The sequence below is a fragment of the Oncorhynchus keta genome, chromosome 12 (genome assembly GCF_023373465.1).
Source record: "Oncorhynchus keta strain PuntledgeMale-10-30-2019 chromosome 12, Oket_V2, whole genome shotgun sequence".
In the NCBI taxonomy this organism is placed as follows: Eukaryota; Metazoa; Chordata; class Actinopteri; order Salmoniformes; family Salmonidae; genus Oncorhynchus; species Oncorhynchus keta.
Window position 1 is genome coordinate 86,093 of NC_068432.1, and position 144,179 is coordinate 230,271.

Here is a 144,179-nt window from a genome sequence, read left to right on the forward strand (position 1 = left end):
GGCGTCGTGAGGGAGTTTGTTCCACCATTGGGGGGCCAGAGCAAACTAGTCTTGGAGGTGTATCTGGGTTGAGAGGATCAGAGCCCCTCATTGGTGTCAGTATCAGGGAGGGCGCCAGCGACAGTGCCCCTTAAGGTATCCCATTTTTTGGATGCAGAAGTTTTATCTGATGTTTCACCTGACCCGTCTGTACTCTCTCCCTCCTCTGTCAGGTTGGTTATACAGGGCTCAGGCAGTACAGCAGCATCACTAACTTGAGATAAAGGTGGTGTTAGCGGGGCTGAGACTAGAGGTTGGGGCTCAGGACACGGTTTGTCATTTGGTTCTTCCACCTCGCCAAAATCACTTAGTGAACATAGGGCAGCGCAGTAGGAACTAGTCGAATCGCTGACGTCATCAGTTGGCGCCAATGTCCTTGTCCTCCTCCTCCACGTCAATGATATCACATGGAGAGGTTATTCTGACATCTCTCTACTGCCACAGTGCTCTATTTTAAATGCGGTGTAGGATGCTGTCTTACTTTCTAAGTCACACTCTTAATAGTTCTTCAGGGTTCAAGGCTTGATTCAGTCAACGTAAATCAGAATTACAGAAAGAAAAAACATGATTATTAGAATTTTAAATGTTGATGGCTTTGAATGAGATGAAATTACATCCTAACATGCAACTACACAGTTTTTAATCAAGTTTTGTTTATGGGCAATTCAATGCTAACAGAGTGATGCTGAGACTAAGATTTTTTAAATGTATGTCAAACAAAAACCAATAATTGCAAAGTTAAACCATACAAGTGTATGCACAAGGACTACTTTTAACCATTTCTACATATATATATTTTTTTACAAAAACACCTTTACTTGAAGAACAGTGCAAGAACAGTTGGTACAACAATTTTGTAAGTAGTTCTTGTGAATGTCAGTATATACAGTACCAGTCAAAAGTTTGGACACACCAACTCATTCAAGGGTTTTTCTTCATTTTTACTATTTTCTACATTGTAGTGAAGACATCACAACTATGAAATAACACATATGGAATCATGTAACAACCACAAAAGTGTTAAACAAATGAAATTCTATAAATTCAAAGTAGCCACCCTTTTCCTTGATGACAGCTTTGCACACTCTTGGCGTTCTCTCAATCAACTTCATGAGGTAGTCACATGGAATGCATTTAAGTTGTGCCTTGTTCATTTGTGGAATTTCTTTCTTTCTTAATGCATTTGAGCCAATCAGTTGTGTTGTGACAAGGTTGGGGTGGTATACAGAAGAGAGCCCTATTTGGTAAAAGACCAAGTCAATATTATGGCAAGAACAGCTCAAATAAGTGAAGAGAAACGACAGTCATTCATTACTTTAACACATAAAGGTCAGTCAATGCGGAAAATTTCAAGAACTTTTCAAGTTTCTTCAAGTGCAGTTGCAAAAACCATAAAGCGCTATGATGAAACTGGCTCTCATGTGGACCGCCACAGGAACAGAAGACCCAGAGATATCTCTGCTGCAGAGGATAAGTTCGTTAGAGTTACCAGCCTCAAATAAATGCTTCTCAGAGTTCAAGTAACAGACACATATCAACATCAGCTGTTCAGAGGAGACTGCGTGAATCAGGTCTTCATGGTAAAATTGCTCCAAAGAAAACACTACTAAAGGACACCAATAAGAAGAAGAGACTTGCTTGGGCCAAGAAACACAAGCAATGGACTTTAGACTGGTGGGAATCTGTCCTTTGGTCTGATGAGTCCAAATTTGAGATGTTTGGTTCCAACCGCCGTGTCTTTGTGAGACGCAGAGTAGGTGAATGGATGATCTCTGCATATGTGGTTCCCACCGTGAAGCATGGAGGAGGTGTGATGATGTGGGGGTGCTTTGCTGGTGACACTGTCGGTGATTTATTTAGAATTCAAGGCACACTTAACAAGCATGGCTACCACAGCATTCTGTAGGGATACGCCATCCCATCAGGTTTGTGCTTAGTGGGACTATAATTTGTTTTTCAACAGGACAATGACCCAAAACACACCGCCAGGCTGCGTAAGGGCTATTTGACCTGCATCAAATGATCTGGCCTCCACAATCACCTGACCTCAACCTAATTGAGATGGTTTAGGATGAGTTGGACCGCAGAGTCAAGGACAGGCAGCAAACAAGTGCTCAGCATATGTGGGGACTCCTTCAAGACTTCTGGAAAAGCATTCCTCATGAAGGTGGTTGAGAGAATGCCAAAAGTGTGCAAAGCTGTCATCAAGGCAAAGGGTGGCTACTTTGAAGAATCTCAAATATATTTGGATTTGTTTATTTGTTCAACACTTTTTTGGTTACTACATGATTCCATGTGTTATTTCATAGTTTTGATGTCTTCCTTATTATTCTACAATGTAGAAAATAGTAAAAATAAAGAAAAACCTTTGAATGAGTAGGTGTGTCCAAACTTTTGACTAGAACTGTGGTTGTATGGTTTGTTTAACTTTGCAATCATCGGTTTTTGTTTGACATACATTTTAAATAGACAAATCTGAGTCTCAGCATCACTCTATCACTGCCTAATTTCCCTTATCTTACTTTCCTAATCTATTTTTGTTTATCAAAATGTAAAAGTATCAAATAAAATGTATCTGGGTATTTTAATAGTAAATGTATATTATCTACATTATCTTTGAAACCTCTATCAGGGTTGTGACATTTGGTGAAAATGCAGTTATTAGGTGAGAATCTGAAGGTATCTGATCTGACCTGTAGGAATTCTCCAGTTGAACATGTGTTTGTAGAAGATGGTGCTTGTTGAAAGTGTCTGCAAAAGTGAGACCATCTGACACTTCCATTAAGACGTCTATGATCTACAGTTACCTTCATGTGAACTAGGAGGCCCCCCTCATGTCATGCCAGCCTGAGCCCTCTGACCAGATCCTAAAGCCCAGCCTGAAGAAAACTCTTCACACATCAACCACCACTCCAGTCAAATCCTCCTCCAACAAAACCTGAAACAAAAGAACCATACGCCTTTAAATGTCAACAGATCTCAAATGTTACAAAAATAGAAAGACACAAACAAATCACCAGGCCAACCAAAATAAATGGATGACTGTCTGACCTTCTTTTCTCTCCTCCTGAGGTTTGGCCTGGGGCTATGTGGTCCAGGCCCAATGGGAGCTGAAACGACGGCGTGGCAGTTAGCTCTAGCAGCAGGTGCTGGTTGGGTTGTACTGGAGCTGAGCATACCACTGGAATCCACCTAGCATGGCCAGCGTACTCACAGTCACAGGGCTGGCTATAAATAGCCCCTGAAGCCCCATAACACTATCATCAGTGAGATAGGCCTGGGGTTCTGTGGGTGCGTTGCGCGGGGAAGTGCTGGGCCACTAAATGGCTCCTGTACATTGAATCTGTGTTATTTGACGGTAGGGATACTGTAGGAACCTATACGTTTCCTTAATAGGGTCGTTCCACAAAATGAGTTCCTTTTGCATCTCTTTGATATTTTAAGTAGAACTTGTTCACCAATATTGAATTTGAAAAGGCTGTTATATTAAATGTACTTCCCATTTATACCTATCACATGGGGAGGGGGGTTCAGGTACTAAGTTGTAAATATAGAAAAAAGGAGTTGCCTGGTAATGTGTATGTATCTTTCAAATCTTGGAATGTTCTCAAACCATTACTGTCCATGATGTCGGCAAGGGTAGGGATTCCACATTTGGACCGGCATTGTATAAATAAGAATTTGTTCTTAACTGACTTGCCTAGTTAAATAAAGTTTAAATAAATATGGCAACAGACTGACTTAAAGATTAAATCATTCATATTTTTTTTAATTAGGGGGATGCAAAAGGCCCCCAAAAATCGGATTTTTAATATGAATAAAGACTTACCAAAGTGCCAAAATTCAGCATTTTGGTTTGTCCCCCTGTCAACCCTGAGTCACTTCTGGGAAGTTTTTTTTAACCCACTTAATCACTAAATTTGAAGTTTCACCATCATTGTAAAGCACTAGTTATTTTGTTGCTTTGACAAAGTCATTTCTGAAGATTATTTATTTCTCTCCCTTGTTTTAATGTCACCCTGTTACATAAACTGCACTCTCATTTTAATATGGTGAAAACTATTCCTTTTTAAATATATATTTAAAAAAAGAAACATTGAACATCTAATAGTCAAATCATAGAGTAATAGCAGGTGAGCTGGTTCTACTCTTTTTTGCAATTTTCTGGTATTTTGTGGTGGAAAACTGAGTGGGTTGAGCAAAACACGTAGACCCTGTTACCCATAGATGGACAGGCTAGAAATGTTTTAGCAGTTCATTTTTTGGGGTGAAGCTTGCATTCAATTGCTACTCCTTGTTGCACACAACAAGCTTCCATTCTCCCTGTCATGAGGACATTTATGGCTGATTTAAGAAGAAATCGACAACCCTGTTACTTTATTTGGCACTTAATAGGAACGTACCATAGTCATACTTTTTTTTATTTAACCTCTTGAGATGGGAATACCTATTTTTATGAAGTTGAACATGTGCTATTTATGACAGAATATTAACATTTTGTGAAATCAACATTTTTTTTTTTTTTTTTTTACCAAGTTACACTTCTCAAAAGGCACTGAATTGTTGGACGACCTAGAACAAGTTACATTTCTCAAAGGACACCGGATTGGCAAAACAGCCCAGAACTTCGATTTTAAGTTGATGTAATAATGAATAAATATATACGTAAGGACACACAGTGGGCACATTATAGATATATTAACTTTGATAGTTATAGTATAAGTGTTTCTTTTTTTGCAAGTTTTGTCTTATTGACTGTTGTTGTAGCAGTGCTACTGTGGGATCATGAATCAGCAGTTGAGAAATCCCCCTGTGTTAAATGTGTCATGGTGCTGTGCCAAACGTCCCTGCTGGGCCATGCGCCTGATGGGACACGACCATACCAACCATACCAAGAAGACAGGGAATGGACATTTGGTCCAATTTACCATGGCAGCGCCAAATAGTTTGGTGGCATGGCATTCACAGCATTTCAATGAGCTATCTGGTATTGCTGTGTGTGCTAAAGCCCCACTCTGCTAGATGTCTGTGATGTGCATAGCCCCAGTCCCTGCAGATCAGCTGGGATCAACTGTAACACTATGGTGTTAACTTATGTGTCTGGGGTGACTGAGGAGGTCTGTATGTGGGAATGGCCCTACAGTGATGGACAGGGTATGATTACTCCTGCATTCTTCACGCCTTATCAGTTTGCATGCTCTCTTGCACTCTTCTAAACAAATACAAATTTGAACACATTTCATCAAATTATGCAGACCTGGTCCAATGGAAAATGCCTGATACATAACCCTACAGATCATAAATGTTTAGGCTTTAACAGTCACATTCTGTTAAAGGTCCCCAAAGCACACAGATCACTGGGTCGCTCGTCCTTTCAGACTGCAATCATGGAAAATATGTATGTTATTGTTGTAGAAATCCAAACAAATCCCCCCCCACACACACACACGCACATGAACATTTACTCAGCAATAACATGAAAGTATCTCTCTAAAAACGCAATAAAGTATGTCTAGGATGATGAAAATGGATCCATGGTAAACATCGATTAGTTAATGTGCCACCTGTTGGTCAAACAGAGAAATGGCATAAGAATCATAATGTGGAATCATAATGAATTATAATGCCATTGTCCTACATACATGGTCTGATTGCATTGCGACACTGATGCAGGTTTTGGTGTAATTCCTCTAGTTCACAAAAAATAGGATATAGATTATTATTATTGAAACATATTATAATACATTTGTCCAGACATATAGGCCTACGACCTGTACCACCATCGTTTAATGTATTTTCAAATAGGCATGATCTCCCCAGAATATAAAACACGAAGTTCAAATCCTGTAACAATGTAGCCTACAAGTATGGATGTTACATAGAATTATCCACCCCAATATTATTTTAGTTGAGGGCGCTATCTTTATATGCAGAGAACATTCCAGTTTTTCTCCATACTAAAAGGGAGAGCGGCGTGTGGTTAGTTGTCTGACCGAGTTCCATTGAGAGCGAGGATCACATCACAGGGGGCGAATGAAGAGGGGCGTAAATAAAAACAAACATAATTCAACCACAATATCCCGGTCTTTAGGTGTGGGTTCTTGACGATTAAACTAAGAGTTGGTTATTTTGCTGATATTTTCCTGTTGGGAAACTGTCGGCTAAGGATTTAATCTCAGATTGCGGCTGGTCTGAAACAAAGGGGTCGGGGACTCCGGAGTGTTGCAGTGTTCAGTGGTAAAAGCAGGTTGAAAGGTAATGTTTTAATAGATATTAGCCTAAAAATCCAGCATATAACTAGTTTTGCACGTTGTGGACTAACCTTTCCATCAGTTTCCGTTGTACAGTCATGTTGCGTTGAACAATTCTCAGAAATATCCGATTGGTAGTTCATAACTTTCTAGCGGTTAGGTGAATTGCCACACGTGGTAAATTAAGCCAAGTAACAATTTATGTGAACGAAGCCGACAATTTACATGTGTCTGAACATTAGCATACCTTTTGCAATACCGATTGTGAGTGAGGTGCTTGCTTTTTAGATTGGCTAATGTTGTAGGGTAGCCTACATATTCATTTAATTTAATTAATTAGTGAAATAAACTGCAGTCCGCTAGAGCACCTGGTGGTTTCTTAACTCGATGACTGCACACGTCCAACATACTACTATGACAGTTTGAGTGCATTATTTTTGCTGCAAAATCCAAATGGTTTGGCTACCACTGAAATAACGCATTAACTCATACAACAATTCAAGTTAAACGTGTCAGTTTTCCCTACATTTGCCATGATGAATGAGATGATACCAGTGATGTAGAATCGTTTGGACAGGGATCTAATCAGTTTCTGGACACTGCTTGATGTTTTCCTCAGGGTGGACCGTGGGCACGACTCACTACTGGCAAGATGGAACGGGAGGGGCAGTGGTGGAAGAGCCAGCTCGCTGCAGACATCCACCAGTCTTTACGAATAAAGGTGAACGTCTCATTCTTATTCTTTGATGGTTCTTGAAATCTTTTTCTTCCGCAGCAAACATGGTGCTTAGTTGAATTACACAAATACCATAACAACAACAAAAACGATTTCCAGTAGCGAGCTCATCTATTCCTTGCTGTCTTCGATGCTAAAAGTGTGAAATGTCACCTCCCCCTGTAACGATTGAGGTGGTTATCCCTGTCTGATTATCAGAACCTCTTCCACAGCATGGGACACATTTTATGTTAATGGTACACATAGATGCATTTATCTAACTCATTGTGTTATTCTATTTTGTAGATCAGGATTTCCACCATCCATCAGGGATTGACACTTAATCTGTGAACAATGATAAACTCCAAAACGTCTTGAAATAGAGATTATATTGAACGGTCGTCCTAAATGGTAATTTGTCAAATTGACAATGCTTATTTTGAGCAAATGCTGGGCATATGAGCTGATGCCTACTAAGAGGAGATCTGTGTTGTGTTCTGATGGGTGGAAGAGGTTTGTTCTAGGCAAACGTTGGGTTGTTGTTTGTCTGTGTTGACTGGATTAGGGAGGACCTGACTACTCCACTCTGCTGCTTTTTGACTGTAACACCAGTGTGTTACACTTAAGCAATAAGGCCCGAGGGGGTGTGGTATATGGCCAATATACCACTGCGAAGGGCTGTTCTTATGCATGATGCAACACGGCGTGCCTGGATACAGCCCTGGTTTATTGGCCTTGTACCACAAACCCCCGAGGTGCCTTATTGCTATTATAAACTGGTTACCAACGTAATTAGAGCAGTAAAAATAAATGTTTTGTCATATCTGTGGAATACACTTGGGAAATTGTGGTTCCATAGCTAGGGCTGACTGTGAGGACTTTTGTGAAGAGCAGAATCAACAACCTCAGCATAATTAAAACAGCTTCTTTGTGAGAAGGTGTAACGTCACAGTTAGCCAATGTTATGTAAATGCCAGCTGAAAAGTACCAGTGGCCTTGCCTTGGCCCCAACTTAGAGCAGGCCCGCCAGAGCTATGGCTCAGTGAGACACGGGTGCCGGCCCGCGTAGTTCCTCTGTGGAAATGTGCCAACATGGCTCGCTCTGGCTGTTTGTGGCTGTTTATAGCCCGGCTGTATATCATGCCCACTTCCTGTAGGAACTGCTAAGTGGAAGCTCTTTGTCTGTATGTGGAGCATTTGCTTTTATCCTGATTCCAGTAATGCTCTCTTGCCAAAGACTCAACATTATTATACTGAACAAAAATATAAACGCAACATGCATAGTATTGGTGCCATGTTTCATGAGTTGAAATAAAAGATCCCAGAAAGCCTTGTTCTGGGGACAATAAAAGGCCACAACACAATGCCACAGATGTCTCAAGTTTTGAAGGAGTGTGGAGTGTCCACCAGAGCTGTTGCCAGAGAATTGAATGTTCATTTCTCCACTATAAGCTGCCTCCAACGTCGTGTTAGAGAATTTGTCAGTATATCCGAGCAGCCTCACAACCAGCGACCACCACGTTTAACCTTGCCAGTCCAGGACCTCAACATTCAGCTTCTTCACCTGTGGGATTGTCTGAGTCCAGCCATCCTGACAGCTGATGAAACTGAGTAGTATTTCTGTCTGCAATAAAGCACAGTTGGGGGGGAAAACTCAGTTTGATTGGCTGGGCCTGGCTCCCAAGTGGGTGGGCCTATGCCTGGCTACACCCTTGCTCAGTCATGTGAAATCCATAGATTAGGGCCAAATTAATTTATTTAAATTTACTGGTTTCCTTATGTGAAGTGTAACTCAGTAAAATCATTGAAATTGCTGCATGTTGTTTTTATATTTTTGTTCAGTACAGATATGAAGTCTCTCTCGTCCTGCCTGTTATCCAATAGCTAAACACATTGACCTAAAACAGCGACAGATAATGGGGCTGAAGTGATGTAGGACTTTATGCTGACATTCCTTGTTCATCGTGACGGAATGCAATCTCCAGAGCTTTGATGTTGACACACCACCCTAGTTTGAAAAAATCTACATGCTGGCCAGATCTGATTTTATCACCAGCTATTCAGAAATATAATATGACAGGCGAAACCACACATATAGCATTTTCTTCACTGAATAAATACTACAGCAAATGGATGAATAAGCGCTAAAACCAGGTGATTTTACCACAGGGACAGTGTAAAGTAACCCATTACAACTGCTCTTGTTACTGAAATTGACTAGTTTTTCCGAGTACTTGTACGTTTTTGAGGAATTTTGAAAGTCAGTCATTTTACTTGAGTAAAATTGTATATAAATAACAGTACTTCTTCTTGAGTAGGATATCTCAGTACTCTCTCCACCCTTTTTAAAAAATTGCTTTGAATGTTTAAACCCTGTCAAGCTGCAGCAACCTTGTACTTGTTCATATGACTTCTATTTTAAAACTAAACTAAATGGGGGGGGGTCCTTTACACGTACAAAGAGACAAGAACTGCGATTGAACAATAGAACTAACAGGTCTGAGCTTGCTTTACGCAGGCTTGCATCTTGTAGGCCTTTGCATCTGTAATTGAAAAGTTACTCACACAGTATGTCATCACTATGGTGTTGATTAATTAATTCCAGTCATCAAGTCCAGTCTAGTTTGGGATTGAAAAGTCCTAGGTAGCCTAGCCACCCAACGTTTGAATATAAACCAAATTTCGTCACATTCACGTTTTCTATTAGCACAAATAAATGAGCCTGTTTTAGGCTATAATTACAGTACATAGCTTAGGCTATAAATGCATGATGTTACTGCTTCGGTTTCCCCTGGCCAGAGGGGATCAGATTACATAGGCTTCTCTAGGCTACCTGCAGCTGTGGTTTGTTATCAGTACCCTACAGTTGATCAGACTGAAGCACAGATTAATTGAGCACGAGTTGACAAATCATGAGGAAAATTTATAAAATTGAATGTGCACAAGACATCGCTCTACTGCTGTATATGTACAATTATAAACTGGGTGGTTTGAGCACTGAATGCTGATTGGCTCACAGTCGTGTTATATCAGGCCATATATCACGGGTATGACAAACATTTCTTTTTACTGCTCTAATTACATTGGAAATCAGTTTATAATAGCAATAAGACACCTTGGGGGTTTGTGGTTTATGGCCAATATACCACGGCTAAGGGCTGTATCCAGGCACTCCTCGTTGTGTTTTGAGTAAGAACAGCCCATAGCCATAGTATATTGGCCATATACCACACCCCCCCGGGCTTTATTGCTAAGGTATATCAGTCACCAGTGACTTCATCAGCTGCCTGTTGCTAGCTCGCTTCGCTGACAAACACAGGGATCAAATTTTGCTAGCTATCTGATGTTGTGCACTGATAAACAGCGTGTAGCTTCAGTTTGTAACTTATTTACGATAGTTTGACAGCTTGCTGATGAAGTTGTAGACATGTTCCCAGCAGTCAGTCTGTTCTTCATCATGTTTCCAAAGCACGGATCGCTACATTCTAACGTTTTGGTCGGCTAAAAGCAAAGTGCAGCAGAAGACTCGATAGGAGCACAGAATTTTTCCAACTTAATGACAATGACATACAGAGTGCTTATTTATATCCGTGGCAAATCATTTTAAAGATGCACATTTCCTACTAACGTAACACCATTGTTGCGTAAAGTATTTGTCAATTTTTTATGTTTCCCTTTATTAAGATGTCCGAGGCCTGTTGGTGGTAGTTCTGTGATAACTGCACTGTGATTTACGTTTTGTGGAAGAAAAAACAACTTTTTTCGGTTAGGGGAATTTTTTTCTAAAAGTTAATGTCCCAATTTTGTAAAAACGTTCATACCAGTAGTCTAAACAATTGTGCTTTGTCCCTTTTTTTTTCAATACTTTTGTGTCTATTTTTTATTAAACCAAATTAAGTGCTGGGGCAGAAGCCAGTTCAACACACGTTTGCTGGCGGCCCTGCTGTGCTGATCTCTGCAACATGGACAGACGGAAATCGCCACACAATTCTACAAATTAAAAAAAGTATATGTATGATCTTTTGAGACAGAAACTTTACATTATTAGATATTACGACATATGGGTAGGACATTTCAATACTCGTTCTACCCCTGCACAAGGGCATGGTGTTTTATGAGAGCTTGATGCACAAACCATTCTTTCCCACTGACTGTTGCTATGGAGGCCTTTACCTCTGTCGTCTAATCACCGAAGGATGTTCAATGTATTAATAGCACTTCTCTGCAAGAAGACAGTTTTTTTTTCTGCTGGGTTGTACACTACATGACTAAAAGTATGTGGATACCCGCTCTTTGAACATCTCATGGCAAAATCATGGGCATTAATATGGAGTTGGTCCCCCCTTTGCTGTTATAACAGCCTCCACTCTTCTGGGAAGGCTTTCCACTAGATGTTCGAACATTGCTGCAGGGACTTGCATTCAGCCACAAGGCAATTCCTCCTCCACCAAACTTTTCAGTTGGCACTATGCATACGGGCAGGTAGCGTTCTCCTGGCATCCGGCAAACCCAGAGAACTTGTTTCCACTGCTCCAGAGTCCAATGGCAGCAAGCTTTACACCACTCCAGCAGATGCTTAGCATTGCGCATGGTGAGCTTAGGCTTGTGTGTGTGGCTGCTTGGCCATGGAAACCAATTTCATTTTTTAAAATGAGCTACAGCACTTGGCAGTCCTGTTCTGTGAGCTTATGTGGCCTACCACCTTGCGGCGGATCCGTTGTTGCTCCTAGACTTTTCCACTTCACAATAACAGCATTTACAGTTGACCAGGGCAGACATTTGACAAACTGACTCTGGGGTAGTGGGTGCTAAGATTCTGATGGGTTTAATAACATCAACATCCCTTGCACAAAATTATTGTTGAATTGTGGAAGGGAATTTATTAATGAATTGGAAATTGAAAATCACTAATGTTATTGTTCCACTTGTGAACTGCATTATTGTGAAAATGCAATAAGCAGAGCGGCAACAAACGAAGCAACACAAAAGTACACAAAAGTAACCGCTTCAAATTAGTGGATTCGACTATTTCAGCCACACCTGTTGCTGACAGGTGTATAAAAAATGAGCACACAGCCGTGCAATCTCCATAGACAAATATTGTCAGTAGAATGGCCTTACTGAAGAGCTCAGTGACTTTCAATGTGGCACTGTCATAGGATGCCTCCTTTCCAACAAGTCAGTTTGTCAAATGTCTGCCCTGCTAGAGCTGTCCCGGTCAACTGTAAGTGATATTATTGTGAAGTGGAAAAGTCTAGGAGCAGTAATGGCTCAGCTGCGAAGCGGTAGGCCACACAAGCTCACAGAATGGGAGTGCTGAAGTGCATAGTACGTAAAATGTCTGTCCTCGGTTGCAACACTACCGAGTTCCAAACTTCCCCTGGAAGCAACGTCAGAACAAGAACTGTTTGTCGGGAGCTTCATGAAATGGGATTCCATTGCCGAGCATCCGCACAGAAGCCTAAGATCTACATGGGCAATGCCAAGCGTCAGCTGGAGTGGTGTAAGGCTCGCTGCCGTTGGAATCTGGAGCAGTGGAAACGCGTTCTCTGGAGTGATAAACCATCTGGCAGTCCGACGGACAAATCTGGCGAATGCCAGAAGAACGCTACCTGCCCCAATGCCAACGGTAAAGTTTGGTGAAGGAGGAATAATGGTCGGGGGCTGTTTTTCATGGTTTGGACTAGGCCCCATAGTTCCAGTGAAGGGAAATCTTAATGCTACTGCATACAATGACATACTAGACGATTCTGTGCTTCCATATATGTAGCAACAGTTTGGGGAAGACCCTTTCCTGTTTCAGCTTGACATTGCCCACGTGCACAAAGCGAGGTCCATACAGAAATGGTTTGTCAAGATCGGTGTGGAAGAACTTGACTGGCCTGCACAGAGCCCTGACCTCAACCCCATTGAACACCTTTGGGAGGAATTGGAACGCAGACTGCGAGCCAGGCCTAATCGCCCAACATCAGTGCCCGGCCTCACTAATGCTCTTGTGGTTGAATGGAAGCAAGTCCCCACAGCAATGTTCCAACATCTAGTGGAAATCCTTCCCAGAAGAGTGGAGGCTGTTATAGCAGCAAAGGGGAGACCATCTCTATATTAATGCCAATGATTTTAGAATGAGATATTTGACGAGCATGTGTCCACATGCCTTTGGTCATGTAGTGTATTTCACAGAGTTTATTGAGCAATATTTTAGGCCCATGGTCAAGAATGGACTGCAGTTTCTTGGCTATGATTGACATTTGAAAGTGGACTCTTTGCACATGCTCTCACATGCCTCCTGACACGGTGCTGTATTTTGTCTGTATACGCAATTCAACTCTGCAGTTTGCAATATCCTTACTCCCTCTCACCCTGTCTCCTCTCGTTTACCTGCTTTCCTCAGGAGCTGAAGTTGCCCACCTACAAGTCCCACTCTCCTCAGATAGGGATGCGGCGTTACTTTGCTGACCTGCTGGCTGTCCTCAGTAACCGCTACCAGCTGTGCCCAGCGGCTCGCCACCTGGCCGTCTACCTCCTGGATTTGTTCATGGACCACTACGACGTGGCAGTCCGCCAGCTCTACATCATTGCCCTCTCCTGCCTCCTCCTAGCCAGTAAGTCAGCTACTGAACTGCTAACAATAGATCTGGTAAAGATGGAACAGCAGTAGGAGTATCTGTGGTACGCATCAAATTATAGTGACAGGTTTCAGATACTTCAGTTATAATGTCCTTCCTTTTTTGAGTAGATTTTGGTTGTTGATTTACTCTTTTACAGAAAGTTATATTTAAATGTTTTCCACTACATTTTCCCCTACAGATGTTTTTTGTTTTTTAAAATATATTTTTTTTATGTGGAAAGGAATGCAGGGAGAGTGAGCAGCACTACAGCCTATAGTGGGCTTTAAGTGGCTGTAGCTGCGTGGTTTGTCTGAGACATGTTTGGTGACAGCTGTGTGTTTAAGAGGCCATGCCCTCCCCTGGTCCCTCAGACCTCTGTCAGTCACCAAGGGAACTTATCACGTGTACAAACCATGAGGCCTGCGTTACCCACAACCCTTGCCGGCATAGTAATTATAGCTGTTGGAGAGAAGAATCAAATCAAATTGTATGTCACGTGCGCTGAAATACGGAGAAATACTTACTTCCAATCCCTTAACCAAAACTTGATATATTTTTTTAAACGGCATTGAAGGAAATATTTACTAAATAATCTAAAGTAAAAAGTAACACAATAATGAGGCTATATACAGGAGTTACCAGTACCAAGTCAATGTGTGGGGGTACAGGTTAGTCGAGGTAATTTGTACATGTAGGTAGGGGTAAAGTGACAATGGATAGGTAATATACAGCGAGTAGCTGCAGTGTAAAAACAAAGGGGGGTCAATGCAAATTGTTAGGGTAGCCATTTTAATAATTGTCCAACAGTCTTATGGCTTGGGGGTAGAAGCTGTTAAGGGGCCTTTTGGGCCTAGACTTGGTGCTCCGGTTACCTCTCGAAGTGGGGTAGCAGAGTGAACACTGACTTGGGAGACTGAAGTCTTTGACAATTTTTGTGGCCTTCCTCAGACACCGCCTAGTATATAGGTCCTGGTTAGTAGGAAGCTTGGCCCCAGTGATGTACTGGGCCGTACGCACTACCCTCTGTAGCGCCTTATGGTCGGATGCCGAGCAGTTGCCATACCAGGTGGTGATGCAACCGGTCAGGATGCTCTCAATGGTGCAGCTGTAGAACTTTTTGAGGATCTGGGGACCCATGCCAAATCTTTTCAGTCTCCTGGGGGGGAATAGGTGTTGTTGTGCCCTATTCACGACTTTCTTGGTGTGTTTGGACCATGATAGTTTGTTGGTGATGTGGACACCAAGGAACTTGAAATTCTTGACACGCTGAACAGCCCCGTCGATGTCAATATAGGGCTGTTTGGCCCTCCTTTTCCTGTAGTCCACGATCATCTCCTTTGTCTTGTTCATGTTGAGGGAGAGGCTGTTGTCCTGGCACCACACTGCCAGGTCTCTGACCTCCCTATAGGCTGTCTCATCGTTTTTGGTGGTCAGGCCTGCCACCGTTGTCATCAGCGAACTTAATAATGGTGTTGGAGGCGTGCTTGGGAGTGAACAGGGAGTACAGGAGGGAACTAAGCACGCATCCCTGACGGGTCCCCGTGTTAAGCATCAGCTTGGCAGATGTGTTGTTGCCTAACCTTACCCCCTGGGGGCAGCCCGTCGGGAAGACCAGGATCCACTTGCAGAGGGAGGTGTTGAGTCCCAGGGTCCTTAGCTTAGTGATTAGCTTTGTGGAGACTTCTAGAGAATAGATGGAGATGTAGACTTTATGACTGTCTATATCGGGGAATAATTGCCGTTGCCGTGAAACAACATTTTTGTTGACCAAGTAATTATTATTATTTGGGTTTTTTTATGTTGGGGGTGGTAGAGGTACATCTTTTTTTTTTAAGTTTATAAAACATGTACCCACTCATTCATGCTGCCACTCAAAAGAAGAAGAAAAAACTGCAAGTGCATACAGAGTTGAAGTCATAATACATTCAGTATAAACAGGAAAAGAAAGAAAACATAAGTGGGCTTCTACCCCCAACCTCCTCCTTCCACTCCCCCAACCCCACCCAGCCAACATTTTTCAATCCAACCCCCGGAAACCATGTTTCCCACCCCACCAAGCAACTAGGTTTGCAGTCACTCCCCAGACCAGCCACCCCCTCCCGGCGACCAGAGAGAACCCTCCCCATACCACCCCTTCCCTGTGGTCCTGAAAGCAAAGAAAGTAAAAAATATTAAAATAGGCAGTGGGGGAAAAAGTACCCAATTGTCATACTTATAAAGATACTTTAATAGAAAATGTGAAAGTCACCCAGTAAAAGTCTAAAAGTATTTGGTTTTAAATATCAAGTATCAAAAGTAAAATAATAAATGATTTCAAAGTGCTTATATTAAGGAAACCAGACAGCACAATGTTTTTGTTTATTTATGGATAGTCAGGGGCACACTACAACACTCAGACATAATTTACAAATGAAGCATTTGTGTTTAATGAGTCCGCCAGATCAGAGGGAGTAGGGATGACCAGGGATGTTCTCTTGATAAGCATTCAATATGTAAAGAGTACTTTTGAGTTTCGGGGAAAATGTATGGAGTATAAAGTACATTATTTCCTTTAGGAATGTAGTGAAGTAAAAATTGTCAAAACCCCCAGAAAACTATTTAAGTATCATTAATTAAGTGCTTTACACCACTGAAAATAGGTACAGTGGCAAGAAAAAGTATGTGAACCCTTTGGAATTACCTGGATTTCTGCATAAATTGGTCATATAATTTGATCTGATCTTCGTCTAAGTCACAACAATAGACACACACTGTCTGCTTAAACTAATAACACACAAACAATTATACATTTTCGTGTCTTTATTGAACACACCATGTACACATAAATAATTACGTGGTGACCCTCCTTTGGCAGCAATAAACTCAATCAAATGTTTTCTGTAGTTGAGAATCAGACCTGCACAACGGTCAGGAGGAATTTTGGACCATCTTTACGAAACTGTTTCATTTCAGCAATATTCTTAAGCTGTCTGGTGTGAACCGCTCTCGGGGTCATGCCACAGCATTTTAAATCGGGTTGAGGTCAGGACTCTGACTGGGCCACTCCAGAAGGTGTATTTTCTTCTGTTGAAGCCATTCTGTTGGCTTTACTTCTGTGTTTTGCATCATTGTCCTGTTGCATCACCCATCTTCTGTTGAGCTTCAATTGGTGCACAGATATCCCAACATTCTCCTGCAAAATGTCTTGATAAACTTGGGAATTCATTTTTCCGTCGATGATAGCAAGCTGTCCAGGCCCTGAGGCAGCGAAGCAGCCCCAAACCATGATGCTCCCTCCACCATACTTTACAGTTGGGATGAGATTTTGATGTTGTTGTGATGTGCCTTTTTTTCTCCACAAACAGTGCTGTGTGTTCCTTCCAAACAACTCAACTGTAGTTTCATCTGTCCACAGAATATTTTGCCAGAAGCTCTGTGGAACAAGCAGGTGCTCTATTGCAAACTTCAGACGTGCAGCAATGTTTCTTTTGGATTGCAGTGGCTTCTTCCGTGGTGTCCTCCCATGAACACTTGTTTAGTGTTTTGAATATCATAGACTCGTCAACAGAGATGTTAGCATGTTCCAGAGATTTCTGTAAGGCTTTAGCTGACACTAGGATTCTTCTTAACCTCATTGAGCATTCTGCTCTGTTCTCTTACAGTCATTTTTGCAGGACGCCCACTCCTAGGGAGAGTAGCAACAGTTATGAAATTTCTCAATCTCTCCACAACCCCTTTGCAGCTTAATGCAAGTCGACAATTCTTAATCTTAGGTCTTCTGAGATATCTTTTGTTTGAGGCATGGTTCACATTAGGCAATGCTTCTTGTGAATAGCAAACAAATTTATTTAAATTTTTATAGGGCACAGGTCAGCTGACTCCTGACTCCAATGAGCTTTTTCATTAGCCTAGGAGCTCACATACTTTTTCCAACCTACACTGGAAATGTTTAAATGATATATTCAATATAGACAAGAAAAATACAATAATTTGTGTGTTATTAGTTTAAGCACACTGTGTTCATCTATTGTTGTGACTAAGATGAAGGTCAGATCAAATTTTCTGACTAATTTATGCAGAAATCCAGGTAATTTCAAAAGGTTCACATACTTTTTCTTGCCACTATGTATGTGTTGGGCTTTATAAATGGTTTATTTTTATGTGTTAGGCTTTAGCTGAGATTATTCTTTAGAGTCAAGTATATTTGTCCAGGCCTCTATTGTTCCTTGACTAGGACCATTCATTCTCGCTGTCGAAAAATTTGAAAGTTATAACTTATAATAATAATTCCCAAAGGCTGGAGTGTAGACCTTCTTTTGCTCCAGTAGTGCTCAGTTCACGAGCTCAGAGCATGCCCGGCCCAACATGCATTTGTAGTCTACTTGTGTGCCCCTTGCTTTAGCTACTGTCATGGAGTTTGCTAAATATTGCCATTAAGAAACTGATCAAACACACAGGTGCAAAATCAAGGTGACCAACAAGGATGAGGAGCCAGAGAGGGAGTGCGCTGATGTAATGTCCACAACTAAATAATCATTGTGGAATCTGAAAAGACTCATATCTCGAAAGCATGATGGTGTACTTACTACGCCCACATACTGAAAGGAAGGAATGAGGTGGGTAGCTAATTGTGTCATTGTAGCAAAGTATTTATAAACAAAAAAAGCTGATATTTTTAGGAATCCTTCATTTTTGTTCTATTATCTAGGCCTGGCATATTCCAACTTTCAAGGAGCTTTCCGTTTTGATTGGGTTATTTTTCCTAAAAACCTTTAGGCCTACCTATAAGGGGGTTTACCTCCACTGTACTCACATCCTACAATACCCTTGTCTGTACATTAAGGTGTGAATCTATTCTACTACGCCCAGAAATCTGCTCCTTTAATTCTCTGTTCCCAATGCACAAGACAACCAGTTCTTTAGCCGTACCCATATCCTACTCATCCTCTGTTCCTCTGGTGATGTAGAGGTTAACCCAGGCCCTGTAGACCCCAGTACCACACCTATTCCCCAGGCGCTATCATTTGTTGACTTCTGTAACCATAAAAGCCTTGGTTTCATGCATGTTAACATCAGAAGCCTCCTCCCTAAGTTTGTTTTATTCACTGCTTTAGTACACTCCACCAACCATACTGTCCTAGCCGTGTCTGAATCCTGGCTTAGGAAGACCACCAAAAATTCTGAAATTTCCATCCCCAACTACAAACGTTTCCGCCAAGATAGAGCTGCCAAAGGGGGTGGAGTCACAATCTTCTGCAGATATAGTCTGCTGAGTTCTGTCATGCTATCCAGGTCTGTGCCCAAACAGTTCAAGCTTCTACTTTTATAAATTCCACCATTGCAGAAATAAATATCTCACTGTTGCCTCTTGTTATAGACCCCCCCTCAGGCCCCAGCTGTGCCATGGACTCCATGTGTCAATTGATTGCCCCCCATTTATCTTCAGAGTTCGTACTGTTAGATGACCTAAACTGCGATATGCTTAACACCCCGGACATCCTACAATCTAATCTAGATGCCATCAATCTCATACAAATTATCAAGGAACCTACCAGGTACAACCATAGATCCGTAAATACGGGCACCCTCATAGATATCATCTTGACAACCCTGCCCTCTAAATACACCTCTGCTGTCTTCAACCAGGATCTCAGCGATCACTGCCTCATTGCCTGCATCCGTAATGGGTCCGCTGTCAAAAGACCACCCCTCATCACTGTCAAACACTCCCTAAAACACTTCAGCGAGCAGGCCTTTCTAATCGACCTGGCCCGGGTAATCCTGGAAGGATATTGACCTCATCCCGTCAGTAGAAGATGCCTGGTTATTCTTTAACCTGTTAAGTCGACCCTCTACTTTTTCGAACATTCTGTTAAAAATCGCGCAACATTTCAGCGCCCTGCTACTCAGGCCAGGAATATAGTATATGCATATGATTAGTATGTGTGGATAGAAAACACTCAGACGTTTATAAAACTGGTTAAATCACGGCTGTGACTATAACAGAACGTGCGTTTCATCGAAAAGCGCAGGAAAATCTGATCACTGAAAATGGAAATAAATATCCTTGCGCTACTTCCAGGAATTGTTCAAAGTGAACCGAATTAAATGAGGCAGAGGTTGCAGTGCCTACAGCTTCCACACGTTGTCTAGAGTCTTGTCATTTGATTCAGCTTTGATTCTTGGTCTAACCGAATCAAGGGAATCGATTCCCTCCGGTCTCCGACCGGATGTTTTGGTCGAGCTCTCTCCAGACACGTTTTCGAGACGGACACCTATAGAATTGACATCGCCTCCTGATGAATGTTATCGCTTATTAACGTGTACTAATACCTAAAGTTGCATTACAAAAGTATTTCAAAGTGTTTTGTGAAAGTTTATCGTCGACTTTTTGAATTTAAAGAAATGACGTTACGTTATGAAACGCTATTTTTTTACGTTTATCACAGTCTTTATAGATCGATATCTAGGCTATATATGGACCGATTTAATAAAAAAAAAAGACCCAATAGTGATTATGGGACATCTAGGAGTGCCAACAAAGAAGATGGTCAAAGGTAATGAATGTTTTGTATTTTATTTGTGCGGTTTGTGTAGCGACGACTATGCTAATTATTTTGTTTACGTCCCCTGCGGGTCTTTTGGGGTGTTACATGCTATCAGATAATAGCTTCTCATGCTTTCGCCGAAAAGCATTTTAAAAATCTGACTTGTTGCCTGGATTCACAACGAGTGTAGCTTTAATTCAATACCCTGCATGTGTATTTTAATGAACGTTTGAGTTTTAACTAATACTATTAGCATTTAGCGTAGCGCATTTGCATTTCCAGAGCTCTAGATGGGACGCCTGCGTGATTCTGCCACCCCCGTGCTTCACGGTTGGTATGGTGTTCTTTGGCTTGCAAGCCTCCCGCTTTTTCCTCCAAAGAGAACAATGGTCATTATGGCCAAACAGTTCTATTTTGGTTTTATCAGACCAGAGGAAATTTCTAAAAAATAAATAAATAAATAAAAACATCTTTGTCCTCATGTGCAGTTGCAAACCGTAGTCTGGCTTTTTTATGGCAGTTTTGGAGCAGTTGCTTCTTCCTTGCTGAGCGGCTTTTCAGGTTATGTCGATATGGGACCCGTTTTACTGTGGATACTTTTAGATACTTTTGTACCTGTATACTCCAGCATCTTCAAAACGCCCTTTGCTGCTGTTCTGGGATTGATTTGCACTTTCATCTCTAGGAGACAGAACGCGTCTCCTTCCTGAGCGGTATGACGGCTGCGTGGTCCCATGGTGTTTATACTTGCATACTATTGTTTGTACAGATGAACATGGTACCTTCAGGCGTTTGGAAATTGCTCATAAGGATGATCAAGACTTGTGGAGGTCTGTAAAAATTCATTTTGATTTTCCCATAATGTAGGCTTTGAAATACATCCACATGTACACCTCCAATTGACTCAAATGATGTCAATAAGCCTATTAGAAGCTTCTAAAGCCATGACATAATTTTCTGGAATTTTCCAAGCTGTTTAAAGGCACAGTCAACTTAATGTATGTAAACTTCTGACCCACTGGAATTGTGATACAGTGAAATAATCTGTCTGTAAACAATTGTTGGGAAACTGACTTGTCATGCACAAAGTAGATGCCTAAACCGACTTGCCAAAACTATAGTTTGTTAAAACCGGTAGCGTCCCACCTGACCAATATCCATGGAAATTGCAGAGCGCCAAATTCAGAAACAGAAATACTGATTATAAAAATTCAGAAAACATACAAGTGTTATACATAGGTTTAAAGATGAACTTCTTGTGAATCCAACCACGGTGTCAGATTTCAGAACGTTTGTTCGATAAAGTCTGTCTTTATATCCAAAAACCTGTTTTGTTCGCACGTTTTCTTCAGTAATCCACAGGCTCTAACGCAGTCACAGCAGGCAGACAAAAATCCAAATTGTATCTGTAAAGGTCACATGTAAAGAAACATGTCAAACGATGTTTATATTCAATCCTCAGGTTGTTTTTAGTCTAAATAATCGATAAATATTTAAACCGGACAATAACGTTGTCAACATAAAAGGTAAATAAGAAAGGCGCACTCTCGGGATTGGACATGAAAAAGCTCTGTGACACTTTAGGATACAGTCATTCAGATTGATCTTACTCCCTAATTTCACCAGAGGTGAAAATAGTGCCCCCTACCCTAGAGAAGTTTTAACAAGAAATTTGTGGAGTGGTGTAAAAACTAGTTTTAATGACTCCAACCTAAATGTATGTAAACTTCCGACTTCACTCCAGACTTGACTGACCTTGACCAGTACAAAAACATCCTGTGGCGTACTGCATTAGCATCGAATAGTCTCCACGATATGCAACTTTTCAGGGAAGTTAGGAACCAATATACACAGTCAGTTAGGAAAGCAAAGGCTAGCTTTTTCAAACAGAGATTTGCATCCTGTAGCACAATTTCCAAAAGGTTTTGGAGCACCTCCTCCCAGCTGCCCACTGCACTGAGGCTAAGAAACACTGTCGCCACCAATAAATTTACGATAATCGATATTTTCAATAAGCATTTTTCTACGGCTGGCCATGCTTTCCACCTGGCTACCCCTAACCCAGCCAACAACTCTGCACCCCCCTGCAGCAACTTGCCCAAATCCAGATAGCTGATGTTCTGAAAGAACTGCAAGATCTGGACCCTCTCTTTCTAAAAATTATCCGCCGCAATTATTGCAACCCCTATAACTATCCTGTTCAACCTCGCTCGTATTGTCTGAGATCCCCAAAGATTGGAAAGCTGCTGCTGTCATCCCTCTCTTCAAAGGGGAGAAACTCTAGACCCAAACTGTTATAGACCTATATCCATCCTGCCCTGCCTTTTCTAAAGTCTTCAAATCCAAGTTAACAAACAGATCACCGACCATTTCGTCCCACCGATTCTCCGCTATGCAATCTGGTTTCCGAGCTGGTCATGGGTGCACCTCAGCCACGTTCAAGGTCCTAAACGATACCATAACCACCATCGATTAACTCTGTCAATCACCACATTCTTATCGGCTGACTCGATAGCCTTGGTTTCTCAAATGACTGCCTCCCCTGGTTCACTAACTACTTCTCAGATAGTTCAGTGTGTCAAATTGGAGGACCTCTTGTCCGGATCTCTGGCAGTCTCTATGGGGGTGCCACAGAGTTCAATTCTCGGGCCGACTCTTTTCTCTGTATTTTTCAATGATGTCGCTTTTGCTGCTTGTGATTCTCTGATCCACCTCCTATGCAGACGACACCATTCTTCTTGCCCTTCCTTCGACACTGTGTTAACAAACCTCCAGGGGAGCTTCAATGCCATACAACACTCCTTCCGTGGCCTCCAACTGCTCTTAAATGCTAGTAAAACTAAATGCATGCTCTTCAACCGATTACTGCCCGCACCCTCCCACCTGTCTAGCATCACTACTCTGCACGGTTCTGACTTACAATATGTGGACAACTACAAATACCTAGGTGTCTGGCTAGACTGTAAACTCTCCTCCCAGACTCACATTAAGCACCTCCAATCCAGAATTAAATCTCGGATCTGCTTCCTATTTCACAAACAAAGCCTCCTTCACTCATTCTGCCAAACATACCCTCGTAAAACTGACTATCCTGCTGATCCTTGACTTCGGTGATGTCATTTACAAAATAGCCTCCAGCACTCTACTCAGTAAATCAGTGACATCCAGTTTTTCACCAATGCCCCATATACTAATAATATAATAATAATATTATATGCCATTTAGCAGACGCTTTTATCCAAAGCGACTTACAGTCATGTGTGCATACATTCTACGTATGGGTGGTCCCGGGGATCGAACCCACTACCCTGGTGTTACAAGCGCCATGCTCTACCAACTGAGCTACAGAAGGACCCACGCACAACTGCAATCTGTATGCTCTCGTTGGCTGGCCCTCACTTCATATTCGTCGCTAAACCCACTGGCTCCAGGTCATCTATAAGTCTTTGTTAGGTTAAGCCCCACCTTATCTCAGCTCACTGGTCACCATAGCAACACCCACCCGTAGCACACACTCCAGCAGTTATATTTCACTGGTCGTCCCCAAAGCCAGCTCCTTCTTTGGCCACCTTTCCTTCCAGTTCTCTGCTGCCAATGACTGGAACGAATTTCAAACATCACTGAAGCTGGAGACTCATATCTCCCTCTCTAACTATAAGCGTCAGCTGTCAGAGCAGCTTACCGATCACTGCACCTGTAAATAGCCCATCCAACTACCTGATCCCTATATTGTTATTTATTTTTGCTCTTTTGCACCACATTGTCTCTACTTGCACATCATCATCTGCACATTTATCACTCCAGTGTTAATGCTAAATTGTGTTTTTTTTCACCTCTATGGCCTATTTATTGCCTTACCTCTCTAATCTTACTACATTTGTACACACTGTATATATACTTTTCTATTGTGTTATTGACTATATGTTTGTTTATCCCATGTGTAACTCTGTGTTGTTTTTATACTTTATTTTGGCCAGGTCGCAGTTCTAAATGAGATTGTTCTCAAACTGGCCTACTTGGTTAAATAAAGGTGAAAATAAATGAAAAGTTTAGCATCCCCGGTGGCTCTGCAAGCGCGGAGAAGATATCCTCCACTGCTGGCCTGCCCCCCAGACACCATCACATGAGCCTGAATTCATTTCTAAAAATGAATTCAAAGGCACTGTAGACTGAGTTTAATAAGGCATCTTTTGTTAATCACAGCCTATATACACAATTTATAGACTAATGATTGAATACAACAAAATGTTGTTTAAATGCTGAGCGCTTAATGTCCCTGACTTCCTACCAGCCTAGTGTGTCACACTCGCGAATGCTTCACAATGTATTTCTTTGTCGGCTATAGCCTTGAAATAATATAGCCTAAATAATTCAATTCCGTTCCTTCTTAGGCTCCTGACCTATATTTAGAGTGTTTATATGCTGTTTAATGTGACGTGTTTGAAATGATGAGCGCTTCTTACCTTCACCTTCTCATGTTTTATTAAAATACTTTTCATTCATATCATATGGTTTGGTTTCAATACTTAAAAACCAAATGGTAGGTCCAGGTAGTCACAAAAATGGATGGTTGTTTGTTAAATTGTGATTTTAATGAATGGAGCGTCAATATTATTTTCCTGTGAGTGCTGAGCGGTTGAAAAGGACGTGGAGCCCCGGCCCTACCGCTCAATGAGCAGGATTTCCGACCGCTCAACTGCCCACATAATCTTACTGGGATATTATTCCGTCTAATGAGATCGGATTTAATTGATTTGAGCGTTCTGTTAAAGTTTGTGCCAATGGGTTTTTTCTAAGGGAGGAAATATATCTATCTACTCCAAAGTATTTAAAATGGGAACAATTGGGATTTCATAAGTAGAGATGGAGTTCTCACTCAGGGTCTTGAAGCAGTAGGGCTGATTTGGTTAGATTCATTTTATAACTTGAGATGTCGTTGAATTTTTCTATGATCATCAATGTGTTTTAGATATAGTAAAATATCGTCTGCATGTAATGATCTCTTCCCCCAAATTAACCTTTGTGAATGGCTCTGTTAATCAGTTCGTGCAACCGTGCACTTAATTGATTCCAAATGTTTAAATAGGAGGAATACCCATCCCATCCCATTTTAGTTATGCTCTCTAATGCTCTTTTGAGTTCATTGAGAGAGATTTGGGCTCCCAGCGAGGTGGCTTCTGTTGAGAGATTAAGTTCTTAGTCTGGTTCTGATGTTGATTTACTATCAGAGGTGTACAGTTCTTTTATAGAAGCAGGAGAATCAGATTAATTTGGGTTCTGATAGTAACTCCTCTCTTTCAGATGTAATTTCTGCTAAATCAGCTAATTGATCATTACTGCGTACCTTGTTGGCCAGTAAACGACAAAGACGATTGATTACCATTGAAGTCTAACTCGATGGTTGGCAAATTCTGCTCTCTGTCTTATCAATAAATTATGTTCTGTCTTGACTTTGGAAAGAGTAATAGCTACCTGGAATGAAAAGTGTTTGTTGAAAACACTAATACAGTGAACAACATATCCAATTCTGACACCTTTTTAATTGTTATTTATTCAACCCAGATGAAAATGCAGTTGCATTATTTTTAATCAAACCTTTGGTTGCGTTCCATAGAATCCGGGGGTCACCGACTGAATTTTTATTGATGAATTCGTTTAGTTTAAATGTCAAATTGATCACAGAATGTAAAGAAATGAATGTGAAGAAAGAAAGTAGAGTTGTAGATAATAGTCTGAAATCGATTCAGGAGAATGTTTTCTGCTTGTTTGAGTAGAAAGTGAACTCTCTTGCTTTCAGATAATGTGCTCGCCAGGCATCAATGAGTTTGTAATCAGAGAGTAGGTTATATGCTGGAGAACCTTGGTGGCGTGTGGCTTGTTGTCGGTCTTATTAGATTTGTCTTGCATGTCCAAGATAGCATTCATGTCTGTCCCAAAAAACAGATGGAATTGAGTTAATTTTAACCACATGCTGTTCAGTGAATCAAAAAAGCGTACACATTAATAAAGGAAATTTGACTTCCACTATGGATACATTTAAGGAAAGTGATTTTGCCTTCTTGGTCTTCGCCTTCACCCAAGTTGGTGATTTTGAGTCTCTCTTGTATATCATTATGAATAATAATTCAAAATAATAATATATATATATATATATATGGTTTTTTACAAATGAAAAGCTGAAATGTCTAGAGTCAATAAGTATTAAACCCCTTTGTTATGGCAAGCCTAAATAAGTTAATGAGTGAAAATGTGCTTAACAAGTCACATAATAAATTCCATTGACTCACTTTGTGTTCAATAATAGTGTTTAACATGATTTTTGAATGACTACCTCATCGCTGTACCCCACACATACAGGTAATTGTAAGGTCCCTCAGTCGAGCAGTGAATTTGAAACCGATTCAACCAAAAAGACCAGCGAACAGTTTTGACTGGGCTGAGCAACAGACACTGGGAGACAAATTCACCTTTTCAGCAGGACAATAACTTAAAACACAAGGCCAAATATACACTGGAGTTGCTAAACAAGATGACATTGAATGTTTCTGAGTGGCCGAGTTACAGTTTTGACTTAAATCAATCTTAAATCTATGGCAAGACTTGAAAATGGCTGTCTAGCAATGATCAACAACCAACTTGACAGAGCTTGAAGAATATATATTTTTTTAAAGTGCAAATATTGCACAATTCAGGTGTGCAAAGCTCCCAGAAAGACTCACAGCTGTAATCACTGCCAAAGGAGATTCTAACATGTGTAGATTCAGTGGTGTGAATACATATGTAAAAATGTCTGTATATAATTTGCAATACATGTCTAAAAACACATGTTTTAATCTTCCTCACTATTGTGTGTAGTGAGGAAGGGGAAAAAAGAAGACTTAATCCATTATGAATTGAGGCTGCAACACAACAAAAATGTGGAATAAGTCAAGGGGTATGAATACTTTCTGAAGGCACTGATATAAGCTCATTGATGTGTAACAAAAAAGCAGGAACCACAGGGAAACTCATCCATTGGTCGTTCCCCATCCAGAAGGCCCTACTTGTAACCCCCCCCTTCTCCTGAGCTCCCAGGCCCCTCCCGGTTCTCCTGCCCTGTACTGTCATTACGGAGTTGCAGTGTAATGGTGAATGTCAGCCTTACACATTGAATCTTTTAAGCAGCATATTTTGTTGGTCTCAAAGTATTCAAAAATAAATCAAGTGAAACATAGGGGGTAGGTTGAAATACTCTGTAAGGTTCCTGATATTTAGTTTAGCGAGACAGAAATCCCCTTGAGGTTCGTTGATGTTCTGAAGGAATTAATATGCCCACAGACCATTTTCATAATTATGTGTTCATTGTGGATTTTAGTGACAACTCTGCAATTGAGGATTTATTGAAATGTTACACAAGTCTCAGTTTGAGATGTTCCAAATGTTAGAGCGTTAAAAAAGATCCCTCTTGTAAACATTTTTTTTTTTAAAGACAAAGAAAGAAAGGACGTACTGCTGGGCCTTTTTCAGTGAATGTTTCTGGGTTGAAATATTTGCATTACAATGGAATGTTTAATGGCTAAATAAGGAAAAGTGGGGCAATTATTTGACCCCTTTTTGAAAATACACACACCCACACCCTCCACTGATCTGAGGAGGGGGCCTCTGCCTGAGTGCCCAGGACTGATCTCCAGAGGTCAGGGGCCAGGGGTTCTGCATTGTTGGAGCATCTGGCTCCAGGGGGAGATACATGAGGATTTAGCTGTGACCACCCAGTGAAAGGGAAAAGTAGGAGAGAAGAATATATATATATTTAACCAAGTAAGTTGACTGAGAACACATTCTCATTTACAGCAACGACCTGGGGAATAGTGGCAGGGAAGAGGGAGGGGGATGAATGAGACAATTGTAAACTGGGGATGATTAGATGGCCATGATGGTATGAGAGCCAGATTGGGAATTTAGCCAGGACATCCGTTTAACATCCCATCCAAAAGACTGCACCATACACAGGGCAATGTCCCCAATCACTGCCTTGGAGCATTGGGATATTTGTTTTTTAGACCAAAGGAAAGGGTGCCTCCTATTGGCCCTCCAACACCACTTCCAGCAGCATCTGGTCTCCATCCAGGGACCAACCAGGACCAACCCTGCTTAGCTCCAGAAGCAAGCCAGCAGTAGGATGCAGGGTAGTATGCTGCTGAAGTAGAGTCCTCCGTTGTTAATGACATATTTTTTAGCATCATGATTCCTGTAATAAAGGTGTCTTTCCTGACGCTTTACCTGACTTTTTTATTTGCTAGGCCAGGCTGATGTAATGAGCGAGCCTCTTACTCTCTTCCCCCTTGTGTCCCCCTCGTGTATAATATTTCAAAATGCGATTGCTGGGGAAAAACTACTTTGGAAGCAACTCGTTTTCCATATTAAAGAGAAGTCTCTGCTTTCCGTGGGTATAATTTGTTTTTCTCAATTATTTTTTATTTTTTATTGAGCTCCTTGCACACTTTTTCAATGAAGATATCTGATATGGCTTTGAAATACGGAGAGCGTGAAATTACGCATCAGCCATCACAAGTGCCCAGGCCTGATCTCCAGAGGTCAAGAGCCAGGGGTCCTGCATTGTTGGAGCATCTGACTCCAGAGGGAGATGCTTGAGGATTTAGCTGTGACCAGTTTCACACCAAGTGAGGGGGGGGGGTAGAATCCTCAGTCGTTAATTGCATATGTTCAAGGTTCAGTTGTCGCTAGACCATATAGGAATGTCTTGTTTGCACATTTACAAAATGTATCAAATCGTTTTTAATTTACACTGCTCAAAAAAATAAAGGGAACACTAAAATAACACATCCTAGATATGAATGAATGAAATATTCTTAAATACTTTTTTCTTTGCATAGTTGAATGTGCTGACAACAAAATCACACAAATTATCAATGGAAATCAAATGTATCAACCCATGGAGGTCTGGATTTGGAGTCACACTCAAAATTAAAGTGGAAAACCACACTACAGGCTGATCCAACTTTGATGTAATGTCCTTAAAACAAGTCAAAGTGAGGCTCAGTAGTGTGTGTGGCCTCCACGTGCCTGTATGACCTTCCTACAACGCCTGGGCATGCTCCTGATGAGGTGACGGATGGTCTCCTGAGGGATCTCCTCCCAGACCTGGACTAAAGCATCCGCCAACTCCTGGACAGTCTGGTGCAACGTGGCGTTGGTGGATGGAGCGAGACATGATGTCCCAGATGTGCTCAATTGGATTTAGGTCTGGGGAACGGGCGGGCCAGTCCATAGCATCAATGCCTTCCTCTTGCAGGAACTGCTGACACACTCCAGCCACATGAGGTCTAGCATTGTCTGGCATTATGAGGAACCCAGGGCCAACCGCACCAGCATATGGTCTCACCAGGGGTCTGAGGATCTCATCTCGGTACCTAATGGCAGCCAGGCTACCTCTGGCGAGCACATGGAGGGCTGTGCGCCCCCCAAAGACATGCCACCCCCACACCATGACTGACCCACCGCCAAACCGGTCATGCTGGAGGATGTTGCAGGCAGCAGAATGTTCTCCACGGCGTCTCCAGACTCTGTCACATGCTCAGTGTGAACCTGCTTTCATCTGTGAAGACCAGAGGGTGCCAGTGGCGAATTTGCCAATCTTGGTGTTCTCTGGCAAATGCCAAACGTCCTGCATGGTGTTGGGCTGTAAGAACAACCCCCACCTGTGGACATCGAGCCCTCATACCACCCTCACGGAGTCTGTTTCTGACCGTTTGAGCAGACACATGCACATTTGTGGCCTGCTGGAGGTCATTTTGCAGGGCTCTCTCAGTGCTCCTCCTGCTCCTCCTTGCACAAAGGCGGAGGTAGCTGTCCTGCTGCTGGGTTGTTGCCCTCCTACGGCCTCCTCCACGTCTCCTGATGTACTGGCCTGTCTCCTGGTAGCACCTCCATGCTCTGGACACTACGCTGACAGACACAGCAAACCTTCTTGCCACAGCTCGCATTGATGTGCCATTCTGGATGAGCTGCACTACCTGAGCCACTTGTGTGGGTTGTAGACTCTGTCTCATGCTACCACTAGAGTGAAAGCACCGCCAGCATTCAAAAGTGACCAAAACATCAGCCAGGAAGCATAGGAACTGTGAAGTTGTCTGATCACCACCTGCAGAACCACTCCTTTATTGGGGGTGTCTTGCTAAATTTCCTATAATTTCCACCTGTTGTCTATTCCATTTGCACAACAGCATGTGACATTTATTGTCAATCAGTGTTGCTTCCTAAGTGGACAGTTTGATTTCACAGAAGTGTGATTGACTTGGAGTTACATTGTGTTTAAGTGTTCCCTTTTATTTTTTTGAGCAGTGTATTTTATTTCACCTTTTATTTAATCAGGCGGGCCAGTTAAGTTGTCATTTACAACTGCGACCTGGACAAGATAAAACAAAGCAGTGCGATAAAAAACAACAAGACAGAGTTGCACATAAACAAACGTACAGTCAATAACACGATAGAAAAATCTACGTACAGTGTGTGCAAATGTAGGGAGGTACGGCAATAAATAGGCCAAGAGGTGAAATAATTAGAATTGAACATTAACACTGGAGTGATAGATATGCAGATGATGATGTGCAAACAGAGATACTGGAGTGCAAAAGAGCAAGAGGATAAATAAAATGGGGATGAGGTAGTTGGGTGGGCTATTTACAGATTGGCTGTGTACAGGTACAGTGATCAGTAAGCTGCTCTGACAGCTGACGCTTAAAGTTAGAGAGGGAGATATAAGACTCCAGCTTCAGTGATTTTTGCAATTTGTTCCAGTCATTGGCAGCAGAGAACTGGAAGGAAAGGCGGCCAAAGAAGGAGCTGGCTTTGGGGATGACCAGTGAAATATACCTGCTGGAGCACGTGCTATGGGTGGGTGTTACTATGGTGACCAGTGAGCTGAGATAAGGTGGGGCTTTACCTAGCAAAGACTTATAGATGACCTGGAGCTAGTGGGTCTGGCAACGAATATGTAGTGAGGGCCAGCCAACAAGAGCATACAGGACGCAGTGGTGGGTAGTATATGGGGCATTGGTGACAAAACGAATGGCACTGTGATAGACTACATCCAGTTTGCTGAGTAGAGTGTTGGAGGCTATTTTATAAATGACATCGCTAAAGTCAAGGATCGGTAGGATAGTCAGTTTTACGAGGGTATGTTTGGCAGCATGAGTGAAGTGGGCTTGGATTGGAGATGCTTAATGTGAGTCTGGAAGGAGAGTTTACAGTCTAACCAGACACCTAGGTATCTGTAGTTGTCCACATATTGTAAGTCAGAACCGTCCAGAGTAGTGATGCTAGACAGGTGGGAGGGTGCGGGCAGTAATCGGTTGAAGAGCATGCATTTAGTTTTACTAGCATTTAAGAGCAGTTGGAGGCCACGGAAGGAGTGTTATATGGCATTGAAGCTCCCCTGGAGGTTTGTTAACACAGTGTCGAAGGAAGGGCAAGAAGAATACAGAATGGTGTCGTCTTGAGATAAACTTTTGTTATTGACCAAATACTTATTTTCCATCATAATTTGCAAATAAATTCATAAAAAATCCTACAATGTGATTTTCTGGATTTTTTTTTCTCATTTTGTCTGTCATAGTTGAAGTGTACCTATGATGAAAATTACAGGCCTCTCTCATCTTTTTAAGTTGAAGAACTTTCACAATTGGTGGCTGACTAAATACTTTTTTGCCCCACTGTAGGTCTATAAAAGTTTGGGTCTAGAGTGTCTTCCCCTTTGAAGAGGGGGATGACAGCGGCAGCTTTCCAATCTTTGGGGATCTCAGACGATACGAAAGAGAGGTTTAACATGCTAGTAATAGGGGTTGCAACAATTTCGGTGGATAATTTTAGAAAGAGAGGGTCCAGATTGTCTAGCTCAGCTGATTTGTAGGAATCCAGATTTTGCAGCTCTTTCAGAACACCAGCTGTCTGGATTTTGGTGAAGGAGAAGCGAGGGGGAGGGGGCTTGGGCGAGTTGCTGCAGGGGGGTGCAGAGCTGTTGGCCCGGTTAGGGGTAGCCAGGTGGAAAGCATGGCCAGCGGTAGAAAAATGCTTATTGAAATGATCGATTATCATAGATTTATCGGTGGAGACCGTGTTTCCTTGCCTCAGTGCAGTGGGCAGCTGGGAGGAGGTGCTCTTGTTCTCCATGGACTTTAGTGTCTCAACTTTTTGGAATTATTCCTACAGGATGCAAATTTCTGTTTGAAAAATCTAGCCTTAGCTTTCCTAACTGTCTGAGTATATTGGTTTCTGACTTCCCTGAAAAGTTGCGGGAGCTATTCGATGCTAATGCAGAACGCCACAGGATGATTTTGTGCTGGTCAAGGGCAGTCAAGTCTGAAGTGAACCAAGGGCTATATCTGTTAGTTCTACATTGGGGCATGCTTTTAATGGGGCATGCTTATTTTTGTTTGAATAGAATGTGTATTATTTAAGCAATAAGGCTCGAGGGGATGTAGTACATGTCCAATATACCACGGCTAAGGGCTGTTCTTATGTACGACGCAACGCAGAGTGCCTGGATACTGTCCTTAGCCGGTGAATGTTGACAATATACCGCAAATCCCGGAGGTGCCTTATTGCATTTAACATTTACATTTAAGTCATTTAGCAGACGCTCTTATCCAGAGCGACTTACAAATTGGTGCATTCACCTTATGACATTATTGCTATTGGAAACTGCTTACCAATGTAGTTAGAGCAGTAAAACTACCCATAGTATACGGTCTGATTATACTACGGCTTTCAGCCAATCGACATTCAGGTCTCGAAAAACCCAGTTTATTATAAGTTATGAATTATACATCTATAAGCACTCTTCACAAACAAAATCACTCCATCTACAAAATGTGTTCAATTTTCACTCACTGTAACACCATCTCCCCTCCAGGTAAGTTTGAAGAGAAGGAGGACCGTGTACCAAAGCTGGAGCAGCTAAACTCTCTGGGCTTCATGTGTAGCCTGAACCTGTCACTGAGCAGGAAGGACCTGGTAAAGATGGAGCTGCTCCTCTTAGAGACGTTTGGCTGGAACTTGTGTATGCCCACGCCTGCACACTTCATAGACTACTACCTCCATGCCGCTGTACAGGAGGGAGAACTGCACAACGGCTGGCCCCTCTCCTCCCTCAGTAAGACCAAAGCCTTCATGGACAAGTACACACACTACTTCCTGGAAGTCTCACTGCAAGGTGAGGATGAGATTGGGAGTAGGGCTGTGGCAGTCATGACATTTTGTCAGCTGGTTATTGTCATGCAAAAGACTGCCGGTCTCACGGTTGTTGACCGTTAATTAACAGACACGTTTAGCATTTCCAGACCTCCACGTATACAAGCCACTGCTGCGCGCCGTTGGAATATCCACATTTTAAAAAAGTATATATCAATTCAATATACACCCTCACATTAAATCCATTATTTGTTTTAGGCAGATCTGAAAGAACATTATGATACGAAGCAAATGTATTTCAGAAGAATAGAATAAGAGTTGGCCTACTGTAGGCCTATGTTATCTTGCAATGCTCAATGCTGTGTTCATTTAGCTGACAAGATATGCTTACAAGTCCCGTTCCATGACTTTATATGATTTTATAGTGAGAAGAATATAATTGAACTTAGCTGAATAAAATAGAAAGGATATTTTTCCAATTCCGGAGTGAGGGTGCATATGAAGTGGCTATGTTGAGCGTAAAAGTGATCATTCAAAACAGGTCCGATACCTTAGTTATTTGGCAACTTCAGTTGTGAATGATAGATCCCTTAGAATGCCTTCGAAATCAAAACGTATATGGGCTGCATGATGTGACTGTAGGCTGTTGATGATTTGAGAAAGTCGGCAAAAAAAAAAAAGAGCTTGCGCTGTGTTCCTTGCCTCAGGCGTCACACTGTTCTCTCATTAAGTGATCATATTTTCACCTGTCAGACTATTCTCAATTTAATCTAGTCTTTACTAATATGTAAAAAAAATCAAATAAAATAAAGCTGAGAAATACGTATAGTAACAACTGGGATCAACAAAACTCTTGCTTTCACACAGGATTATAGAAATGTCTGGGCTCATAAGAACACTTATTTCACTCCATGCATCATCCACTGTTTTGAGGAGCACTCTCTCACTGCGCGACAGATGATATTTCGCCCAAACTCTGTATGCCATGGGCTCTCCAACCCTGTTCCTGCAGCTACCCAGAGCTTATTTTGGGAAACCAAGTGAAATATGTTTGGGAACATCGATAGTAACATCTTTTCACAACTAAACATATTTCATTAAACGTTTGACAGGCCCTTTGTGTGCTCGTATAGGCTAGCTAGAACCAATTATGTACCAAAGACACATCAGTTTTATGTTTTTCTGCCATGTTTAATATGCGTAGTATGCGGTAGGCTATGTATTGTATAATGGCACAATCATTATTTTAATTCAGTTTTTTTTGTTCGGGCTTGGGCTCATATATAGGCCTATGCATAAGCTTTAATATACATCTGGGTGTTTGAATGAATCATCACCTTAGAAAGCGCTGTCCATTTCGTTGTGTTAGGATTTCAAACAACATCCACATCGACCATGTTTTTCCACTCAGTTTCAACCTGTTGTTGAATTTCTTTCTTCAAATTGATCATCACAATACGGTCACCGCAACAGCCCTGATTAGGAGTGCCCAAGAATGGAAGTCCATAAAGTGACTGCAGTGGGTGGTCTTATGGGCAAGACAATTGCTCTCTATGGTGGGGCCATTCGTTGTTGAGTAAATGAGTGAGACTGATGATCTCTGTGTTTGTGCGTCTCAGACCATGCCTTCCTCGGCTTCCGACCGTCCCAGGTGGCGGCAGCCTGCATTGCGGCGTCCCGCATCTGTCTCCAGATCACCCCAAGCTGGACCACCGTTCTCCACCTGCTCACCGGATACTCCTGGGAGCCCCTCACCCCCTGCATCGAGCTCATGCTGCTGTAAGACTCCACTTCTGCTTTACATAATGTGCTGTACACACACATTCATCTGGTCATTAGTCGGATTCCGAGTCACCTGTTTTGAGTTTACACTTCATCAGGTAGTGAAGAAGCACCAATTGACTTAGGGCTATGTATAATATTTGTGCACATAAAGGGGAAGGCCAATTCATCTCTATTAAACAAAACAATCTGAAAGTTCTGGAGTCCTATTTTGACATGCTATATGTCATCTATTGTGAATTACTTTATAATGACTTTACATGATGATGACTAAAATGTATTCTGTTGTGTGACGCTGCTAAAACTTATTGTTGTTGGGTGCCACCAACTGCAGAAGTTGGGAAAATGTTAGTCTGGAGCCCTGAACAGACAAAATATTTTGCTACCGAATCTGACTAATGAATACACCCCATGTTTACTGACATCTGCTTACACTTAGTTTATCCTCTGCCATTTCTAAACTGTGGCTTCCCATGTTTGCCCCTTTCCTCCATTTTAATGCAATTTGAGGTTGAAGTTCTATAGCTTTTTCATACTGTCATTACCATTGACCCTTAGTTATTACCTCTGTATGTTGTTTATGTCCATCAGCTAAACGTCATTAAGTAATCATTTTCACTGTTTTTCTCACTCTAGTGCCCATGAAAAGGATGTGAAACAAGCCAACAAATCCAAGTCCAACTCTCCGTCTGTCCAGAGTCCTCTCCAACCCCAGGCCCTTCCCTCAACCTCCACAGTCTCTGTCTCCACCATGAAACAGCCCTTGTCTACCTCTCAGCAGCTGCTCTTCCAGACAGGTGGATACCAGCAGCAGCTCACCCAGCACTCTACTCCCCTTTCCCAGCTGCACATGCTAGGTGAGTCTCCGACTCTGGGCCCTGTTGGGTCTCGCGACTACCTCCAGGCCCACCAGAGAGGGCTCCTCTCAGGGTCGGTTTCTCAGGGAGTCTTCCCCTCCTACCCCAGCTTAGCCTCAGGGCTGCGCTCCTCCCTGCCCCTGCAGGGACCCATCTCCATGCAAGTGTCTCTTGCTGCAGAGCCCCGTCACTGCCTCCCCCTGTCGTACGGGGGAGGCTACCTGGGCTCCCATCACACCTACACAGCGGGCTGCTTCGACAGGTGACGCCAGGAGAGGGAGGACAAACAGAACCTGGGGCAGTCAGTGTCCTCCTCCATCCGTTCTGACCTCATCCACTGGGGACAAAGGAAACCAAAACAAAGAAGCAATGTCAATGCAGATGTTGCTGAGGTCATAATATTGACCTAACAAAAGCCCTACCTATTTGAAATTAGACACTTTGTGATGAGCTGATTACATACAGTACATACTGTTCCCTCCACGTGACTGCTTGCTCTATACTGAGATTGTGAGGCTGGTTTAGCCACTGTGATTCTGCTATCAACTGTGGTTGTGTGGAGCCCCTGCTTCCAAATCAGTTCTCTCAATGTGGGACTGCTGTTTTTTTTTATATACTATTATCTTTCAATGCTGCTGCTTTAAACAAAATTATGACTTTATGATCAGTGAAAAGTGGTCTGTCCTTGGTATTATTTACATGAACTATATCATTTCAGGGTTTGAAGTATTACTTGAAAGAATATGTATTTAAACAGCTGTGTAAATGAATTTATTTTTTGATGTTGTGTTTTCGTTCTTTTTTCTACTGGGTAAAAACAGTGTGTATTGTAAGGTAGGCGATGCCTTGCTATGATTTCTGGTCCATCTTTGGCCTTGGCTGGTGTAGAGTAGTCTCAATCTTGTTTTGCCTTTCTGGTGCCTCTGGAAGCAGATGGAGCCATGGTTCCCAGGGGAACAGCCACATCCATCCTCTCAGCACATCAAACCACAGGGGAAGAAGTGATGCTTTACTAGCTAGTCCCCAGGGGGGCAAAGCCATGCTTTCTCCTCAGTTAATGTAAATTCTCCTGACTGGTACCATTTCATCTGTATGTCTGACTGAAACCCAGGACAGTCACACAACCCTCACTGGAACAGCTACTGTTGCTGTCCTTGTCACAAGGACCTTGAGCAGTTAATGACACCAGGATCACGTTGGGAAGGCTTATATAGCTTGTAGTTCAGTACCGCTGACATTCTCATCTGGTCATACTCCTACTGATGTCCTACCTCACTCTCCAGGGGGGTTGCTATTTGTGTAGTTTTACTGTAATTTACTGTACCTGTAAAATGGACCATGCTTGATCAGATGTAAAGAGTGCCACCAAACATTTATCCTAAATTAGCTAAAGTATAGTTGACCTTTAAAGCTGGGACCCTTAAGGGTGAAACTGCCACGTCTGTTTTGTGAAAATACAACAAAGAAGTTACTGCAAACAACAACCCCCCCACCGGACACCATTGCACGTGCGATAGAACAGCTGCATAAAGTGCATTCGGAAAGTATTCACACCCCTTGACTTTGTCCACATTTTGTTACGTTAGTCTTATTCTAAAATGTATTGAAAAATAAATTGATCTATACACAATCTGCACACACAGTGAGGCAAAGACTTTTGGAGGATAGCCTGGTGTCAAGAAGGGCAGCAAAGAAGCCACTTCTCTCCAGGAAAACATCAGGGAAGGACTAATATTCTGCAAATGGTACAGGGATTGGACTGCTGAGGACTGGGGTAAAGTAATTTTCTCTGATGAATCCCCTTTCCGATTGTTTGGGGCATCCGGATAAAAGCTTGTCTGGAGAAGACAAGGTGAACGCTACCATCAGTCCTGTGTCATGCCAACAGTAAAGCATCCTGAGACCATTCATGTGTGGGATTGATTCTCAGCCAAGAGAGTGGGCTCACTCACAATTTTGCTGAAGAACACAGCCATGAATAAAGAATGTTACCAACACATCCTCCGAAAGCAACTTCTCCCAACCATCCAGGAACAGTTTGGTGACGAACAATACCTTTTCCAACATGATGGAGCACCTTGCCATAAGGCAAAAGTGATAACTAAGTGGCTCGGGGAACAAAACATCGATATTTTGGGTCCATGGCCTGGAAACTCCACAGATTTTAATCCCATTGAGAACTTGTGGTCAATTCTCAAGAGGAGGGTGGACAAACAAAAACCCACAAATTCTGACAAACTCCAAGCATTGATTATGCAAGAATGGGCTGCCATGTGGCCCAGAAGTTAATTGACAGCATGCCAGGGTGGATTGCAGAGGTCTTGAAAAAGAAGGGTCAACACTGCAAATATTGACTCTTTGCATCAATTTCATGTAATTGTCAATAAAAGCCTTTGGCACTAATGAAATGCTTGTAATTATACTTCAGTATTCCATAGTAACTGTCTGACAAAAATATCTGAAGACACTGAAGCAGCAAACTTTGTGAATATTAAGATTTGTGTCATTCTCGAAACTTTTGGCCACGACTGTATGACTCAGGCTTATATGGAATATGAGCTTGATGTCTGTGTCATGAGTCATGATGCTGCCTTGACGTCTAAATCCAGGCTGGCCAGACATGCTGTTACCGATGGCCAAGTACATGTGGGTCCAGTACCCGGAATAGCTCGGGTTTGATGGAGTAATTAAATATTTTCCACTGATCACATCCTAACCACGATGCCTATCTGCTTCCCCTACTGCTTACAGAGGGCATGAAGAGGCCATGGCCCTGTAGTCTACTGGGTGTCCGATAACAAAACCATCCTCTTGCATACCTTAACGTTTACCTACCTCAATATGTAGTGATACCTATGTTTATTATTTGCTACTTTTTTCATTATATCAAATGTGTGTACATTTAGCTGACTTTAATATTTGACGTACACATTTAATAATTTTTTTGTCCAGTTCTTTTTTTTTTCTCCGAACCGTTTTTGTCCCCTCACAGTATCTGCACATGTGCACGGGTTTGCTTCATACTGTTACAGCGTGGTAGCTACGGGACCAAAACAGCAGAGAAGTTGAGCCTTGTTCTTCAACGCTCCTAGTAGTCGCGGGGAATGTATCCACTATGCTGTTTACGTCATATCACTGACTCTACCTGTAACTTTTTTGTTGTTTTATGTTGGAATATATGAAGAGCTCAATGCACCATCAAAGACCAATCGATCTTGTGTGATATGTAGGCTACTGATTGGTCATTTTAGTTTAGACTACTTTCAATCACACCGCCATCTTATTGAGTTTTAAAGCACACTTTTTTTTTGTTGAAAATGCTTTGTAGTACTTGTGTTAACTGCTTGGAAAGGCAGTGGATTTCTTTACCTGAATGAAAATGTTGCACATTGCAACCACCTAGAAGCATCAACTCTTGAAATCCAAATGGACCAACTCCATCTACCCTGATGGATCAACAACAGCTATGTGCAGGAGAAGCACATATTGGGGAAGGGGAATCGGTGTTTGCTCTGTCAAATGAGTTGCAAATAAAACGGTTTACAAAAGTCAGACTGACATGATTGTTTCTTCACCCTTTGTTTTTCATGTTTGTAGAGAATATCCTGTAGATGTGTATAGCAAGCCTTTGAAGTCGACTAGCATTCCCCCAGGGGGAATAGTTTAATATGAATGTCTCAATTCATTGCACATGAAAAGCTATTCAATGGGGGAAGAGGAGCTCCACCCTCTACCACTCACCCCCTCCCCAGCCTCCCCTGAATCTCCCTCTACAGACCTCAAGACAGGAGAACCCTATCCCTAATTTCTACCCTCCCTTTGCCACTAAACAAATAGTTAAGAAACTGGAGACTATTGATACTGTAGGTATTGCAAATTAAAAATGTAAAACATGTTAGTCTCTCAAAATACAAACCACAGCTGAAAGACAAAGTACAAGCCATGCATAGTCCAAAATATAATAACATTTGCCTCTAGAAATCTAACACTCACATTTGAACCCCTCTTTTCTTTTTCAGAAATGGACATCTTAATTTTCAGAGGATTTCTGAGATGTTTTGTAACATCCTTTGTGTCCTGTGTTCATTCACTTCACAGATCATAAAGTTGTACAACATTTTTCGTTAGTGAAAAACCGTGGGAGGAAAATATATTTATAATCCAATGATAGGAAAGGGAGGTTGTAGTAGCCTCCTTCTTTTGACGGATCGGTAGGGGGTACTGAAGGCAGTCCCAGGAGGTGGGACGTGGGGACTCTGGAGTAGGCAAAGGGGGTGTAATGGATCATTCTCGCTAGCTTTGTTTACAAAGCAGAGAGGGGAGGAGCTGGCTGGTTACAAAGAGAGGGGAACACTCATTCACCCCAGACATCCCCTCATCTGTCTATTGTTTTGTAACTATCCCAGAGAACTTAATTGCTCTAAACTCAGTATGCATGAACATCCTAAGAGAGTATGGCACACAAACCTGTTGTTTGCTTGTTAATGTTTAATCCTAAAACCTAACAATGTACATCTATCATGGTGGAAATGGAAAAACCAACTGGTTTCCAGATTCTATTCTACACACTGCTTAATCTTGATGTTAGGGTATGAATCTTTCTAGCAAACTCTTGAAAACTATTCTTTCAACCTTTTATTAAAGTTGCTACTGAATTATATTGTGTTTAAAGATAGATTGCCTGCCCCCCCAACCCTACCCAATGGTTGTCCCATAATAAATGTAGAGACATTTGTCAAGAGGTTTTCCTTTACCATTATGTGGCAAACGTCATCAAGCATAGGAGACACAAAGACCAAGGCAGCAGGTTGGCTAAGCAGTCTTACTTTATTTACTCATTATTCCGTTTGTTTTTTTGCTAATGGCACGGTCACAATGTGTTTAGATCTTCTTGCTGGTTCTTTTCAGCACGACTGAGCCCGCGATTGAGGTCTAAGCAGGGGGAAAAAATACACAAAACATTACTTGAACTTGCCAAAATGTCTTTCTTCTCCCCTCTAATATACACCGTCTTCTGCAAAGTGCCACTTACTTACCTCAATCAGCTTTCCTCCGCTGATTTCAGATGTGTGGTGGTAGTTGGGGAATTTCGTGCTCAGCTTGCCCCCCTCCATTGTAACTGTGGCCTGAAATGGATGGACACAAATGCTATTTATTCATACTATAATTTGTTAATGTTACGCACGCCTCTATGAAGAGGGAACGCAACACCCTGCTACAACTAAACTCTGTGAAGTGAAAAAGGTATGGACTGTAGGTGCAAGTAAGAATGACAACAGGCAGAATGTGGACAGAAGGACTTTATTCCTTTACACGGTAATATGGGTAATATGGGGAAAAGGGGCTGGACGGAACCAAAGCAAAGAAAGTAAATCTCAAAGCCCCCCCCCCTCCTCCTATCTTACCTGCCTACCCACTACTTACCTAATTTAGCACCACCTGGTGCCTCTCAAAATACAGGGGGTGGTCCGCCCAGGTCTTACCTAGTGTGCCTAGACAGCGAATATGCTACGGGTATATGTATGCCCGCGGGCCTCTTGCCTAAGCACTCCCTAGGTGCCTTCCCCTTCTCCCCCTGGGAACAAATGAAACAGAATATTAAACAATTTCACAAACAAACTAAGAAACAAAAGGACATCAAATAAGCTCTATCTGAACAACAAACTCACAAAACATACCCACTCTCAGCAATGAACTACCAGCAAAATCAACCTCTAGCAAAATCTCTAGCAAAATCTACCTCCAGCAAAAATCTCTAGCAAAATCTACCTCCAGCAAAAATCTCTCCAATGATCTCTCCAATGACCTCTCCAATGACCTCTCCAATGACCTCCCAGCAAATCTCTCTAGCAAAATCTCTGCAATGACCTCCCAGCAAATCTCTCCCTCCTGAACAGAACACTGGCATTTATATAGCTTCAGAATGAATGGGTAATTGGAGACAGCTGTGTCTTGACGAGGGGGCGGGGTCAGCTCTCCAATTAGCCATGGAGTCGACCAATCAGCTTCTTGAGGGATTTCAGGAAGCCATTTCCTGAAATAAACACATGCAAATACACAAACTACAACACATAAACTGGGGAACGTAACATTAAACCAACAATCTGTTCGTTTCATCTAGATTCTAGATTACAATACATGCATCTGAGTTCCCCTATTATAAATATTAATTGAACCTATATTTAACAAGGCAAGTCAGTTAAAAACAAACTCTTATTTTCAATGACGTGGTGCCCTACGGGACTCCCAATCAAGGCTGGTTGGGATACAGCCTGGATTTGAACCAGGGTGTCTGTAGTGATGCCACTAGCACTGAGATGCAGTGCCTTAGACCGCTGCGCCACTTGGGAGCCCCCTAGACAATTTTTTACTACAGTGACTATATGAGACTTTTGTCTGAAGTACTATATTACAGAAGCTTACACAACAGACAACAGGATAGGATTTCTTTTTAAATGAATTCCTGATCTGAACTGACTGAAAGTTGTATGACACATCATAGAGATTTTTACCTTGAACTTTTTCCCTCCAATAGTCTCCATGTCACATTCCTGGTCAATGACAAACTTGTTGCTGATGGTCTTGTTTGTGGGATAGAGCTGGGACCATGAGAACACATTGCCGTTCTGCACCACCTCAGTAATGAGCTTGTAGTCACGACCCTTCTCAACGATGTCATCAGGGATGCCTTGGATTACAAGAAAATATGTAGTTAGACTAGGGGTAATGAGGCAATTGTGAATCATATTCTCATGTCCGAGCACCGTAGTTTGTCTATACTACTACTGCTAATCCCCATTGAATGTGCAGTGATGTGAATACATCCATTTCAATATATTTCATAAACCAATTGAATTCAAGATGTCAAGACAAAGACTTTCATAGGCTTACTATTACTTTATAAAGGTGGTTATTGAACTTGAATAAATGTCTTACCAAGGAGCTTGCAGAATTCATCGTATCCTTCCTGGGACTCAGTTTCCCATTTTCCAGCGAAGGCCATGGTGTACAGAAAGCAAAGGAGAGGTAAAGGAGAGGGAGAAGCAGTTCCAAGACCAGCAGGGAAGAGTCAGGTACTGAGTGACAACCTGTCCCTCTTTAAATAGACATGGCAACCATCTCCGCCTTTCTTTCATTACAATGGGTACATCACTACGCCATAAACTTCTATGGTGCCATCAGAGAGTTGGTGACCATGGGGTCACTCACCTTTGGCACATAATCTACTACTGTATCTGGGGGGAAAAAACACCTGATTATTAACAGTATTTCAATACTACATCAATGGCAACATAGAGGCCAAAATGCCTTCAGAACAGAGGACATGATTGGACCATACAATCCCTCCTTTAATTTGTTAGTCAACAGTGAATTACATGGTGAGTTTACAGTCTGCCTCAGTCGGGGACCTAAGGCTGCCATACATGACACAGGTTCTGAATCAACAACAGCTTCTCCTTGTCTGTTTAGTTATCCATTAGGAGTGTTGCCATGATCTCTATGACAGCTCCAGAGCATTACTCTGCATTTTCCACCCTTGACCAAAGATCCTATGATGAGACCAGACATAGAACTTGGCAGCAAACAATATCAGCTCATGGAGGACAGTAAGCTTGTTACACCACCGCCAAAACACCAGGGATAATCGTCAGGGGTGGACAGTCTGTTCGAGCACATCGGAAACACACATACACACACCTAGCCTCTGAGACCTTTCCAAAAAATGCACGCCCACAAATTCAGTGTACATCAAACTTCCTACGGCTCCTATTTTTAGATGCTACTCAGTGCAAGTCCCAGCACTTGCCAAAAACTATGCAGAAATACACACAACTCATTTTTATATCAGCGCGTTTTTAAATTCAAAAGGCGTTGGCGAGGAAGGGACACATGCAGGTCAATACCCTTAAAGTCATAAGGGTTAAACCCCACTGCTCATCCAAGAACCTCTACTAAAGAGTGTGCCTTTTCAAAATGCAAGCCACAAGACTGAATACATCTCACACTTTTGCATTTCTTGTAGCTTCAAATCTCGATGTGATTAACTATGAAATTACACTGATTGTACAAAACATTATGAACACCTGCTCTTTCCATGACAGACTGACAAGGTGAATGCTATGATCCCTTATTGATGTCACTTGTTAAATCCACGTCAGTCAGTGTAGAAGAAGGGAAATAAGGATTGAGACAATTGAAATATGGATTGTGTATGTGTGCCATTCAGAGGTTGAATGGGAAAGAAAAAATATTGAAGTGCCTTTGAACATGGTATGGTAGTAGGTACCAGGCACATTGGTTTGTCTCAAGAACTGCGACGCTGCTGGGTTTTTCACAGTCAACAGTTTCCACGTGTATCAAGAATGGTCCACCTCCCAAAGGACATCCAGCCAACTTGACACAAATCTGTGAAGCATTGGAGTCAACCTGGGTGCAACTCAATCCGGTCCAACTCAATATTAGAAAGGTGTTCTTAATGTTTTGTACACTCTGTATTTTCAGCTAAATTACACAATCCAGTGGATGAGCTATGCAGTGCTTATGGCATGGGCAGAAAGTCACAGTAAATATTGTAGACATGCTTGATGAGATGGTGCCATACGTGTTGACATACTTGAATAACTTACAGTTGAAGTTGTAAGTGTACATACATCTTAGCCAAATACATTTAAACTCAGTTTTTCACAATTACTGACATTTAATCATAGTAAACATTTGCTGTCTTAGGTCAGTTAGGATCACCACTTTATTTTAAGAATGTGAAATGTCATAATAAGAGTAGAGATAATGATTTATTTCAGCTTTTACTTCTTTCATCACATTCACAGTGGGTCAGAAGTTTACATACACTCAATTAGTATTTGGTAGCATTGCCTTCAAATTGTTTAACTTGAGTCAAGCTTGTGAAGCCTTTCACAAGCTTCCCATAACAAGTTGGATGAAGTTTGGCCCATTCCTCCTGACAGAGATGGTGCAACTGAGTCAGGTTTGTAGGCCTCCTTGCTTGCACACGCCTTTTCAGTTCTGTGCACAAGTGTTCTATAGGATTGAGGTCAGGGCTTTGTGATGGCCACTCCAGTACCTTGACTTTGTTGTCCTTAAGCCATTTTGCCACAACTTTGGAAGACTGCTTGGGGTCATTGTCCATTTGGAAGACCCATTTACGACTAAGCTTTAACTTCCTGACTGATGTCTTGAGATGTTGCTTCAATATATCCACTTAAATTTTCCTCCCTCATGATCTCATCTATTTTGTGAAGTGCACCAGTCCCTCCTGCAGCAAAGCACCCCCACAACATTATGCTGCCACTATCGTGCTTCACGGTTGGGATGGTGTTCTTCGGCTTGCAAGCTTCACCCTTTTTCCTCCAAACATAACAATGGTCATTATGGCCAAACAGTTCTATTTTTGTTTCATCAGACCAGAGGACATTTCTCCAAAAAGTATGATATTTGTCCCTGTGTGCAGTTGCAAACCGTAGTCTGGCTTTGTACGGCGGTTTTGGAGCAGTGGCTTCTTCCTTGCTGAGCAGCCTTTCAGGTTAGGACTCGTTTTACTGTGGACATAGATACTTTTGTACCTGTTTCCTCCAGCATCTTCACAAGGTCCTTTGCTGTTGTTCTGGGATTGATTTGCACTTTTTGCACCGAAGTACATTCATCTCTAGGAAACAGAATGTGTCTCCTTCTTGAGCGGTATGATGGCTGCGTCGTCCCATGGTGTTTATACTTGCGTACTATTGTTTGTACAGATTAACATGGTACCTTCAGGCGTTTGGAAATTGGATGAACCAGACTTGTGGAGGTCTAGTTTTTTTTCTTAGGTCTTGGTTGATTTCTTTTGATTTTCCCATGATGTCAAGCAAAGAGGCACTGAGTTTGAAGGTAGGCCTTGAAATACATCCACAGGTACACCTCCAATTGACTAAAATGATGTCAATTAGCCTATCAGAAGCTTCTAAAGAGATATCATCATTTTCTGGAATTTTAAAGGCACAACAGGTTTTAAGGCACAGTCAACTTAGTGAATGTAAACTTTTGACCCACTGGAATTGTGATACAGTGAATTTAGTGAAATAATCTGTCTGTAAACATTTGTTGGAAAAATGACTTGTGTCATGCACAAAGTAGATGTCCTAACCGACTTGCCCAAACTATAGTTTGGAAGAAATTTGTGGAATGGTTGAAAACCGAGTTTTAATGACTCCAACCTAAGTGTATGTAAACTTTCGACTTCAACTGTATGTAATAAGATCCACATTTTTATATCTACCCTACTGTTGGCTACTATTTTTGATAGTTCATTGAATTACGTAATGCTCATCTAAATGTAAGAAAATGCTCATGTGAAATTCTTAAAAAATGTAAATGAATAAGTAAGTAAGTTTATTCAGGTATTGGTTACTCATTGACTCATACCGTATTACCTTTGATTTCAACACTTGAGTCGTTGTTGTACTATGTCAAGATAACACATAAAACTCTTTCATGATTATTTGCTCAACAGTGTCCTTCAGCACAGAGCTAAATAATTTTATTCTCCCCCAAGGGTTGAATCAGTTTGAAGAGTGTATAACACACTGAAACATCAACTTTTATAGTGCACCATACTACTTAAGTACCACTTACCAATGACAAATGTCATACAATCTTTCTCTGTCAGAAGTCATTTTTGTAAGGTGATCTCGCAAAAGGTGTACTACGGTATCTCTTGTGGATAATCTCTAATTCACACAAAGGACACACATGTAACACAAATGCTCTTCCTCAACTGAAAATGTGTTTCAGCTGCCTTGTCAAGTAATATTATTATCTTCCATCCACCCCCATATAATATCCAATGGTATTTCCTGCTGAGATGCTTTGACAGTGCTTTTCAGAGTAACCACCTTAAGCTCAGGTCAAAAGTTCGCTATGAATACATTAGGCCTAGGAGTGTATGCTATAGGCCAATATAAGGGGTGTAATTTCAGACACTGCTGGTACTGCTGTAAAAATACTGCAAAGTATCCATTGAATAATATGGATAAGGGATATATAGCAATGCATTATATTTATAGAATTTATCCATTCAGATACACCTTTTATGCAGATGTAAACAGGATCCTCGTTTTTGGATCCTATTTTTAGGAACTGTGGTATACATAGACCTACTGGTAAGCTTGGTTTCTAAAGAAAACAACTATAATGTGAGAATGAAATAGCAATGTGCAATTGTGGCCTAAGACTTAAAGCCGTATAAAGCCTTGCACCAGACCAGTCAGCAATCGTGAAGCTGAAGGCTATGGCAAGCACCAAAGACATTAATTGTGCTTGTTGTTTTCGTCGTCTTCGTCATTTGGACTGCTACTTAGATAGATAGAGCTTACAACCGGACGTTACTTTTTCGTAGCAGATTAGGAGAATTTAAGCAGCAGGTTAAGATAATTAACTTTATATGCATTTACTCTATGCGTTATCTTGCCTCATATGAGACATAATGACACAGTTATACACATAGTTTATACTTGTGAGTCACCACCTGACGAATTTGAAGTGACTGATAAGTGAAAGATAAGTGTTAAGTGTTAACTGATAAGTGTTAAATGCAATGCATTCAGTGTTGCCCAGACAATATGTTTGAAGGATAGGGATAGAACTAGAACCAAAGACAAAAGGTTCAAAATCAATATAGGCCTACTGTACATTTTTTAACATATCTGCTTGAACCTCGCTGATGCTTGAAATACAATACAATATCGCCCCTTGTGGAAAAGGTTCACAAAATGTTTATTTTTTGCCTGTTACGTTAGGTTAAGGTTAGACAAAGGGAGCCAATTACAAAATTGTTTCCAGGGTTTCCTTTGAATGACGTGAATATTGACAACTCAACTACAACTTTATAGTTCGCTGGCCTATCAAGTGTTCTTGGCTTTCAAGTGGGCGGGCTCTAGTGCTATCACAGGGAGAGGACGGGACCTGGCCGTAGAAGCAAAGCGGAAAGAAAATGGCGGCCGTGGCTGCGGAGCCAGGAGCTGTTGCGGTATCAACAACAACAGCGGGGGACTCTGGTGAGCTCGAACCGGTGCCAGCTGTGCCGGGGGGCAAACTCGACTCCGATGCAACGCAGCAGTACGCGCCAGTAATAGACCTTGTTCACCAACTCAAGGATGGGGATGCAGTTCAGGAATGCAGCCAGGTCCAAATGGAGCTAGTGAGCAGGCCAGACCAAGAAGCCGCGGGAAAAGTCCTCGCTGCTTGTGCATTGGATGAACACATCGATACAGGATGTCTCATGGTCGGCTTAGAAAATACCGATAACCATTCTCGCGGGGGCTATGGTTCGAAATACACAATGTCGAGGGCAGAACGTTTGAAACAATTTTTTTCGCCTAATGTTGATCCTGCAAACGAGCTCAGTAAGCACGAGCCCTACGCCTGCCATCAGAATAGCTCCATCTCCGATTCACAGCCATCGGTGGTCTTTTTGCATTCGTTCCCTGCGCATCCTGTGACTACGGAGGCTGGGCTGTCGTTGGCAGAGCCAGCAGAGTCCATGATTAATTACTATCAAAACACAGAATCAACCCAACCTACTATTATCGAGTGTGGCTATAGAGCTTTAATTAAACCGTCCCATGAGGCTGAACTGGAGCCCGAATCAGCAGATGATGCTCTTTCTGTTACCGAGTACAAGGCCGAGTCTTTGGGAGATGCCTCTCTTGAACATCCCCAGTCCATAGAACACGTCGACTCTCTGCCAGTTCGAGAGACGGAGACACTCATTGGAATACCCATGGAGACTGGATACATTTATGACTTTTCGAGCATCACAAACCAGAACTCTCCGAGTCCCGAGCTTCCTGTAATGGCAGTCGGTCAGGTTGACTCCTCGGCAGAACTTGGGGACTCGTGCTCACGACAGCGGAGTTTGGAAACGAACTTCCACGAGAGCGAGACCGTATTGAATCCCCCTCACCCCATGCCCGTTGCTGATACTGAGGAGGTACAGTCCGAGTCAGTGGACAATCTGATACCTGGTTCTGAAGTTCGAGTATCTCTGGATCACATCATCGACGACGCACTGGTGGTGTCCTTTCGGTTAGGCGAGAAGATCTTCTCTGGGGTTCTGATGGACCTCTCTAAAAGGTATAGTATAATCCTTCTCAAGAAATGTCTCTTATATTTTAGTTTTACACCACATTTGTTTTTCTATGTAACTTCCTAAGACGTTTCTGTCCATTAGTTAACTTCTGGAAACACACCACATATTTTTTGTTTACTACTGACATCCACTGCACATTATGCACATACAAAATTACTCAACAATTCACACCTGAAAGATGTGGCGTGTCCTCATTCCGACTTGTCTGCTGTCAGTAAAGGACCTTGTTCTTTGCAAACCCCTGCCTCCTGAACTAAACTGATAGTTTTCTATATTTGCCAGGGGTTGAGGGGTCAAGCTACCATGGTGATCTCTAGTTTGACAGCATATCACAAAAATACAGAGGAACTGCTCTTATCCCCAGTTATGTGGGCAGTGCTTTCGGTTTGTCATTTCAGTTTACAAAACTAAACTTGATGTTTCTATTTACAAAGTCCAGGTATATCAGAGGTCAGCTGGAGAGGATGATCACATGCTCAGTCTGTAGTGTAAGGTCATACTAAGAAGAATGCTGCAGTTGGTAGAGTAGTCATGTAGCACTATGCCACCATCAACAACCCTTCTTTGGATTCTATCTAATGTCCTTCTTGTTATTTGTCACCTGTCTCATCAACACCTTTCCTCCAACCCTCCCTTTATCATCTGCAGGTGTAGATTTTGGGTCATAATTAAACTTGCTGACATGCCTGGGGACTATGTTGAACATCTTCATTATGTTTAGCAAAGATGACATCTGCACACACAATCAACACCTTGTTGTGTTTAGTTTCTCCTCACAAGCTGCTTACAGCTCATTGTGTAGTTGCTCTTCAGGACTTCATATCATTTCAAGGTATTCTTCTGGTGTTATACCATATGCGCTATTAATATAGGTTATCAATACATGGTAGAATATGCTATAACTTGGAAGCCACTTTAGTGTAAGTTGCTTTGATAAGAGCCTGAGCAGCAGTGATCCCAAGGACAATGGCCGGTTTATTACAATGACAAGATGGAGGCCACTCAAACCTTACTGCTTCATTTTTTACAGTACTGTAGATAATCAACACCATCCCCGCTCTACAAACAAGACTCAATTTTTAGATTCCTCATTGTTGAGTCTAAGGGATCGGTTTATGGCTTTTGTTTTCCAACAGTCCCCTGAGTGCAGGCCTTGTGGCTGTGATTTGCCAGAGTGTGTTCCATAGCATAGATCATATGGAATCATTGTTTTTCCTATTGGATGTGTGCTCAAGACGAGAGATTAGTCGCTGTCTTCGATTCAGACTAACTCGCCTCTAGACATCAACCTGGTCCTAAAATGTCTACTCTACCCGTCCCCTACTTAGGTGTATGCATCTGGAAAGATGGAAGTTAGGACAGGTGGGTGGAATTTCCACCATATTGTTGCTATCAGAGGAAAAGTTGGAGCTGCTACCATATTGCATACTTATTAAATTATTTCAAATCAATGAAGTGCCAAGGGGAAAGGGCTTGCTGATGTTTCTGGACCAGGCCAACCTTTTACCTAGCTGACAGTCACCTGGTGTTGATTAGGAAGGAAAAGATGGTGGTTGTGTGTTAATGAAAGGTGTTCGTTGATAAGGAGGCTGCTGTGAGAAGCTGTGACGTAAAGGAAAGACAGTGGTGAGGAAAGGCATGTTCTCTTTCTCTTGGCTGTTTCATTCATTGTGATTAGAGTGAGGCACTCGCTAATCCTTAACTCTCCAGTGCAATTTTACAGTTGGTTTTAGCTGTCAGAGGAATCTGCATCTTTCTACGATTTCAAGGATGTTTATAAGTAGTAATGGAGGGGCTCATGGCCATATTAATACAGGTATAGATGTAGACTACTTGCTTATGTGCATTTCCATTGGAAAGAACCCATGAGCACCATCATGTGAAATTCACAGGAGCATGTCAAATGAAAGTTAAGTCTATATTTTGGGGAATTTAAGGCATGGTTACATTTTTCCAAAATGTTTAAATCGTAAATTAGGCATAAGTAAAGGCATATGGAAAAGGGGTCTTAGAAAACATCTACCCTATAAAGTCTTAAGCTATCAAAAATACATCAAAACAAAATGTTGATGTAAAAACCCTGCCAACTAATATCAACACTTATATTTAGTTTTGGAGAAATGGTTTACCTTCGGCAAGTTTAAGAAATATTGCCTTGTAATTCCATTACAAAAAATGCACATTTAAGATATTTTGTCATTTTGGATAATGAAAGTTCACAGAAGTAACAAGTAATGGTAAACCTACCAATTAGTATTTTACTGATATCGATTTTGTTTATGAATTAAGTAATTCAAATTGGTAACGTATTTACAAAAAAATATGTAACGTAATTACGGCAAATTAATTGGCTACGATAGGAAATCATAATAGTCACAAACCACAGTTGGGTCACCTGCTTTACTGTCCTCTCTTCCACTGGCATTATAACAGTTTTCTTTCTCCTTCTGTCGTCTGGTGGTCAAACCAAGAGTGTTATAACAGTGAGTCTGGACAACCCGTGCCTCTGGACAACCCGTGCCTCTCCCTTTTCCCTCGCTCTCTGCGCTTCTCTCTTACTCTCCAGTTAATGTCACCTCTCCCAGCTCTTACTGACAGCTACCCATGAGCCCCTTGTAACCAGCTTCCTAACCCATTAAGCACCGATCAACACCGGATGTCCATGGATGTTGAAAAGTAGTTAAAATTTGGTCAGTCCACCCTGACCTTGATGGTAATGTCCACAGACTGACTGGACCAATCATAGACATATGTTTCACAAGTTTGGATAGTACAGTGATTAGAGATCACAATACAGCACAGTAGAATACAGTCCAATACAGTAAAGTATAGTATTGTACTCTATTGAACTTTATTGCACTCTACTGAAGCCTACTCTGCTCTTTTGTACTGCAATGTACTCTACTGTGCTCTGCTGTGCTGTGATGTCCAAACTTGTTAAACATGAGAATCAGGGGTCACGTTAATAGTTCAGAAATCTGCATTTTCAAAATGCAGCCCATCAAAAATAATCTGCGTTTTAAACCATATCACCTGTGTTTTATATTGGCAGTCAAGTGTTTTGCTTCAATAGAGTAATCGGGGATGTGCAACTATAGTTTTCCTTCACAGAAAATACATTCGTGCAGAAAATGGCTTCATTTTCATCAGGTGACAAAAGAAGTGCAAAGCTATTTGGCTAGCAGTCACAAGTAAATGAGTGTACAATGAAAAAGTAAGTATTTCTTTTGCAAAAAACGATGCATGGCCATTTCTAATGTTTATCATAGAAAGAATGTAGCCAGCTACAGTTCCTAATGTTTTGCTTGATGTTAATCTTGCATTTTACCAGAGAAAAGTAGGCTACACTGAGAAAAGTACCAGAGAAAAGTAGCTACACATCGGTCAGCGCTGTCTGCTGATAGAATGCCCATTTGTGAATTCTCTTCCAAGTGGAGAAGTGCAACTGAATCAGAGGTGGAGAAGTGCAACTGAAGCTCAAAATGAGTCTGATGCCATGGAGAAATTACAATATGAAGCATTTTAGATCAGCATTTACAAAACACAGCAAAATAACGTATTAAGAAATAGGCCTATCTTTTTTAGTGCGACCCCTGAGAATAACATTCATATCCATAATTATGCATTTCTGGGTATTACAGATCAGGGACCCATGATGTAATTCATTTACCGGGCGTAAATCCACTTCACTTATAGATATCTTTGAAACGTGTTTGCATAAAATTCTGATGGAGATTTTACCTAAATTCCGTTACCAAAGTTTGCATCTGCATCTATCCACTAAACTTGTTTTTGTAATATTTTCAGTGGAAATTGTTAAAGTAGTCCTTCTGCATAAACGTATGGTTCATTAAACTTTGAAATCAATGTTTTTTGTTTGGCATACATTTTAAAGTGGAAAAAATTGAATCAAAGCATCATTCCGTTAACATGGAATTGCCCTAATGTAACTGCCAGAGAAACAATACATTTTGAATCGCACACATCCCCTCCCATTTAAAGAGATTGAAAGTTTGAATGTAGGCAGTAATTGAGTACAAGCATCCCAAACCTCCACTTTTAATAGTATGCCCCCCAAAGGCCGTAGCTTGCCGTAGCATTGTCCAGTTTTACTTTTAGCTCTGGACAGTACAAATACTACGTGGCCTGCGTTTTCAGTTTCCATAATTTTATAAAGCCAGACACATTTAACAGTTAGGCTATTGATTACAGTGCATTCTGGAAAGTATTCAGACCCCTTCACCTTTTCCACATTTTATTACATTGTAGCCTTATTCTAAATTGGATGAAATAAAAACACTCAAATCTACACACAATACCCCATAATGACAAAGCAAAAACAGGTTTAGAAATGTGCAAAATTATTTTAAAAAATACATACCTTATTTACATAAGAATTTGGACTGTTTGCTATGAGACTCAGTTGAGCTCAGGTGCATCCTGTTTCCATTGATCATCCTTGATGTTTCTACAACTTGATTGGAGTCCACCTGTGGTAAATTAAATTGATTGGACAGGATTTGGAAAGGCACACACCTATCTATATAAGGTCCCACAGTTGACAGTGTATGTCAGAGCAAAAACCAAGCCATGAGGTCGAAGGAATTGTCCGTAGAGCTCCGAGACAGGAATGTGTCGAGGCACAGATCTGGGGAAGGGTACAAAAGAAATTCTGCAGTATTGAAGATCCCCAAGAACACAGTGGCCTCTATCATTATTAAATGGAAGAAATTTGGAACCACCAAGACTCTTCCTAGAGCTGGCCACCCGGCCAAACTGAGCAATTGGGGGAGAAGGACCTTGGTCAGGGAGGTGACCATGAACCCGATGGTCAGTGACCATGAACCCGATGGTCAGTGACCATGAACCCGATGGTCAGTGACCATGAACCCGATGGTCAGTGACCACCAAATCAGGCCTTTATGGTAGAGTGGCAGGACAGAAGCCACTCCTCAGTAAAAGACACATGACCAGCCCGCCAAAATGCACCTAAGGTACTCTGACCATGAGAAACAAGATTCTCTGGTCTGATGAAACCAAGTTTGAGTTCTTTGGCCTGAATGCCAAGCGTCTCGTCTGGAGGAAACCTGGCACCATCCTGTGGGAGTGGGGATCTTTTTCAGCGGCAGCGACTAAGAGACTAGTCAGGATCAAGGGAAAGATGAACGGAGCAAAGTACAGAGAGATTCTTGATAACCTGCTCAGAACCTCAGACTGGGGCGAAGATTCACCTTCCAACAGGACAACGACCCTAAGCACACAGCCAAGACAATGCAGGAGTGTCTTCGGGGCATTTTTCGGAATGTCCTTGAGTGGCCCTGCCAGAGCCCTGACTTGACGCCGATCGATCTTCTCTGGAGATTCCTGAAAATAGCTGTGCAGCGACTCTCCTCATTCAACCTGACAGAGTTTGAGAGAATCTGCAGAGAAGAATGGGAGAAACTTCCCAAGTGCATGTGTGCCAAGCTTGTAGCGTCATACCCAAGAACACTCGAGACTGTAATCTTCCAAAATAAATGTGTAAACATTTATGAAAAACATTTTTTTCTTTGCCATTAATGGGTATTGTGTGTAGATTTAGGGGGGGGGGGTTATTAAATCAATTTTAGAGCAAGGCTGTAACATAACATAAAATGTGGAAAAAGTGAAAGGGTCTGAATAGGGTCACGTCTTCTGCATCCATTTTGCTCTCACGTGTTCGGAGTTTGTTATAACCAATTTATTGATGCGATTATGATTTGCTATAGGTCAGGCCCCATTGGTCATGTGCATGCGATGCATACATGTGTCACAAAAAGCGTAAGGGTTGTGGGAATGTTTTTCCTAAACAAATGAGGTATTTTGGTAACAGAACTTTTAAGTAAGAAATGGCAAATTATGTTGCAACTTCAGCAACACGGACAGCGTGATAAACACATTAAGTGTTTGTAGTGGTTTAGTGCATCAGGGTGGAGCGAGAGAGACACCGGGTGCTAGTCACGGTCGCTCACTGTCTTCTTTTTTTTTTTTTTTTTTTTTTACAACGCTGCAAGCATACAATCAAATCAATTGAGGTTGGACTCCCTCTAGTAATTTCTGTCTTCATTATTTAATCAAACAGTGTGCTTAAAGCATCAGACAAGCTCAGTGCATATATTTGATTTGATTAACACACATAGGATGTGTCTACATGTGCAAAAATACATGTTTAAACATTTCGACCAACATTTTTGCTATTGTTGGGGACAGCCCTAAGGTACACAAAGGTAGAAATGTGAAAGATCCTACTTTTGCATATTTGGGTATTTTTCTACACATTGGTAATTTTTGTAATGAGCTCCGCCCCCAAACAAGACCTCATTTAGTTGGTCCGGACCAGACCAAATCTGAAACAATCATAGATGTCTTAGTTTCACAAGTTTGGACGTCACAGTAGAGTTCAGTATAGGGCCCATACCCCAAAAGCATCTTACATTTCAGAGCTGTTTCCCAAAACATCTTTATTGACGTTGCACTTGCTTGACAAATACAAATATTCTTGCTCTTATCCATAAGAATCCGCACTGTGTATGCTAGCTGTTTGATAGAGCGCACATGCGAACACCAGAGTAGGCACATTTGCTATTTAACGCAACAGTTTGTTACAAAACTATTAGTAGATTTGAAAATGCGATGTAAACACACTGAACTTTAGATTTGTATTCGGTACATGAAAACTTAAGCAAAAAAAAACCCACATTTTGTGTGCTCTACGTCATCACGCACTGATTTTTGGATGGGTAGCATATTATCTAATGTCGCCAGTTGGATGGAAACCTAGCTATTGATCCATTGTTTTGTTCTCCAAAGGGGAGGAAGGGTGGTCCAGTAGAGTTAGCATTTGGTCCAGTAGAGTTAGCATTTGGTCCAGTAGAGTTAGCATTTGGTCCAGTAGAGTTAGCATTTGGTCCAGTAGCGTTAGCATTTGGTCCAGTAGCGTTAGCATGATAAATCTTGTCCTGTATTTGAGCTTGATGCAGCATAGGGACACATTTACCCAATGCCATCTATCTCTGTATAGCTCTGTCATCTGTTACAACATGGGGATTATTTTAGGAGGTGCTCTGGTAGGAAACATAGTTTCTAGGCTGAGATATCATATGCAGTACACTTAACTCAACTAGGTCTATGTAGTGGTAGTTGAACCACTTGAACCACTAGTATCTGGATAATGTTCAGTAGGGTCGGCAGTTTTAAGATTCTGGTTGAGCTGAAGTTGTTAAGTTGTATAGGGGTTCTTCTGAGGTAAAAATAAATATATATATGAACCCAAAATAGACAAATAAGCCTATCTGCCATGGTAATAGCCACCGCTGAAACTTTTTATAGGCTTATTCAGATTTGTTTATTTTGGGTTCATGGTAGCGTTGAATTTAGACTAGGGCTGCTTCATGGGAAGTAAATGATCATATAGGCTATGTCTGGTTTGCTTTGCATGGCCCACATCTCTACACCTCCTGGAATTTAATTTTGAGGAACACTCAGTCAAATAGAGAAAACAAGACAGGCAGCACAATTCAGATTTTCTTCACTAATTGGTCTGTTGACCAATCAGATCAGGTCTGAAAAATATCTGATGTGAAAAGATCTGTGATTGGTCAAAAGACCAATTAGTGTCAAAAAAAAAAAAATCTTAATTGGTCTTCCTGTATCAACGCAGCCCAATAGATGTTGAAATGTGTGGCAGTTTCAACCCAAGAGTCACTTCTGATCCCAAATTCATAAGGTAGGGTTTAACAAACACAGTCATGGAGTTTCTGCTGCCAACTTCACTTGTATCTGCCGTATTCAAATATTAGTGAATTAAGCTGGAGGATGAGCATTAATATTGTAAACAAGGATAGTTTTTTTCCTTTGTTTGTAGGGCCTTGTGCACTCTAGTTAGCTATGGTGATGTTGTGTTTTTGGCCGTGGGAGCTTCTTTGATCTTTTGCAACACTAATTTAATATTTCCTCTTTGAATGTTCAGGATTTAATTGATTTAGATTGATTTCCTAAATGTACAATGTAGGCCTAAATGAGAAACATCTTGAATTAGCATGAAATCTTTGACGAATACAAGACAAAAAACAAGTTTAGAGTTGAGTTTTTATAGTTATCCACAGTTTCTAAATCCTCAAATTCTCTCTTCTCAGGTTTGGACCCTATGGAATTCCAATCACTGTGTTCCCAAAGAGAGAATACAAGGATAAACCTGAATCTATGCAGCTAAAGACAGAACCATTCCAGCCAGAGAAGGTGGAAATGCCAGTCCAGGAAAACCCTGACAGCCAAGTTGTCGCAATCCCCGAACCAAACCCTGACCCCCAGCCTAAGCCTAACCCATGGACTTCAAAACCTCCGCCACTGTTTCAGGAGGGAGCCCCTTACCCTCCGCCATTGTTCATCAGGGACACCTACAACCAGTCGTTACCTCAGCCGCCCCCCCGCAAGATCAAGCGGCCCAAGCGCAGGCTGTATCGCGAGGAGCCCACCTCTATCATGAACGCCATCAAGTTGCGGCCCCGCCAGGTGCTCTGTGACAAGTGCAAGGGGACTGTCATGACCGTGGACAAGAGGGAGCCACGTAGAGGCCCTGTGTCGGACTCTAGGGGCGAGGACGCCAAGCGGAGACGCAACGACAGTGCAGCTACTGTCAGCAAGCGGCCACGTAATGACTCTCGCTCTGAGGAGAAGCGCCATGCTGCTGAGGTGTCCAAACGGCAGGCCTCAGGGATTCGAGTCTCCTCTTCCTCTTCTCTGGGCCAGGTGAAGGCCGGAGCTGGAGGGAACAGGGTTCTGAGGACAACAGCCACCACAACAACATCACCGGTCAACAGCAGCTCCAGAGTCCAACTCAATGCCAAGAAAGTGCTACAGAGCAAAAATGTTGATCACTCCAAGGCAAGGGAGGTGCTGAAACTGGCCAAGGCGCAGAAGAGGCAGAGAGAGACTACAGTGGTCACTGGCAGCAGTGGCAACGCCAAGACGATGACGAGGGCCGCTGCCCTGCAGGAGGCCCACGCCCACCAGAAGGTCCACTTCACCCGGCGGCTGCAGCAGATCAGCGGGGTGGGACCAAGCAACGCCACCCCTCTGCCACCGAGGATGCGCATCAAGCCCCAAAGGTACCGTAATGAAGAGAATGACTCTTCTACATGTAAGCCGCCTTGCCTCGAGAAAGTGCCGGGAAGTGGCCGTTTGTCCCCTCCAAAGCCAGGCGCGCCCCGCTGCACCTCCACGCGCTCCTCCTCCTCCTCCTGCTCCACAGGCGAGGCCACTGCTGCTGAAAACCAGGGTCTAGATAAAGGGCCAGAACCTGAGCCCAGTCCTCAGACCCAATCCCAGACCCAAGTGGAACCCCTCACAGCCACGGAGCACAGCGACCCCAAGGTGGAGCCAGAGGAGCAGGGGGGGCGGGAGGAGAGGCGGGAGACGCGCGGCAGCAAGGCTGGCAACCTTGTGGTGTACATGACCCTTAACCCCAGCCAGCCTGACTCCTCTAATACCTCCATGTGCAGCGTTGATAGTGCAGATGACTTAAAGTCTTCAAACTCAGAGTGTAGCTCCACCGAGACCTTTGACTTTCCCCCTCCCGGTGATTTGCACTCGCCCCCCGCCCCCGGCACATCCTCAGCAGTCACTGACCCCTTGCCAGCACCTACGGAAGAGAAAACCCCTCGTAAATCTCAGAAAGTGTTTTCCAAAAATGTGTCTAAGTGTGTCTCTCTGGACGGCAGGAGCATTTGCGTAGGGGACATCGTTTGGGCCAAAATATATGGTTTTCCTTGGTGGCCAGCCCGCGTCTTAGGCATCCAGATCAGCCGCAAAGATAATGGGCTCTTAGTCAGGCAGGAGGCCCGTGTCGCCTGGTTCGGTTCACCCACCACCTCCTTCCTGGCACTTGCACAGGTCGCCCCCTTTCTAGAAAGCTTCCAGTCACGCTTCGACAAGAAGAGAAAGGGCTTGTACCGTAAAGCCATCACAGAGGCAGCCAAGGCTGCCAAGCAGCTCACTCCTGAGGTTCGCGCCTTGCTTACGCAATTCGAGACGTGAGGTGGTGTGCTTTGGGGAAAAGGAAAGGTAGGCAAACATGCCCCCCCCCCTTCCCCTCCTAGTCACCTACCATGTCCCTTCACCTTCCTGAGAGAAAGAAACTAAATATTTCAGGCCAGACAACCAGGACTTTTTTTTTTATGATCAAAAAGGGACTGAATGGGTTGGGGTTATACACACTACTGCATATATAAAAATGGCAGTGTTTATTTTATTTTATCATCCTTCTCAAATTTCACTTATTTATCCAAACTGGTGGAAATCTGGTCATTTCATTTAAAAAAAATTTTTACAGAATGGTTGGTGATGGAAATATTCACCTTATCTTGAGGCCTTTAAGTTTCACTCTATGTGCAAAGAAGTTTATGTCATGTTCTAACACCATGGTTCATAGGTTTGCTTGATTGGCTGCCAATTGTCAAAATCTTAAGAGACCAAAAGAGTAGTTATTTCAGTCTATGCAACGAGCGGTTCAATTTCAGGTACTGTGAACGGAACGTTACAGGATCTGAGCAGCAGTAAATATGATGTATCTGTGCTGGTTGAAGACATGTACTGTAGCTGTGATGTGACGAGGAAGTGGACCCTGGTGGATTTGAAGAGCGAGCAGTTATAGGGGCTTAGGTACCTGCTGTATCTCAGACACAGTCAGAGCTGACTGGCTGTGGGAACTGGCTGCCGGGCCGGTAAGCTCTTGATCACCGTGTGGCACACTGCCAGCCAGGGCTTTCCAGACAGTTGAGCTGGGCTTGTGAGGATGTGCCTGTAAGCCAAAGTCACCTCAAGTGCCGGTGAGAGGAGGATGGTGCCCTGTTTCTAATCCTCTCTGAAAACAGAGATGGTTGCAGGGCAGTAGATACTGTACTGAGAGCGTGCCCGCTCAACTGGGCAGTGGGCACATCCACCCCCCTCATACCTGTCCAGTCCCCTTGGGCCACCTCACCTCTCCCCCGTTCTCTCTCCTCATCTGACTCTGTCCTGTCTGTAGTCTCTATACCTTGTGCTCCTCAGTTAACCAAGACTGTTTTATTACTCTCTGGTCTTCCTATCTAGCTCCGTGATTTTGCATGCATGATTTTGCATAGAATGATGCCCAATTTGTTTTAAAATCACTGATTTGAATTGTCTGCACATCGGGACATTTTAAACAAAGATGTTTGTTGATGGAGCGACGGCGTACTATGAAAATGATAGAACCAACTAGCATTGACAGAGGGAAGCCATTTTAGTTACTCCTCTCATATACGTGTGTGGTATGGCACGTTACAGCTCTGTTATTTTCTACAACTTTTACTATGGGTTTGCCATGTCTTGTTGACTTGTACTAAGTAGTTCAGTGATTTCTCAGAGTTCTCAGTGTTCAGCTGTTACTCAACCCTTTTTGAGTTGGAATGTGTTTGACTTTATTTGGTGCTCCTGAACTCAACCTTCTACCACTTCACTGCTTGGCTAATCTCATACGACTGCAAATCCTGATTTTATGTATTATGTACAGTAGAATCTGTATCAAATTATTTTTAGTGGATTTTTATGATGAAGAATGGAAAAAAAATGCTTTTTTGTTTGGCTGAAGTTGGGGGAGGGTTGTGAGGAAGGGTTACCTCACCAGTTCTGATCTCTACCAGTTCTGTTCACTTCAGATTTGACCATTTAATTACCAATGACAAATTACATTTCCTAAAGATGTTTCTTCATTTACCTGCCTACATACCTATCCACTCTGACTAAATGTTAAGGGACATACAGTAAGACCCCGAACAGGTAGAGATCAGAGGCTTATTGCTCGGTAGAGTACACTGACCTGACCATTGTTACAAGCAGAGACAAAGTGTATAATGACGGGTTGGCTCTGTTTCTTCTATTTCGGACATCATCTGTTTGCAGATCAGAGAATGCTGTTGGAAAAAGTAACAGTTGAAGAACACTTGTGTAAATGTTTTTCTGATGTTTTTAAAAAGTATTATAAATAAAATGTCAACTTCAAGAATCTTACCTAGTTGTCTTCATTTTAGTGCTCCTACTTCCATTAACACCTACAAATCCAATGCTATTTATAAGGCTTCAGTTTCACCTTGAAACAAGCTGGAATAAAAACATTGGTCATTTGGAATTTGAGATATTTCTATTGTCCCCCTCATATTTTAAGTTGACAATGACCATGCCTTTTAAATTGTGGCTTGTGGTCTTATAATAGCTGCCATTAACTGCAAATGTTTGTGGGGCTTTTATGAAATAGCAGACCTGTAGAAAACTACTTGCCAGTCAAGCCCCTGTTTACCACTTGAGACTATTGGTACATTAACAATAATGAGAGGAAATACCTGAATGTTGAGATTTTTGGGGGGAGTAAAATCATTCCTTTTATTGAACAGATTTTCTTACCTGCAAACAGATCTAGGACATTGACATCATATGCTAATAGAAGCCATTGTTCAATGGCTGTCAGTCAGTGTATTTTTAGCAATGCATCTTTGCATTGTAGAATTTAACATTTAGGAGGAGTTTGATGGTTCCGTCCTCTAATTGTTTGTAAATGAAATAGTACTGAGAAGTAATGTTTTGGTTTGAAATACAAATGGAAAAGGCTACTTACCTACCTTCCTAATATTTAGTTGCACCCCCGTTTGCCCTAAGATCAGCCTCAATCTGTCAGGGAATGGACTACAAGGTGTTGAAAGCATTCTATAGGGATGCTGGCCCATGTTGATGCCAATGATTCCCACAGTTGTCAAGTTGGCTGGATATCCTTTGGGTGGTAAAACCGTTCTTGATACACACAGGAAACTGTTGAGCGTGAAAAACCCAGCACTGTTGCAGTTCTTGATACATGCAAACCGGTGCGCCCGGCATCTACTATCGTACCCAATTCGAAGGCACTTAAATATTTTGTCTTTCCTATTCACCCTCTGAATGGCACAAATCCATCTTTAACCTGTCTCCTCTCCTTTATCTACAGTGATTGAAGTGGATTAAACCGGTAACATCAATAAGAGATAATTGCGTTCACTTGGTCAGTCTGGCATGGAAAGGGCAGGTGTTCCTAATGTTTTGTACACTCAGTGTATATATCCATGTTCGGGAGCAGCATACACATAACATTACGTAAATCAAGGAGCTGATCCACAGAGCAGCAGCATTTCAAGGTTAACTAGGTTAAATCTCAAAGACATTTGAATAATCAGTGGAGTAAATGCACGCCAGACCAGCAAACTGCTGAAAAAGTTATCACATCACGATGACTCGTTTGTGATGTCTATCTCGGTTGTACCACTGTCAATCAGAAACTTGCTAGGCTGAGGCATCCATGCAGCAGAACTCAGGTATAGATCCCTCATTGAGAGACACACAGGACCCCTCCCAAAATGCATTAGAGGTGCCATTGATCCCAAAAATGGCGCCGTTGCAACATGAACAATGCACCGTTAGGTTCATTCCTGATTTCACTCAAGATCGCTGGAGGCCCCTCGAAACCTGGAGGCCCCTCGAATTTTGTGTTGTTGGCTAACTAATGTGCACTGACCTACAGCCTTTTATTCAATGAACATTTTAGTATTCGTAGGAGTGCCCTTCCTGTCATGTACCATAGCGCTGACGTTTTCAATGTCTCAGTGCTTTGATGAAAAAGCATTTTTAATGGCATGCACTAAAACCTATTGAATCTGCTTTGTTGAAGCCAAATACAGAAAGAGCATGCCCTCTGATTTGGATGAAAAGATCCCTGATGTGTTCATGTCTCTCTCTGTCTTCTCTTCCAGTGCTACAACGCTGAAGGGCTGCTGATGGGTCCTTTACACTGCCAGACGGAAGGACATGTCCAGAATTGGAGACGTCATCGATATAATTATTTTTATTTAAGTATCGGAAGAAGGAACATTTCTATATTTATAATGAATTGCAGACCTACTCCACCTCTGGGCCTGTCCATCATGCTGAATACCATTTGATTTCTTTGAGCAGGCGTCCATGTCCACAAGCATGTGACCTTAGTTTGAGTGAGGACATCTGCAGAGTAGACGAGCACTCTGACCATTATAGATATATTACATTTGTATTACATACATGTTGACAGGACACAGGATTTTGCAGGGTTTTTAGTATGTTGATCAGTGATCTTGAAATGCAAACACAAAAAATGAATAAAAACAATACTATGTAAAACATTTATATTAATGCAATAAAGATTGCATGTGCTATGCTATTACAGTGCATTTGCAGAAGGCTGTGCTTTGTTGTGTTGAAGCAGTCTTGAAAAAGACTACTGGTGTCTCAAGCCCCGTTTATACCTGGTGCTAACATGCCTAACATGCGTGTCCTGATCCTGTCCACAGTCTGATTGTGCACACATTTGAAGTGAAGTGATTGTGATCAGATCTTCCTGACCACCTCAGGAGGTAGTCAGGGACACGTATCTGGATTATCAAACATTTTAAATCGTCCCTCTTGACTCAAGGCAATATTTGTTTTATTTATCCCTTTTTCTCAGTCTTGTCCCATTGCTGCAACTCCCCTACGGATTTGGAAAAGGCAAACCAGGATCTCTAATGGCATAGCTAGCACTGCGGTGCAGTGCCTTAGTCCACATCGCCACTCGGGAGACCCAGCAATATTTGTGTTAACATAAAATAAGAATTAGCATTAATACGCTGAATTATACCTTTTTTGAGAAAGGTGATTGGGAGGATTAGAACCTGTGACCTTCTGGTCCCTTGCCACATCCATTGCACCAGCAGGGGGATGGTACTAGCCCAGTCTTGTCACATATTTAAAGCTGTTCAGCCAGAAAGTTAGTAGATTAGAAATGTGATAAATTGAAAATGTTGGTTAAATTTTAAAAAAGAAGTCGCAACTGGGATTCGAACTGGCAACCTTGCGGGTCGCAACCAATTATATATATATATATACACACACACGTACGTGTATTTTTTCTTAATGTCTACATTTGTTTAATTCTATTACAGACACCAATGCATACTTTCAAATTATATGTGAGCTGAACATTGAACTTTTTTTTTTTTTTTTTTTTACATTTAAAGTACTTATGTCCCCACTACAACAACAAAATACTTAAATCAATGTAATTTTGTCCTTGAAAACAATAAGTAATTGAAATACTGTAGAATTACATTAATTCCTATTGAGGATTGCTTCTTCTGAGTTCCAATATGGCAGACCAGTGGGTTCTAAGCCTCTCATCGACCAATACATAGCATCAGCAATCTAACGTTCATATACATCATTTGTTGCAACCCGCATTTAACGCCCTCCATCCTACCTCCCTAGGGGACTTTTTTTCTTTCTGTTGCTCTCACCTGTAACTCCAACCACTGATATTCTAAGCTTTGCCCACTGAGCATTAGGCCTAGATTAAAACAGATCAAGCGATAGCTGACACCCGCATAGCTGATGGCGGTGTCGAAGGTGTAACTGCGTTGGAGCCGTCAAATCGGTGAGCAGCTGCTCTTAATCGTTGTCACGGAACCACACCCATTCCACTCGCATTAGAAGTTCAGAATGAGAAACTAGGCTATTTCCAGTGCATTCACATTTTGTTATGTGACATTCTTATTCTAAAATGGATTAAGTAAAAATAAATCTCAAGCTACACACAATATCCCATAATGACAAATCAAAAACAGGTATTTTAGATATCTTAGCACATTTATTTACATAAGTATCCAGACCCATTGATCATCCTTGAGATGTTTCTACAACTTGATTGGAGTCCACCGGTGGTAAATTCAATTAATTGGACATGCTTTGGAAAGGCACACACCTGTCTGTATATGGTCCCACAGTTGACAGTGCACGTCAGAGCAAAAACAAAGTCATGAGGTCAGGAGCTGACCAAGAACCCGATGGTCACTCTGAAAGAGCTCCAGAGTTTCTCTGTGGAGGTAGGAGAACCTTCCAGGACAACTATGTCTGCAGCCCTCCACCAACAGGCCTTTATGGTAGATTGGCCAGACGGAAGCCACTCCTCAGTAAAAGGCACATGACAGCCCGTTTGAAGTTTGCCAAAAGGCACCTAAAGGACTCAGACCATGAGAAACAAGATTCTCTGGTCTGATGAAACTCCCGATCTAACATCTCTGGAGAGACCTGAAAACAGCTGTGCAGCGACACTCCCCATCCATCCTGACAGAGCTTGAGAGGATCTGTAGAGAAGAATGGGAAACTCCCCAAATACAGGTGTGCCAAGCTTGTAGCGTCATAGCCAAGAAGACGAGGCTGTAATTGCTGATAAAGGTGCTTCAACAAAGTACTGAGTAAAGGGTCTGAATACTTAAGTAAATATGATGGCAAACATTTCTAAAAACCTGTTTTTACTTTGTCATTATGGTGTATTGTGTGAAGATTGATGAGAACAATTTTAGAATAAGGCTGTAACGTAACAAAATGTGGAAAAAGTCAAGGAGTCTGAATACTTTCCAATCGCACTGTAGAAATGACACTCAAATTGAAAATCATTAAACAAAATAATGAGGATTTCTATCAGCCTTATCAAGGTGTAGATTACATCTCACAGTCCAGTGTTAGAATTTGTAAACAAGGCTGCATGGGATTTCTCTTAATGTGACTCCATTGCCAATGGCAATGTCCACTTTAAGTATAATGCTGGGAACTGCTTGTGGATGTAACTCAGTTCCACCTCTTGACACCGTCAAAAGATCAGTTATGTGGATGTAGGAGGATCACCATAAGTTATTTTGATCGTCTACACCGGTCTAAAAATGTGGGCCCAATCAGAATGTGGACAATATCAGCACCAGGTATAAACGGGGCTTCAGTCTGCCCCAACCTTACACCAGCTCCTGTTGTTCCACAGTAAGCTACCCGCTGAGCTACAAGCAGCCTTAAAGAACAGGAGTTAGCTGAACAACTCCAAATGTCTAGACTGTTCCTGGGGAGATGCAGTACTTAAGTGTGTAATCTACAATTGACTGGCAGAAACAGAAAATCAAAGATATCACGCTCCCCCAGTCAGGGTCCTGTAGGGCTCTATTCAATCGGCTTCACTAAAGCGTAAGAAATGTAAAGGTAATATCCTTATGAGCCGACATTATGCAGTGTTTAACGGCGAATGCAGTCTCCACTAACGCGGGAACATTGCCTTTATATTTCAATCACGCTAACGCTGAAGCCCCCCTCATCCAGCACAGATTTTTTCGATGACATGACATTTTATGTGCAGATTTAAGCGTACATGTCATTTTCCTTGCCAGATGTCCCTATTCAGTCACTCTCTAGGGTTAAAACCACACTATTCCTACCTGACTTTCCTCCTCACTTCAAGACAAGCAGAGCCAGTTGACTGGACCGATTGGGAGGTCACAGGCTGGATTGGGGATTCCCAAAGGGAAACAAACACATGGTCAAGTCAGTCAGGAGCAGCTGAAGAGAGCCACAGTGACTGAATCAGCTGTGGCTCATCTCTCGCCATCTCGTGTACATGTATGCGTTTTGATACAATCTATTAATGTCTTGACTTAACAGACTGGTGGATGTGGGAAATCCTGTTTTGTAATTACTGTATATCTCCTAAAATCAGTAAATCTGCTTTTTGCCTTTGTACTTGGTGTGTTTTTCTATATTGTACTGCAATTCACCATTTGACACCAATATGAATATCCTCTGAATATATAAGCCAATGAAAAAGGCCTACACAGAGTAGTTAATCTTTTCAACACAATTTAACAACTACACTCTGGCCCTGTACACACTGAGGTTGTACAACTGATGTACAACCCATTTGTCAAAAAGGTGTGATACCACAGATATTCTTCAGAAGTTGTCAAATGTGTTGTACATCAGTATAACATTTATGGGGCCAATGACACTTTCAATCCTCACATCCTGACATCAAAGAAGTGGCAAAGGAAATAGCGCCATATAAAAACAAGGACAACGCAGCAAAGTAAACAGTCATTGATCATTTAATGGCTATACCCTTAGGAAACACAGTTGACTGTTAAGACAGTACACTCTCTCACACACACACACAAATGCACACACAATAACATCTTATTTAACCATGAAAGACTAATTTGTCGTATGGATTTCAAACGGATCCCACTCAGACTTCTGACACACCGGTGGAGGGTCCTGAGTGTCAGTCTTTTAGCTCTGGGGATGGAAGACCATCTCTCAGACTGGCTTGTCATGCTGTTATCTGTTGTTGTTATTTGGACTCTGAACAAAGTTGACGGAGTAGGATCCAGTGCCTGTATCCTGGTTCACTTGGAAGTTTGAGGTGGACAGGCCAAAAGGCCGTAGGAACATATTGCCCAAGTCCTTCAGCTTGCCTATGGACAAACAGACAGGGTAAGGCAAAAGACACGAAGGCTAAATTATGACAAAAATTGTGATGAAAACAAATAAAATGACCAATAACATATGAAAACATTTCCATTTAGGTCCGTATTATTAAACAACCTTTCTCCTTCCTCCCAACACACTGCTTTTTGGTTTACCACTCCCAGCCTAGTGAGTAACAGCTGGATCCACACAACATTATAGGTGACCATGATGGAACAGAACCACCCTAAAACTGCCACGGCATGTTGCGGCCACCCTCACTTGCGAACAATCTGATATAACATATCACAGTGCACCGTTCAATGTTTCTTGCTGGTCAGTGAATGTACTTTAGTCTCTAGCCTTTTGAAACGTTCCCCTGGGGGTGCAATCTAATCTAGAAAAGCAGTAGGTGAAAAATACAAAAATGTCTCATACCCATCATCTCTTCCTTCAGCTTCTCATTTCGCTCGTGGATCTGTTGTGGAAGCCGCTGTATGGAGGAGAGAGAAAGAGAGTCAGTCAGTCAAGGTGGCTGGTTACTATTCTGTGGCCCCAACATTTCACACACACAACAGTGCACATCAGATATGATTTAGCTCCCTCTGATCTCACTACCTTTACCTGTTTGGATTAGAACGTCAAGGACATGGTGTTACTACTTTACCCCCTGGTTGTCTTGACAACATCACTGTGGTGGGACTATTGCATTAACCCCTGGACTAGAGCTAGTAACCTCAGATGTAGTGGGAAAGGGGGATACCTAGTCAGTTGTACAACTGAACACCAACTGAAATGTGTCTACCGCATTTAACCAGAGGTGCGGGGGGCTGCCTTAATCAACATCCACGTCTTCGGCACCCGGGGAACAGTGGGTTACCTGCCTTGCTCAGGGGCAGAACGACAGATTTTACCTTGTCAGCTCGGGGATTCGATCCGGCAACCTTTCGGTTACTGGCCCAATGCTCTAACCACTAGGCCGCCCCACAGGTTTTTTCCCCTCAATCCATCACAGTAATATCTCATTATCCACCTCAGGTCAGAAGGACCCCTTTTCTTTGCTTTGTAATTATTGGCATATTATATCTAGGGTGCTGGTCTATACAGCATGCTTCCAATGACATACAGTGCCTTCAGAAAGTATTCACACCCCTTAACTTTTCCCACATTTTGTTGTGTTTGAATCGGAATTTAAAATGGATTCAATTGAGATTTCTCCTCACTGGCCTTCAGTGCATTCGGAAAGTATTCATACCCCTGGACTATTTCCACATTTTGTTACATTACAGCCTTATTCTAAAATGGATTAGAAAATTGGAAATTGCTTTTCCCCCCTCAATCTACACACAATATCCCCTAACGACAAACCAAAAACAGGGTGAGATATTTTTGCAAATATTACATTTTCATAAGTATTCAGACCTTTTACTGAGTACTTTGTTGAAGCACCTTTGGCAGCGATCACAGCCTCGAGTCTTCTTGGGTATGACGCTATAAGCTTGGCACACCTGTATTTGGGGAGTTTCTCCCATTCTTCGCTGCAGAACCTCTCAAGCTCTGTCAGCTTGAATGGGGATCGTCACTGCACAGCTATTTTCAGGTCTCTCCAGGGATGTTCTATCGGGTTCTAGTCCGGGCTCTGGCACTCAAGGACATTCAGAGACTTGTCCCTAAGCCACTCCTGCATTGTCTTGTCTGTGTGCTTAGGATCGTTATCCTGTTGGAAGGAGAATCTTCGCCCCAGTCTGAGGTCCTGAGAGCTCTGGAGCAGGTTTTTAATCAAGTATCTCTCTGTACTTTGTTCCGTTCATCTTTTCCTCGACCCTGATTAGTCTCCCAGTACCTGCCTCTGAAAAACATCCCCAAAGCATGATGCTGCCACCACCATGCCTCACCGTAGGGATGGTGCCAGGTTTCCTCCAGACGAGACGCTTTGGCATTCAGGCCAAAGAGTTAGATCTTGGTTTCACCATGGTCTGAGAGTTGTTCAGGTGCCTTTTGGCAAACTCCAAGTGGGCTGTCATGTGCCTTTTACTGAGGAGTGGCTTCCGTCTGGTCAATCTACCATAAATTCCTGATTGGTGGAGTGCTGCAGAGATGGTAGTCCTTCTGGAAGATTCTCCCATTTCCACAGAAGAACTCCGGAGCTCTGTCAGAGTGACCATCGGGTTCTTGGTCACCTCCCTGACCAAGGCCCTTCTCCCCGATTGCTCATTTTGGTCGGGCGGCAGGCTCTAGGAAAAGACTTGGTGGTTCCAAACTTCAATTAAGAATGATGGAGGCCACTGTGTTCTTAGGGACCTTATGTCCAATTGAATATACCACAGATGTCACTCCAATCAAGTTGTAGAAACATCTAAAGGATGATTGATGGATGCACAGGATGCACCTGAGCTCAATTTCAAGTCTCACAGTAAAGGGTCTGAATACTTCTGTAAATAAGGTATTTCTGTTAGTTTATGAATTTGGAAACATTTCTAAAAATATGCGTTCACTTTGTCATTATGGGGTATTGTGTGTAGATTGATAAGGAAATGTAATCAATTTTAGAATAAGGCTGTAATGTAATAAAATGTGGAAAAAGTCAAAGGGTCTGAATAATTTCCAAATTCACTATACACACACAATACCCCATAGTGGAATTATGTTCCAATTTTTGAATATATATATATATATATAGGAGTAAAAATGTGCTTCACAAGGCCACATAGTAAATTGCATGGACTCACTCCGTGTGCAACAAGCGTTTATGATTTTTGAATGACTACCTCATCTCTGTACCCCACCCATACAGTTATCTGTAAGGTTCCTCAGTTGAGCAGTACATTTCAAACACAGATTCAACCACAAATACCAGGGAGGTTTTTCAATGACTTACAAGGAAGGGCACCTAATGGTAGATCGCAAAAAAAGAAGAAAAAAAGCAGACATTGAATATCTATTTAAGCATGTTGAAGTTATTATTTACACTTTGGATGTTGTATCAATACACCCAGTCACTACAAAGATACAGGCGTCCTTCCTAACTCAGTTGCTGGAGAAGAAGGAAACCACTCAGGGTTTTCACCATGGTGGCTTTAAAACAGTTAAGAGTTTAAAGGCTGTGCTGGGCAAGGAGAAAACTGAGGATGGATCAACAACACTGTAGTTACTCCACAATACTAACCTAATTGACAGAGTGACAAGTCACTAAAGTAATACTGCAAAAAAATTGGCAAAGCAATTCACCGTCTTCCTGAATACAAACTGTTATTGGATTTTCCCCAAACATAGCACATTACTGAGTACCACTCTCCATATTTCAAGTATAGTGGTGGCAGCATCATGATATTGGTATGCTTGTAATTGTTAAGGACTGGGGAGTTGAAGATAAAAAATAAACGGAATGGAGCTAAGCACAGGCAAAATCCTAGAGGAAAACCCAGTTCAGTCTGCATTCCACCAGACACAGGAAGATGCATTCACCTTTCAGCAGGACAATAACCTAAAACACTTGGCCAAATCTACACTCACCAAAAATACAGTGAATGTTCCTGGCCGAGTTAAGAGTTTTGGCTTAAATCTACTGGAAAATATATGGCAAGACCTGAAAATAACCATTAACTAGCAATGAACAGCAACCAACTTGACAGATCTGTGTGTAAAACTCTTAGACACTCACAGCTGTAATCGCTGCTAAATGTGCTTCTACAAAGTATTGACTCAGGGTTGTGAATACTTGAGTAAATGAGATATTTCTGTATTTCATTTAATCAATCCATTTGAAAATGTCTAAAAAAACAATTCACTGTCTTTATGGGGTATTGTGTGTAGATTGGCAGATAAATATATATTTAATTAATGCAGTAACAACAAAATGTGGAATAAGTCAAATGGTATGAATACTTTCTGAAGGCTCTGTAACTGCTCTCATCTCACATTATCCGTTCTAGACCAAACAAAGGAAATGTGGAGCTGTTGGGAGGAGTGGAGTTGATTCTTGGGTACGTGTGCGTGTGCGTGTGTGTGTGTGTGTTTGGGCCGGAGGAGATACATTAGGCAGAGACCATTTAGTGTCTGCCGGTGTCGTTTCATATGAAAATAATTGCACTATACTCCTTCCTCTCCGTATTTTATCTGTCTTCTCCTTGCCTCGGTTTACTCTTCTGTTTCAGGCCAGGCCAAGATGTGCCAACCGCGTTCCAAATGGGTCCTAATCCCATATAAAGTGCACTAGGCTAGGCCAGTTGTGCGCACCCGTAGGGCGGCACACAATTGGCCCAGCATCGTCCGGGTTAGGCCAGGGTAGCCCGACATTGTATGATAAGATTTTGTTCTTAACTGATTTGCCTAGTTAAATAAAGGTTCATGTTTTTTTTTTAAAGGACTGGGCAATATGGACAAAAATCCATATTGTGATAAATTGCCTGAATTGATGCGATAATGATAAATAGAACGATACATTTATAACATTAGTGTCGAGCACCAGTTATTATTATTATATTTTAAAACTACTACTACTACTGGTTTGATGGTTGTAGCCAACAATTGTCCCATTAACAATAACCTATATTAGCAAACTTTTTTAATTTCATACTTCACATTTCTCTAGTATTGGCCACAAAATGCCTGCAATAAGCAGTCGGTGTGGATAATTTTGGGTTTATCGTCCCTGCTCTACTACTTAGTGCACTATATATGTAATAGGGTGGCATTTGAGATGCAGAGGCTGTGAGCTTGTGTTGTGTAAGCCGCCTCCTCATGGCTACATTAGTAAGAGCTGCTGCTTGGCTCCTGTTGCTATGCATGGCCTCATTCAGAACAAAAAAAAACATATCTACCCTTGACACAGATACAGCCAACTCCAGCACAGACAGCCTCATAGAATGGAAAGATGAAAAAAACCTTTGTCCAAGCCATTTCAGTTTGCCAATATTGCAAGTTAAACAGTGATGATTAATTCAAACCCTAGCTATTGAATGAGCAAGATCAATGAAATTGTCAAATAAGTGGGCCTCATATCAAAATCTTGTTTTTTCATCCAAGGCAACTCTAACAACATGTAAAACCCAATCCTTATACAGTACTCTCCAAGTGTTAAAAAATAACTATGTGCATGTACTGAATAGTGACCTTTAAGTGCTAAATTGTTACTTTGAGTTAAATGCCAGTTTTTGCCACTAACCATGCAGGCCTCTCTGGCTGCAGGAAGGTTTGGGTCTTTCTCCAGAGCAGCCTTGTAGTCTTCCAAAGCCTCATCCAGCTTGTCTGTTTTCTCATAGAGCTCTGCCCTCCGCAGGATCGCCCGCATGTAGTTTGGGTTCAACTCTATAGCTGTAGGTGAAAAAAAACAAGGAAACAAATGTTCAGAGTGCTAGTTACGTAGCAATGGGTATGAATAAATGTAATTCACCCAAATCTGCACCTGGTGTTGGTGATTTTGATAATAGCAACTGCAATTTTACCGGATACACCTGGTTTGGGTGAACAGAAAATATGTAGAAACATGGGGGGGTTCTGGAGTGGGAAGTGTGTTTTCTACACACACCATACACTGGTAAAGTAGGACATCAGGTACCAGACAGTTCAATCATCTGACATGGTTGAATTACAATACATACAGATTTAACAGTCTCACCTTTTGTGCAGTCAGCAATGGCTTTCTCATTCTTATCCTGTTGGCGGGGAAAAAGGTTTGATTGAAACTCAGTCTGCATTTTGCTGTGTATTTGTCTAGGTGTTGTACATCTTTTTGGGTAGATAAGTTATAAGATGACATCATCAACTCCAAATGGCCCATCTTGACACATAGGACTCGAATGAATCAGGCAAGAGCATAGATCCCATTCAAACCTATAGTTACAGTGGAGTACCACTAGGTGTCACAAGAGCTCTGTGTCTTTTTGCCCCGCCACTAAACTGCGCACATGACTTCGCAATAGTAGAAGATAGTTTACTTCGAGACAATTGTGCCATAAAAGGTACACTTTAGCCATATGTTATAATTTATATAGGTAGCCGTCTGAGAAGGTATTTTGACAAAACAAACAGAAATGTAGGAAACCTCAGGAGGGTAATAACAATCAACTAGGTAAACTCAGATAGGTCCTCAGAATTCCCCACTTGGTTAAGTTTATTGTTGATATCAGTCTTACCAGGTGCAGGCGGGCAGCAGCACGGTTAGAGAAGAGAATAGCCCTCTCCTTGCTGTAACACACAGGGCACACTCCCAAAGCTGCCGTGTAAGACTCCTCTGCCTCAGTGTGCTCTAGGAAGATAAAGGGTCAGTCAATGCCTATTGGACACGTTTCCACTAACAGCCGTCCTACAGTAGTTTAGCCTGCAGCAGCTTACCTCCACATTTGAACTGACTGTTCCCCTTGTCCTTTAGTGTCATGCTCTCCTCTCTGCGGCTCTATGGCACAAAGGAAACAAACATTAAACACAAAAGCTGGGGAGCTTTTGCAATGTCAACTTACTAAGCACCAAATGATGGTTGTAGAGTTTCAAGTTGTAAAAAAAGCATCTTGCATTTTGGTGAGTTATTATTATAACAGAAACATGTCGTAGGAAACTAATGTTTAGACTAGGATATAATTCACCTCCTTTTCTTCCTCTGTCAGGACTTTCTCCACTTCTCTCAGATACTCCTCGTCAAACTCAGGAGCTGGGTTCTCTTCTCCTTTCAGTTCAGTATCAGAATCTCCCCCTTCAGCTGCCAAACTCATGTCTTCTTCAGTGCACTCATCCCAACTCTCTTTCTCCTCCTCCATTCCTTCACCTCTCTCCCCCTCTTTATCTTCCAATATTGTCGTTCTCACCCCTGACATCTCAGCTTCTCCTAACTCTGCATTGATGTGTTCTTCCTCTGTGTTTTGTGAGTTGTTCAATAGGACTGTCTCTTTACTGTCTCCCTCTGCTCCCTGGCATAACGGTGGGGCTTCTGAACAGTCAGTCTTCCTTTCCTTGTCACCCATGGAGCCGTCTGCTCCATCCAGAGACTCCTCACAGTCAAAGAAGGCATCGTCCTCCTGCTCAGTACCCCTGTGGGCTGCTGTGCTTTGGCTGTCTGGACATTCATGTTGTTTGGATACTCTCATAGCATTGGTCAGAGAGTTGGTCATCTTGTCAAGGAGCACCTCGGACTCCTTTTCTGCTGTGGAATCCATACAATTTTCTCCCTGTACAGAACTTCACATAAGAAGAAGGCGTTGTAGTCAGTTCTACATTCTGTCAATTTAACCTGCATCTCAGTTTAATCTAAGGACAGATTATGTCACAGTGCACTGAGATACCAGTGACCGGAGATAATATAATTCACATAGATAGCCAGAGCAGTGGCCTCGAGCTCTCAAATCTCAGCTAGCAGGGTGATTCTCATTAAAACAGTTTTAAAATGTCTGTAGAAAATTGAGTTACAAAACTATGATGCATCCTAATAAAAATCAACTATCATTCTGAGGAATAAGATGTGTAGTTTTTGGTGTCTTATTTTAAATACATGAACATTTAACACATTTAAAAAATGTTCACCCCAAAATCTTATTCCCGAAATGAGTCCAGATTAATTTCTCTGGTAATGTTATGAAATGTTTTATTTGAATAAAACAAAATACAGAGTGTACAAAGCATTATGTACACCTGTATTCTAGCTTGAAATATGTTCAGAACCTAACAAGGGGGAGGAGACCGGTTAAGACTTTTAAGCCTGGAGACAACTGAGACACGGATTGTGTATGTGTGCCATTCAGAGGCTGAATGGGCAAGAAAATATTTAACCTGTTACTCCTACCCCCTACTTTTTCGAACATTCTGTTAAAAATCGCGCAACATTTCAGCGCCCTGCTGCTCATGCCAGGAATATAGTATATGCATATGATTAGTATGTGTGGATAGAAAACACTCAGACGTTTATAAAACTGGTTAAATCACGGCTGTGACTATAACAGAACGTGCGTTTCATCGAAAAGTGCAGGAAAATCTGATCACTGAAAATGGAAAAATATATCCATGTGCGACTTGAACCCATTGATAAAGGTGAACCACATTTAATGGGGCTGAGGTTGCAACATACCTACAGCTTCCACACGATGTCTAGAGCCTTGTCATTTGCCTACTATTTGTTTCTTGGTCAAACAGACGCAAGGCAGCACAGTTCTTCCGGTCTCCGACGGGATATTTTGGTTGAGATTTACCCGGACATTATTTCCAGACGGACAGCTATAGAATATACATCGCCTCGTGATCAATTTAATCGCTTATTAACGTTTACTAATACCTAAAGTTGCATTACAAAAGTATTTCGAAGTGTTTTGTGAAAGTTTATCGTCGCCGTTTTTAATTTTAAAAAATGACGTTACGTTATAAGACGCTATTTTTTTTCGTTTATCACACAGTCTTCATATATCGATATCTAGGCTATATATGGACCGATTTAATCGAAATAAAAGACCCAATAGTGATTATGGGACATCTAGGAGTGCCAACAAAGAAGATGGTCAAAGGTAATGAATGTTTTATATTTTATTTGTGCGGTTTGTGTAGCGACGACTATGCTAATTATTTTGTTTACGTCCCCTGCGGGTCTTTTGGGGTGTTACATGCTATCAGATAATAGCTTCTCATGCTTTCGTCGAAAAGCATTTAAAAAATCTGACTTGTTGCCTGGATTCACAACGAGTGTAGCTTTAATTCAATACCCTGCATGTGTATTTTAATGAACGTTTGAGTTTTAACTAGTACTATTAGCATTTAGCGTAGCGCATTTGCATTTCCAGATGTCTAGATGGGACGCCTGCGTGTCAGGTAGGAGCAAGAGGTTAAGTGCATTTGAACAGGGTATGGTAGTAGGTGCCAGGTGCATCGGTTTGAGTCAAGAACTGCAACGCTGGTGGGTTTTTCACGCTCAACATGGGCCAGCATCAGTGTGGAACACCCTCTAGAGTCCACAAACTGACGAATTGAGGCTGTTCTGAGGGGAAAGGGGGTGCAACTCAAAAACAGGAGTGGAGGCTATTATAGCAGCAAAGGGGGGACCAACTCCATATTAATGCCCATGATTTTGGAATGAGATGTTCGGACAAGCAGGTGTCCACACACTTTTGGTCATGTAGTGTATTTCTTTTCAAGGACCATCAATTTGTAATAGTTCTTATTTTGCAATTGTTTCTATTCGCCACCAGATGGCAGGATATCGCCACAACCTTATATGTGGATACTTACTCATGGAACATCTCATTCCAAAATCATGTGTAATGTGAAGTTGGTCCCCCCCTTTGCTGCTATAACAGCTTTAACTCTTCTGGGAAGGCTTTCCACTAGATGTTTGAACATTACTGTGGGGACTTGCTTCCATTCAGCCACAAGAGCATTAGTGAGGTCGGGCACCGATGTTGGGCGATTAGGCCTGGCTCGCAGTCGGCATTCCAATTCATCCCAAAGGTGTTCGATGGGGGTGAGGTCAGGGTTTTGTGCAGGCCAGTCAAGTTCTTCCACACCGATCAACAAATCGTATCTGTATGGACCTCGCTTTGTTCACGGGGGCATTGTCATGCTGAAATAGGAAAGGGCCTTCCATAAACTGTTGCTACAAAGTTGGAAGCACAGAATCATCTAGAATGTCATTGTAAGCAGTAGCGTTAAGATTTCCCTTCACTGAAACTAAGGGGCCTAGCGCAAACCATGAAAAACAGCCCCAGAACATAAATCCTCCTCCACCAAACATTACAGTTGGCACTATGCATTGGGGCAGGTATGTTCTCCAGGCATCCGCCAAACCAAGAGTTGACCGTCGGACTGCCAGATGTGCCACGTTGAAAGTAACTGCGCTTTTCAGTAAGGCCATTCTACTGCCAATGTTAGGCTATGGAGATTGCATGTGCTCTATTTTAAACATTGGTTAGCAAAGGGTGTGGCTGAAATAGCCAAATCCACTCATTTGAAAGGATGTTCACATACTTTTGTATATATAGTGTACATGAGTGGTAAATCAGTACTGATGTTGTAATTTGAGTAGTGATGAGCAGAATTTAGGACATACCGATGAACACACATTTCCCATTCACATTCCTAAACAATTCCAGCTTAATGATAGTATTGTACACTGAACAAAAATTTAAAACGCCACATGTAAAGTGTTGGTCCCATGTTTCATGAGCCGAAATAAAAGATCCCAGAAACTTTCCATACGCACAAAAATCGTATTTTCTCAAATATTGTGCACAAATTTGTTTACATCCCTGTTAGTGAGTATTTTTTCATTTGCCAAGATAATCCATCCACCTGACAGATGTGGCATATCAAGAAGCCGATTAAACCGCATGATCATTACACGGGTACACCTCGTGCTGGGGACAATAAAAGGCCAATCTAAAATGTCACAACACAATGCCACAGATGTCTCAAGTTTTGAGGGAGCATACAATTGGCATGCTGACTGCAGGAATGTCCAGCAGAACTGTTGACAGATCATTTAATGTTAATTTCTCAACCGTAAGCCACCTCCAACATTGTTTTAGAGAATTTGGCAGTACGTCCAACAGGCTCACAAACACAGACCACGTGCATGGCGTTGTGTGGGCGAGCGGTTTGCTGTCAACACTAAACACAGTGCCACATGGTGGCAGTGGGGTTATGGTATGGGCAGGCATAAGCTACGGACAACAAACAATTTTATCGATGGCAATTTGAATGCACAGAGATACTGTGACGAGATCCTTAAGACCCATTGTCGTGCCATTCATCCTCCGCCATCACCTCAAAGTTTCAGCATGAACGGCCCCATGTCACAAGGATCTGCACACAATTCCTGGAAATGGAAAATGTCCCAGTTCTTCTATGGCCTGCATAATCACCAGATATGTCACCCATTTAACATGTTTGGGATGCCCTGGATCGACATGTAAAACAGCTTCTTTCAGTTCTCTTAATATCCAGAAACCTTGCACACCCATTGAAGATAAGTGGGACAACATTCCACAATCAACAGCCTAATGACTCTATGCGAAGGAGAAGATGACTGGTTTTCGGATCCACTCTCATACCTTTTTTAAAGGTATCTGTGACCAACAGATGCATATCTGTATTCCCAGTTATGTGGAATCCATAGATTTGGGCCTAATTTATTTATTTCAATTGACTGATTTCCTTATGTGAACTGTAACAGTAAAATATTCAAAATTGTTGCATGTTGCGTTTATATTTTTGGATATTTGAGAATCTACTACTTAAACAGCTACGAAAAACCGTCTTGCTTCCAACTGGCAGCTTTATAGTGTCACCAGTCGGGAGAAGGGCAGGTGGACTGTGTGAGGAAAACGGCACGCGAACGGCAGGATCTGGGCTGCCGCTTGATAAAGAGGAATATCGCGGGCGCCCCTGAATAAGGAGATTTGCAAAAAAAGCACTTGAGGTTGTTGAAGAGAAAAAGTCACAATGTAGAACTGGCGCCAGAGCAGGATGCAGCGTTGTGTCTTTTTTTTAAACTGTTGAGGTAATGAGAATTTTGTGAAAATGCTGGTAAAATACATAACATCTGATGTTTAAAAAACTATAACTAAGATATAGATAAGTACAGACTCATCGCAGTGAATCAAGAGAAAATTGGGTGGAAAAATTACAAGGATTATTATTCTTTTTTGACAGTTTCGTGAAAATGACCCAGCTACACTTTGAAATGGCAGTGAAATGTGAATGCGTCCATACAGACATTAAAGAGTAGGTAGTGTAAGGCAAGGCACAGAGAATGTTTGACCAACCTTTACTTGGAGACAAACACGTCTTCTAAACTTCCATGTGTAGTTGCAGGGGTTTGTTTGAATTCAGAAAATTATCTGTTATTCAATAAAATAAAATAAACAATCCATTAAGTAATCCAACTCTGCCATCTTGTATTTTTTAAATCTTCCCATTGATCGAGAGGCGAGTGTCATCATGACATGCTGCTCTTTGGGTAGGACACCCGTCTCAAACAATAACAGAAGATTTGAAATAGATGAGATGGCAGCGTACATATTGTTGGATTACTTAATGGATAAATATTTTTAATTAACTGAATAACATAACATTTTCTAAATTCAAACAAACCTCTGCAACTACACATGGAAGTTTAGAATACGTGTTTGTCTTCCAAATCAGCAATTGAAGAAGTATCGCCAAGTAAAGGTTGGTCGAACATTCTCTGTGCTATGCTTTACACTACCTACTGTGTAACAGCTGTATGGAAGCATTCATATACAGTGACTTCAGGAAGTATTCACGTCCCCTTTACATTTTCCGCATTTTGTTGTGCTACAGCCTGAATTTAAAATGGATTCAAATGTAGATTTTGTCACTGGCCTACGACACACAATACCCCATAATGTCAAAGTGGATTTAAAAAAAAAAAGTTTTACAAATGAATTAAAAATGAAAAGCTGAAATGTATTGAGTCAATAAGTATTCAACTCCTTTGTCATGGCAAGCCTAAATAAGTTCAGGAGTAGAAATGTGCTTAACAAGTCACATAATATGTTGCATAGACTCTGTGTACAATAATAGTGTTTAACATGAGTGTTGAATGACTTCCTCATCTATGTACCACACACAGGTCCCTCAGCTCAGTTGAGCAGTGAATTTCAAACACAGATTCAACCACAAGGCACCTATTAGTAAAACTAATCCAAAGTAGACATTGAAAATCTCTTTGAGCATGGTGAAGTTATTAACTACACTTTGGATGTTGTATCAATACACCCAGTCACTACAAAGATAAAGGCGTCCTTCCTAACTCAGTTGCCGGAGAGGAAGGAAACCGCTCAGTGATTTCACCAGGAGACCCACGGTGACAGAGTTTAATGGCTGTGATAGGAGATAACTGAGGATGGATCAACAACACTGTAGTTACCCCACAATACTAACCTGATTTACACAGTGAAAAGATAGAAGATTGTACAGAATCAAAATATTCCAAAACACGCATCCTGTTTGCAACAAGGCGCTAATGTAATACTGTCAAAAAATGTGGCAAAGAACGCTCGGATTACAGACTCGAGTGTTCCGCCCTGCTCAACCCGGTGTTGCTCATTCAGCCGACAGAAACGTTCAACCGGTTCTCCCCATTAAGCAACGAGATGGAGTCAGAGGGTGAGCCCTCTCAGGTTTCTCCTCCACCCGCTATGGGTCTGGGTCGCCGAAGCCTCCCACCATTAGCTCTAACAAACTGAAAACCCTAATCATTGGCAACTTCATTACCCGCAATATTTGACTTAAAAATAATCATCCAGGGGCCTCCCGGGTGGTGCAGTGGTTAAGAGTGCTGTACTGCAGCGCCAGCTGTGCCATCAGAAACTCTGGGTTTGCTCTGTCGTAACCGGCCGCGACCGGGAGGTCCGTGGGGCGACGCACAATTGGCCTAGCATCGTCGACTCCTGTGGCGGGCCGGGCGCAGTGCGCGCTAACCAATGTTGCCAGGTGCACAGTGTTTCCTCCGACACATTGGTGCGGCTGGCTTCCAGGTTGGATGCGCGCTGTGTTAAGAAGCAGTGCGGCTTGGTTGGGTTATGTATCGGAGGACGCATGACTTTCAACCTTCGTCTCTCCCGAGCCCGTACGGGAGTTGTAGTGATGAGACAAGATAGTAGCTACTAAACAATTGGATACCACGAAATTGGGGAGAAAATGGGGTAAAAAAAAAAAAGGAAAAAAAAGAATCATCCAGCAATCATTCACTGTTTACCAGGGGGCAGACCTACCAGCGTAAAGGCTAAGCTGAAGATGGTACTGGCTAAGGCTAAAACTGGCGAGTGTAGAAAGTATAGGGTTATTGTTATCCACGTCTGAACCAACGATGTTAGGATGAAACAGTTAAAGGTCACCAAGTCCAACACAGTCTTCAGCATGTAAATCAGCTAGAAAGATGTGTCGGCATCGAGTAATTGTCTCTGGCCCCCTGCCAGTTAGTGGCCTGATCAGCTCTACAGTCTCACAACTTTATCCCATGGTTGAAAACTGTTTTCTGCCCCTCCCAAAAGAAAGGCCCTCTTTCTGGGAAGCACCCACAAACAGGACCATGGCCTGCTGAGGAGTGATAGACTCCATCCTAGCTGGAGGGGTGCTCTCATCTTATCTATGAACATAGACAGGGCTCGAACTCCTCTAGCGCCACAATGAGATAGCCAGCCTGCCAGCTTAGAGTCTGCCACTAGCACAGTCAGTGTAGTCAGCTAAACTATCCCCATTGAGACTGTGTCTGTGCCTCGATCTAGGCTAAACAAAACAAACATGGCTGTGTTCGCCCTCAAAATCTCACTGGAATAAAGACTTCTTCCATTCTTGTCATTATTGAGATTGACATCTCAAAATAGTGTTACTTAATGTTAGATCCCTCACTTCCAAAGAAGTCGGTCAATTAACTAATCACTGATCATAATCTTGATGTGATTGGCCTGACTGAAATATGGCTCAGGCCTGATGAATGTACTGTGTTAATTGAAGCCTCTCCTCCTGGTTACACTAGTGACCATATCCACTGTGCATCCTGCAAAGGTGGAGGTGTTGCTAACATTTATGGACAGCAGCAAATTTCAATTTACAAAAATAGAAAATGACTGCGTTTTCATTTTTTGAGCATCTAGTCATGGAATCTATGCAGCCTACTTATAGTTACTGTTTACAGGACTCCTGGGCCGTATACAACATTCCTCACCGAGTTCCCCTGAATTCCTATCAGACCTATCGGCAGGTAACATAAAAACATTTGGACTTTAATATTCACATGGAAATGTCCACAGACCCACTCAAAAAGGCTTTCGGAGTCATTATCGACTCAGTGGGTTTTGTCCAACATGTCATCCAGACCTACTGTACTCATTGCCACAGTCATACCCGGATCTCGTTTTGTCCCGTGGAATAAATATTGTAGATCTAAATGTTTTTCCTCATAACCCTGGACAATCGGACCACCATTTTATTACGTTTGCAATCGCAACAAATAATCTGCTCAAACCCCAACCCAAAGATTCCTAGATGCACTTCCAGACTCCCTCCACCTACCTAAGGATGATGGAGAACAGAAATCAGTTAAGCACCTAACTGAGGATCTTAACTTAACCTTGCATCATACCCTTGACGCAGTTGCACCCCTCAAAAAAAAAAATTGTCGTGAGAAATTTGCACCCTGGTATACAGAAAATACTCGAGCCCTGAAGCAAGCCTCCAGAAAATTGGAACGGAAATGGCGCTCCACTAAACTGTAAGTCTTCCGACAGTACCGTGAAATATCAAAGAGCCCTCACTGCTGCTCGAGCGTCCTATTTTCCCAACCTATTTGAGGAGAATAAGAACAATCCAACATTTATTTTTGATACTGTGGCAAAGATAACTCAAAAGCAGCAGTCAACATTAGAGGATAGCTTTCACTTCAGCAGTGATAAATTCATGAACATCTTTGATGAAAAGATCATTATCATTAGAAAGCAAATTACAGACTCCACTTTGAATCGGCGTATGTCTCCAAAACTTAGTTGTCCCCGAGTCTGCACAGAACTGCCAGGACCTAGGATCAACAGAAACACTCAAGTTTTTTAATTCTGTATCTCTTGACACATTTATGAAAATAGTAATGGCCTCTAAACCATCAAACTGCATACTGGACCCTATTCCAACTAAACATCTGAAAGTGCTACTTCCTGTGCTTGGCCCCCCAATGTTGAACATAATAAATGACTCCCTATCCAATCGGCTTATATCAACTCTCCCATTCCTTTCAAACATTTTTGAAAAAGCTGTTGCGCAGCAACTCACTGCCTTCCCGAAGACAAATAATGTATACCAAATGCTTCAGTCTGGTTTTAGATCCCATCATAGCACTGAGACTGCACTCGTGAAGGTGTGAAATTACCTTTTAATGCCATCAGACCAAGGCTCTGCATCTGTCCTCATGGTCCTAGACATTAGTACTGCTTTTGGCACCATCGATCACCACATTATTTTGGAGAGATTAGAAACCCTAAATCGTCTACACAGACAAGTTCTTGCCTGGTTTAGATCTTATATGTCGTAAAGATATCCATTTGTCTCTGTGGATGATTTGCCCTCTGACAAATCAATTGTAATAGGCGTTCCTCAAGGTTGCCTACCCTGGAAGTCTCTGTTTCAGACATAAGGAAGTGGATGGCATCAAATGTTTTACTTTTAAACTTGGACAAAAGAGAGATGCTAGTTCTAGGTCCCAAGAAACAAAGAGATCTGCTGATGGATCTGACAATTATTCTTGATGGTGTACAGTCGTCTCAAATAAAACTTGTGAAAGATCTCAGCGTTACTCTGGACCCTGATCTCTCTTTTGACGAACATATCAAGAATATTTCAAGGACAGCTTTTCTCCACCTTCTTAACATGGCAAAAATCAGAAACATTTTGGCCAAATATTATGCAGAAAAGCTAATCCATGCTTTTGTTAATTTTACTATTGCAATGCTCTACTCTCCAGCTACCCGGTTATATAAACTTCAGTTAGTGCTAAACACGGCTGCTAGAATCCTGACTAGAACCCCAAAAAAATTCATATTACTCCAGTTAGCCTCTCTACATTGGCTTCCTGTTAAGGCTAGGGCTGATTTCAATGTTTTACTGCTATAAAGCATTACATTTGCTTGATCCTACCTATCTCCCCAATTTGGTCCCGCCGTACATACCTACACGTACGCTACGGTCACAAGACACTCTGTCTCATGCTTTAAGTCTTTACTGAAGACTCATCTCTTCAGTAGGTCCTATGATTGAGTGTAGTCTGGCCCATGGGTACGAAGGTGAACAGCAAGGCACTGGAGAGACGAACTGCCCTTGCTGTCTCTGCCTGGCCGGCTCTCTCCACTGGGATTCTCTGTCTCTGACCCTATTACGCAGCCTGAGTCACTGGCTTACTAGTGCTCTGCCTTGCCGTCCCTAGGAGAGGTGCGTGACTTGAGTGGGTTGAGTCACAGATGTAATCTTCCTGTCCGGTTTTGCACCCCCTCAGGCTTGTGCGGTGGAGATCTTCATGGGCTATACTCAGCCTCGTCTCAGAGTAGTAAATTGGTGGTCTGACGATATCCCTCTAGTGGGGTTATATACTGCCAATAGTCTATGTGCCGGGGGGCTACGGTCAGTCTGTTATATCTGGTGTAATTATCATGTCTTATCAAGTGTCCTGTGTGAATTTAAGCATGCTCCCTCTATTTATCTCTCTCTCCCTCCACTCCTGGAGGACCTGAGCCCTAGGATCATGCCTCAGGACTACCTGGCCTGATGACTCCTGGCTGTCCCCAGTCCACCTGGTCATGCTACTGCTACAGTTTCAACTGTTCTACCTGCAGCTAGGAAACCCTGACCCGTTCAACGGACGTGCTACCTTTTCCCGGCTGTTTTCGACTCTCTACCGCACATGCTGTCTCGACCTCTGAATGCTCGGCTATGAAAAGCCAACTGACATTTACTCCTGAGGTACAGACCTGTTGCACCCTCTACAACCGCTGTGATTATTTGATACTGCTGGTCATCTATGAATATCTTGAAGAACAATCTGTCCTTAAATGGCCACGTACTCTTATAATCTCCACCCGGCACACCCCTCTGAGCCTGGTTCCTCCCTAGGTTTCTTCCTAGGTTTCTGCCTTTTTAGGGAGTTCTCTAGCCATCATGCTTCTACATCTGCATTGCTGGGTTTCTGTATAGCACTTTGTGACATCTGCTGATGTAAAAAGGGCTTTATTGATTGAATTAACATCTTGTCCTAAATACAAAGTGTTATGTTTGGGTTAAATCCAATATAACACATTACTGAGTATCCCACTCCATATTTTCAAGCATAGTGGTGGCTGCATCATGTAACGGGTACGCTTGTAATCATTAAGGACTGAGGAGTTTTTCAGGATAAAAAAACTAAAACAATGGAGCTAAGCACAGGCAAAATCCTACAGGAAAACCAGGTTCAGTCTGCTTTCCACCAGACACTGGGAGATGAAGTCCCCTTTCAGCTGTACAATAATCTAAAAACAAGGCCAAATCTACACTGGAGTTGCCTACCAAGAAGACAGTGAATGTTCCCGAGTGGCCGAGTTACAGTTTTGACTTAAATTTACTTGAAAATCTATGGCAAGACCTGAAAATGGTTGTCTAGCAATGGTCAACAACCAATTTGACAGAGCTTAAATCATTTTGAAAAGAATAAATGGGCAAATGTTGCACAATCCAGGTGTGTAAAGCTCTTACACTTAGCCAGAAAGACAAACTGCTGTAATCACTGCCAAAGGTGATTCTACAAAGTATTGACTCAGGGGTGTGAGTACTTATGTTAATGTATTCTTTCTGTATTTAATTTTCATTAAATTTGCTAACATTTCTAAAAACGTGTATTCACTTTGTCATTATGGGGTATTGTGTGTAGATTGGTGAGAAATGTATTTAAACCAATTTGAATCCAGGCTGTATCAACAATTGCGGAATAAATCAAGGGGTGGGAATACTCTGAAGGCAATGTATCACCGCCGTTTAAGCCTCTTGATGTCAGCTCCCTCTCTAACACGAATCTAGAGGCATGGACACTTTTTTTTTTACTTCTAGCTACTACGTTCGCTACAAAACTACAATATTCTGCTTTACTTCAGCGATAAAGCTAACGTTAGCTTGCTAGCTAGTCAGCTAAATTCATGCGTTAGCTAGCTAGCATAATGCTACCTAACAGTTACAGACCCAAATTATACATATTTTGACATTTGAATTATGTTTTCTTTATATACATTTCAATACTTGAAGCTAAACTACTTCTTCACCATCGTAAACATATATATATATTTTACAAAGGTTCGTTAAGGAGTATAATATTGCATATTTAGGATTTAGTACAGTCCTACCTCTACTCACGATGACGTTTCCTCTGTAAACAATGCTTCCGCTTGCTTATCCAATCACATAAGGGTTACGACCCCGAGGAACCCTGGGACATGTAGTCATTAATTAAGGAAACACTTGCCTTAATGAATGTTTCACATAAATACTCTCTGTTTCGTTACAGAATTATTATTTGGTTTCACCCTGAAGAAAACCATTAAAAACCGACTAATTCATGAATTAACCTCTCTCAAACGTGCCTTTCAGAAATCCAGCTAACAATTCTAGGGAGAGAAAGCGTTTTTGTAATGTTACTCTAATGTTCGAGTGTTCTATCTATGTTAGCAAGAATATTATAATATGTTGGTGTTAAAGTTGGGTGAACATTCCCTCAATGTCAAGCAGAACTGATTTAGAACGTGTTTGCAATGTTCACAGAATATACTACATCAATGTTCTAGATGTGTTATATGGGACATTGCAAGAACATTCATGTGTCCAGTTAGGAGAATATTCCCTCAACGTCCCACCAAACATACACAGGACATGGATGCCATTGTTCTCACAATACAAGATATTAATGTTCTAGACAAGTTTCATGGAAATGTTGCAAGAACATTTATGTGTATCAGTTGTCAGGATGTCAATCTGATGGTCTCAAAGAAACATTGTCCAAAAAAGGTATATTTCATTAAACATCACACCTTGTTACTTTTGTCAAGCACATCAAGGCCTTGATTGGTGAACCGCTGATTGATTACCAGCTCTTTTTATCTGTTGACAAGTTTATGAATACTCACACCGTGGTGTTACACACAACTTACATGTTTGACACACTTTGCATGTTCATGTATACAGTAATTATTATTTAGCATGTCCTCACCTGGGCTTTGAACTCACAAACCTATTGGTTTACAGTACTCAGATCTTCTTGCTACGCCACCATGTATGTGTCAGTTATCAGTTAATTTGACTATTCTCTCATCATTCTCTCATTTCCTTATTTCAACCAAGTAAGATATTTCTGTATAGTTGTTTAATGGTTTTGGCACATAATAACCTGTTATAATGATACTCCTGAACCACTATGATCAATGCAAGTTTTTCTTGAGTGTACTTTGAACAGAACTCAGATTTACTTCAAAGTGCATTCACCCTATTGCTTAGACATATCAAGTTGTTTCAGACCTACAAAAGTGCATTGTTCAGAGGAGTTAGGTTTTCTACCCCACAGAAAAGTCGATAATTGCTTTTGGAACGTTCCCATGAAACATGTCTAGAACATTATTTTATGTTCTGAGAACATGGTAACCATGCTCTGGGTAAGTTCTATTTTACATTAAGGGAATGGACTCTTGGAAACATTCCTTGCACATCACAGGAACATTCCAATGAAAACATTAGATGTATCTCGTGCTGCTGGTAGAACATGGCACTTGCAACACCAGGGTTGTGGGTTTGATTCCCACGGGGACCAGCATGAAAATGTGTGCTCTGGATAAGAGTGCTGCTAAACGACTTAAATGTTAATGAGACTAAGGGAACATTCTCTAAAGCTGTTGTTAGCTGCGATCTGTGTAAAGATTAGCCCTCATTCTTCTTATTTAAGGGCTCTGGAATCAATGAATGGGCTTGGTTGAACTGGATGGAGTGGAGAGAAGGTTATTTGACTGGATAAAACCCTGTCTCAGTAATTTCTCATTTGTGTAGCCCAGTTAGCGCTAAAACATTCATCATCAACATCCCTTTGAGATCACTTTTTAGTATTTGCTAGAAAAAGCCTGAAATATGCATAAGAGATGGTACTTGCTCTACAAATCCGAATGCTGTTATCTTGGGTACAAATTATACAAGTTGTGGGGCCATTTTGGGAGGGAGAAAAGGGTATTATTGAGATCAAATGACATGGACAGATACATCCTCAAAAAGTGCTTTATAGCTGAATGCTGACATAGAAAATGTCTCTCTCACATTCTCTGCTGAACATCTATTTTCTATGATGTACACAGTATTCTGTATCACTGAAAGGATTAGGGACATATTTGCAAAGGAGTGTGTTCTTGACCCTGATGATAAACATCATGCCTTGACCTCTGCTGCTATGCTTTCATGCTGCCATCAAACAGACAGATCATTACTTGCATCGTTTTATAAACACTTCAGGCTACCAAATTCCACAAGACCCAGACAAGTGATGCCACACTTAATAAGGAGCTTATTTTCTGGTCCTTTATCACCTGGTGAATGCTGTTCACCCACAATAAATACTGTTGATACTGGAATGTGTGATCTATTAAGTTATCCATAAATATTTGTCCCATTCCCTTAAAAGGAGGGTGATATGTGTGTTATAACCTTCATTATAATGATGAAACTGAGAAATGATGAGGAACAGCCAGGAACGTTCATAAATCACGTTTATTTAACCTCTGCAATCAAAACTAAATAACAATTCACTACAAATCCATTTATTTACACAGAAATCACCTCTGTGCTGTCTTATCTGTGTCTGTTGAACAGAATGTACAGTGATTGGTAGGAGAAATGGAGTGGCATACTGTACGTTTCCAACGGTCCGTTCTCCCTCACATAGTCCAGCTGTAAAGTAATCATTTTTGTCTGAATTAAGATTGATACATTTTAATATGACTACATATTTTCAAGAGGGCTAACATCCATTATCGTTATTAGTAGTATTTCTGAATTAAGGCATTTGATTTTACAATATCTTTCAATTCAAAGCTTGCAAGAAAGGCATTTCACTGTACTTGTGCACATGACATTAAAACATGAAATCTGAACAGCCATAGAGGGTCTTGATTTTAATTTAATGTATTTATTTGAAATCTTATTCGGCATAGTTAGATTGTTACTGCACTGTCCCTCTAAATAGTTTGAGATAAAAAGCACATTCCCCCTTTAAATAAAACATTTTCTATCACATATATCCTGCCATCTAAATAAATAAATACAATATCAATCCCAAGTTTAGCAGATGTGAACTACAAATGCTGCAGATGTGTACAAACGCTGCAATACGATACTGTAAATCAAGATACATCACGCACATATATACATGCCTTCAAACAATAAAAATGCAATATTACATTACATTACATTCTTAAATTGAGAGAACAAACCCAAATACACATGGGGATTGATGTCAACCATGAACCTAAATGATCTCAACACAATGCTTTCAATAGCCTTTACTGGACAGCTAGCTATCAAATATAAATGTTTCACTCAACATACAAATAGAACAAATACAATATGACAAGAAGAATATGTTTCACCCTCCAAAATAGTCGAGACAATTATCTTTTATACACACTGAGTGTATGAAAGATTAAGAACACCTTCCTAAACTCAGCAAAAAAAAAGAAACATCCCTTTTTCAGGACCTTGTCTTTCAAAGATAATTCGTAAAAATCCAAATAACTTCACAGATCTTCATTGTAAAGGGTTTAAACACTGTTTCCCATGCTTGTTCAATGAACCATAAACAATTCAGGAACATGCACCTGTGGAACGGTTCAGACACTAACAGCTTACAGACGGTAGGCAATTAAGGTCACAGTAATGAAAACTTAGGACACCGAATAGGTTTTTCTACTGACTCTGAAAAACACCAAAAGAAAGATGCCCAGGGTACCTGCTCATCTGCGTGAATGTGCCTTATGCATGCTGCAAGGAGGCATGAGGACAGCAGATTTGGCCAGGGTAATAAATTGCAATGTACGTACTGTGAGACCCCTAAGCCAGCGCTACAGGGAGACAGGACGGACAGCTGATCATCCTCTCAGTGGCAGACCACGTGTAACAACACCTGCACAGGATCGGTACATCCGAACATCACACATGCGGCACAGGTACAGGATGGCAACAACAACTGCCTGAGTTACACCAGGAATGCACAATCCCTTCATCAGTGCTCAGACTCTCCGCAATAGGCTGAGAGAGGCTGGACTGAGGGTTTGTAGGCCTGTTGTAAGGCAGGTCCTCACCAGACATCACCGGCACAAACCCACAGTCGCTGGACCAGACAGGACTGGCAAAAAGTGCTCTTCACTGACGAGTCGCGGTTTTGTCTCCACAGGGGTGATGGTCGGATTCACGTTTATCGTCGAAGGAATTAGTGTTACACCGAGGCCTGTACTCTGTAGCGGGATTGATTTGGAGGTGGAGGGTCCGTCATTGTCTGGGGTGGTGTGTCACAGCATTATCGGACTGAGCTTGTCGTCATTGCAGGCAGCCGTACTACTCGTTCTGGGCGTGATTTCCTGCAAGTCAAGAATGTTTTGCCATGGCCAGCGAAGAGCCCGGATCTCAATCCCATTGAGCACGTCTGGGACCTGTTAGATCAGAGGGTGAGGGCTTGGGCCATACCCCCAGAAGTGTCTGGGAACATGCAGGTGTCTTGGTGGAAGAGTGGGGTAACATCTGACAGTAAGAACTGGCAAAACTGGTGCAGTCCATGAGGTGGAGTACTTAATGCAGCTGGTGGCCACACCAGATACGGACTGTTACTTTTGATTTTGACCCACCCCCTTTGTTCAGGGACACATTATTCCATTTCTGTTCGTCACATGTCTGTGGAACTTGTTCAGTTTATGTCTCAGTTGTTGAATCTTGTTATGTTCATACAAATATTTACACATGCTAAGTTTGCTGAAAATAAACACAGTTGACATTGAGAGGACATTTCTTTTTTTGCTGAGTTTGTTATCGATTTGCACCCCCTTTGTGTGGTGGACCATTCTTGATACACATGGGAAACTGTTGAGTGTGAAAACCCAGCAGTGTTGCAGTTCTTGACAAAAAACGGTGCGCCTGGAACCTACTACCATACCCTGTTCAAAGGCACTTAAATATTTTGTCTTGCCCATTTACCCTCTGAATGACAGACACACAATCCACTTCATCTACACTAATTGAAGTGGATTTAACAAGTGACATCAATAAGGAATCATAGCTTTCACTTGGATTCACCTGGTCAGTCTATTTCATGGAAAGGTGTCCTAATTCTTTGTTACAATGCAGAGCAGTGCAACCAAAGTCAAGCAAAGTTGATCCCCTTCAAGTATATGGTACATTTTCACAACTCTTAGTACAAAACTCAAAACAGATAATAAAATGGGCAGTTATTTCAAAAGTCTAAGCAAATTTTCAATTGACTAAGTGTTTAATCTAGAAATACATTTTTCACATTGCTATACATGTTCAGATAAAGTAATTGCTATTCACAATGCAATGCTCTTTTTGATATAATTCTCATCTCTTTCTTTAAGGGACATTTACTATTACTTAATTTGACTGCTTTTAATTGATAGTCACTTAAATGTATGGTAGACCTATAGATTTAACATGTTAATTGGTTTGTTAACTACAGATTTTGAGAACTACATAATGAAAATGTATGTTTGTAAAGTAGAAACATAAAATGTATGATATATATGTATATATATATATATATATATATATATATATATATATATATATATATATATATATATATATATATATATATATATATATATATATATATATATATATATATATATATATACTATACACTATACACCAAACACTATACACACACTACCGGTCCAAAGTTTTAGAACACCTACTCATTCAAGGGGTTTTCTTTCTTTCTTTTTTACTATTTTCTACATTGTAGAATAGTAGTGAAGACATCGAAACTATGAAATAACACATATGAAATCATGTAGCACCCAAAAAAAGTATTAAACAAATCAAAGTATATTTGAGTATTTGAGTCTTCTAATAGCCATGTTTTGTCTTGATGACAGCTTTGCACACTCTTGACATTCTCTCAACCAGCTTCACCTGGAATGCTTTTCCAACAGTCTTAAAGGAGTTCCCACATATGCTGAGCATTTTCTGGCTGCTTTTCCTTCACTCTGCGGTCCGACACATCCCAAACCATCTCAATTGGTTTGAGGTCGGGGGATTGTGGATGCCAGTTCATCTGATGCAGCACTCCATCACTCTCCTTCTTGGTAAAACAGCCCTTACACAGCCTGGATGTGCATTTGGTCATTGTCCTGTTGAAAAACAAATGATAGTCCCACTAAGCGCAAACCAGATGGGATGGCATATCGCGGCCGAATGCGATGGTAGCCATGCAGGTTAAGTGTGCCTTGAATTCTAAATAAATCAGAGACAGTGTCACCAGGAAAGTACCCCCACACTATAACACCTCATCCTCCATGTTTTACAGTGGGAAATACACATGTGGAGATCATCTGCTCACCCACATCGCATCTCACAAAGAACCAAAAATCTCAGACCAAAGAATAGAAACACTTTTTTTGGTTACAATGTGTTATTTCATAGTTTTAATGTATTCAATGTTATTCTAGTCAAAATAGTCTAAATAAACAAAAACCCTTGAATCAGTAGGTGTTCTAAAACTTTTGACTGATAGTATATATATATATAGTGGGGAGAACAAGTATTTGACACACTGCCGATTTTGCAGGTTTTCCTACTTACAAAGCATGTAGAGGTCTGTAATTTTTTATCATAGGTATACTTCAACTGTGAGAGACGGAATCTAAAACAAAAATCCAGAAAATCACATTGTATGATTTGTAAGTCATTAATTTGCATTTTATTACATGACATAAGTATTTGATCACCTACCAACCAGTAAGAATTCTCTCACAGACCTGTTAGACCTGCTCTCACAGACCTGTTAGTTTTTCTTTAAGAAGCCCTCCTGTTCTCCACTCATTACCTGTATTAACTGCACCTGTTTGAACTCGTTACCTGTATAAAAGACACCTGTCCACACACTCAATCAAACAGACTCCAACCTCTCCACAATGGCCAAGACTAGAGAGGGTGTAAGGACATCAGGGATAAAATTGTAAACCTGCAGAAGGGTGGGATGGGCTACAGGATAATAGGCAAGCAGCTTGGTGAGAAGGCAACAACTGTTGGCCCAAATATTAGAAAATGGAAGAAGTTCAAGATGACAGTCAATCACCCTCGGTCTGGGGCTCCATGCAAGATCTCTCCTCGTGGGCATCAATGATCATGAGGAAGGTGAGGGATCAGCCCAGTCCTACATGGCAGGACCTGGTCAATGACCTGAAGAGAGCTGGGACCACAGTCTCAAAGAAAACCATTAGTAACACACTACGCCATCATGGATTAAAATCCTGCAGCGCACGCAAGGTCCCCCTGCTCAAGGCAACGCATGTCCAGGCCCGTCTGAAATTTGCCAATGACCATCTGGATGATCCAGAGGAGGAATGGGAGAAGGTCATGTTGTCTGATGAGACAAAAATAGAGCTTTTTGGTCTAAACTTCACTCGCCGTGTTTGGAGGAAGAAGAAGGATGAGTATAACCCCAAGAACACCATCCCAACTGTGAAGCATGGAGGTGGAAACATCATTCTTTGGGGATGCTTTTCTGCAAAGGGGACAGGACGACTGCACCGTATTGAGGGGAGGATGGATGGGGCCATGTATCGTGAGATCTTGGCCAACAACCTCCTTCCCTCAGTAAGAGCATTGAAGATGGGTCGTGGCTGGGTCTTCCAGCATGACAACGACCCGAAACACACAGCCAGGGCAACTAAGGAGTGGCTCCGTAAGAAGCATCTCAAGGTCCTGGAGTGGCCTAGCCAGTCTCCAGACCTGAACCCAATAGAACATCTTTGGAGGGAGCTGAAAGTCCGTATTTCCCAGTGACAGCCCCGAAACCTGAAGGATCTGGAGAAGGTCTGTATGGAGGAGTGGGCCAAAATCCCTGCTGCAGTGTGTGCAAACCTGGTCAAGAACTACAGGAAACGTATGATCTCTGTAATTGCAAACAAAGGTTTCTGTACCAAATATTAATTTCTGCTCTTCTGATGTATCAAATACTTACGTCATGCAATAAAATGCTAATGAATTACTTAAAAATCATACAATGTGATTTTCTGGAATTTTGTTTTAGATTCCGTCTCTCACAATTGAAGTGTACCCATGATAAAAATTACAGACGTCTACATGCTTTGTAAGTAGGAAAATCGGCAAAATCGGCAGTGTATCAAATACTTGTTCTCCCCACTGTATATATATATATATATATATATAGATATATATACAGTTGAAGTTGGAAGTTTTCATACACTTAGGTTGGAGTCATTTTCTTGTTAACAAACTATAGTCTTGGCAAGAACTGTTTAGACATTATTTCACTTATAATTCACTGTGTCACAATTCCAATGGGTCAGAAGTTTACATACACTAAGTTGACTGTGCCTTTAAACAGCTTGGAAAATTCCAGAAAATTATGTAATGGATTTAGAAGCTTCTGATAGGCTAATTGACATGATTTGAGTAAATTGGAGGTGTACCTGTGGATGTTTTTCAAGGCCTACCTTCAAACTCAGTGCCTCTTGGCTTGACATCATGGGAAAATCCAAATAAATCAGCCAAGACCTAAGAAAAAAAAGTTGTAGACCTCCACAAGTCTGGTTCATCCTTGGGAGCAATTTCCAAACGCCTGAAGGTACCACATTCATCTGTACAAACGATAGTACGCGAGTATAAACACCATGGGACCACGCAGTTGTCATACCGCTCATGAAGGAGATGCGTTCTGTCTCCTAGAGATGAACGTACTTTGGTGCGAAAAGTGCAAATCATTTCCAGAACAACAGCAAAGGACCTTGTGGAGATGCTGGAGTATCTATATCCACAGTAAAACGAGTCCTATATCGACATAACCTGAAAGGCCGCTCAGCAATGAAGAAGCCACTGCTCCTAAACCGCCATTAAAAAAGCCAGACTTTGCCCATGGGGACAAAGATCATACTTTTTGGAGAAATGTCCTCTGGTCTGATGAAACAAAAATAGAACTGTTTGGCCATACTGTCCATTGCTATGTTTAGAGGAAAAAGGGGGAGGCTTGCAAGCCGACAAACACCATCCCAACCGTGAAGCACGGGGGTGGCAGCATCATGTTGTGGGGGTGCTTTGCTGCAGTAGGGACTGGTGCACTTCACAAAATAGATGGCATCGTGAGGAAGGAAAGTTATGTGGATTTATTGAAGCAACATCTCAAGACATCAGTCAGGAAGTTAAAGCTTGGTTGCAAATGGGTCTTCCAAATGGACAATGATCCCAATGATCCCAAGCCTACAAAATAGCTTAAGGACAACAAAGTCAAGGTATTGGAGTGGCCACCACAAAGTCCTAACCTCACTCAATCCTATACAAAATTTGTGGTTAAAACTGAAAAAGCTTGCGTGAGCAAGGATGCCTACAAACCTGACTCAGTTGCATCAGCTGTGTCAGGAGGAATGGGCCAAAATTCACCCAACTTATTGTGGAAAGCTTGTAGAAGGCTAACCGAAACATTTGACCCAAGTGCAACAATTTAAAGGCAATGCTACCTAATACTAATTGAGCGTATGTAAACTTCTGACCCACTGGGAATGAGATGAAAGAAATACAAACTGAAGTAAACAATTCTCTCTACTATTATTCTGACATTTCACATTCTTAAAATAAAGTGGTGAACCTAACTGACCTAAAACAGGGATTTTTCACTGGGATTTTACATGCCAGGAATTGTGAAAAACTGAGTTTAAATCTATTTGGCTAAGGTGTATGTAAACTTCCGACTTGAACTGTATATATATACTCTCAAACTTTCATGATTTTACTCCACAGTACTCTTTAGGCAGTTAAACAACAACTACTTCAACAACTTATGTTGATTAAGGCAGCCCCCTACACCTGATTCAGAGGGTTTGGATTAAATGTGTAGGACATATTTCAGTTGAATGCATTCAGTTGAACAACTGACTAGGTATCCCCTTTTCCTAGTGCCATGCTCTTATGCACTGAGCCATGTACAGAACCAATACAATACACGATTACAATACATTTGGAAGATGTGTGAATGTCACCTCCATGAGTGTAACACCCTCCTTCAGGCCATGGACGAGGCATATGATTACATCAATTCAGACCAATGTCAGGCTTAGATTCGCCATGCCAAAAGCTTTTCCCCCAGGTGCATGAGCAATGAAGATATTTACTGCGAACTAGTGCCTGTTAAACAGATGTCTCCAATGGTCACACCTTTCATCACACATGGGATAATGGACATTACGGAAATGTAATGTTCAGTCAATTTTAATGGGTAGTGTAGGTGTATTGCCTAATGTGAAAAAGGTGTAATGTACTGTAATTTACAGTACTGTAGCATATTACATAAAAAATACCATTTTAAACTGTCACGCCCTGATCTGTTTCACCAGACCTTGTGCTTGTCTCCACCCCCCTCCAGGTGTCGCCCATCTTTCCCATTGTCCCCCTGGTACTTATTCATGTGTTCTCTGTTTGTTTGTGCCAGTTCGTTTTGCTTGTCAAGTCAACAAGCGTTTTGTCTCAGCTCCTGCTTTTTCCCAGTCTCTCTTTTTCTCGCCCTCCTGGTTTTGACCCTTGCCTGTACTGACTCTGAGCCCGCCTGCCATCCCGTACCGTTGCCCCACTACTCTGGATTATGGACCCCTGTCTGACCTGACCTGTCGTTTGCCTGCCCCTGTTGCTGTGCTAAACATTGTTACAACAACACAGTCTGCATTTGGGTCTTACCTGAAACGTGATAGAAACACGTGTCTAAGATGTTTTGCTAGTGGATGAACTGGTATTTAAAATAACTAAATTGAGAAGATATTATTATGTTGTGTTTTGATGATTAAATCAATGTACTGAGTTAACCTATATTGTGGATCAATGGCTGTGTGGTAAAAGATGTCGACAAATGAAATAAATGGACAATGAAAGGGTTTGAATTAAGACAGGCTGCATTACAAGTGCTACCCATTTTGAGTTTTGTACTAAGAGTTTTGAAAATTCACACCATAATTGTGAAAATAGAAAGTTGTATGTGCCAGAGCTGCACATGTTATTCTGAAAAGGTTTTGTGCAGTAGCAGAGGCCTTCAGTGTTCTGTCTAAAACTATCATTTAATAATACAAATAATTATTTAAAAGGACATTTGGAGGACATGGAACAACAAGCATTCGGACTTTTAGTAATAAATACTTACGGACACATTGACCATTGACCCTCTGGTGTGATGCGTAAATCTTAAATCCAGACTGCTACAGTAGTTAGGCCTTTGTCCATATTTCAGCATCCAGTATAAAATACCCACATGCACCTGGATGTAAAGGCTACCGTTGCATAAGTACAGACTATCAAACGGCATTGTCCAGGCTTATGACTGATGCTCCAACCCGCCATTACATTATTGTCTCAGGTGTTGCCCGGATTGCCCCATGCTCCACCTTTCCATTCCCACTCTGTCCATTGGCATGCACTGGCTCCCTGGCCAGGGGGGAGGCCAGGTTGACTCTGATAGTTCTGCTGGTGCTCTGGCGGACAGCCCCAGGAAGGGCCCTCATCTGGCTGGTGAAGGGGCTCCCAGGCAGAGACAGGCAGGGGGACAGGGAGCCATGGCCCCACCCAGACTCCAGGCGAGAGCCGGATCCTTTGCTCACACAGCGAGGGCTGGGGTTGACAGAGGACAGGGTCTGCTGACTCCCATTCAGGTAGGAGTTGTTGGTGGAGCCCAGGTGAGAGGAACGGTAGTTGTAGTAGGCCCTCCAGCCCTTCTGCTTTTTCTTCTGATGGCAGCGGCACTTGAGGATGCGGATGAAGGCCTGTTTGAACTCTCGGCTGTAGCAGGGGTAGATGATGGGATTCAGGCAGCTGTTGAAGTAGCCCAGCCAGAAGATCACCTTAAAGAACGTCTCCGGGGGACGCAGGTTGGCGTTGAATGACCCTGGGACATTACATGGAGAAAACGTGTCATAAATGGACAGAGATGTCCAAAAACAATGTCATTATATATTATATCTTATATCTGTTATATATTTTAACTTAACTTCACATTTTAAATATAAGATGTGGTATGCACTGTGGTGGTAGATATACTGTATCTGAGAAAACTATGTAAACGCTGAACCATCTCTTCAATGCATTATGTTTGGTTATCAATAGATGGCAGCATTCATCAAAAGAACCTCGCAGACAGTCAATGTACCAGCAGCTACTTTATCACGGGCATCCTCCTCTCGCTCGAGACCAAGGATCTGGAAAGACGGGAAAGGTGAAATATAGGCTTGGTGGGGTTTCAATCGCTCAACTTTCCCCTTCCCAGACTTTTCAGATCAACGATCAGTGACCGAGCTGATGAGAACTTTTAAAGAGTACAAGCGGGGCTTCACTCAACTGGTTTTGTTGAAGCATCAAACACTATTATCAATTGTACAACTGGCAAAAGTATTTATTTTTAATCATACATTCATTCAACTATAGAGGGCATAATCTATAGTGTATGAACTCCCGTGCCTCAGGTGTATAGTGACACGGGAGTATCATACACTATAGAGATATAGAGATTGGTGGTTCTCCAATTATTACAGTGTTTGCACAGTGATTCCAAGTATTACCATTTTGGTGCTGATTCTACTGTCTTGACTGTTTCCTGTTTTGGAATGTTTTAGAGAAAGATAGCATGACTCACTGACAGCACACGCCATTAGTGTACAGTACTATACTCTCCTTAAAGGCCCAATTCAGCTGGTTTTATATCAATATCAAATAATTTATGGGTCACAATTAAGTACCCTATTGTAAAATATTTTAATTAAAATGGGCAAAAATAGCTTTTTTAGCAAAAAACAATTTATCTTGCAAGAATTTCGCTAGGACTGTCTGGGAATAGTCTGAGGGGGGGAAACTGAAAACTCTTTGTTATTGGTCTATTAATCAATTACCGCATGGAAGACAAAAATTCCCACCCATGCAAACCTGCTGATTAGAAGGTCCTGTGTAGATTGTGTTTTCAACCAGCAATTATCAGGAAATAACACTGATCATATGTTTTCACACTTTTTCAGTGTTAGTTTCATCAGCTGTTGTACAATATGATACAAAACACAGGAAAAACTGCACTTTGAATGCACTGGGCCTTTAATCACTGAGGTCAACCCTACCAACCTTGCATGTGCTTCCACTGATTCTGAATAAGCTACTAAGCTTCCAATGCTATTGAAGAAAAGTTGTAAAAAAAGTTATAGGCAGGATTTACAAGCAGCCTAATTAAGTATAGAAATCATTACAGTAAGCTATAACACTACTGTGCCGACACTACTGTGCACTTTTTCAAGTTTCATCTTTGCTGTCTCCAGCTCATAAACAAAGGTCACAGACATCCGCCATCATTCCAAATTCTTCCCCATTTTACAGGCACACTAATCCCAGAGGCTTTCACTGCTGGGAGTCCACTCTTTAACAAACCCTCGCACTCATCCCCCGATGCACATCACATCCCCTTTTTTGGCCTTTTTGGACTCAGCATTGTGTAATCATCCACTTTGGTATGTCCTGCCACAGAAGCCTTGGCTGTCACGTTATTGGATGAAAACCTGAAGAGAAAGATGTTGCATTCTATCCTATTTCTCTCTTTCGGCTTTGGGACGGAGAGATTATTAACCAGAGTTATTACAGTGTTTCCTCAGAATAGAGCCATGGCTCATAGAACCATCTAATTCAAGGACACATTTGTCATTTCCCAGCCTGTCCCTAGGAGAGACTGTGTTTACACTTTAATCATGTGCTACTGGCTGGCTTTATTGTCCAGGGCAAAGTGCCTTCATAGCCAGAGCTTCCACAACGCTATTCCACTAACTGTAACGTCCTCATCCCCCAAACTCCGTAGTCACCAGAAGCCAGGAACCCACTTTACTCTGATAGTGCTTACATGCTAAGATTTAGGATGCTTCTTCGCGCCGTGCAACTGTGGAATCCAGGCTAACAAATCACAGTGCACTCTGTCCGACTTCTCTCTCAATTCCACTTGCACAGTCCATCTCCTAGGGCTTTATTTACACATACCAATTGACCATTTCATCTACTCGCCAAGTCTTTCACACATCCGGACAACATTGACTGCCCGTCTTATCTACAAAATGTCTGAGTCCGGCTTGACGGCTGCTGAATTCTGACAAACTAATAAGCCAAACACAGAAAGGTAGTCAATGTCGCTCTATAGAGAAGAGGTAGTAAACAACAAAGCAAAGACTGATGCAATACATTTGACTATGAATGGGGGGACAGTCAAATGTACAGTAGTCTTCCAGTATGCAGAGCCCTGTGAGGCTGCTGGCTTTCAACACATCTCCTGGCTATGTCCTGAGTGCTGCTAAAAAACATTATGCTAGAGGGAGGGGGAGGAGAACTCAGGATAATGCAGCAAACTCCTCAATCTATCATGGTTTCACAATCAATCGCCATACATAGAAATAATCTCAAATGGAATCTCTCAGTCCATGCCCTCTTCTACAAATGTGGAGGTCCTTAGAGGAACTGTATGCCCGGGCATTGATTGAGTAACATGGAATGAGAAAACAACAGTCATGTCGGCACATTAATTTCTCAGAGGTCCAGACAGACTGGGAATATTTTTACTTTTATCACTGATGCTGTCAAATTACTATTTGTACTACGCATTTTAGCTACATAACTGGTATTTCCATTTTAGGACAGAAACATTGACTACAGATTCAGCCAAAAGGAGCAGTTAATTTTTATAGGAAGGATTTATCCATATTCTGGTTTGGGCATGTTTGCTAACACATACCTGATTATGATAGTGTGGTCAAGGAATCAAATCAAATCCAATCAAATAGTATTTGTCACATGCGCCGAATACAACAGGTGTAGTAGACCTTACAGTGAAATGCTTACATACAAGCCCTTAACCAACAATGCAGTTTTAAGAAAAAAAAACATTAAAATAAATAAATAATAATAACAATAATTTAGAGCAGCAATAAACAATAAACAGCCATAGCGGCAGGTAGCCTAGGGCCAGTAACCGAAAGGTTGCTAGATTGAATCCCAGAGCTGACAAGGTAAACATTTGTTGTTCTGCCCATTAACAAGGCAGTTAACCCACTGTTCCTAGGTTGTCATTGTAAATAAGAAGTTGTTCTTAGCTGACTTGCCTAGTTAAGTAAAGGTTAAATATTTTTTTTACAGGGGTACCGGTACAGAGTCACTGGTTACTCGAGGTAATTGAGGTAATATGTAGGCAGAAATATATAAGTGACTTATACATAGATAATTAGAGAGAGCAGCAGCAGCGTAAAAGAGTGAATAGGTGATGCAGTGGGGCAATGTAAAGAGTCTAGGTCGCCATTTGATTAGATGTTCAGTAGTCTGATGGCTTGGGGTAAAAGCTGTTTAGAAACCTCTTGGTGTAATGTTCGTCATTTTCCTCTGATGAGGAGTAAGATAGATCGGACCAATTTGCAGCGTGGTCAGTGTCCATAATTTAATAAGAAAAACTGAACATGACAAAATACAAAACAACAACGTGAAACAAACAAAACAGTCCTGTGTGGCTCAAACACAAACACGGAAAATAATCACCCACAACTCAAGGGTGAAAACAGGCTGCCTAAGTATGGTTCTTAATCAGGGACAATGATTGACAGCTGCCTCTGATTGAGAACCATACCAGGCCAAACACAGAAATACCAAATCATAGAAAAAAGAACATAGACTGCCCACCCAACTCACGCCCTGACCAACCTAAAACAAAGACATAACAAAAGAACTAAGGTCAGAACGTGACACTTGGACCTAGACTTGGTGCTCCGGTACCGCTTTCCGTGTGGTAGCAGAGAGAACAGTCTATGACTAGGGTGGCTGGAGTCGTTGACAATTTTTAGGGCCTTCTTCTGACACTGCCTGGTATAGAGGTCCTGGATGGCAGTAAGCTTGGCCCCAGTGATGTACTGGGCCATACGCACTACCCTCTGTGGTGCCTTGCAGGCGGAGGCCAAGCAGTTGCCATACCAGGCAGTGATGCAACCATGCTCTCGATGGTGCAGCTGTAGAACCTTTTGAGGATTTGAAGACCCATGCCAAATCTTTTCTGTCTCCTGAGGAGGAATAGGATTTGTCGTGCCCTCTTATCGACTGTCTTGGTGTGCTTGGACCATGTTAGTTTGTTGGTTATTTGGACACCAAGGAACTTGAAGCTCTCAGCCTGCTCCACTATAGCTCTGTCGATGAGAATGGGGGTGGACTCGGTCTTCCTTTTCCTGTAGTCCACAATCATCTTCTTAGTCTTGATGTCATTGAGGGAGAGGTTGTTGTCCTGGCACCACACGGTCAGGTCTCTGACCTCCTCCCTATATGCTGTCTCGTCATTGTTGGTAATCAGGCCTACCACTGTTGTGTCATCGGCAAACTTAATGATGGTTTTGGAGTCGTGCCTTGCCGTGCAGTCATGAATGAACAGGGAGTACAGGAGGTGACTGAGCACGCACCCCTGAGGGGCCCCAGTGTTGAGGATCAGCATGGCGGATGTGTTGTTACCTACCCTTACCACCTGGGGGCGGCCCGTCAGGAAGTCCAGGATCAAGTTGCATCCAGGATCCAGTTGCAGAGGGAGGTGTGTAGTCCCAGGGTCCTTAGCTTAGTGATGAGCTTTGACGAAACTATGGTGTTGAATGCTGAGCTGTAGTCAATGAACAGCATTCTCACAAAGGTGTTCCTTTTGTCCAGGTGTGAAGGGGCAGGGTGGAGTGCAATAGAGATTGCATCATCTGTGGATCTGTTGGGGCAGTATGCAAATTGGAGTGGATCTAGGTTTTCTGGGATAATGGTGTTGATGTGAGCCATGACCAGCCTTTCAAAGCACTTCATGGCTACAGATGTGAGTGCTATGGGTTGGTAGACATTTTGGCAGGTTACATTTTGGCAGGTTACCTTGCCCACAGGGACTATTTTTATGTATTTATTTATTTCACCTTTATTTAACCAGGTAGGCAAGTTGAGAACAAGTTCTCATTTACAATTGCGACCTGGCCAAGATAAAGCAAAGCTATGGTGGTCTGCTTGAAACATGTTGGTATTACAGACTCAGACAGGGAGTGGTTGAAATTGTCAGAGAAGACACTTGCCAGGTGGTCAGCACATGCTCGGAGTACACATCCTGGTAATCCGTCTGGCCATGTGGCCTTGTGAATGTTGACCTGTTTAAAACTTCTTGTAACGAGGGGGCAGTATTTTCATTTTTGGAAAAACGACGTTCCCAGAGTAAACAGGCTATTTTGTCAGGACAAGATGCTAGAATATGCATATAATTGACAGCGTAGGATAGGAAACACTCTAAAGTTTCCAAAACTGTAAAAATATTGTCTGTGAGTATAACAGAACTGATATTGCAGGCGAAAGCCTGAGAAAAATCCAATCCGGAAGTGACTCATGTTTTGAAAGCTCTGCGTTCCGATGCGTCCCTATTGAGCAGCGAATGGGCGAACAACCAGATTCCTTTTTCTATGTATTCCCCAAGGTGTCTACAGTATTTTGAAGTAGTTTCACGCATTTATGTTGACGAATGAGCGTAAGTGACTATATTGCATAAGTGGTCACCTGATGACTCTCAGAGTGATTATTGCGTAAAATACAGAGGTAGCCATTTTTCCTCTCGGTGCTACTGAAAAGCCAACTGTCCCAGTTGATATATTATCGAATAGATATTTGAAAAACACCTCGAGGATTGATTATAAACAACGTTTGCCATGTTTCTGTCGATATTATGGAGCTAATTTGGAATATTTTTCGCCGTTTTCGTGACCACAATTTTCGGTCGATTTCTCAGCCAAACGTGAAGAACAAACGGAGCTATTTCGCCTCCATAAATAATATTTTTGGAAAAAAGGAACATTTGCTATCTAACTGTGAGTGAAAACATCCGAAGCTCATCAAAGGTAAACGATTTAATTTGATTGCTTTTCTGATTTTGCTTTTCTGAGTTGCCTACTGCTAGCTGGACATAATGCTATGCTAGGCTATCAATAAACTTACACAAATGCTTGTCTTGCTTTGGCTGTAAAGCATATTTTCAAAATCTGAGATGACAGTGTGATTAACAAAAGGCTAAGCTGTGTTTCAATATATTTCACTTGTGATTTCATGAATAGGAATATTTTCTAGTAATATTTATGTCCGTTGCGTTATGCTAATTAGTGTTAGATGATGACAACGATCCCGGACACGGGATGGGTAGTTACAACAGGTCTTGCTCACATCGGCTGTGGAGAGCGTGATCACACAGTCGTCCAGAACAGCTGATGCTCTCATGCATGTTTCAGTGTTATTATCCTCGAAGCGAGCACATAAGTAATTTAGCTAATCTGGTAGGCTTGTGTCACTGGGCAGCTCTCGGCTGTGCTTCACTTTGTAGTCTGTAATAGTTTGCAAGCCCTGCCACATCCGATGAGCGTCGGAGCCGGTGTAGTACGATTTGATTTACCTGTTTGATGGTTCATTGGAGGGCATAGCAGGATTTCTTATAAGCTTCAGGGTTAGAGTCCCGGGTTAAAGCTTCCTGCTTTAATTTTTGCTTGTCGCAGGAATCAGGAGGATATAATTATGGTCAGATATGTCAAATGGAGGGCGAGGGAGAGCTTTGTACGCGTCTTTGTGTGTGGAGTAAAGGTGGTCTAGAATTTTTTTCCCCTCTGGATGCACATTTAACATGCTGGTAGAAATTAGGTAAAATGGATTTAAGTCCCCGGCCACTAAGAGTACCGCCTCTGGATAAGCGTTTCCTGTTTGCTTTTGGCGGTATACAGTTCATTGAGTGCAATCTTAGTGCCAGCATCGGTCTGTGGTGGTATGCAGACAGCTACGAAAAATACAGATAAAAACTCTCTAGGTAGATAGTGTGGTCTACAGCTTATCATGAGATACTCTACCTCAGGCAAGCAAAACCTAGAGACTTCCTTAGATATCATGCTCCAGCTGTTATTTACAAATAGACATAGTCTGCCTCCCCTTGTCTTACCAGAGGCTGCTGTCTATCCTGCTGATACAATGTATAACCCGCCAGCTGTATGCTATTCATGTCGTTGTTAACTACGACTAGGTGAAACACAAGATATTACAGTTTTTAATGTCCCGTTGGTAGGATATAAGTGCTTTTAGTTCGTCCAAGTTATTATCCAGCAATTGTACGCTGGCCAAAAGTACTGATGGCAAGGGCACATTATCCAATCGTCGGCGGATCCTCACAAGGCACCCCGATATCCGTCCACATGATCTTTTCCGTCTCTTTCCCTCTGCGAATGACGGGATGAGGGCCTTGTTCGGGTGTCTGGAGTAAATCCCTCTCGTCCGACTCATTAAAGAGAAATTATTCGTCCAGTTCAAGGCGAGTAAATTGCTGTTCTGATTTCTAGAAGCTCTTTCCGGACATAAGGGACAGTAGCAGCAACATTATGTACAAAATAAGTTACCAACAGTGTGAAAAAATCTAACCAAATAGCATGGTTGGTAAACAGCCCATAAAACGCCAGCCATCTTCTCCGGCGCCATATAGTGCCAGAGAAAGACCCTTAGATCTACCTGGGAACTTAATACCCTTGGACAGCTCCGTACACACATTAATGGACAAAAGCATGGAATAAAATATCTTGTCAAAAGCCATTTTTAAAGAGGGCTTAAGATGCATGATAGTAAGTGGGACCTACTGTATGACTGCCTTGGCACTGTCCTGCCCCCTGCCCTCTAAAAGCATCAGGAACCTATCACCATCATATCACACTCAAGGTCCAGCTCACTGGAGAATTTGGGTTGATAAGTTAACTAATCTGAAACATTATGGGAAACATCTATTAAATATGGTGGGAATGCAATATCATGCATATGCATTTAACTGTAACCGTGGTAAAATAGTAAATATTGGTTACGTAACTTGGAAAGCAACAATCATTGGAGGGTCAGTATCTTTAGCAGGTAATATTTTGGTTCATCTAGTGAGTTCTGAGATGAAAAAAGCATAAGCCCTCAACAGCTATACTGTTTGAAAAAATGCTGTTTCCTGTTTGTCCCATAAAATCTATCCTTCTATTCTTCACCAGCTCCGCCTGAGGACAACCCATAAAATACAGGCACAATAGGTCACAGAGCACTATAGTTTGTGGTTACTACATCATGTTGGGTGACAAAAACAAAAACATGCCTTTGGAGGGTCAAGGCAGAGAGTTTGAAAATTTGAAAATTTATTCTGGCATTGAAAAGTGGAACTATTGTCACACACAGTCTGCAAAAGCTCTCACAAAGATACTTTAAAATCCTGGCAGTTGCAATAGCAACAAGTCTGTCAAATATGAACACCAATAATTCTTCACCCAGCTATTTTTATCCAATTTGTCTAAGGGAGTGCTTTTAAGGACTACCATTCATTTCCAATGAAAACACCATTTATATTCCAATTATTACTGTTTAAATCCAGGGCTTTATTGCATAACTGAGATAATAACCACTCCCAATATCTATACCTTAAGTAAATATTATCAAGTGATGTAACAGATTATATAGTTTTAATATAATTTAGATAATATCACTGATATACTGGTAGAGATAGCAAAGACAGGGCTATTCAGGGCTTATTGTTGCTTCCTGGACTCATAACAAATATATCAGACATCATATTCCAAAAACCATAGGAGGAAATTACAACCAATGTCAGGAAAGCTACAATCCTTCAAACCAATAACATTTGTATTATCTTTAACAGAAGTCCCTGAGTGTCTGGATGAGGGTCCAACGACACCGACGTCTGCAGCAGTCACTCTATGCACATTCTACACACTCACTCACTCACACTCACTTACACTGACACTCCAAAACTCACACTTAATTTGCTCATACATAACACGCACACACATTCATATTGACTCCACACACACACACACACACACACACACACACACACACACACACACACACACACACACACACACACACACACACACACACACACACACACACACACACACACACACACACACACACACACACACACACACACACACACACACACACACACACACACACACACACACGCACGCACTCACATACAACCATCATATACACTGCTGCTACTCAGTTTATCATCTATCCTGATGCCTATAGTCACCTTAGCCCTATACATATCTAACTCTACCACTCCAGTATCCCTGCACATTGTAAATATGGTATTGGCACTGACTCTGGAACTGACCCTATATATATATATATAGCTTACTTACTTTCTTATGTTCTTATTTCAATTTCTTGTGTGTGTTCTACTTATGATATTGATTACTGCAATGAGCAAGCAAGAAAGACATTTCACTGTACTTGTGCAATTGACAATAAAAACATGATTTGTGAACTTGACTAACTAGGCTACTACCCAAAGTACTGTCGGATTGTTCACCATCAAGTACTCTGTGTGATCTGTACTAGATGTCATCCCTCTACTCTACACAATGCTTCCACGTCCATGGTGTGGCCAGGCTAGGTCACCGCTCTGCTCAGTGCGTATATTATTGTCTCCATCTCTGTCATCCACACAGCCAGTCTACATCACACCCTGAGAAGGCCTCAGGAACCATTAGGGAGCCACAATTTGACATTGCAACTGGGTAATTTGAGCAAAGCCAAAATAACCTGATTATCACCACAAAGCTGTACATTTCTCTTATCTCACTGACTGATATCACCCTTCATTCAGGATGTATTTCTGTGATAGACACACTGGTTTAGTAAAAGCACAGAATAATTAGTATACCAGTAATCAATCATTGAAAATATAGTATATCCTGTATTTATATACTCTCCCTGTGGTATAGGCCTACTGAGTTTTTGCTTTGCAAAATTGAAATGAAAAATGTCCAGTTAACTGTGTGAAGTCCAGTTGGAGAGAATGAAGACTTTGGGCCTGCGATTTGGAAATGAGACTTTCAAAGAGCATGAGCATGCTACGGTATACATTTCCAAATGGACATGGTGTTTCAGGGTTGGCATAAATCAGTAAATATAGACAAATATAGAGGGCAGGGGATGGAAAGGACTCATGTATAAAAGTCTGTTTCATCTCTCTGAACTTTTCCATGTCAACAACAGATGTAGGAGGAATCCACTTTGATGTGTAATGTGTTGCTCACTTGATTTAAGAGGTGCTGGGAACATGGGAAACTCAAGATAGAGGCTTGCCGGCACTAAAACACACACAAGAAGAGGCCAACCACCCACATTAGCACCCACAATAAATGATTTATTAGTACACCAGATTCGTGCACCATTGCACCCTTATGCTACAACCAAGCTACCCCTAACGAGCTACCTCCATTTTCTGGTGCCACAGGCTGGGAAGTATGGTCTTTTTCTATCTTTACATTTTTGGCAAGTTAACCTTTCGATAATAAAAGGAAGCTGTATTTTACTGTCATACCCCACTTTCACGTTTTGGCATGGGTGTAGACCTACTGCGTCTGATTAACCCCTTTTCTGCCTAAACAAATTATTTTATTTTTGACATGACTACCATCAGACTTATGAAAACTCTATATTATTGGTATACTGTATTTGGAAAAAATAGTATCTGTGTGTGTGTCAGAGAGAGAGACTGTGTGTGTGTGTAAATAAATGCCTGTGTGCTTGTGTGAGAATGATAATCAGAGAATATCCTGTACAGATATATGCGGTCCTCTTATGTCACACACACAGCGCCATGCACAGACCTTTCAGGGGACAGGTGCTAAAACATTTTAAAAAGGCACCCTGCTTGATTTTTTGTTTTACTTTCATAAATCATAACTCGAAATTCATAACATACATAACAAAATGCCTGTAAAGATTTTATTTTTATTTTCTCATCATCACAAATTGTAAGTAACCTAGTTACTTGGTTGACATCGGTAAAAGGGAGTCGGCTATCAGCTGATCTTTGATGTTGATCTGCCAGCTAGTTTAATTTATTTGACTGATTGTGATTTCGCCTACCTCTGTCTTTTTGTCGCTCTCTGCTGCGCATATCAGTCAACCAGACCGAATTGTGTAGGCTAAATATGGTGTTATCAAGTATTAATCAAATATAACGCCGTTGTGGCAGTACCGCTGATATTTATACTAGGTAGCTAGCTGCACACACTCCGACAGTGACCGCATCTCTCAATGTTTGGATACCGGGCGTGCGCAATCCCCGTACAGGCCAGACTGGGACAAAGGCCCGGGACGGGTTTCCTGAATCCCGATAGTGATGGATTTTAGGTTTACGAGTATTTTAGCGATGCATCCTAAACATAAGATGTCACGCCCTTTTCCCAAAACACCACGCAGTGCACTTGTTCCAATCTGAAACTGAACGGCCTTTGCAGGAGCTGTCCCGTGCTGAAAATGACTCCAGTATATAGACAAAAAGCTCGCTGTAGCTTTTACATGTTTTATGGCTATTCGAAGTAATCTTTTGTATATATATTTTTTTACACAGTACAGTTTTCCAATTATGAGAAAACATGTTTTGTAGCCTGTTTGTTTTATATGTTTGCCATGTGTTATGCATTCTAAGTGTTCTAAGTGTTCTAAGTGTTCTCCTGCTATTTTGTATGCAATGTTGGTTTATGTAAATTCTGAATTTCTTCACTTTGTGTAAACTGTAAAAGTCGCTCATTCCCCCGTTTGCTATAGAAACTATCAATGTGACCTAAAAATAGGATATGACAATGGTTTTTGCAAATTTTGCTCAACAAATAATTGTAGCCTAAGGGCAGGCAGGAATTGAGCTTAACGTAGGTTTAGGGTACAGCTATTCTACAATGAAATAAATAACCAATTAAAATAATTAAACATGAAGTAGCAAGTTAAGCAACGTTGACATATACCTAATATGTTTACCTTTACGTTATTGGTTAGGCTACAGTGAAATGCGTAAGCTTTTAGATAATAGTAGCCCATAGGCTTAATAGATAAGAACATTGGTAGCGGCTCGGATGTAGGTCTATCGATTGCACATGGGCCTACATGAAAGTGATGTCAATATTTAGCTTATATTTAGCATTCAGTTGGCTTGTTTTAATATGAAAAAATGTGGCATTGATTCGCTTGTTTATAACATTGCGAACTTTTTAGGCTATTAATATTCAACTATGAAGTTTTCGGCCGTCACAGAGAGACAAATAAACATCTTCATTCTATGTTTAGCTGACATTGTCTGTGTGTAAAGTGACGCGGAAGGACAAACGATCAACATGCGCAACCAACAGACTGGGTGGGGGGTGGGGGGTGGCGAACTTGATGACTTGCGGGAAGTGGGATCCGAACAACAATGACAAAAAAAAATATACAAAAATATATATTTTGGGGGAAAATAATTACCACCACCCAAAAGGGCACTTTGGAGACCGGAAGGGCAAAGGGTCATGTGCTCTGCCAGGGAGAGCCTTGTATGTGTTCGTGCCTGGTGACCACACTCATTTTCAAGGTTTCTTTGTTATAAACAGAATGAATGTATTCAGTGTCCTGTCTATCAGTTATGTGGTTCAATTTAACCTAATGCAACTAGGGGGCAATGATGACAACAGTTTGCTCAACAAAACCCCAAACCTACCGATGGGCAGCACGAGGAAGAATGGCAGCCAGCAGAGAATAAACATGCCCACCACGACACCGAGCGTTTTAGCAGCTTTCTTCTCTCGGGAGAACTTGAGCAGTTTGACTGTTAGCGTGCTCCGTGTCTGGCCCTTGCCTGCGCCGCAGTATTCCTGTAGTTGTGCGTTTTTGCAGTGGATCCTGAGCGTGAGCTCATTCGAGTCCATGTGTTCTTTCATGACCCCCGCCTCTAAGTTCTTAGTGGTCCGTTTGGCAACTACATAAACCTGACAGTACATGCAAAGGATGACAGCCAGAGGTATGTAAAATGAACCCAATGACGAGAACAGTGCGTAAAAGGGCTCTTCGGTGATGGGGCAAATGGTGTCGTCATTTGAGGGTGGTTGTTTCCACCCGAGCAGAGGTCCAATGGAAATGACAGTAGCGAGAACCCAAACACCGAGCATGGCCAAAAGGGCTCTTTTCTCCGTTACTATACAGGGGTACTGCAGTGGGTAGCGCACTCCTATATAACGGTCTATGGATATTACGCACAGGCTCATAATGGAAGCAGTGCAACATAGCACGTCCACTGCCGCCCAGATGTCACAGAATATCCTCCCGAATACCCAGTAGTCAAGAATCTCCAATGTTGCAGACACGGGCAGCACCGTTGTACCCAGCAACAGGTCCGCAATGGCGAGGTTGATAATGAAATAGTTTGTTGGGATGCGCAGGTGTCTGTTGCATACAACGGAAAGTATTACGAGTATGTTGCCCACAATTGCGAACAGAATGAACGCGCCCAGAACTATACCAACGGACACGGCTCGGGTAAGGTCCAGCGGATTCGTGTCTGTGTTATTGTCTGTGCCATTTGCTGTGGTCAAGTTGGAATTATTTGCAGATAATGGTCCCTGTGTCTCCGAGTACAGCTCCGAGGAACGGTTACTCCAGAAGTTGACTTCATCAGCAGTATCAAAATTCATGTTGACGACCCTGTTCCTCCATACCAGGTATGTGTAAATCCATGGATCAACACAAACTTCGTTTATTTTGTTACATCACCTGTGTACTTCATTTTCAATGGTAATCAAACTAAAACAATTACGAAGAATGAGCGCAAAACTCAGAGAAAAAGCGCAATTGCCTTTTATGGTGTGATTCCATAATTCCATGATGTCCGGAAAAATTAAGTCTCATAACACATGATTATATAACTTTAACCAGCTACTACAGTCGTCGTGACTGTCGCCTCTCACTCAGTTCCCTCCCCACTGCAGCGCTCCCACCGTGGTGATACAAACTGCTGAAACACAGCTACACCACTGAGGGACCCATCCCGCATCCATGCGCACAAGATACAACCTTTCCTCCCCTTTCTGGATTGACCTAAACATTTTGACACCCATAAGCAATATACTGCATGGAAATACCAGCGCTAACAGTAACTTGTTGAATTGATATAGAAAGGACAACAAATCAAAGCACTAACCCGTACTGCTCATTACACATATAGTCATTATCTTAAGTAAACTGCAATCTACACAAACTCATGGGCAATTTATTGTGAAAAAATTATTTAGGCGACTCTTTCAATATCTTTAAGGGGACCATTACGCACAGTCTACTGATGAAAGTTAGACGTTTACAATGTGTGATGTATTATTAGCACAACGAGTAAACATTCTTAGGTAGTAAGCTTTTGGAAATTAATTGCGTAAGGGAAGGGTCAGACAGTCGTGTGGATCCCCTACCAGCCACTCTGGAGCCCAGCATTAAAGGATGGCAGTGTGGACAAATATTCCAGCAAATCATCCTCAATTGCATAAGGTAACTCAACCCACTACCAAATGCTATTGAAAACAAAGAGACATGTTGAAAATGTGTACTGTACCAGTCAAAAGATTGGACTCATCTACTCATTCAAGGGTTTTTCTTTATTTTGACTATTTTCTACATTGTAGAATAATAGTGAAGACATCAAACCTATGACATAACACATATGGAATCATGTAAAAAGTGTTGAACAAATTTAGATTCTTCGAAGTAGTCACACTTGCCTTGATGACAGCTTTGCACACTCTTCGCATTCTCTCAACCAGCTTCACCTGAAGTGCTTTTCCACCAGTCTTGAATGAGTTCCCACATATGCTGAGCACTTTTTGGCTGCTTTTCCTTCACTCTGCGGTCGAACTCATTCCATACCATCTCAATTGGTTTGAGGTCGGGTGATTGTAGAGGTGAGGTCATCTGATGCAGCGCTCCATCACTCTACTTCTTGGTCAAATAGCTCCTACACAACCTGGAGGTGTGTTGGGTCATTGTCCTGTTGAAAAATAAACTATCATCCTAGTAAGCACAAACCAGATGGGATGGCGTATCGCTGCAGAATGCTGTGGTAGCCATGTTGGTTAAGTGTGCCTTAAATTCTAAATAAATCACAGACAGTGTCACCAGCAAAGCACCCCCACACCATCACACCTCATCCTCCATGCTTCACGGTGGGAACCACACTTGCGGAGATCATCCGTTCACCTACTCTGCATCTCATAAAGACATGGCAGTTGGAACCAAAAGTCTCAAATTTGGACTCATCAGACCAAAGGACAGATTTCCATTCATGTTTTTTGACTCAAGCAAGTCTCTTCTTCTTATTGGCGTCCTTTAAGGCTAAGGTGTATGTAAACTTCTGACTTCAACTGTATATATCCATTGTATGTCCTAAAATACAACAATGAATAATGTGGAACAAATAAATACCATCAATGGATACCTTACAACTTACAATAATATATATATATATATATATATATATGCCATTTAGCTGACGCTTTTATCCAAAGCGACTTACAGTCATGTGTGCATACAAATAATGAACACCTTGTGAAACAGCTGTGAAAACCAACTTGGCAATATTTGAGATTGTAATACATAAACATAGATTTTTTTCCCACCAATTTTTTTGTACACTCACATCGTAGACTAAAATACAGAATTGTGATGTGTGGAATTTTGAGGAGGTGGTTGCTGTGTGGGTGGGTGGGAGGTTCTGCCTGTCACTTGTTCTCAACAGGCAGCCAGTCTCAGAAGAGGGGACTAGAAGAGGGAGACTGGAAAGTCCAGGCACTGCTGCTCTCTTTGTTCTGAGTGTTTGCAGTGCTAGTGTTTTTAGTTAAGCTATGTATCTCATGTATTATGTGCTCAGTATGATAGAGCAAAAAAAACTTCTTAGCAGATAATGACAACAATGGTAGCTGTAGATGATGTAATGACAAGTTGGAGGGTGGTTGGTAATGGAGGACATCAGGTGGTTCCATGGGCGTTGGGCAGAACCCCTAGGTCCTACAGAACAGGAGCACAGTTAAAGGGAACAGGCAGAGATGTTAACAAGTAAACACGCAGGTTACACTTTACTGTGAGAAAATGTGATGGATTAGTGCAGTGTTATAAATGGGGGATATGTACTTTTCAACACTTTTGGAAGTTATAGCCTACCTCAAGCTGGTCCCCCCTCCGACTCAGAGCACAGAGAATCAGACTGATCCGAACTCATTGGTTCTGGTGGATGGGATACCTCCTGGGGGGTTGTTGGACCTCAAGTCATTTGGAGAGGTAAACTGAAGAACAACATTTTTATAAGCTCAGCATAACTACAATTTCTAGTCTATTGGGCTTCACCGAAGTGTAGGGCATCAGTGCTTTCAGTGGTCGACCATCCAACTGCTCCAACTGGGGAAGATTGCTGGCTTCCACCAAGGTAACCATAGGAAGACTGAGAAAAATGTCAGTGTTAGGGAAACTACAACTAGCTTCAGGTTATTTTGTGTGCAAATGCAAATAGTTATTATCTGAGATGTTTTATATTCACCTTAACAGATAGTGACCCCAGCTAGGAGTGAAAGAGCAGTGAGGTTTCCCAGGTCTCGCCTTCCTTTCATCCTTCTTCCAAACCAAGTCATTTGCTCGAATGTCGAAGCACTTGGTCCCCTTCTTGATTCTGCTCCAGTAGCTCTCCTGTTTCTCCTACGCCTTGTCGATGTTCAGTCTCACCATGATTGATAACAGGAATGAATCCAATTATGTTTCATATTACAAATACATTTCTTACATGTCACTTGGAGAGCCAGAAAATAAATTAACAGCGGACAATAATTTTTACCTGGTCAAAAACCTCCACATCCTTCTCAGTCCGTGCCTGAAGGTGGCCCTCGAAGGCGTTCTGATCTGGTTCGACAACTTCCTCCAGATCAGGTGGGGTTTCAGTGATCTGAAAGCATGTTATACAAAAATAGCAATAGACAAACAACAACACTAAGTCAATCGTGGGTTGAAGATGGGGCGGCAGGGTAGCCTAGTGTTTAGAGCGTTGGACTAGTAACCGGAAGGTTGCAAGTTCAAATCCCTGAGCTGACAAGGTACAAATCTGTCGTTCTGCCCCTGAACAGGCAGTTAACCCACTAGGCCATCATTGAAAATAAGAATTTGTTCTTAACTGACTTGCCTAGTTAAATAAAGGTAAAATAAAAAAAAGATGTCCATCGTTGCCTTGGAGTTGGCCTCGCCAGTCTCGGACTTGATGGGTATGATACAAAACAAAAATCTATTTTTGGTTCCAAGCACCTGTTTTAATGGGTTACAGAAGGGAATTTCGAGTTAAGCACGTACTCTTCATTTACTGACCTTAATGGGTATTGCCTCCACCCACTTGGTAAAGCGATCAGTCACCATCAGACACCAGCTGTTGCCATTCCTGGATTTTGTGAAGGGTCCAATGAGGTCCACCCCTAACATTTAAAGTGGTCCAATGAGGTCCACCCCTAACATTTAAAGTGGTCCAATGAGGTCCACCCCTAACATTTAAAGTGGTCCAATGAGGTCCACCCCTAACATTTAAAGTGGTCCAATGAGGTCCACCCCTAACATTTAAAGTGGTCCAATGAGGTCCACCCAATGAGGTCCACTAACATTTAAAGTGGTCCAATGAGGTCCACCCCTAACATTTAAAGTGGTCCAATGAGGTCCACCCCTAACATTTAAAGTGGTCCAATGAGGTCCACCCCACCCTAACATTTAAAGTGGTCCAATTTAGGGTCTAGCCCTAACATTTAAAGTGGTCCAATGAGGTCCACCCCTAACATTTAAAGTGGTCCAATGAGGTCCACCCCTAACATTTAAAGTGGTCCAATGAGGTCCACCCCTAACATTTAAAGTGGTCCAATGAGGTCCACCCCTAACATTTAAAGTGTTGGAGAGAAGATGACTTTATTCTTACCCATTTATTCTTATCTGTGTCATTCAGTATGCAGATTTTTATATTTGTAAGGATACTGACACACACACACACACACATTTTATAATATTGAACTCTGCTGTGGTCAACGAATGCAACCATTACAAAACAACTTATCAGGGCAAAATATTGAATTGGGACAGTGCCATGGTGATACAACTTTGATGGGTTTCAACTCCGGCGCCACAGTCGTTGTCCTCTCAAACTTCTGGCAGGCTAGACAGGGTACTGACCTTGAAGCAAAAAGAGACAAATTAAAACATTGTATGCTCTCTGATATGACATTCATTGAAATCATAATAATTTCAGATATAATAGAATGTGATTGGTAAAACAAAATGTTATTTAACTTGCCCAGCTGTCCACCTCCTTGACAATTCCCTGTCAGAAGAAGCGTAGGTTGATTTTGGCAATCATGCTCTTCACTCTGAAATGGCCAGCATGCATCACAGTCAGCACGGCCTCCTTCTCCTCAGTGAAAATCACCCTTCTGTGTGGCTGGCTATCCTTCCACCGTAGGTACATATGATTGCCTAACAAGTTGGAAGACAAGATTTGTTGAAATACTTGAGTCTAAGTAGATTTGCACTCATGTCTTTCTCTCTCTGTTTCTCTCTCTTCAGCTCTCTCTCTGTATGTCCTCCACTCTCTTCCCACCTCTCTCTCCCTCTCTCACTTTCAACCCCCCTCCCTGTGTCTGTCTAGCAAAGACACCTAGTTAAGGGCATTTGGAATTACCATATTCGCTTACACCTATTAATTTGATTGATCAGGATTCATTTATAGCTAGATACCTCAATATGACAGACAACTATATCAGTGGAGGGGGGGGTGGGTCACTTTTTGGCTGGGGAGGTCAGGGCCCCTGTGCACGTTAGCTGACATGGCTGAATGAGTGGCTGTCAGTGACTGACTTAACAAGATAAAAAATGCTAATGCACACCCAAATTTAGAAATTGCACCTGGTGTATTCTACTATTCTTACTCTCAATAGTAAGTTAAGACGACAACTGAGTTTTTTTCGTTGGGTGCCTCCTAGTGACCCCGGGCCCCTAAGCGACAGCTTATGTCGATTATGCCTGGAACCGGTCCCGCACACGCACACGTACACAGTCTCCCTTGGCAGGCCAAATATTATATTTCAAAATGCTTTGGTGCTATTTTCAGAAGTAAAAAAACGTACTAAACTCTAAGCTGATGAGACTTGTAATCACACCTAGTTTATGTTCTTAATCTTTGGTTGTGCATTCTTTGGTGTTTCACACATCTTTCACCCCTGATTCATTTATGCAAAAGTTTTCCATGAAATACCACGATAACATTTAGTCACCAATGCATCAGATAATGACAGGCTCAACATTTTGTCATTTTATCTTCCATTTAATCCAATAAAAAAATACAAGCTACACATTTCTAAACTGTTCTTTTTGATGTGCTGAATAGAACGAATAGTAGATGGTAAACATAATCTTACACACAGTATTGGATTACAACTTGACATGCACATTTTTTAAACATAATTTGTATCCAATGGCAGTTTGTGAGCATGTTGAGAAATATGTCAGTCTTACAGTTTCATTATCCTTATATGTAGGATAAATCATTAGAGATAGGAGTAGCCTATTGTAAAGCAGTTGGCTATTCAAAAATTTTTAACACAGTGTTGTATGCCATTTCTGCCCCATGCAGCATTGTACAAGATCACCTTTTGTGATTTTGGTTCAGTAGTTATCCGTTTTGAGCAGTTTGATTAAGTAATAGTTCATTTTATTGTTATTAACAAATGACAAGAAAATCATATAAAAATTTGTGAATATTATGTTTTGAAAAGCAGATACTTAGATTGAATATGTATCCAAATTGAAAGAGTGTTTTGGTGCAGTGAACAAGTTACTTTGTTTATTGTACTCAGTTAATTGAACTTGTGCTTAGATTTTTGAAAATGTACCACGTACTGTAAATTGTACCAAAGTGATTAAGAACAACTTTGCTGCCAAATCGTTGTTGTTTTCAGTAGCGTTAGACACCTGCTGATTTAATGTAAACACCTGGGAATGCTCTTCAAAGAGCCGGAAAATAAACTACAATGGATTGTATATTACAAAGTAACCATAACTGAAATGTTATTCACTGTGTGTGTAGTCCTACTGTAGTCCAGGCTTTCTATTGCAGTCATTGCAGTCCAGACATTTTGCCTTATTCTTAGATGGCACTGCCAAACTTTCTAAGATCGATTGAATATGGCAGCCTCTGCACTAAGGCCTTGAAGCAGGGAATTTAAAGATGGTGTGTGGGAGTCTGATGCATTGACACATGAGAGATCAGTGCCGACCACAGTATAAAACCACATGCAGGCAACACAGGTATAATGGGATATAAATATTGAACACACTAATACCTCATCTCTTCATATAACTCTTGATCTGTAGCCAAGATAAGTAACACATCGATGAACATTTAAAGTGATTCCGTTTTCCCCCTGAACTACCCCAGGTTGATGAATGGGCGAGGGTGACTTAAGGGTATATACGAAGTCAGCAGAAATGGCTGAGTGGGATTCCATGACACAATTCTCCCACAGAGCTGGGAACTACAAAGAGGTTTGGAAACACACAGAGCTGTTCATTTTATAATCCGCTGTACACACTAGACTCAAACAGTTACCGATCCTAGGATTTAGGATCAATCTAATGGTACAAAGTCCATGGGACTTCACCTGTTCACTTTTTGCTATCTTCATTTATTCTACCATGTCCTAAAGCACCCAGACATTTCAGGCCTGTTGTTGGATCTGATCCTTTTAATGGCTTTCACCGTAAGTATATGAGAGAGAGAGAGAGAGAGAGAGAGAGAGAGAGAGAGAGAGAGAGAGAGAGAGAGAGAGAGAGAGAGAGAGAGAGAGAGAGAGAGAGACTCCAAAATAGTAAATATGCCCACCCACTCTTATTAGACTTATTTATGAACACCACTGAATCAGTTGTGCACCACCCACTTACAATATTTCAAATGGTAAATCTTTAAAGTATGATGTTATTTCCACAACAAAAAACAATATATTGATTTGCAAACAGGCCATAAAGAACTGCCCATGCTATTACATTAAAGTAATGACATACGCATGTATGGCCAGGTTTGTAGGTTGGTACTCAAACATGAGCTCGTCATCAGATTGGACATCATTGGGAGTCACGGCAGGACTAACTGTTCTGTTGTTGACTTTTAATAAAGAACCAAAATGTTAGCATGGAATTTACTGTAGTTTCTGTCTGTCAGGATTAACAGACTGTTGAAAAAAACAATCACACTATCTTGATACTTCAACAGGGATTATTCCTTACTTTGAACATTACGGTTCAATTGTGCATGCATGAGATATGAAAAGCCTGCACAAAAAAATAGTAATGGGATGTTTACAGAATTGAGCACTATTATGAGAGGCCTGGATAATGTAATCTAGATAAAAGTCATTATAATTCATCCATCTGGACCCTGAGCAGAAAATACTGCTCTTTAAACTGAGATGTACTTCACAGAGGAGAACACAGCCATAAACATACATACAACAAACAAACATACATCAACAAACAGTTGATTCAGCTAAATCAGATTGAAATAGAAGGTCTCATAGGACATGAATCAAAGTGCTATTTCTTCCCTGCTTCCAACCCATTCTTCTTAAAAGAGGTTTATGGGTAATCTTATGTTCTGTACCTGTTTAAAAAAAAAATTGGACAGATATATGATATGCAGATATGCAGGCAATCAGTGGTGTAAAGTACTTTAGTAGATAAAACAACATGAGCAGGCGCACACCCAGAATAATAGTTTGTGTGGAGGTGCTTACTAACGGCGAATAAACTATAAACTATCAAAATAAAGAAAGTCGCACACTCCATGTATAATCTCACAGGAATTTAATAGATATTTACCAACATTTCGGCATCACTGTGCCTTCCTCAGGGTGCCTTCCCCCTTATCTCTTTCCCCCTGAGGTAGGCACAGTGATGCCGAAATGTTGGTAAATACCTATTAAATTGCTGGGAGATTATACATGGAGTGTGCGACTTTCTTTATTTTGATAGTCTAAAGTACTTGAGTAAAAGTACTTTCAAGTACTACTTAAGTAGTTTTTGGGGGGTATCTGTACTTTATTATTTAGATTTTTTTTACAACCTTTACTTCACTACATTCCTAAATAAAATAATGTACTTTTTACTCCATACATTTTACCTGACACCCAAAAGTTACATTTTGAATTCTTAGCAGGACAGGAAAATGGTCCAAGTCACACAATTATCAAGAGAACATCTGGCAGAAGTACTAAATACACATGTTCTGTTTGTCATGCCTGCTTGGGCTCCCCCTCCCTGGTGCTCGAGGGCGCCCGGCTTCCTATCATTACGCATACCTGTCACCTTCGCTACGCGCATCAGCGCTTCATTGGACTCACCTGTACTCATTCACGTTTTGATTGTCTCCCCTATATCTGTCTTGTGCTCAGTTTTATCCCCGTGTCAGAATTATTGTCATTATGTTTCCCTGTCCAGACGCTGTCCTTGTTTGTTTCTTGTTGGTTTTATTAAAATGTTCACTCCCTGTACTTGCTTCTTGTCTCCCAGCATCTGTCCTTACAGAATGCTGACACCACAATTTGAAGCATCAGGGAGTTTTAATTTTTTGTTTTTGTTGGTGAAGTCGGGTCTGGGTGCCGCTGCCGATGGAACCAGGGGTGCCACAGCTGGCTCGTCGGGCTTCCACGCATTAGCTGGCTCGAGAGGTTTCCTTGCCTAGGTTGGCTCGGCAGGCTCCCATCCCACGTCATGCCTCATCCGGCTCGTCAGGCTCCTAAGCCTCAGTCGGCTCGCCAGGCTCCCATGCCTCAGTAGGATTGCCAGGCTTTCACACCTCAGCTGGCTCGTCGGGCTTCTACGCTTCAGCTTGCTTGTCCGGGCACCCATGCCTCAGCCGGCCCATCAGGCTCGCCCAGGTGGGACACCGGGTGGTGCAGGCCGGCGCTCGAGGGTGACAGGTGTGCATTACGCGGTGTCCAATTTACAGTAGCTATTACAGAAAAAAGACCATGCTAATGTTTGAGGATAGTACACAACAACAAAACACTTTTATCATGGTCAACTGGTCTGATACATTCACATCTGAAGGTAAAAAATGTGCTTACATTCAGCAATCTTGCTCTGATTTGTCATTCTGAGGGTCCCAGAGATAAAATGCAGCATAGTTTTGCTTGATAAAATTCATTTTTATATTCAAATGTAGGAACTGGGTTCTACAGTTTGAACCCCTGCAGTTTCTGGCTCCACACCCACCCCGCCCGGCCATCTAAATGTGTGAAAGTTAGTGTTAGTTTATGATCCATCATGTATGACAATCCTGGGAGTGTGTGAACTTAAATTGTTTATTACCATAGCATTTTTGTATGGTCTCTATAGTTATGTACTTGAAAATGTATAAATTGACCAATTCGGCACATTTGGGCAAACTCCTGGCAGACATGATGCAAAATATTGTGTAGTGAGGTAATTCTTCACTGGATCAGTTTGAACTTTGCACACACACTGCTGCCATCTTGTTGACAAAATCTTACACCTAGGATCCTATCTTAATGTATGGCCTTTCTCTTGCATTTCAAACACGTTTTTTGTTTGTATTATCTTTTACCAGATCTAATGTGTTATATTCTCCTACATTCATTTCATATTTCCACAAACGTCAAAGTGTTTCCTTTCAAATGGGATCAAGCATATGCATATCCTTGCTTCAGGTCCTGAGCTACAGGCAGTTAGATTTGGGTATGTAATTTTAGGTGAAAATGTAAAAACAAGGTCCAATCCTTTCAAGGTATCTGTACTTTTACTCAAGTATGACAATTGGATACATTTTATACCACTGCAGACAATGTACAGTGAGGCAAAAAAGTATTTAGTCAGCCACCAATTGTGCAAGTTCTCCCACTTAAAAAGATGAGAGAGGCCTCTAATTTTCAACATAGGTACACTTCAACCATGACAGACAAAATGAGGGAAAAAATCCAGAAAATCACATTGTAGGATTTTTAAGGAATTTATTTGCAAATTATGGTGGAAAATAAGTATTTGGTCAATAACAAAAGTTTATCTCAATACTTTGTTATATACCCTTTGTTGGCAATGACAAAGGTCAAACGTTTTCTGTAAGTCTTCACAAGGTTTTCACACACTGGTATTGCTGGTATTTTGGCCCATTCCTCCATGCAGATCTCCCCTAGAGCAGTGATGTTTTGGGGCTGTTGCTGGGCAACACGGACTTTCAACTCCCTCCAAAGATTTTCTATGGGGTTGAGATCTGGCGACTGCCTAGGCCACTCCAGGACCTTGAAATGCTTCTTACGAAGCCACTCCTTCGTTGCCCGGGCGGTGTGTTTGGGATCATTGTCATGCTGAAAGACCCAGCCACGTTTCATCTTCAATGCCTTTGCTGATGGAAGGAGGTTTTCACTCAAAATCTCACGATACATGGCCCCATTCATTCTTTCCTTTACACGGATCAGTCGTCCTGGTCCCTTTGCAGAAAAACAGCCCCAAAGCATGATGTTTCCACCCCCATGCTTCACAGTAGGTATTGTATTCTTTGTATGCAACTCAGCATTCTTTGTCCTCCAAACACGACGAGTTGAGTTTTTACCAAAAGTTATATTTTGGTTTCATCTGACCATATGACATTCTCCCAATCTTCTTCTGGATCATCCAAATGCTCTCCAGCAAAACTTCAGACGGGCCTGGACATGTACTGGCTTAAGCAGGGGGACACGTCTGGCACTGCAGGATTTGAGTCCCTGGCGACGTAGTGTGTTACTGATGGTAGGCTTTGCTACTTTGGTCCCAGCTCTCTGCAGGTCATTCACTTGGTGGTTCTGGGATTTTTGCTCACCGTTCTTGTGATAATTTTGACCCCACAGGGTGAGATCTTGCGTGGAGCCCCAGATCGAGGGAGATTATCAGTGGTCTTGTATGTCTTCCATTTCCTAATAATTGCTCCCACAGTTGATTTCTTCAAACCAAGCTGCTTATCTATTGCAGATTCAAGTCTTCCCAGCCTGGTGTAGGTCTACAATTTTGTTTCTGGTGTCCTTTGACAGCTCTTTGGTCTTGGCCATAGGGGAGTTTGGAGTGTGACTGTTTGAGGTTGTGGACAGGTGTCTTTTATACTGATAACAAGTTCAAACAGGTGCCATTAATACAGGTAACGAGTGGAGGACAGAGGAGCCTCTTAAAGAAGAAGTTACAGGTCTGTGAGAGCCAGAAATCTTGCTTGTTTGCAAATAAATACATTTAAAATCCTACAATGTGATTTTCTGGATTTTTCTTCCTCATTTTGTCTGTCATAGTTGAAGTGTACCTATGATGAAAATTACAGGCCTCTCTCATCTTTTTAAGTGGGAGAACTTGCACAATTGGTGGCTGACTAAATACTTTTTTGCCCCACTGTACTTCTGAGTTCACATCACAACCCCACAAATGTTTTGTGGGATAAACTGAAAGGAGTCAAACTGAATGTATCTTTAGGAAAATGTAGGGGATTTGTCTGATCTGATTCTAGAGCCTTCATAAATTTAATGAGAAAATATTGATACCCCACTTTCCCCAGGTTTACAGTAATAGCCGATTATGGAAATGTTTAAACTTGAAGACATTGTGTGGTGAATATTTATGCATTACTTTGAACCAAGCTCAGTTTACAGCAGAAATATTGTATCTCATTGGGAGGAGGGAGCCATGTCAAAGGATAACTATGGGTATGAGCCATCAGTATATACTCAATTCAACTCAGACTTTCTCCTTATTTCTGTCCCTTTCCTTTAAAAATACTGAGACAAAATAACAGAAAATTGTTTAAGATTAGCTTTGTAGTCTGTAACTGTAGAGAAATGGGCATTGATTGTCTAACGACCATCTTTGCTCTTTACTCTGCAATCTTTTTTTGTCTAACTGTCTGAGCCTCAAACCTTAAAAGCTCCAGGGAGTGGTGTACAACTGGTTGTAGTAAGTGAAGTGATTAGCCATGCTGGTAGTAGTGGAGTTCTGAACACAAACCATTTACTCTTTCATTAATACCTGGGGAATAAAATGGCAATGGTGCCACAATGGAATTCTGTCGACACAAGTAGCTTGATGCACTTAGCTACCTTTGCCAAATCTGAGAGTCATCTGACAATTTATTTCACACTTGTGTTGGTGCAGGTCTATGCATAGGCACATACACACACACACGCGAATGCACACAAATGTGCATAGAGACGTGCACACACACAAACCCATACTCCTCCATCAAAGGGAGTGCCAGGGGAAATAGAAGCCAAGAGCCTCATCCTTTTACAGTCAGTAAGACTGAACAATCACACAAAGCTATTTGAATTGCATTGCATCTAAACAGGCATCAAACCAAATGATAAATATAAACAACTGAATCACCATAACTGGACGAGGGTATCTGAATAAATGTACAGGGTGTCACTTAACAAAAATAGTAATACTTATATTCATAAATTCTGCATTCTCCAAACTCCTTACCTAATTTCCCCCTCTCCTTTGGGAGGTCTGGTCTCATTTAGGATATTCTCCACATTGTGGGGCGTAGTTTAATGATCTGTGTTCTGAGGCAGCCATTTACCCAGAATGTCCTGTTGATGTGGAACCATGAATATGATCACAGTCTGTGGCTTTATGACACACATGGAAAGGTGCCAAACGATGAGAGGTTATGAGAACTGCTCTCTTACACTGCATGTTGGTCAAATGTTGCATTTTGATGCAAAAACTAGCCAAGAATTCCGTTTTGATTTGGTCATGATGAAATGATTGATGTGCTCCACTGATTTGTGTGTGTGTCTGTAGAATGCCAAGGACAATTTGGGACTGGGAATGTTTAAATTAGATTTGTTTTCTTTGTCACTGGTAATTTCAGAGAGGATATCCTGCAACGGACTGGAATGGAAACAAGAAGGGAGTTTTTGCAATCACTCTTCATTTCCCTAAAACACTCCACAGAACTACACTGAACAAAAATACAAACGAAATGCGGAACATTTGCAGTGAGTTACAGTTCATATAGGGAAATCAGTCAATTGAAAACAATTAATTAGGCCATAAATTATGGATTTCACGATTGGGAATACAGATATACATCTGTTGATCACAGATACCTTAAAAAAAGATAGGGGCGTGGATCAGAAAACCAGTCAGTATCTGACATGACAACCATTTGCCTCATGCAGCATGACACATCTACTTCCCATATAGTTGATCAGGCTGTTGATTGTGGCCTGTGGAATATTGTCCCACTCCTCTTCAATGGCTGTGAGAAGTTGCTGGATATTGCTGGGAACTGGAACACGTTGATCCAGAGCATCTTTATTCATGTGACCTTCCTGTGATCTTTTGGCCTTCCTGTGAGATCGGGTGATGTAGGCGTCCTGGAGGGCAGGTAGTTTGCCGCTGGTGAGGCGTTGTGCAGACCCCACAACCCTCTGGAGAGCCTTACGGTTGTGGGCGGAGCAGTTGCACTGTTTGCGCCTTCATCACCACACTGTCTGTGTGGGTGGACCATTTCAGTTTGTCTGTGATGTGTACGCCGAGGAACTTTCCACGTTCTCCACTACTGTCCCGTCGATGTGGATAGGGGGGGTGCTCCCTCTGCTGTCTCATAGTAATGAACGTGTCGGGGTTGAGAGTCAGGACAAGACAGACAGGCAGGAAGCTTTTCTCAGCCAGTCGAAATCATGAATCAGCATAATTTTTATGGATATAAACAAATAAATGTCAATAGAAAACAGGTCAAATGAAACAAAATACAGCTAGTTTGCAGTTTTTCCAGCTTCAGCTTGAAGTGATTGTGTTAGCTGTGTTGTTGGCTAGCTCCTCTGAACAACAGTGTCCTGACAAGAGAGAACATTTTCTATGCCAGGAGAAATTGCATATCATTAGCTCATTCTTATGAATTTATCCAAATAAATGTCACTAGAAAAAAGGTTAAACAAATGCAAATGCAGGTACTTTGCTGTTATTCTGGCTGCACTGTTTGACGTAACTGTAAGTTGTAAGTACCTGGCAAGCAAGGGATAAGAATGCTGCCAGCCAGAACATTTAGAACAAATGACTGGGTCGCATACAGAACAAAAATACTTAACGACTGGGTTGCGTAGATAGAACAAACAATCAGCTGGCTTGGGTAGAAATCCTAGATTAGTGCCAGGACAATAACTTGTGGAAGGATGAAAAAGTATGAAAAAATTCAATTCAAATAAAGTTTTGGGTGGAAATACACTACATTTATTTATCTAACTAAGAACAAATTCTTATTTTCAATGACAGCCTAGGAACAGTGGGTTAATTGCCTGTTCAGGGGCAGAATGACATATTTGTACCTTGTCAGCTTGGGGATTTGAACTTGCAATCTTCCGGTTACTAGTCCAACGCTCTAACCACTAGGCTACCCTCCTTCCCTACCCCCCTTTGCTGCTATAACAGCCTCTATTCTTCTGGGAAGGCTTTCCACTAGATGTTGGAACATTGCTGTGGGGACTTCCATTCAGTCACAAGCTTTAGTGAGGTCGGACATGATGTTGGGTGATTAGATCTGTTTCGCAGTTGGCGTTCCAATTCATCCCAAAGGTGTTCAATGGGGTTGAGGTCAAGGCTCTGTGCTGGCCAGTCAAGTTCTTCCACACCGACCTCGACAAACCATTGCTGTATGGACTTCGTTTTGTGCACGGGGGCATTGTCATGATGAAACAGGAAAGGGCCTTCCCCAAACAAAGTTGGAAGCACAGAATAGTCTAGAATGTCATTGTATACTGTAGTGTTAAGATTTCCATTCCCTGGAACTGTGGTGCCTAGTCCAATCCATAAAAAATAGCCCCAGACCATTATTGCTACTCCACCAAACTTTACAGTTGGCCAAGCCCTGATTCGTCCATCAGACTTCCAGATAGTGAAGTGTGATTCATCACTCCAGATAACATGTTTCCACTTCACCAAAGTCCAATGGCGGCGAGCTTGACACCACTCCAGCCAACGCTTGGCATTGCGCATGGTGATCTTAGGCTTGTGTGCTGCTGCTCGGCCATGGAAACCCATTTCTTGAAGCTCCCGAATAACAGTTTTGTTGCTTCCAGAGGCAGTTTGGAACTCTGTAGTGGGTCTTGCAACCGAGGACAGGCGTTTTTTATGCTCTGTGCACTTCAGCCCTTGGTGGTCCCGTTCTGTGAGCTTGTGTGGCATATCACTTCGCGGCTGAGCTGTTGTTGCTCCTAGATGTTTCCACTTCACAATAACAGCACTTACAGTTGACCATTCTAGCAGGGCAAAAAATTGACAAGCTGACTTGTTGGAAATGTGGCATCCTATCACGGTGCCATGTTGAAAGTCACTGAGCTCTTCAGTAAGCCAATTCTACTGCCAATGTATGTCTATGGAGATTGCATGGCTGTGTGCTAGATTTTATACACATTTATACACGTATAGTGTAGGTCTATCATTATTTGAATATGTTGGTAACCCATTGTCGACTTTGTCTTGGGCCTAACAACACCCGTTCCAATATATCATCCAAACACTGGCTTCTCAGGCATTATCTTGAATGTCTGTGTGGGTGTGTGCTAATGTATAGAACATCAGAGCAAGGGGTCAGTCCAGTTCAAGTGTTCAGCAGTCTGATGGCTTGCAGATAGATAAGGGAGTGAACAGCTCGTGGCTGGGGTGTATGGGATCCTTGATGATGCTGCAGGACTTCTTCAGCCACGGTTTCGAGTAGATGTACTGAATGGGTGGGAGCACGTTCCCAGTGATGTACTGGGCCATCTTCAACACCCCCTGGAGGGCCTTGTGGTTAGTGAACAGAGCAATTCCCATACCAGGCCATGATGCAACCGGTCAGGACACTTTCGATGGTGCAACAGTAGTATTTAGACAGGACCCGGGGTGGGATGCAATTTCTTCAGCTGCCTTAGGAAGTAGAGATGCTGTTGCACCCTCTTGACAAGAGTGGTGGTGTTGTTGGTCCATGCCAAGTCCTCTGTGATGTGGATGCCGAGGAACTTAAAACTGCTGACTCTCTACTGCAGTCCGGTTGATGCGGATCTGGGCATGTTCCCTCCTCTGCTTCTTGAAGTCAACAATCAACTCCTTTGTTTTGCTCACATTGAGGAAGAGGTTGTTATCCTGACACCACAATACCAGTTCACTTACCTCCTCCCTATAGGCTGACTTGTTTGTTTGTTATCAGGCCTATAACCATGGTGTCGTCAGCAAACTTGATGATGGAGTTGGTATCATGCAAAGCCACACAGTCGTGGGTGAACAGGGAGTACAGCAGACGGCCGAGAACACACCCCTGGGGGGCCACTGTTTTAAGAGTCTATGTCGCACTCGCCCCGTAGCATTCACTTCTGTCATCATGAAGTGCTTTGAGAGACTAGTCAAGGATCATATCACCTCTACCTTACCTGACACCCTAGACCCAATTAAATTTGCTTACCACCCCAATAGATCCACAGACGATGCAATCGCCATCACTCTGCCCACTGCCCTATCCCATCTGGACAAGAGGAATACCTATGTAAGAATGCTGTTCATTGACTATAACTCAGCATTCAACAGCCGAGAAGAGATCAACATCCGACGAGCTTCTCCTTCACGTCTCTATGGATTAAAATGACAATCATTAAGCTCGAGGCCCTGGGTCTGAACCCCGCCCTGTGCAACTGGGACCTGGACTTCCTGACGGGCCTCCCCCAGGTGGTGAAGGTAGGAAACAACACCTCCACTTCGCTGATCCTCACCACTGGGGTCCCACAAGGATGCATGCTCAGCATCCTCCTGTACTCCCTGTTTACCCATGACTGCGTGGCAACACACCTCCAACTCAATCATCAAGTTTGCAGACAACACAACAGCAGTAGGCTTGATTACCAACAACGATGAGACAGCCTACAGGGAGGAGGTGAGGGCTCTGGGAGTGTGGTGCCAGGAAAATAACCTCTCACCCCAAAAACACATGCATTTGGCTACACCCGTAATAACATCTGATAAACACGTGTATGTGACAAATAACATTTGATTTGATTTAGAGGAGGTGGTAATGCCAATTCAAACATCCTGTTGTCTGCCTGTCAGGAAGTCCAGGATCCAGTTGCAGAGGGTGGTGTCCAGACTCAGGGCTCTGAGCTTGGTGTTAAGATTGGAGGGAACAATAGCATTAAATACGGAACTATATTCAACGAACAGCATTCTCGCACAGCTAATACAAACATAGCTCTTACTAAACTGGTTAGTAGGAATCAATACACATTGAAGATCAGAGTATGAAAGAGAGAAAAAAAACATTTCAGGAGTGGTGGTGGTTCTGCCCCCTCCTTTCCCTTGGATGCAGCTGAATAGGTCACTGGTAACTGAGTGGGTGGCCATGGACTGCTGTAGAGGCCATGTATCATTTAACATTGCCATGTTAAAGAAACTGCAAAGACAGAGGCGAATCGTGATTACCAATTAAGTTCATTAAGCTAGCTTGAAAAACCTTCATTGATGTTCGTCTCTCCAACAAACCGTCGCTAATTTTGCGAAATTTAAACGAGCGCAAGACAACAGAGACTACCACTCAGCAGTCAGATATTTTCCAAGTTATTTGTGTACATTTCGAGAAACCATGGTTTTCCAGCAAGGGTTGTTGTTGTGTACCATGACATGGATTGCTGATGCACGAGCTAGCAGGCGGCCTGCACACGGAGTAGAATAAGACATTTCTTAAAAGGCCAAATGTAATTGTTATATTTTTAGGTTCAAATTCAAGTGTAATAATTGTTTTACCTGTTGAGGGAAATAGAATAAAAATAAATCCTACTGGATTGTAGGATATTGGAAAAAAATACGTTATTTGTTAAATTCCGAAAACAAATTTAGTTTGCCATAACAATAGAACATAACATTTGCATTCAGGGGAACAGAAGAAAATATGCAGCACAATAAACGGTGCAATGAACACAGACAAACAGGAAGTCAACACAGCAAACTACCAGCACAGTAGATGTCTTTAATTAAGCAACTATTAATTCACTGTACTGCAGTAATACTGCATTTCAGCAGGAGTGATTTTTTGTAAGGGCATAGTCCATTATTTACTTTGTTCATTTATTATTGTGCAGTGCATTTAATCTTACATTCTGTTAGAACAAATGTCATGGAAGTGTATGTGCACTTTTAAATTGAGTGCTGAACTGGAATCATCCCAAATACCATTGGCCGGAACCCAGAGTAAAACGATTCTGCCGGACTCGGAAATAGCTCGGCCCGCATTAAGCCCCGAGTTGATGCAAAGTTTCCCAGGTCTCAAACGGAATATGCCCAGGCCCACTGTGCCGACTGGGTCGCGACTCAACAGACACCTCAATTGGCCAAAAAGTTTGGAACCCCTGCTCTAAACCACAGTGCAGAAGTGCAGTGTGATTACTTCAGTAAAATGTCACTATGACTGAAATGAAACTGCAGTAGTAACACAGTTATAATCCAAATAAACTACACTGAAAACTGCTCCATTGTTTGTTTTGTATGGTTGATATCGGCAGCGGATGACTGCGAAATGCTAACAGCCGTTTTGAGGTAATTAGATCAATACTGTTGCCTTTTGTGAATTTCCTTTATTATACTAATTAGGCCTGCTTTATGGCTGTGTTTACTACTTTTGTTTGCTTGCCATGCTACGCTATGTAGCAGTTGCTATAGCTTCGGCCTACCATGCCACATGTTATTGCACCCTGTTTCTGGCCAATCATTGTTAACTGCTGCTATATTTATGCATAGTTTTACCCATTTATATAATTATTTTGTTTGCTTATTCTCAATGATTATTACCATTAACAACCAATTCATTACATATGTTCATTACTATTATTATTTGCACCTTTCTGTTTTTCCTTGTAGATAAACCATACTCCATAGAAAGCCAACAAAGTCTCAATTCAAGAACAAACATTTCATGTCAACAACTGTCATTTATTCCCTGTATCATCTCTATTACCTGAATTCTAAAACTGAACTGCATCTCTGCCTGCTCTTTAACTGGAGTCCCACAGAAGATTAGTATCACCATAACCCTCAATCAGTGACAATCCTGTAACTGAAGTATATTGTGTGCCAGGCTTGGAACCAAAGTTTTGGTCAGTGTTTCCCTGGGCACCCTTATTAGGAAAGGACATGTAGGAAATGTATATAAAAGGACCGGTCCATTAATGCATTTCTTATTGGGCTGGAGATTCATTTGGGAGATCCATTTGTAATATCGAGGACTGTGAAGAAAGCAGTGGGAAAGGTGGATTCAGTCAAGGTGACTAGAAACGGCGTTGTTTTGGTTAATTGTGTTGAAGAACAGAAGAAGCGTGCCCTGGATCTGGAAAAATTCTTTACGTCAGAAGTAAAATGTATTGATCTTCAATTCCTTAGTCAGAAATTCCCAGGAGTGGTCAGTACACGTTGCCTGATCCGTATGGTAAATGGAAGGAAGGAGAAAAGCCTGTCGATATTATTGTTGTTTGAGGAGACTCTACCTGGATTTGTGAAGTGTAACGTCTGCTTCCAACTCACACTCTCAAACCCCGTAGATCCCCTGAACGCAGCTCACTCTCCAGATCCCAATCACCTGAATTCTGATCACCTGTTATTATCACAGAGTATTTAGTTCAGTTCTTTGCACCCCATCATTGTGAGGTATTGTTTGTTTTGTGACACACTTCTATTTGGAGCTCTGTTTTTTTCCGTAATTTAATCCTCTCGTGTATGATCGTTTTTGCCTGCCTCACTAACAACACCTTTTGCCTATTCCCTGCCTGTACTGTATCGGATTTCCTGTTATGCCTGATCTACCGGATGACGTTACTAGCCTTTTCCCTGCCTGTACTGTTGGCTTTTTGGACCCCCTGTGTATGACCTTCTGCCTGCTCCTGGACCCAGCTACCTGCCGCCTCCTGTGGACCTTTACAAATAAACACCTGCTGCGCGCTGCACTTGAAACCAGCTCTCTGTCTCCCATCGTGTTCATTACATGAAGCTTGGATATGTGAGGTGAGGTGAGAGAATTTGTGTCCAAACCATTACAGTGTGGAAATTGTAAAGGATATGGTCATGTGTCAAATGTTTGCAGACGGGAGAAGTATGATATTGAATAATCTGTGAATGGAAAATGTTGCAACAGTGGTGAGGAGGTCGAGGTGTCTAGGATCAGGGCTGCGCAGCGGATCTCCTATGTGGAGGCGGTGAAGAGAGTCGAAGGGGCAAGAGGCCACAGTGTTGAAGAGGCGGTGAAGAGAGTCGAAGGGGCAAGAGGCCACAGTGTTGAAGAGGCGGTGAAGAGAGTCGAAGGGGCAAGAGGCCACAGTGTTGAAGAGGCGGTGAAGAGAGTCGAACGGGCAAGAAGCCACAGTGTTGAAGAGGCGGTGAAGAGAGTCGAAGGGGCAAGAGGCCACAGTGTTGAAGAGGCGGTGAAGAGAGTCGAAGGGGCAAGAGGCCACAGTGTTGAAGAGGCGGTGAAAAGAGTCCACAGTGTTGAAGGGGCAAGAGGCCACAGTGTTGAAGAGGCGGTGAAAAGAGTCGAAGGGGCAAGAGGCCACAGTGTTGAAGAGGCGGTGAAAAGAGTCGAAGGGGCAAGAGGCCACAGTGTTGAAGAGGCGGTGAAGAGAGTCGAAGGGGCAAGAGGCCACAGTGTTGAAGAGGCGGTGAAGAGAGTCGAAGGGGCAAGAGGCCACAGTGTTGAAGAGGCGGTGAAGAGAGTCGAAGGGGCAAGAGGCCACAGTGTTGAAGAGGCGGTGAAAAGAGTCGAAGGGGCAAGAGGCCACAGTGTTGAAGAGGCGGTGAAAAGAGTCGAAGGGGCAAGAGGCCACAGTGTTGAAGAGGCAGTGAAGAGAGTCGAAGGGAAGCAAGAGGCCACAGTGTTGAAGAGGCGGTGAAGAGAGTCGAAGGGGCAAGAGGCCACAGTGTTGAAGAGGCGGTGAAAAGAGTCGAAGGGGCAAGAGGCCACAGTGTTGAAGAGGCGGTGAAAAGAGTCGAAGGGGCAAGAGGCCACAGTGTTGAAGAGGCGGTGAAAAGAGTCGAAGGGGCAAGAGGCCACAGTGTTGAAGAGGCGGTGAAGAGAGTCGAAGGGGCAAGAGGCCACAGTGTTGAAGAGGCGGTGAAGAGAGTCGAAGGGGCAAGAGGCCACAGTGTTGAAGAGGCGGTGAAGAGAGTCGAAGGGGCAAGAGGCCACAGTGTTGAAGAGGCGGTGAAAAGAGTCGTTGAAGGGGCAAGAGGCCACAGTGTTGAAGAGGCGGTGAAGAGAGTCGAAGGGGCAAGAGGCCACAGTGTTGAAGAGGCGGTGAAGAGAGTCGAAGGGGCAAGAGGCCACAGTGTTGAAGAGGCGGTGAAAAGAGTCGAAGGGGCAAGAGGCCACAGTGTTGAAGAGGCGGTGAAGAGAGTCGAAGGGGCAAGAGGCCACAGTGTTGAAGAGGCGGTGAAGAGAGTCGAAGGGGCAAGAGGCCACAGTGTTGAAGAGGCGGTGAAGAGAGTCGAAGGGGCAAGAGGCCACAGTGTTGAAGAGGCGGTGAAAAGAGTCGAAGGGGCAAGAGGCCACAGTGTTGAAGAGGCGGTGAAGAGAGTCGAAGGGGCAAGAGGCCACAGTGTTGAAGAGGCGGTGAAGAGAGTCGAAGGGGCAAGAGGCCACAGTGTTGAAGAGGCGGTGAAGAGAGTCGAAGGGGCAAGAGGCCACAGTGTTGAAGAGGCGGTGAAGAGAGTCGAAGGGGCAAGAGGCCACAGTGTTGAAGAGGCGGTGAAGAGAGTCGAAGGGGCAAGAGGCCACAGTGTTGAAGAGGCGGTGAAAAGAGTCGAAGGGGCAAGAGGCCACAGTGTTGAAGAGGCGGTGAAGAGAGTCGAAGGGGCAAGAGGCCACAGTGTTGAAGAGGCGGTGAAGAGAGTCGAAGGGGCAAGAGGCCACAGTGTTGAAGAGGCGGTGAAGAGAGTCGAAGGGGCAAGAGGCCACAGTGTTGAAGAGGCGGTGAAAAGAGTCAAAGGGGCAAGAGGCCACAGTGTTGAAGAGGCGGTGAAGAGAGTCGAAGGGGCAAGAGGCCACAGTGGTGAAGAGGCGGTGAAGAGAGTTGAAGGGGCAAGAGGCAACAGTGTTGAAGAGGCGGTGAAGAGAGTGGAAGGGGCAAGAGGCCACAGTGTTGAAGAGGCGGTGAAGAGAGTGGAAGGGGCAAGAGGCCACAGTGTTGAAGAGGTGGTGAAGAGAGTCGAAGGGGCAAGAGGCTACAGTGTTGAAGAGGCGGTGAAGAGAGTCGAAGGGGCAAGAGGCCACAGTGTTGAAGAGGCGGTGAAGAGAGTCGAAGGGGCAAGAGACCACAGTGTTGAAGAGGCGGTGAAGAGAGTCGAAGGGGCAAGAGGCCACAGTGTTGAAGAGGCGGTGAAGAGAGTCGAAGGGGCAAGAGACCACAGTGTTGAAGAGGCGGTGAAGAGAGTCGAAGGGGCAAGAGGCCACAGTGTTGAAGAGGCGGTGAAGAGAGTCGAAGGGGCAAGAGGCCACAGTGTTGAAGAGGCGGTGAAGAGAGTCGAAGGGGCAAGAGGCCACAGTGTTGAAGAGGCGGTGAAGAGAGTCGAAGGGGCAAGAGGCCACAGTGTTGAAGAGGCGGTGAAGAGAGTCGAAGGGGCAAGAGGCCACAGTGTTGAAGAGGCGGTGAAGAGAGTCGAAGGGGCAAGAGGCCACAGTGTTGAAGAGGCGGTGAAGAGAGTCGAAGGGGCAAGAGGCCACAGTGTTGAAGAGGCGGTGAAGAGAGTCGAAGGGGCAAGAGGCTACAGTGTTGAAGAGGCGGTGAAGAGAGTCGAAGGGGCAAGAGGCCACAGTGTTGAAGAGGCGGTGAAGAGAGTCGAAGGGGCAAGAGGCAACAGTGTTGAAGAGGCGGTGAAGAGAGTCGAAGGGGCAAGAGGCCACAGTGTTGAAGAGGCGGTGAAGAGAGTCGAAGGGGCAAGAGGCTACAGTGTTGAAGAGGCACTGAAAGAGTCGAAGGGGCAAGAGGCCACAGTGTTGAAGAGGCGGTGAAAAGAGTCGAAGGGGCAAGAGGCCACAGTGTTGAAGAGGCGGTGAAGAGAGTCGAAGGGGCAAGAGGCCACAGTGTTGAAGAGGCGGTGAAGAGAGTCGAAGGGGCAAGAGACCACAGTGTTGAAGAGGCGGTGAAGAGAGTCGAAGGGGCAAGAGGCCACAGTGTTGAAGAGGCGGTGAAGAGAGTCGAAGGGGCAAGAGGCCACAGTGTTGAAGAGGCGGTGAAGAGAGTCGAAGGGGCAAGAGGCCACAGTGTTGAAGAGGCGGTGGATGCATTGCCACCAGTTGCTATTCAGATTCAGGTTCAGAAAACTTGGATGTCCTCAAAGAGGCAATTCATCTTGCAGCAGTCATAAAACATATAACATCGAAAAATGTTAAATAAATAGAAAAGGATATGTACATTTATTTTTGCTAGTGTTTTAAGTCCATTGGGTGATCTGGATACACTCATTGTGAAGAAGGTGAATTTTGTGGCATTTATAGCCACAGTGAATAATTGTACAGCACAGGTGTCTAAGAAGTCCAAGAAGCTGAATATCATTATATCTGCAGCCGATACATTTTTGGGGTTCCAAGACTTTATGGCAGAAGCACTACAAGGACTTTTGTCGCATGGAGATGTCCCGCCCTCACAAGAGGCTTCTAAACCTGTGTTTGGACTTGATTAGAATGAGGTTTTTACAGAGAACCAGGTTGATTTTGAGTTAATTTAATGTTTGGGAGTTTGTATGATATTATGTTTTTACCCAAATGTTTTTCCTTTTCTGGGATCCTAATTATTCACCCACACAGTAGGTGGGGGCATGCACAATAAAATTGTTGCGAATGCAATTATACCACAGAAGAAGAAGAAATGTACCTGGAAGGTATTTTGTGTGAATACGCTGTATGGTGTTGGTGCTGTTGGTTTATTTCTGTGAGCAACCATTTTGTGACCATGATGTCTTGAATAGATTTTTGGGGTGTGGTCTGTTGTTCTGAATGGTATGTGTTGAGTTTGTCAGTGTGTGACAAAATTGAAGATGTTCATTATGTAAGGCCTCTGCAATAATTGTGAAGAGAGCATGACAAAGCCTATTCCCCTCAGGAGACTGAAAAGATTTGTCATGGTTGCATCACCGCCCGGGATGGCAACTGCTTTGCCCCCCGACTGCAAGGCACTACAGAGGGCAATGCGTGCGGCCCTGTATATCACTGGGGCCAAGCTTCCTGCCATTCAGGACCAAAATACTTCTTAACAGCTTCTATCCCCAAGCTATAAGACTCCTGAACAGCTAATCAAATGACTACCCAGACTATTTGCCCCCCCCACACTCTTTTACGTTGCTGCTACTCTCTGTTTATCTGTGCATAGTCACTTTAACTCCTGCATGTACATATTACCTAACTACCTGCATGTACATATTACATCAATTATCTTGACTAACCGGTGCCCCCGCACATTGACTCTGTACTGGTACCCCCTGTATATAGCCTCGCTATTGTTATTTTACCGCTGCTGTTTAATTATATGTTACTTTTATTTTTTATTTATCCATTTTTTTGGTTGGTTAATAAGGGGTTGTAAGTATGAATTTCACTGTAAGGTCTATCTATGCCTGTTGTATTAATTTTTGGTCATATTTTGAACTTGGTCAGCTGAATCGCTGTGAGGCACTCTTGTATTTCAGAAAGCTATAACTAGAAGTTATTTTGGTCTACTCTTGTTAATGTGTTCTTTATCTGCATCAAACAAGCAAACCTAATCCTCTAAGCTTTAAACTTGGCTTGTTCTTTATTTGCCTCTATACTGTTTCCTTTAATGGGCCCAGTTTCCAGATAAGAGATGGATCTTAGACTTGCGAATGTTTTAAAGATGCATCTTTCCTACAACGGCCAAAGATGTAACATGCGTTAGCCAAAACAGCACCCAGAGAGAACAGTCGCTAAGTGCTTCATTGGCGCATACTGATGTGATTGAAAGACAGCTGATCCAAGAGCAGTACTTTCTCCATTCAAAGCTTTCCTTAACATGAGCATTATTTCACAATACAGACGACGGACCAGCTCCAGTAGAAATATTACCACCTATGGCTGGAAATATTGAGGCAGCTTATTCTAAATGCTTACCCAATACAAATGCACGAAATCACCGTTTTGGCACTTAATTGCGCACATGTTAGGCTAGAGCACGTTAGGCTCTATAGGCTCTAAATATTTTGAGACAAATTACAGGCCGTAGCCTACAGACAGAATTTATTGAACATTATATGTATTTCTATATGAAAGAAATGGGCCTATAATCTACTGTAGGCCATTTATATTTTTATGCAGTCTCGTTTTTCATTTGAAGCTATTTTTATACTTTGGCTGTTTGTATCAATTGCAAAGAAATTGGCTTTGTATTTGTAGTCAAATTTGCTCTGAAGTTATCGGAGGTCGTAGAGATAGAATCATAAGGTTTAGAGGTGATCTTCTGTGTATAAAGGGAAAAATGCATCTAACGGCTCGTGTAAACTAGAACAAGGTAAATTGCAGCGTGCGGCTAAGGCCGCCCAGAGTGGCTCGCTTGTGAGTGTGCTAGCAGCATATAGCAGCATGTTCGACTGTGCATCAAGAATTCAGCATAGCAAGTTTTGTATGAAGGTCTGGTTATTAAATGGGTAAATAGTTTAATCCATTCTCCATTTCATGAATTTATTCACAGGTAAATAGTAATATGATCGAAAACGCTCTGGTGACAAATACACTTTGCTTCCCTGTTTCCAATCGTTCACATGTCTGGGAGAACCTATTCAAGTAAGTAAATACATTTCGAAAATGTAAAAAAAACAAACAATGTATTATCAGCTTACGTAAACTCGTACATCGCCTTGATCCGTACAATTGCCCTTTTTTTAGCGCCCCCAAAAATATGATAATACTTCCAGATCAATTGTGTAAAGCACAATTTCTCCCCTTTCCAACAGAATCAATTACATGACCTAAACGCTGCCCGTTTCTGCATAATTCAAGCAGGTAATGAGCCCTTCAGGTCTTTTTAAAAATGGCAGGTGGGGAAGCGAAACTAATGCGTGACAGAAGGACAGTTGTCATGTGAGAAAGCTGCTTTTTTTCACTCTATCTGTCCAATTTATCAACTTATCGCCTCTAAAATGTAAATAAATCACTATAATAAGTTTATATAATGTGTCATTACATACCTATTTGAAGGTTTGTGTCGAATTTGAATCGGGTTTTTAGGGCGGTGCTAAAGTGATCTTAGAAGTAAACAGCGGCTTTGAGAATGATGATTGCATGCAATGATGATGCAAAAAATGACTAGGTATCCCCCCTTACCCCCGTCACTGTCCATTTTTTGTTTTTAAATGATGAGAGAAGTGCTACACCTGGTGGAGAGAGATTGTAAAACAGAAATAGTTGCTTTATGCGTGCTGTACGTTACGACATGACACGTGACGATGTAACAGCGCGTCCGTTTTTTCAACCTTTTCCCAATACTATAGAGCCATTACCATGTCGATCAAAGCTTGAATAGAAAGCTAGTTCACACCCCCGATTTTGAAGTCAACACAGTCGCTACAGTCCCATTCATTTTCTTTGTAGCCTCCTTTGAATGTTGCAGTTGCGCACATTTGTACGGAATGGGGTGAGTTTACATTAACTAGCTACAGTGCAGGCTAACTCAAATGAGATGCTAATGTAGCCTTATAGCTGTCTAGCCAACTTTACATACTGTATAAATAGCTAGCAAAGTGAATGAATTATCACCAGATACCTAACTTCATATTAGCTAGCTATCTTGATATATTTAACACTGTAAAAAACTCCAAATGCATTTGTAGGTAGCTAGCTAACAACCATGGAGGAGGGTGAAAGGATAGCAGCCCCAACGGTCAAAGTGAGACAGTAGGCTATACTGGTAGGGCAGGTACTTTTGTGTAGTTCCAGTCCCTAGAGTTGAGGATGGAGATAATAGTAACACAATATTCAGTGCGGTCTAATTTGAGTATAATGAAGTATGTTTCTTGTGAGGTTTTCTGTCCTCAGCTATGAGAGCCGTCTGCAGATGAGGTCCCAATGAAGAGCAGTGGTTCTCAGTCCTGGTCATGGCTACTCAAAGGGGTGCATAAGCACTACTTGTTTTTACCAAAGCACTACGCAGCTGATTCAAATGCTCAACTCACCATCAAGCTACAAGTGGTATTTATGTATTCATTTGTGATACTATCCTTGATATGATCCTGCTATTGTCACATGCACATGTGTGTACACATGCATCAATCTATCCAATGTTATCGTGATTTGTTATAAGGGATATTATACACTGCTCAAAAAAATAAAGGGAACACTTAAACAACACAATGTAACTCCAAGTCAATCACACTTCATTTCATATGCTGTTGTGCAAATGGAATAGACAACAGGTGGTAATTATAGGCAATTAGCAAGACACCCCCAATAAAGGAGTGGTTCTGCAGGTGGGGACCACAGACCACTTCTCAGTTCCTATGCTTCCTGGCTGATGTTTTGGTCACTTTTCAATGCTGGCAGTGCTTTCACTCTAGTGGTAGCATGAGACAGAGTCTACAACCCACACAAGTGGCTCAGGTAGTGCAGCTCAGGGTTGGCCCTGGGTTCCTCCTAATGAAAGACAATGCTAGACCTCATGTGGCTGGAGTGTGTCAGCAGTTCCTGCAAGAGGAAGGCATTGATGCTATGGACTGGCCCGCCCGTTCCAGACCTGAATCCAATTGAGCACGTCTGGGACATCATGTCTCGCTCCATCTCATTGCACCACAGACTGTCCAGGAGTTGGCGTATGCTTTAGTCCAGGTCTGAGAGGAGATCCCTCAGCAGACCATCCGCCACCTCATCAGGAGCATGCCCAGGCGTTGTAGGGAGGTCATACAGGCACGTGGAGGCCACACACACTACTGAGCCTCATTTTGACTTGTTTTAAGGACATTACATCAAAGTTGGATCAGCCAGTAGTGTGGTTTTCTACTTTAATTTTGAGTGTGACTCCAAATCCAGACCTCCATGGGTTGATACATTTGATTTCCATTGATAATTTTTGTGTGATTTTGTTGTCAGCACATTCAACAATGTAAAGAAAAAAGTATTTAATTAGAATATTTAATTCATTCAGATCTAGGATGTGTTATTCATTTTTTTTAGCAGTGTACTGTAGTAATCTAGAATGACCTGGTAATGTAAAAGTCTACTAATGACATTACCTTCCATATTCCTACAGATACCTTGTAACTGGAGATTCCTTCAAAATGATTGCTTCCAGTTACTGTGTAGGGCACTGCAATGTTGTGTGAATTCCTGGGAGAATTCAGGCATGTGAAGGCTACTTGTGTCCTGCATAACTTCATAAGGATGGACACGAGGACCAGGAGGGGATCTGCAGCTGTGTGCCAGAGGAGAAGTCTGTTGCTCTGCAGGATGTTTCAAGGATGGGGTCCGACAACGCAGCAAGAGAGGCAATCGATCTTCAGCTCCTACTTTATTGAAGAGGGTGCTGTTCCCTGGCAACACCATAGACTACACTATGCACAACCAACGGGTCTTTTAAGAGCCATCCACATTGCAATATGAGTATTCTTGCATTGACTTAGCTATGTCAACTGCAGTTATTCAATTCCCAGTTTCTCTCCCTTTGATTTCTACTTCCCAGGTGAGGGTGCTGTTTAGGTAAGGGTGTGATGTCTGTACTAAAACAGGCTATTTTAAGAAAACATCTTATAACCCACACCTACACACTCATGTACCAATCTGATTGATGGATTGTGTTGTGCAAGAAGACCAACCATGGAGAATAGTAAGACACTTCATTATTTCTATAACTACTCTATATTGTTTGTCCTCGTGTCTGTGCATGTGTTTCAGCATAAAGTACACTGCAGCCACTTAGTGTGGACACCAGGTGAGGCCACACACAGATTCCTGTTGAACACGGTCTCTTTAACTACCTTATTTTCTCAATAAGTCTCTCTCCTTCGCTTCATCCATCTTACCCCTTCTCCCTAAATCCTCTAGATAATATCAGCTGTGTCGGTGAAACCCTCCCGCATCTGAACTGGCTACATAGAGGGCACAGCATGATCAGAGGTGAGAGGTCTCTTTAGTCGGGTCATCAGGAAGTATTATTAAAGAGATGCATTACATTGAAATACAGATTGAGATGTAGTAGTCCTAGAGTTAATGATCCATGGTCTGTTTTGCATTTCACCTCCTGGTGATTATGATGACTGACAGTGTTAGAATGGAAAAGAAAACAAGGCTTAAACATGCTATCGCTCTCTCTCTCTCTCCAGCTGTCTCTTGTCTGCAGGTATGTTTTGATGTGAGAAAGGATGCCAACCTCCAGTCCTGTTATCGCCATCTCACCTGCTCTTAAGATAACCTTCGGGCCGACTTGGAGCCAAAGGCTGGTTAGGAGACACCACTCGATAAACCATTATGTAATTGTGATGAACTGAGAGAATGTTATAGTAGCACTGATTAATAAATTATGTGTTGTCTTCCCTTCTCCTGTTCTTATCTCTTTCCCTTTCTGTCTTTTCTTCTTTTAAATTTTTAAAAATAATATTCATAATGCATGTATTATGTATGTATAACACCTGGATAATTAACTTCTTTCAATAAAGCATTTCACATTCTCTACTGGTTTAAATTAAGTCTCTCATTTGATGAATTACCATGCCTATCCTGTGTTATCAGATCAATGCAGATGGAGGAAATTAGATATTAAGGTTAACCAGTTTTACAGTATTTACGTGATGCGTAGGAGGTGGAGTGTACTGGTTTTAAATTCTATTTCTGTATATATGAATTAGAGGCCGACCGATTATGATTTTTCAACGCCGATAGCGATTATTGGAGGACCAAAAAAAGCCAATACCGATTAATCGCCTGATTGTTGTGTATTTTTGTAATAATGACAATTACAACAATACTGAATGAACACTTTTATTTAAACTTAGTATAATACATAAATACAATCTATTTAGTCTGAAATAAATAATGAAACATGCTCAATTTGGTTTAAATAATGCAACAACAGTGTTGGAGAAGAAAGTAAAAGTGCAATATGTGCCATGTAAAAAAGCTAACGTTTAAGTTCCTTGCTCAGAACATGAGAAAATATGAAAGCTGGTGGTTCAATATTCCCAGTTAAGAAGTTTTAGGTTGTAGTTAATATAGGAATTAAGACGTGTCAACTATTTCTCTCTATACCATTTGCATTTCATATACCTTTGACTATTGGATGTTCTAATAGGTGCTTCTACACCTGCATTGCTTGATGTTTGGTGTTTTAGGCTGGGTTTCTGTACAGCACTTTGAGATATCAGCTGATGTAAGAAGGGCTTTATAAATACATTTGATTTGATTTGATAATAGGCACTATAGTATTGCCAGCCTAATCTCAGGAGTTGATAGGCTTGAAGTTATAAACAGCCCTGTGATTCAAGCATTGCTAAGAGCTACTGGTAAATGCAGTAAAGTTTGAATGAATGCTTACGAGCATGCTGCCGCCTACCACCGCTAAGTCAGACTGCTCTATCAAATATAAAATCATAGACTTAATAATTATTTAATAAACACAGAAATTCGAGCCTTTGGTCATTAACATGGTCAAATCTGAAAACTATCATTTTGAAAACAAAACGTTTATTCTTTCAGTGAAATAGAAACAGTTATGACGTTATAATTACTTACATTTGCTTCTATCCTAGTATTTTTGTGTCAAATTCGTCATGGAAACCACTCGATATGATTGGATATGATTGGTCATCGCCTAGTGGTCGCCGCTGGTGATTTGCATAAAGTTGGGAAATGTTCAACTTTTTCACCGCCTCCCACGCGACGTTCGCGGCGCCCAATGGTCCCCAGCCCTCTACGCTTCTACCCGCTTTCCTTCAATTGAAAATGAAGGAAGGCGTGCTATAAATAATAATATATGCCATTTAGCAGACGCTTTTATCCAAAGCGACTTACAGTCATGTGTGCATACATTCTACGTATGGGTGGTCCCGGGAATCGAACCCACTACCCTGGCGTTACAAGCGCCATGCTCTACCAACTGAGCTACAGAAGGACCACAAGTCCTAGTGTACACGGGGCATAACGAGGCACTTGGCTGTTCTACAAGTGATCTAAGGTAGGCATTAGATTCCGAGGGTAGTCAAGTGCAATGTTAATAATGATGGTTTTGGGAAACAGCTTGGAGATTTAATGATTATGCTTCAAAGGTTCTAATGATAAATCAAATAAAATAAAATTTTATTTGTCACATACACATGGTTAGCAAATGTTAATGCGAGTGTAGTGAAATGCTTGTGCTTCTAGTTCAGACAATGCAGTAATAACCAACGAGTAATCTAACCTAACAAGTTCACAACAACTACCTTATACACACAAGTGTAAAGGAATGAAGAATATGTACATAAAAATATATGAATGAGTGATGGTACAGAACGGCATAGGCAAGATGCAGTAGATGGTATCGGGTACAGTATATACATATGAGATGAGTAATGTAGGGTATGTAAACATTATATCAAGTGGCTAGTGATACATTTTTCATAAATTTTTACATTATTAAAGTGGCTGGAGCTGAGTCAGTATGTTGGCAGCAGCCACTCAATGTTAGTGGTGGCTGTTTAACTGTCTGATGGCCTTGAGATAGAAGCTGTGTTTCAGTCTCTCGGTTCCTGCTTTGATGCACCTGTACTGACCTTGCCTTCTGGATGATAGTGGGGTGAACAGGCAGTGGCTCGGGTGGATGTTGTCCTTGATGATCTTTTTGGCCTTCCTGTGACATCGGGTGGTGTAGGTGTCCTGGAGGGCAGGTAGTTTGCCCCCGGTGAGGCATTGTGCAGACCTCACTACCCTCTGGAGAGTCTTATGGTTCTGGGCGGAGCAGTTGCCATACCAGGCGGGGATACCCGAGGATGCCCGACAGGATGCTTTTGGTGACAAGAATATCTTCAACCTCCTGAGGTTGAAGAAGCACTGCATCTGTAAAAG

The 144,179-nt window shown here is 42.1% G+C and overlaps 5 protein-coding genes across 11 annotated transcripts; 2 read left to right on the forward strand and 3 right to left on the reverse strand.

Moving 5' to 3' along the window:
* Positions 1-6,015: 6,015 nt before the first annotated feature.
* Positions 6,016-39,513, forward strand: ccnjl (cyclin J-like). Of its 4 annotated transcripts, none has more exons than XM_035755339.2 (6): positions 6,016-6,294; positions 6,910-7,011; positions 13,397-13,607; positions 33,051-33,350; positions 34,948-35,107; positions 35,747-39,513. In XM_035755339.2, exons 2-6 carry the CDS (start codon positions 6,943-6,945, stop codon positions 36,231-36,233), a joined length of 1,227 nt encoding a protein of 408 aa, XP_035611232.1. In that variant the 5' UTR covers positions 6,016-6,294; positions 6,910-6,942; the 3' UTR covers positions 36,234-39,513. The 4 variants fall into 4 exon arrangements, with proteins under 4 accessions (XP_035611232.1, XP_035611230.1, XP_035611234.1 ...); XM_035755337.2 differs by lacking the exon at positions 6,016-6,294 and adding an exon at positions 6,324-6,554; XM_035755341.2 differs by lacking the exon at positions 6,016-6,294 and adding an exon at positions 6,661-6,801.
* Positions 39,514-40,777: 1,264 nt separating this feature from the next.
* Positions 40,778-43,175, reverse strand: LOC118370395 (gastrotropin-like). Of its 3 annotated transcripts, none has more exons than XR_008061774.1 (4): positions 41,737-42,014; positions 41,392-41,542; positions 41,004-41,093; positions 40,778-40,899 (listed from the first exon to the last, which is right to left on the reverse strand). XR_008061774.1 is itself a non-coding variant. In XM_035755377.2 (4 exons), the coding sequence occupies exons 1-4, from the start codon at positions 42,968-42,970 to the stop codon at positions 40,849-40,851; spliced, it is 384 nt and encodes a 127-aa protein (XP_035611270.1). In that variant the 5' UTR covers positions 42,971-43,175; the 3' UTR covers positions 40,796-40,848. The 3 variants fall into 3 exon arrangements, 1 of the variants encoding a protein (XP_035611270.1); XM_035755377.2 differs by lacking the exons at positions 41,392-41,542; positions 41,737-42,014 and adding exons at positions 42,480-42,655; positions 42,904-43,175 and having other exon boundaries at positions 40,796-40,899; XR_008061773.1 differs by lacking the exon at positions 41,737-42,014 and having other exon boundaries at positions 41,392-41,730.
* Positions 43,176-47,912: 4,737 nt separating this feature from the next.
* On the forward strand, positions 47,913-61,156 carry pwwp2a (PWWP domain containing 2A). Of its 2 annotated transcripts, none has more exons than XM_035755342.2 (2): positions 47,913-49,095; positions 57,265-61,156. In XM_035755342.2, exons 1-2 carry the CDS (start codon positions 47,954-47,956, stop codon positions 59,162-59,164), a joined length of 3,042 nt encoding a protein of 1,013 aa, XP_035611235.1. In that variant the 5' UTR covers positions 47,913-47,953; the 3' UTR covers positions 59,165-61,156. The 2 variants fall into 2 exon arrangements, with proteins under 2 accessions (XP_035611235.1, XP_035611237.1); XM_035755344.1 differs by lacking the exon at positions 47,913-49,095 and adding an exon at positions 56,752-56,855.
* Positions 61,157-67,080: 5,924 nt separating this feature from the next.
* Positions 67,081-86,393, reverse strand: ttc1 (tetratricopeptide repeat domain 1). The gene is made up of 8 exons (XM_035755345.2): positions 86,308-86,393; positions 74,041-74,629; positions 73,793-73,853; positions 73,594-73,706; positions 73,077-73,113; positions 72,624-72,772; positions 67,898-67,952; positions 67,081-67,467 (listed from the first exon to the last, which is right to left on the reverse strand). Exons 2-8 carry the CDS (start codon positions 74,605-74,607, stop codon positions 67,331-67,333), a joined length of 1,119 nt encoding a protein of 372 aa, XP_035611238.1. The 5' UTR covers positions 74,608-74,629; positions 86,308-86,393; the 3' UTR covers positions 67,081-67,330.
* Positions 86,394-94,264: 7,871 nt separating this feature from the next.
* LOC118370392 (alpha-1A adrenergic receptor-like) lies at positions 94,265-112,027 on the reverse strand. Its single transcript, XM_035755374.2, has 2 exons — positions 110,781-112,027; positions 94,265-98,105 (listed from the first exon to the last, which is right to left on the reverse strand). Exons 1-2 carry the CDS (start codon positions 111,748-111,750, stop codon positions 97,564-97,566), a joined length of 1,512 nt encoding a protein of 503 aa, XP_035611267.1. The 5' UTR covers positions 111,751-112,027; the 3' UTR covers positions 94,265-97,563.
* Positions 112,028-144,179: the final 32,152 nt, after the last annotated feature.

Bases quoted from the DNA above. Each gene is read 5' to 3' on its own strand.
- ccnjl (XM_035755337.2), top strand. From the start codon at position 6,516: ATGTGTCTGAACATTAGCATACCTTTTGCAATACCGATT. The intron at 7,012-13,396 runs GTGAACGTCTCA...TGCTTTCCTCAG, and splicing joins ACCAGTCTTTACGAATAAAG to GAGCTGAAGTTGCCCACCTA. The intron at 35,108-35,746 runs GTAAGACTCCAC...TTCTCACTCTAG, and splicing joins TGCATCGAGCTCATGCTGCT to TGCCCATGAAAAGGATGTGA.
- LOC118370395 (XM_035755377.2), bottom strand. From the start codon at position 42,970: ATGGCCTTCGCTGGAAAATGGGAAACTGAGTCCCAGGAAGGATACGAT. The intron at 42,656-42,903 runs GTAAGACATTTA...TTGTAATCCAAG, and splicing joins TGAATTCTGCAAGCTCCTTG to GCATCCCTGATGACATCGTT. The intron at 41,094-42,479 runs GTAAAAATCTCT...CATCCATTTCAG, and splicing joins TTGGAGGGAAAAAGTTCAAG to GCCACAGTTACAATGGAGGG.
- pwwp2a (XM_035755342.2), top strand. From the start codon at position 47,954: ATGGCGGCCGTGGCTGCGGAGCCAGGAGCTGTTGCGGTATCAACAACA. The intron at 49,096-57,264 runs GTATAGTATAAT...CTCTCTTCTCAG, and splicing joins CTGATGGACCTCTCTAAAAG to GTTTGGACCCTATGGAATTC.
- ttc1 (XM_035755345.2), bottom strand. From the start codon at position 74,607: ATGGATTCCACAGCAGAAAAGGAGTCCGAGGTGCTCCTTGACAAGATG. The intron at 73,114-73,593 runs GTAAGACTGATA...CCCCGCCAACAG, and splicing joins CTGCTGCCCGCCTGCACCTG to GATAAGAATGAGAAAGCCAT. The intron at 67,468-67,897 runs GTATGAGACATT...GTTTGTCCATAG, and splicing joins GCTGAAGGAAGAGATGATGG to GCAAGCTGAAGGACTTGGGC.
- LOC118370392 (XM_035755374.2), bottom strand. From the start codon at position 111,750: ATGAATTTTGATACTGCTGATGAAGTCAACTTCTGGAGTAACCGTTCC. The intron at 98,106-110,780 runs GTAGGTTTGGGG...GTAATGTCCCAG, and splicing joins CTTCCTCGTGCTGCCCATCG to GGTCATTCAACGCCAACCTG.